Genomic DNA, 143027 nt, shown 5'->3' with positions numbered 1-143027 from the left:
TCACGTATCAGAACTTCCAGGTTTTTTCTGCTTTAAATGAATACTTCAGTGTGGCTGTCCAAGTTGTGCAGCTCTTTTGGGGATTGTCTCCTTGCAGGTATTCAGTGGCAAAGTGTACAACAGCCTGGCTGCCAAGCTTCAGGTCGTACTCAGGTTTGCTCCCAGCTTGGCTTCCAGAGGAGTCTGGTGTTCTCTGACCATCCTGCTTGGATATTCAGCCTCCCAGCCTTGGCCTCCCTTAGTACGCTGGTCTTCTCAGCCCTCGTTCTCCTTTGTCTCTTACAGTTTTCGTTTCATCTACCTGTGATGATGACAGAAGAGGGAAGCTGAAACTTCCTCCAGCACTGCATCATGTGAGAAAAGTGAACTGAGATTACTGGGAAGTATTAGTTTCCCAGTAATCTCACTTACCAGTAATCTCTTACTGGGAAATATCAGTGAGTCAAGACTGGGAGTTTTTAAAAATTATTTTGCTTTTCAGCCTTTAAACATCTCTTCTGCTAGAAGGTTTTGTTGATAAGTTGTTAAGCACAGCAGGTAATAGAAGTATTTCAGTTCAGGTGAGTGACAGGTGGAAACTGGAAACTAATTTTCAGGACTTCTCTCTCTCCCTCTGCGTTAGTGTAGCAGAAGCAGTTCCTGCCCTGTTTTATCAGCTTGCTGTAAACAATGGGTGAACACTTGAGCAGTGACAGCTTGCAAACAGCTGCTGAGGGGCCGGGAGGATGGAACTCTTAGGCTGAAAGTTGTGCAATACTCTGCATTTAATGCATGCACACTGTATCCATGTTTGATGAGGATGAGTTACCTCAGATAGAGCTGGGATTTCAGTGGGAAGGGAGAAGGCAAATGATCATGATGTAAAGTGGAGGTAAAGAAGGAAAGGATTGGAATGGTGTTAAAGTCAGTGGTTTTGTGAGCATCAGTTGTTTTGGCAATGACAGAACATTACAGGAATGTGGGGTGGTCTCTCTTTATACCTTCCAGGCTGAGCAGAAGATGGGGTCCCCCCCTCCAAGTGTTCCTAGGGTGCATGAAGATAAATAGATAAAGTCAACTACAATTATGTTTCAAGCTTTGTGTCTAGGGAAATACTGATATTTCCAGTACTCATTACAAAGGATGTCCTTCACCAGTGACCAGAGCAATTGCTAGCCCCATTAAGGCTGCATGTGAAAAGTGCTTTCCTATTTCAGACAAAACATCTCAGAAAACGGAAAAACCAGATGTTTACTGACTCACTCATTCTTATGTGTTGTAGCCCTACTATATTTGCTCAGAAAGATAATTTGACAATTTGAAAAACCGGCGGCAATAAAACTGTTTGCCGAAATGGAAAGCATCAAATCAAAAAGCTTTTCCAGGGCGGACCAAGCTCAAACAATTTAGCAACTCATGCATATGTTAACACAAAATGTCATATCTCTAAACCAGCCCTACACTGCAGAGCTGTTATGTCAGGAATATGGTCGTGCAGCTCCTTTATTGTGTGCCTACAGCACTTACAGCTCTGCCCTGCCACTGCACTCAGAACATGCTTTTGGTTTGACCTCCCATGCAAACAGGCAGGGACTTCCCTTTGTTGATGCTCTAAACACAGCAATACATGTCTTGTCTCAGGAACATCCTCTAAAAAGGTATCTGAGATTTAAAAGTATGCTCCAGAGAAGCACACATTTCCTTTCCTCTCTCTCCCTGTCTGGGTGTGCAGCTCAGGGCACTGATCTGCTGACAGTGCCCCGGTTCATTGCAGGCAGTGGAGTTACACGGGTTTATAGCAGAAGATGGCTCATGTCTCATGTGAAGGGTGAAATGTAACTCCATGCACATAGCCTAAGTTTTATGTACTGCACGGCGTTAGGCGGATTAAGTGGGATGAAATTAGGCCAAATAGAAAAGTAATTGTGTTTTCCTCTGATTTCTGGTTCGCTCGGGTTAAGCCGTGATCAATGCAGGCACTCAAACCCTTTGTGTTGTGTTACTTTAAAAAAGCTAATTTTTCAGAAATCTTCATTATGGTGATAAAGCTTGCAGCTCGCATCTTGGACATTGTTACAGACCTGAAAATGAAACAGAAACAATAAATGGCAAATAAAGTCGGTGTGTGTCCACTTTTCACGTTACATTGTAGACCTTTTGACATCAACTCATTCAGATTTGGAGAAGCTTTGTTGCAAGAGACTTTCAGACCACCTTTCCCCTTACTGTTGCTAAGTTTTTTCATAGAATTTACTAAATCTTTGGTCTCTTGAACTTAGTGGCAAAGCTTCTGCTGACTCAGGGGGTCAGGGTTTCACCCACTATTTACAAGTGCTTCCCTCCCCTCGAAGACAGAATCACAGATCGTTGAGGCAGATAAAGGCCCCTGGAGTCAGCCAATACAACCTTTGATTGAACACTACCATGTCTGCCACTAAACCATGTTCTAAGCATCACATCTCCATGTTTTTTGAATGCCTCCAGGGACGATGATTCCATCATTTCCCTGGTCAGCCTGTTCCAGTGCTTGACCAATGAAGAAAATTTTCCTAATATCTAATCTAAATCACCCCTGGAACAACTTAAGTTTTATCTTACTTAACATGAAAAAGGCTAATGCCAAAAATAAATAATTAAACAAATGGACTATCTTGCCTTGATTTCAAATGTTTTCCAGGGAACATTTCCATAGTACAGTTCATCTAAAAGCACATATGCTGTGCATGCTGGCAAACAGTGAGCACCAATTCATCAAGGCATTTCTCCTCCAGCCAGATACGTGAGGCTGTTTTGAGTCAGCCCTCGGTGTAGGCTCACCTCTTTTTTTGCTGTCACCTTCCACTCTGCTTTGCTACTGTTGTCTCCTGTCCTCACAGTCTTATGGAAAGACAACTCAAATTAGCCTCTCTGCACAAAAAAAAAAAAAAAAAAAAAAAAAAAAAAAAAAAAAAAAAATTACCTGAAGCTTTCTGGAACATGTGGCATCACGCTGAAGAGCTGCTAACACCAAGTGACTTCTTCAGGAAGTTTCACTTCTTGGTGATTTGGCCAGAAAGCAGGTGCTGGGGATATAAACTGGGTTGACAGAAGTAGAAAGGGTGGGTGCTGGGGTGCATTTAGGTCAGGAGTCTGCCTGCCAGGGGATGAGGGAGAGGCTGTAGGTAAGTTTATTATCCTGCAGTTTGCTACCACCCGCCGAGCACCTGGAGGCTGCTGCTGTCAGGTGGGATATTGAGCGTGATCCCTGACTGCTCTGATGCTTTTATCCCAGTCCCAGTGCCCATGGTTGGAAGCTCAGTTTATCTGCTGCTGAAGGGGCACAGAGCCGGCGTGTGAGCTGCTCGTGTTTGCAGGGACTACGTGCTTCATGAGCATCACCCTGAGCAGGGTACCTGAGAAAATCAAATCAATCCTAATGCTGTCTTTTCAGAGCTTGAAGAGGCTCGAGGTGGGTTCTGCAAGAGATAGGTGTTTTCTAGATGCGGATGTGAGAGGCTGGATAAAAGAATTACAGTGGGAATGTAAAAGAGAAATTTGTCTGAGGAATGGTGTTTTTATCATGGCTTAGACCGTAGTGCAGGCTGCTGTATTCCTCAAGGGTCCAGATAATATGAGGAAAATTAGCCTAGGAACAAAGAGCACTTAAAAATTTTAGTCTCACTTTGCTACCCACTTATTATCATTGCAGCATAGCTGAGTTTGGTAATGAAATATGCCAATTATAGAAGTTTTCTTTCTCAAAACTGTAGGGGAAAATATATTTTTGAGGTCAATTGCCTTGTCTTTTTTTTTTTAATAAGAAGCTATAGTCCTATTTAGAATGTTTTTGAAAATAGGTTTTGAGGAAAGAACAATTATCATGGTCAAAATGAAAAATATTTCAAGAAAGCCAGCTTTATTATTCTTCTAATGCATGTGCTTTTAAACCCAGCACATGAAACTGAAAGGCAGTTCCCCTCTGTGCATGATGAAATGGAAGAATTTGAAAATTTAGAAGAAAAACTGTTACTACGAGAAAATATATGTAATTCTATGAAATTAGTTCATGTGCCATACACTGTTTTCTTGTAGATTTTGTTTAACATGGAGGTGTGTTCCTAAGTAGCAGGTTTCCTTTTCACCAAAATGCTGTTAATAATTGACATGATTGCCATCCCTCTCGTCATATGAGCTCAGACTTCAAGTGGAATATTAACCAATGTTAATATTGCTTAAATTGGATCACCTCTGGAGGGCCTGCAGTCTTTGGGTAAAAGGTGGGAGAGTACCTTGGCACTCCGATGGTTTTTATCATCTCTGCCATTCCCTGTGAGGATGTGTTTTCCTTTTTTGTTGGAAAACCTGCTCTCTGACCTGTGTGCAGCTGCCTCACCAGGACCAGCTGTGAGTGCTGTTCTCTGCTGCCAGTCCAGATCTGCCTTCCACACCCACACGAGCCCAGCTGGGGATGCCAGGCCGGGCTCTGCTGACACTTGCATCTCTGCCATCTCTGTGAAACCTTGTGAACTCAGCCTGTGGGTTCTCTGATGGATTCCACTGGCCTGTGCCAAGGGATTCATCTTGTCTCTGCTACAGACTTACCCTTGAAACCTCTCTCTGCACTTACCTTCTACCCCCTGACCTAGACTCTCTCTGGAAAAGCATCAGAGCTAACCTCTTCTGTCCTCCTCACTTCACAGTGAACATTCATTTGCATTGGCCTTCTTTTGCAGGGATACCAAAGCTAACGTCTGCAACACATCTCACTTGTGCTGTGAGACATCTCCACTTCACCACAGTCAGAGGGGTCTGTAGGAGTCAGGCAAAACAAAGTCTGAGTGCCCTTTTCTTCCCTAAATGCAAAGGAGGGAATGCTGCACCAGTGGTGACTGTTGTGGTGATGTGTAGCTACCTCTCTGTGATGAGTAGCAGTTCTTCTTCACCCTTGTCGCCCCTGAAAATGTTTCATAGGAAATACTCTCACAGCCACTCAGAAGCTTAGAGGTAAAATTAGTTTTAGAAATGCAGTCTTTCAAAGAAATCACGTTTCTCAGTTATGGTTTTAATTAATTTCAGTGAGCTTGATTAATCTTAGCACACAGTAAAGAGATGGACTAATATGCAGGAGTGGATTTTACTGTTTGCCCCTTCTTCTCAGTATTGCTGTGCTCTGGTCCTCTGTGACCACTGATCCAGACAAGGTATCTTGAGAGAAAAAACCTCCTGTTTCACCCCAGCCTTGCCACCCTCATAGTCAAGAAGTTCTTCTCAATATCTAAACCTGTCCTCCTTCAGTTTAAAGCCATTGCCCCTTGTCCTATCAGTCCATGCCCTTCTCAGAAGTCCCTCTCCAGGTCTCTTCTAGCCCCTTTCAGTACAAAAAGGTTCTCTCATGCTCTAACCTTCTTTTGTCCAGGCTGAACAGTCCCAATTCTCTCAGTGTTCCCTTTTTTTATTGGCCATCTTTCCTGTTTGAGAGTGATGGCACCACAAGAGGTTAGAGACCAACACTTGCCTTACAATGCAGCATACCTTGGACTGTATCAGACCTTTGAAGTTTAATCTATTTTGCTTGATTAACTTTAAACTATGTATTTTGTAATTTCTGGCAAGCTTTGTGATTGGCATTGCTTTACAAGCCTACAAGTGAAAAACCAGGTGGTTTGCTGCATCCCAGAAAGAAAATCATTGAAGGATGTAGCTAATTTTGTACCTTGGCAAGGACTGACATTTTTCGTTTAATAGGTAGAGGCCCAAATCTCAGTTAGGAGAAAAGCTCTGGCTTCATTGAAGCCCCGCCAGTTTAACTGGAAGAGAGTAGAGCCTAGGGAATACAAGAGCTGTACCTGACCATAAAAAGAACAATAATTTCAGTTTGGTAATATTTTGGTAAAATGGAATAAGAGGGTTTTCAAGGAAGGCTTATAACATAGGGTACATTAATTATTACCCTGTTATTTTCCTTGTCAGTCCCCAAGAAATGTCGGCTTGGTTTAACAATTTTTTAGAAGTATTTTATTTCTTGAACAAGGTTGTTAATTTGGCTCATTATTTTGGAAGTTTCTGCGTTGGCTGAGCAAGCCAGAGATACACAGTGTGGTACTCATAAGTGAGTATGTTTATAATGAGCGTTGTTTAAAGTGTGCTTGTCAGAAATTCAGTGTTTTTCTAAAAGAGGCTGTTCCATGTTCAGCTATCTTCTAGAGCCCACAGGGTGAAAGGAGTGGTCTAAACCAGAGGCATCGTTTGTTGCTGGCTGGCATCTCTTAGAGACAACTGGCAAGAGGTGAAAGAAGATCTCGATGTGGAATATGGGCATTAACATCAGATGAAGTCTTCTGCTGTATAAGGAGATAAACCAGAAAAAACAAATGGAGAGGGAAGCAAGGGATTTATCCAGTCAGATTCAGGGTGATTACAGCACTGATTCACACAGGGCACTGGATGATAAGGTGCTGTTTGGGGCCTGATGTTTGATGCACTGGCTTTGCTACACGTGGGTGGATACTGAAGAGTGGTGCTACGCTCTCTGGCTCTCCTCAGTTTCAATACAGAGTACATTTGTGAGGTTCAATACCTGTTCTGCTGTCCTCTTTATTGATCTACCATCCCTCAGAATCCTCAGATGCTCTCAGCTGCTTTATTCTCTGGCTCAGCTGTTTAGTCTCACTTCCAGAGCTCTGCTACTGAGACTTACTTTACACTGAGTGGATTGAAGTGGCTTCCTCTTCCCACTAGGGCAGGGTTTAATCTCAGATACACATTCTGGATTATGTTTATTATAAAATATCTTACATTTTTAAGAGTTCATAGCATGTTGACTTAATTTCTTGATGCTTAGCACAGGTGAACTCCTGTTGGCTTCCATACATACTCTCTGAGTCCTGACTGCATGGATTTAGGAAAACCAAACATAAAAATATCATCAAAAAGTAGGGTGCCATTTTACTTGCTGTTATTTCTTTGACTTCCAGTATTTTTTAATCTATCTAAAACCTTACCTAAGAAAGTCTAAGACTATATTGCAAGAAAATTGAGACATGTAAAAAGAGGAGGCTAAAAGCTCTGGTGACTCACATAGTGTAGAAGTATCCTCAGCTGTGTTTCTTGTTCACTTGTGTCAACAAAGACCTGTTTTACTGTGCAGAGCCCAGTTAAGTAGCCAAATGCTTCTTGTGGTGCTTCCCTGTCCCCTCACTCATGCTTGACTAGGCTCAAAAGAAAGGAAATCCCAGGCAATGGCAGGCTTTGTGTCTGGGGGGGAGAATAGATATGGTGATACAAATAATGCCCAGCAACTTCCAGAGCACAGGCTCAGCTGTAACTCAGCCTCTGACCTTGCTAAATTGGGGGTGTCCTCGTCCCTCAGGGGTCTAGACCTCTGAGAAATGGTACCTTCTACCACTACCTTAGTTTGCAAGCAATTGTGGGGGCACAGAGAATGCAGTAAGCCTTCATAGCCTAAGGACAGCGAGGAAGATTCAGTTATTGTTTTTATCTGAGCAGGCTTGTTAGCTGCCAGATTCTGCAGCTTGTATAGCTGCTGCATTTTGCACTGGGAGCTTAAAGACTTAGAGCAGTGGGGTTTTTTTCTCAGCTGGTTTTCCTTTGGCTTTTGTTTGTTTCATAATCCCTAAATGTTCTGTTATTGAGCATTGTCCCTGAAACTGTGAATTAGAGGAACTTACTTTATTTCACCTTCCTGACAGTAACACCTGACTCTGACAGCTGTAGCTTTAAAAGCAAGCCAGGCTGTTAAGAGTGGAGGGCATGTAAAACTGTGCAGCATTTGACTCTCAGGTGGCAGAAGGTGAGGTTAAAAGTGTCATTGGTCCCTGATGGATACATCCACAGCCCAGAAGCATGGGTTGGAAGTGGGATTTTCTCCTGTTTTATTATTTTTTGTGTCATATCAAATTGGGGTCCATCCCCTACACAAGATGCAGGTAAAATCTGTTTCTGCTGGCTGATCACCCAAGGACTTGGCCTTTTTTTTGGTGCTACTGCTCTGTCTTATTCTTTCTTCTTAACCCTCTGCATCTTGCCCCCACATATGCAAAACTTACTTGCTGTGTCATTAAAGTAAATATGCTACAGGCAATACTTTTTATAAGAACACCACTGAGTATTCTGAACTATTCAGAAGTATGAAGTCAACCTTTCTGGTGAAATTTTTTTTTTTTGAGCAATGGCATTTTTGGAAGACAAATGTTTTGCTTTCCCTAGACAGCATTCTGTTGTTTAAAAGGTGACCATCAGAACCAGTTTCCTGGAGCTGCATTCGTTTTTTTTGGGTGGTTAAGGGTTCTCAGCCAGGCTACATCCATGTAGTACAGCAAGGTTTCCAGGAAAGGGTACAATGCTGCCTTGGAATGGCACATACACAGTGCTTCTTTATAACATTCTTTCACCTCCAACCATTTCAGTCCAAGGAATTCCCAAGCTGGATGTGATTTCTGTGTACAGAAGAGAAAAACAAGCATGTATTTATGAGGCTTTAATTCCCTAGAGAGCCACATGGGCAGAGAGAGAGAGATGGAAATAGCTGAAGCAGATTTATCTATTAATTGGAGGTGACATCCATGAAAAATGTTTTGTGCTCTTTTTGCCCAGCCATGCTTTGCCTACCAATGTCTTCACAGCATTAATCACAGCTAAAAGGTTCTGTGGGAAACCTTTTCCACTAGGTTAAGGAATGTTAGTGTGGATATGGACTTAATGTTTTATCCTTCTTCAGAGGGTTTTCTTTCTGGATAGAGGGAAGGAAGGCTGTCAGCAGAGGGTTTTAGCCCTGTAAAGGAAGCAAGCACCTCTGCTGAAAACATGTTTATGTTTATTGCTGTTAAGGAGCTGTAAGCATGAGATAGGCAGCGGCTAATATTTCTAGTGGCAGAGGAGGCAGCTTGTAAATGGCCTGACACATGGGCAAAGGACCGTCTGTGCTTTTAGCTGGGATCTAGGTTAAGAGGAGCAACCTTGCATGCAAATTTAGTGATGAGAGAGAAGTGTGGTTTTGTGTGGTGACACAGCAGGACCACGTCCTGGTTTAGAGCAAATTTGGGAGAGAATCCCCAAAGAGGGGCCCCTCCAGAAAACAAACCCACACAGTCCCTCCCCCCAACTGGTTCGGGAAGAATTCCTCAGAGAGAAGTGGAAAGAACCTGTTTATTTAACAGGAACAGCACCCCCCAGCACACAAAATGAACAATACTGGATGACAGCACTGTTTCACCGCTCTGGAAAAGATGACAAATTCAGAAAGTCTCTCTTGGGGGTGGTCGCTCTGGTATCAGTCCCTCTCCAGCACTGGGGCAGCTGCTGCATCCACAGGGTGCAAACTCTTGGTGTTCCCAGGTCCCAGTCCAGAGCAGGTTGAGTAGGTCCAAACAGGAAAGCAGAAACACTCCAGGAAGAAATTTGGACTGTTTAGCTAAACTAACTAATGAGAAAAAGCAAGAAGCGAGAGCAAGCAGAAGCAAGAGCAAAGCCAAAAGCCCAGCAAAAAGGCAGAAACAGCATTATGTACTGCCCTGTCTGTATGTCCCACTGGCTGTGGGGGAGCAGCTGATAAGGAGCCAAAACAAAACATTCCCTTTTCAGAGCCAGTCTTGAAGGCACAGAACATTATATCCAGCATAAACAGCACACATGAATGGGGATACAAGCATCCTAACTCCAGCCTAGGACAGACCAGCAGGACATCTTTGGTCTTGTGTCAAAGGGTGTGGTGCTCCCCTGTGCAGGGCAGGGGAGGAAGGAGGACAGGACAGTACTGTTCAGCTGCCTTTTCTTTGAGATTTAACAATGAGAGATACTTTATTTATATTAAATATTGCTGCATGTAGCTGAAAATTTGATTTGGTTTGAATGAAGAGTTCTTCAGGTCAAACCAAACTCACTCTTGTGGTTTATTCTTACTGTTGGGACTGGTCTAGGTGCTCCATTTGCTTCTATTGCAAAGCATCTTTCCTTTAATGCCACACAGGTCTTTTTTGTGAATAAAACCACAGTGTTAATGCATTCCCTGGCTTTTCAGTTGAGGAGGCGAGGCCTGTTGCAATATGAATCCTGAACAGGAAACCCCAAATCCCTTAAAGTCAATGAATGAGGTCAAAAGCAAAATTTCCAGGCTCCTGTGGAGTGCTCATTAGGGCAGCACAGGCATCACAAGTTTGTGAGTACAGGTCAGGCAAAGCAGCTGCCTTTTGGCTGATTCTCCTTCTCCTGCAGAAGGGCAGCTCCTGTTCACCTGCCTGCTCACACTGGCATCATTTGTGTCAAATCCAACAGAGCTGGATTTGCAGTTGCCCAATGTCTCTTCTCTGACTACAACTACATAACTTTGTAGTTGTCAGTTTTGCTGAGCATTGCTTGCACTTAGTGTGATATGCAGTCCGCCCCAGTGGAAGGAGGATCATCTACATCCCCATTTCTTGGAGACGTGTCACCCTTTTCTCCTGATGCAGGGGTAGTGTGATTTCCTCCATCTTGCTGAGCTGAAAAGAGCAAGGAGATTTCCTGGGGCCAGCAGATAGGGAATGGGAGAAGGGTCTGGGCAGGTGCTGCATGGCAGTGCAGAGGGTGCTGGCAGCTCTCCTCTCCCTGCAAGCCCTGGCAGAGAGGAAAGCCATGAATCGGTGCCCACACCATCTAAGGCCAGGGAATGAGTAGGTTGGGAATGCTGGTTCCTCAGTCCTGCTGGGATTTAAGCTGGGCACAGAGCTGTGCGATTTAGCAGACCCAGATACGCCAACATGCCTAGCAAACAAGTCTTGTGATAGTCAGCTTGATTTTCTTCCCTCCTCTCTCCCCCTCCACCACATCCTTGGTAATATCCAGATAAATCTGTGTCTGTCTGGGCTCAGTGTCAGGATCTCTGCTGGAGGGTGATCAGTGTCCGTGTCTCTGCTGGGGGATGCTCAGGGCTGGTTGAGCCCACTGCCAGACAGCTCCCACCAGCTCCAAGCTGGATGGTGACTCCCTGCAGCCATCTGGAGCTGGTCATGGCCAGCCCAGCCCCCAGGCATACACTGCCAAGGACAGAACAAAAGGTGGAATTGCTGAAGGAGCAGAGGAGTGAGGGGAAAAGGGTGAGGAGCAGCAGGGGGAAGAGCACAAAACAGCCCCAGGAGCAGGTCTCGTGGCAGTCCAGGACAGTTCTCCTGATGCATATTTCAGCCTGGATGAAGAGCCCAGGACCAGTGTAGAGAGAAGCCAGCACGTCCTGACCACTTCCAGCCCCTCTGAGGGGTGTGTGAGGAGGGAGGTGTTAACCCACCACAAAAGGAAGCACCTTTCACTCTCTGACTTAACATCTCTCTCTTCCTTAGGGGCTCTGTTTGGACACTGTAAATATCTGATTTCACGTTTTGTTTAGCACTAGGAAAACATTATCTCAGCCAAACAAAAAAAACTGCTGAATTGTTGTGTAGGTTCTGGTTCTCTCTTCAGCTGCGTGAGGAAAGTCACTCAACTCAGGCTTGTCTGTGCTGATTTATATGAAACTCTTCTTCAGAATTGCTTAGGGATTCTGTGACTGCAGCGACTACAGAGGCAAAGTAATTCTCCCAAACAGTTCTTGATCACAGGCAGCAGATCCCAGATTACTTTGGGGGTGAGGCCATGCTCAGGCTGGCCATGTTGTATCACCCTCAGTGAAATCAACTTTCTTTCTTTTTTTCTTTTTTTCTTTTTTTCTTTTTTTCTTTTTTTCTTTTTTTCTTTTTTTCTTTCTTTCTTTCTTTCTTTCTTTCTTTCTTTCTTTCTTTCTTTCTTTCTTTCTTTCTTTCTTTCTTTCTTTCTTTCTTTCTTTCTTTCTTCCTCCCTTCCTCCCTTCCTCCCTTCCTCCCTCCCTCCCTCCCTCCCTCCCTCCCTTCCTTCCTTCCTCCCTTCCTTCCTTCCTTCCTTCCTTCCTTCCTTCCTTCCTTCCTTCCTTCCTTCCTTCCTTCCTTCCTTCCTTCCTTCCTTCCTTCCTTCCTTCCTTCCTTCCTTCCTTCCTTCCTTCCTTCCTTCCTTCCTTCCTTCCTTCCTTCCTTCCTTCCTTCCTTCCTTCCTTCCTTCCTTCCTTCCTTCCTTCCTTCCTTCCTTCCTTCCTTCCTTCCTTCCTTCCTTCCTTCCTTCCTTCCTTCCTTCCTTCCTTCCTTCCTTCCTTCCTTCCTTCCTTCCTTCCTTCCTTCCTTCCTTCCTTCCTTCCTTCCTTCCTTCCTTCCTTCCTTCCTTCCTTCCTTCCTTCCTTCCTTCCTTCCTTCCTTCCTTCCTTCCTTCCTTCCTTCCTTCCTTCCTTCCTTCCTTCCTTCCTTCCTTCCTTCCTTCCTTCCTTCCTTCCTTCCTTCCTTCCTTCCTTCCTTCCTTCCTTCCTTCCTTCCTTCCTTCCTTCCTTCCTTCCTTCCTTCCTTCCTTCCTTCCTTCCTTCCTTCCTTCCTTCCTTCCTTCCTTCCTTCCTTCCTTCCTCCCTTCCTCCCTTCCTCCCTTCCTCCCTTCCTCCCTTCCTCCCTTCCTCCCTTCCTCCCTTCCTCCCTTCCTCCCTTCCTCCCTTCCTCCCTTCCTCCCTTCCTCCCTTCCTCCCTTCCTCCCTTCCTCCCTTCCTCCCTTCCTCCCTTCCTCCCTTCCTCCCTTCCTCCCTTCCTCCCTTCCTCCCCTCCCCTCCCATCCTCCCAACCAGAAGAAGATTTTAAATACATATTTTACCTTTTTATACCCCCAAAGGTTACCCACCAAGCAAGCCCTGACATTTTAGAAGGCGTCCTGGCTCAGAGCAGTTTGGTTTTTGCCCTGGATCTGCTCTGCCCTCCCGTGTGCTGGGCGCTGCAGGAGGTCTGTCAGCAGGTCCTGGCTGGGGCAGTGATGCACACCTAAATGCAGGCTCTCCCACATTGCCCTGTGCTGCAGTGTGTCCTTCTGCAATGCCAATTGTGGCGTTTCCAAGCCTGTGGGTGGAAGTTTTAGCAGTCTGTGATCCTGGCAAGGGGTGGGGGTTTTCTGCCAGGTGCCTGTCTGTGCAGTCACCTACAGGCCTGCTGTCAGACTCTGGTTTGTAACCCTTTGAAATACCAACCTTCAGCTTCCACGCTTGCACACAAACCTGCTAACAGCCCCCATCAAAAGTGTAAGTTTCCAGAAAAAGTATGAAGTTGCTTGACAGCTGATGACAATAATATACTGTTTCAGTCAGAGGGTTCAAAGCGCTGAGCAAAGCCCCTTAAAACACAGTGATCACAGAAATGTCACTGAAAAACAAAACAAGGGCACATCTACTGTAAATTGCAGTGATGATGTAAAGCAGTAGGACATTGCTGTCTTCTTAAGCTACTGAAGATAATTACTTATTCTGGTCCCAGTCATAGCTCAGGTCTCTGATCCCTTTCATCTCATTGCCCTGCTGAGCAAACAGTAAAGCAATTTCAAGTTTCTGAACTGATGCCCTGCTGGACTGGGGTAATGCCTTCTAAGATATAAAGTGGAGCATGCTTTAAGTGTGTCACTCTTTGCTTGCCTCCAGATGCGAAGTTGGAGGCCTGTCCCTACCCCTCTGTGGTTAAAAGAAATCTTGGTTGCATGTGGACAATCTTTTGCAGCTGTTTGAGAGGATGAATTCAGAGTAGGACGCCAAACGTGTTTTTTAGCTTTATAGTTAGAGTTGGAGACCAGCACAACACATTAAAAGATCTCTTTTGTATTCATGTTTCAGCCATTTCAACAATGCTGGAGAGGAGTTTCCATGAAATTACAGTAGGATGTCTTTTAAACTGGCACGATTGATGAATGGTAACAGGAAATACAGTCACAGTCAGCTGCCATTGCAGTTAGCAAACCACTCGTGTAGTGGATTGCTGTTCTTGGGGTTTTTTCCTAATGGAAAGGAATAATGCATCAGGCCAGGTTAGAAACAAAATTAGGGTGTTTTCAAGGTGGGAAAGGACTGGTTTTATTTTGATAATTAATACTCAACATGTTCTTCGTTAGAATATTAGCCTTCCTCTTTCTAGCTTTATTGCAATGCAAAGGAGCCATTTCTGGCTTTGAGAAAGTTACAAGTGCATAAACATTGTATATAAAGCAAAGTACCTACAAAGCATTGTATATAAAGCAAAGCCATTGCATTCTGCCTTCAGTAGGAAAAACCCCTCACACCACTTGAAATCCTCCATAAAAAGGCATTACACAATCTAAGATCAGTCTGTCCTACCAAAAAAAACTTAAAAAAAAAATCTGTGTTGCCTTTAGTAATTTCTTTTTTCCTTTCAGTGAACTTTGAAATGTACTGGAGATTGTTCTAAACTGAACCAAAGAGAGCCTTAACCTTCAGTATATGGGCTAAGAGATCCAGGTATAAGTCCAGTTTTTTTACAAGTTATTTATTTTCATTGATTTGTGAGTTATTCCTTGATTTTAGCAGGTGTTTTGAAGTGATTTTGGTTTGGCTTGGTGTAGAGAGTTGCCTGATATTAAGCTGCCAGTAAAAAGCCTGAAAATGTAAAAATCATATCTAGTGTTAGAACAGTTCCCAACTGTCATTGGTTCAGTTTTGAGTTCAGATTCCATCCAAGGAAAAGGAAATGTCCCTTTATCTTCTGTGTTTTAGACAGGTGAAATCTTGAATTTTTGCCTTGCCTTGAAAGAGGAGTGTTTTCATCTTGTTCAGGTTTGTCACATAAAGCCTTCTTTAAGGGGGACAATCTTCTGAACTTAAAAATCTCCATTAGAGGAGAATCACTTACAGGATCCACAGCTAGGTGTGCAAGCCCTTCAGACAGATAGGCCTTTTTTGTGTGTCTTCCTGATTTTGTTATGAAAAAAATCACCTTACCTTCTATCACTGAAGAGATGCAGAGCAAATAGCATAGGGTTGCACTTGTGGTTTAAATATTTTTTCAGACAAATACTAGATGAGCCAAGCTAGAGTGCCATTTTCAGCTGACAGTGGCCTGATGCTCTTTGTGTTTGGAGTTTCTGTAGTGTGAATTAAAAGTTCTGATCTTCTTTGTTGCGTCTCTATTGAGTTTGAGACTTCCTTTTGTCCCTAAGCTGGCCATGTAATTTTCAGGAGTGCTCATGTTGCTATAGTTTAGCAATCATGAAAAGGTCCTTGAGTACCAGTAGGAAGAAAAGAAAACACTTTGTGGACCTCTCTGATGGAGAAATTCCTTGTGATCAAGAAGTGGGAGGGTGGGTAGTGGCACTGGTTAATGGTACTGGTCTGAAAGAGAGGTTTCTCTCTTCCCTTTGGAAATAAAACAGAACACCTCTGCTTGCTCCCTCTCAGGACAGGCCTTGCACAAGAAACCTCTCCGAGGTCTGCTAAGGAATTAATCATTCATAAGCATGAGATTTGTCTTCACCTCTCTCTTCTCAATCCCAAAAGAGGATTTTGTATAGCTGTGTATGGTTTATTTAGTCTTTCAAGTAGCAAGAAGAATTCATGATGGTTGTGTTATCTTCATTTGAGAATCTTATCCCACTGATTTGGTTGGAAGGATATTCTAAAGCAATATCCATGGGTTCCAATTCTTTATGTTTCATTTGAATCTTGTGAATTTCCGTGGGAATCACCTGACAGTTGGTCAGAATATGAGGGAGTGGATAAGTGGTGTCATGGAAGGAGGAAAAAGTACAGCAGAAAAACTCTAGTGAGAAATCAAAAAAATATTTTGCATTTTGAAAATGACAAACCTGACTTCATATTCTCTGTGGACTGTGCTGGGCAAGCAAATGCTGCCAACAGTGGCATCTGCTGCAGGACTGAGGATGTGGCTCTTGAGGCCAGGCACTGAATCCTCCCCTTTTATCGTGCATGGATTAGGTGCCTGGTGCTTTTTAATTCTTTTTTGTTATTGTTATTAATAAGGTAGAATGTTGGGTGTTGAGAATGCTTCTTTTAGATGGGAATAAAGAAGTTCAGACAACGCCAGAAGTGAAGCATATTTCCAAACCAAAAACACAGCAGAAGACAGAGATCTGGTAAGTGCAGATTCTTTTTAAGCTGCACAGATGGCCCAGCCTCACAGCAGCAGCAGGAGGATGGGAACAGCCCTGTGTTTCCTTGGGGTGCAAACAATGGTGACAGCCTTCTCCTGTCCTTACACAGGCTGAGGGGCAGCCCTGGAGGGGAACCCACTGCCAGCTGGAGGTGTAAGGGGTGCAGACAGTGCCTCGTGAGCACTGGCACAGAGCGAGCGGAACGAGCAGCTTTCCTATTTACCACCCTGGTTAATGCAGGTAACAGAACGAGGAACTGCAGGATTTCCAGGAATGTACAAGGCAGAAATAGCAAGCAAATCTGTAAGACTTCTGATTTGTCAGTCATCTAGCCGTTGTCTGGTAAAGTTAGCCTGCTGTACACTGTAGTCTCTTCACAATGAATACGATGTGGGCATTGTGCCAGGATGCAATTATTCAATATGATGAGCAAAATCCTATCTATTTATCCTGTTTATGCATCGAAACTCATGCTTTAATTTTATTTTCCCACATGCCAAATGAAATTTGATGTGTTCTATTTGAATATATTTCTACAGTTTCTGGGATTAAATTGTACAAAAACATTTGCATATGATAAGCGTATTGCAGGCTGTCTTTGAAATTCCTTAATGGAAAAAAAAAATTTGGAAGTTCTCTTATTACTAACGGGGCTGTGTAGATAGAAAAGCTGAATTTCATACCAGTGAACTAACAGGTGGATTAATAGTGCCATGATCTGGAACAGGACAGGCTGGAATATATTGATTAGAAATCAGCAGTTTCGCTCTGTCAGTACAATAGCTTAAGGGCAAAGTTATTTGGTTTTGCTTTTATCTAGAACAGGGTTTTACATCCTTTACCAATTAGAGCACTGCTTCTTTTTCACAATGCAGGAAGTTGCTGACTTTTGAAAATGAACCTGCACAGAGCACAGTCTGTGTGCATTTTGTGAGAAGCTGCATTCTCTAGCTTCTGTACTGCATTTATGGGTCACAGTTAATCTGAATTCTTTTGTCTGGTTGCAAAGTCACTGTTAGTGTTAGCACACAGTGTCCATATCTGCTGGATGCTTTGCAAGGACTTGTTTTCCTTTAGTTGGTGAAAAATATAGCAATATAACTTTGATGGAGCATGAAGGAACTGAGTTTTGCTCAAATACATGGGAAGGCATTTGTAAGAAAGTTAAACCCAAATGATTTAAGCAAATTACTTATAATTATGACTCTGTGTCATTTTTGGCAGTACCTTTCTCAATAAATGGTTTCTCCAAAATTTCCCATCTGGCTTAGACTTGAGTATTTACATGAATTTAGGAATACAGTGAAATTAGTGTGTTTCAGTCCTTGGTGGCATTGTAACCTGTCGTGGACAGTCACTTGCCTTTAGCTCAGTAGTTAGGAATACTAAAGAGAGCAAGAAGGATTCTGATCATGTAACTGAGGAAAACAGTACAGAAAATGGTGCTGTTCCATGGGCTCAATGAATTCCTGGCCTGAGTAGAGGGACAGACTTAACTTGGACCAGAGAAAGAGTGAGTGTCTGTGTAGGGTATTTTTTTTTTAAAGTTGGTTGTATTTTTGAAAGTGTGTGTGGGTTTTTCCCCCAGAAACTGAACTTGACAGAGTCTTTCTGGCATTTTGGAAGGGAGTCAGGGTATTTAAAAAAAAAAAAAAAAAAAGAACTAAAAATCTGACTGCTATTTAGAGTCTTGTTCAATAGGGAATTTAAGCTGTATCTCCATGGTTTCTGCAGATATGGTATGAATTTTTTCCAGCCTGAGTGAGAGTTTCTCATCATGCTGTCACAACTTACCCTTTTAGCTTTGGCACTTGTCTCCAGTGTGTCAGACAAGAGGAGTAAGTGGGGTTGCAAAGGACTTGCTTTCTCTGCTGTGTTTTTTCTCAGCAGTGCAGCCCTGGTAGTGGGTCACAAGAAGTGTTGTGCTGCAGTGATGTTGTTGACCACCCTGAAATTTTCTACTAACACAGCTTGGGAAAAGAATCATTTTGCCATTCTCTAAGAGATCTGTAGTGAAGAAAATGGGTTTGATAGGTTTTAGTTTGCCAAAAACCCACACAACCACTTGCTTCCATCTCACTCAGCTTTATATGAGGAAGCTGTAGCCTGGCTGTCATCTTTCCCTTTTCATCTGAGGGACAACACTGTAGTAGCTAGCTCACAGAATTTTTTGGACACATCTCTTTGGAATTACAAACGCTGAATTACAAAAAATAAAATGCCAGAAGCACTGGATGAAGTGACTTGCCAGGAGTCAGAGGAGGGCCAGGAGCAGGAGCATCCAGTCTGTCCAGGTCCCAGTCAGGTGTCTCAAATGCATGGCAAGGGCACTCCTCCTTTTAGAAGGAGTGCACAGCTGATTTTTGAAAGCACTGACACCTCCCCTCAGAGGTGGAAGTCTTGTGATGTGTTTTCATTCTTAGCAATAGCAGGCAACCCTCACAGTGAGGGCTGGAGGGAGGCAGGAGCTCCCAGAGGCTGCTGTTGCTGGATGAGCAGCATAAACAGGTGCAAGCCTAGAGATTACTTTACTATGTTGTTCTCTAGATGAGTTTGGTTTTTTTGGTTTTGTTTTAACGTGTGGCAGAAGATGTGCCAGTTTCCATGGGATGCTGAACAGTCAGACAACAGAGTACAGAGAAAAGAGGGAGTGATAAATAAATATGTTCACAAGCTCCTTCGTGAGGTGCCAAACATGTAGAGCTGGTGGGTTATTCGTTTTCCTTTGCCAAATGTGGAGCTGTTCTTCTAAGCAGCTAGCCACTTCATTGTAGTGCAAGGGAAGATGCAAATCTGATTACTGTGACATGTAGAAAATTCCACTGGCTCTTCTTTCATGTGTGGAGAAGACATCTCTGCTCTCAGGAGGAGAGGACACTGTCTCCCTGCTTGTGGAAACAAAAGTGCTTTCCTATGCAGCTGTTGAGAGCTCTGTTCTATTAAATAAAAATTTTAAAAAATCATGAGCCACCTTGCCACCAGTTAATGTTTTATCATTATATGTTTTGTAGCTGGGCACTTCTGTCTATGAATCAAGGGAGAAAAATGTCTTTGTTAGTGAAAACATGAATCTGAACTTCTGGACCTGAAAATTTTAATATTTTAATAAAATTAGGTACTGAAAACTTATACAATATCCAATGCAGAATGAAAATACAAGAGTACTGGTTTGCCCAGTTACAGTATATACTTTTGGCAGTTCTGTTTCTAGATCTAATCTATGAATATTACAGAATCATAGCCATTTTACCTCTGTTACACTGTGAAGAGGGAAAGGGAATCCTGATTGGATATAAGAGAGTCTTCCAGTACAGAAAGAATAGGAAATCACAATATGGAACAATATGGAATTCTACAACACACTGTAGGCAAATACAGTGTGAAAAAACTTCCTTAAATAATTAAAAAGTTAATATGGGTAGAGCAAATGTACACAGATATTTCAGACTGAGTGGTCTTAGTTGGAATTTTGAATATATAAAGCAAAATAGTAACTCATATAATATTTTCAGGCCCTTAGATTCTCGATTCAACTTAAAATTTTGAAAATATCACTCTTCCTAATCTCCCCAAAGATGTGAAAATCCTGCAGTCAGTCACAGAATAGTAGCAAAATCTGCCTAGTGTACCCTTTTTCCTATGGGACCCCCTATTTTGTGTTCTAAAGCCATTTATTGTAGCATTTCCATGCTTAATTCTGGGTTTCTGGCAAAGAAGTGTTTGTGGGAAGCTCCACAGTTCTGTCTGGAAGAACTTTCTCTGACTTCACTGGATGAGGGTGATACCTTGGCCAAGTATAATCTCATCAGCTAACAGATATTTTCTACAAATGAAAGGGCATTGTTGTACTGAACATAGTCCTGCTTTGATAGCAATTTTGCCAGCTGATTTCAGCAGGCTCAGGAAATGCCTGTTGTGTAATGATCTGTACAATCCTTTTCAAAATGTGAGCGTCTGTTCCAGACATGATAAAAACCTCTATTTTTTTCTTCCCCAAGTCTAATAGGAAATAATAGATTTGCTTTTCAGAAATCCCACTTGGAAACAATGACATGATTTTTCAAAATGAAGGGGCTTTAAAAAGGGCAGCAAGTTTGTATATTCATAAGTGGTTACCAGGTATGTGAATGTAGTTATTCAGCTTATTTTTAAGACAACATTAATAGTGATTGATGGGCTCCACTGCATCTAATTACTGAGTCCAGTGATTCTGAAGTTGGTGAGCTGACTCCAAACATAGGTGCCAGAAGTCAGAATTTCTTTCTGCCTTTTCCACTCCTTAAGTCTTATACATGACCAATATAAACTTCTCATTATGCCTTCTGTGTCCTAATTAGGAGGGAAGGGCAGTGGGCACTGTGTGGCTATAAATGAAGGCAGTTATTTAAAAGATATTATTGTCATTTTGGTTGTCATTTGGTTGCCTAACAACCATATCTGAAGTTGAGTCTTAAAAATTACAGGCAGTGACTTAGGATCATAAGTGAATCGTTGAGGTGAAAAATATTTCATCTACATTTTTCTGATGCAGTACATAAAAAAATACTTATTAATTTATTATTTACTAACATCTGCTTAGTTAAAAACAGCTGAAAAAAGTGGTAAGTGATAAGAAGGCACGGGATGGAATGGCATTCATTTTTGCAGGAAGGTGTACCAAAAATTTCAATGGGCTTGAGATCTTTCTAATTTCTCCTGAAATAAGCACAAACTTGGAAGGACATTCAGTCTGTTTTGATTTTTGGTGGTGGGTTTTTCTTTTTCCTCCACTCCTTGCATTTTTTTTTCCACTGTTATCTTTTCACCTTACTAGAGAGCTGTGATTTAAGGAAAATATGCACAATTACAGTGGAGACAATTTTTTAAAAAGTTGACAAGTGAAAGACAAATTTTTGAAGATTATTTAGTAGAAGTTGCCCAATATGTAAACCTTTTTGTTTTTTTCAGACCAGAAAAAAAAAAAAAGTCATGCTTCCAAATTACAGGTGAAAATTTCCTGAAAATTTCCTGAAAGCTTGTTCTAAATTCTTTCTGTCATGCATTTTTCTTTGTTTGGAAAACTTACCAACCTTTATACTTCTGTAACACAACCAGATATGTTCAGTCTAGATGGCCATTCCACAGCTCTGCAGTCTTCCTCAAAGCTTTCCAGACCAGGGCATTAAGTTGGTTTGTTGCCCCTCTCTCTCTCTTGCTTGGCATCTTTTTCCAGTAAGACCTTTGCAGATTGTGGCAATTTATCAAAGTGCTGTGCCTGCAGCTCTGAAAGCATTTTGAAGCTCCCACTTCTGAAATATCCACACTTTAATTTTCTGGGTTCTGAACCGCACTTTCAGCTATGTCAGCAAATCACAGAAGAGGTGAATATGTTTAGAAATAGGCTTCTTTTATTGTCTCATTTTCATGGTATCATGGTGATGGACACAGGCTGGGATTTGGGAGACTTTATTCCTCTTTCCCATGCTGCTCATCTCTTAATGGATACTGTTGTTTAAAAATTAAGAATTGTATTTGTTACTATAGTGATTTCATATTTTTCAAGAGTCTGTAAATATTGGAGAGATAGATTTCCTCTGAAGCACTTCATCCACTCAAGCATTTTTTTTTTCTTCCTTTTTTTCCTTTTTTTTCCTTTTTTTCCTCTTTTACTGTAAAGTGGCTTATTCTTCATGATAATGTCTGCCAAGTTTCTAATCATATGCTAAGGCAGAGCAAATCTCCTGGATATGTAAGTTACTTCTGCTTTGGGTCTTCACTTGCTTTGGGGATTTTTTTTTTCCCATTTTTGAAGCAAGATTTCATGGTTTTTCTCATTTCCCTAATAAAATGGATACTTTTGAAAAGTAAAGCCTTAATGCTAACTAGAAAAAGTCTTGGGTTAGCTTTTAATCAATGGGGTTTTTTTTAATTTTGGTTGGGTTTGTTGGTTGATGGGGCTTTTTTATACTTTTATTGTAGTTGCTTATGAAACATCACATCCTGTTCCTTCAGTGCATTGGTGTAAACATCATCATCATCATCATCATCATCATCATCATCATCATCATAGCAGGTGCCAACTCACTCATCTGACAACTGTGAAATGCAAGTCTGAATTACATCTACAGAACAGAGGCTACATAGGGAGTTCAGAAAGAAAGATTGAAGAGTGCTTTTGTCTTCAGTGGACAATGTGGGGGATGAAGAAGGTGACACCATAAATTGAGGGCAAGTTTTATACTTGGCAGGATTGTTAGACTTTGCCTCTGTGTACACAGAGTGTGAGGAGACCTTGGGAATGCAGAGTCTGCATTTCATAGGAGTTCACAGGCTCTCTGCCTTCTTCAGGCAAATATGTTTGCACTGTTTCAGTATATCAGGTGTCAAAGTCATTACTATTGACAGACTGGAGTTTGAAAAATTATGAATGTGGTAATGAAAACAAAGCAGTAGGAAAAAAAACAACCATTGCTGATGACTGGCAAATGAACATGCTTTGAAAATGGCACTCCAAGAGAATCCTCAATTACTGTCCTTTAATTCTTGATTGTAATAGCAAACACTTAAAAAAAAGCACCCTAACTTTTTATAATCAGGACTTGTGTTACTGGAAGGACTCTTTGATTCAGAAGTTGTGCAGAGGGACATGGAGGAAAAGAGAGCAGAAGTAACAAACATTTAAATTATCCAAAAACTTATGCACAAGCTTGTATGCATGCAGCAGTTCTTAAAAGCAAAACTGAGGACTTGTGAGTGTATCAACAGGCTTCAATCTCATTGCCTTTACTTAGGAGTATCTGATGTTACATGTGAGACTTTGTACTGTTTTTCTGAAATCTGCTCTGAAACACACTTTAATGTTCCAGTTCCTTTCTTGCTAATTGTTCTCTTGCCCTTTCAGTTATTCCTGAGATGGAGCAAATATTACTAACTTTCTCAGTTAACTGAAATTATTTTACCACTTTAAATAGGCTTATCACCTTATTCCTACTAAAAATAGTCTTCATCTTTGGCAATTCATCAAAGAAAAATACTGTGCCTCTCTGAGACCGAATTGGATGAGCTGCAAGTTCACTGAGTGTAAAGAATTCACCTTTTTTGCATGTAGATACTTCTCTTTTGAGCACTTAATGATAAAAAAAATCTGATGGGTATGTTATAATGGCAGTTTCTAGTTTCACTTCCTGAACTTTTTGCAGTTTTCTCTTTAAAAAAGACTTTAGAGTTCTACTTTAAGGATTATCCTTTGAGTACAAGTCTGATCTGGCCTAAGGTCCCGTGTGGAAGGTTCTTATCTTGGAGGAAGCTGTATTTTGTACCGAGGATCAGAGCTAAAGCTGCTGCAGGTTCTCCTGACGTTGCCTCAGTGTCCGTCTGTTCACACACATGGCCCAGCATTTGGTTCATGCTACCTTGGCTAAACAGACCCCTGGGATTTACAGAGTGGCTTCAGAAAACAGGAACATGTTTGCTTTAAATAGATATTTGCTTGAGAGGTTTCCACATTTTGATTTTTAAAATACGTGCTTGAGGGTGTATTTCCTTGTAGGCAAGCCCGTATTTTGTTTCTTCTTCTGGGGCAGGGGCTTGGTTTCTGTGCATGCACAAAACCCACAGGACTCGTTCTTTAAGAGGTGCTCAGTCCCCCCTTGCTGTTAGTATGGATTGTAGTAGGTGTTAAAATGGTTGTCACCAGCTGCAGAGTAATGAGAATCTGGGTTCCTTGTGAAGTGGAATAATTTATATTCACCACCACTCTGAACGTGCCCTCAAGGTGACAGATTCAAGACTTCATGCATTAGAAAACTGCGTAGTGCCAAAAAGGGGATATGTTTAATAGAATAGTTACTCTTATGAGAAATGCATTTCGATGCCTTTTATCTTGCTGCAAACCCTCAAGTTGGAAAAGGACCCGAAGCCTGGCTGTTACTGGATCTGAGAGCAATTTGCCTTTGTGTGTAGAATTAGGCCTCATATATTGTTCAGTCTTGAGTCCTAAGCAAACCCTGAATTCTGGGATAGATATGCAATCAAATCTGTGGCTGCATTTATTGCCATTTCGTCATCAGAAACAGCTGCTGCTTTAAAGGGTACCTGATTTCCATGGCTGGAGAGCTTTAGCTCAAACAGGGGCTGAACAGACATTTTGGCCTCCTTGATGCACACACCTGAAACTGATAGGTGAGGGTGTGAAAAATGAGGGAAATTACCTCACTGTCCCCATCTCAGGGAGGAGTGATTCGGGCTTTGCCCATCAGTAGCCGTGTCTGCGCGGCAGGGATGGCATTCACCTGAGGTCAGAGAGAGGGGTGGGCAAAGGGTGCTGGGCTTTTCTTGTTTCTTTGTGTACATCCAAAATCTAGGGGCTGCCTTGATGTGGGGCAGACTGGTGCCTTGCTTGTTTAACCTGAAGAAAATAAGGGAAGGTGAAAGATGGAGGGGTGGAAAGAGGAGGAACAGAGGAGGGAGGGAGGAGAAGCTAGAGCAGAGGGAGGAAGTCTGTTTTCAAGTGATACAGGAGTAATGTTACTGTGAATAAATACAAGACCTTTATATTAATGTAAAGAGTACTTAGAAAGATCAGAATTTGTAGCATATTTGGGGTTTTTGTTTTGGCTTTGTTTGTTTTTCATAAAGCATTTCACTTGCAGTAGCAAATCAAATTCTCCGAGGAGAACTGTAACAGGAATAGAACAAGCAGAGAATTAAAACCTGGTCCCAGAGGTATAAAACCTCAATTTCACTTGTCACAGAGTGGCAAGGGGGAATACACTATGCCTGGGGAAGGGTGAGCTGTTTTCTGTGTTTATGATCTCCAGCAGCTGAATAAAGGAATCTTTTTCACTGACTTTTGAGGCAAGGCGAGAGGTTTGCCAATACCAGCCAGAAGAACCTGTCAATTGGTAAAAGCTACCCTAGCAGAACAACTTACCCTTTTAGAAAGCAATTCTGGGGTGTATTTGTTTTGGGGTTTTTGGTTTGTTTTTTTTGGTTGGTTTTTTTTTTTTTTTTTTTTTTTTAGCCCTCCCTCTGCTTCCTAGAATGGAACTGTTAAGGGATCATAAAATATTAATGCTGAATGCAGACAGAGCGGACATTCACCAACCCATATAAAGGTTTACTGAGCCTGTGCTCGGTTTTGAGAACCTGTGAAGTCCTAAATATTTAAACTGAAAGAGATAAGGGGAAATGTGGGAAAATTGGTATTTGATATCATCAGAAAAAACTGCTGATCCACAGGTAAGAAGCTTAAACTCTCAAAAAGAAAGTGGGAGAAAAAGGAGGAGATAAAAACTATCCTTGAATGTTTAATTTTGCATTTTGAAAGTTAGAGTGTGAATGATCTTTCAAGGTTTTTTGTTGTGTTGTTTTAGGGGGTTTTAGCTTATTAAGAAGGCTTTTAGCTGTAGCCAATTTAAAAGTGCTCATGCTGAAAATCGAATTAACTCATTCAAAAACAATAGCTTCCAGAAGTTTGAGTTCTTTTTACCTCTGACTTCTTTCTTCTCTTTCTTTCTCTGACAAGCACACACAAAACATGCACTCCATCACCTCAGGACAGTGAAAAAGGTTTTGAAATTCCAAACGGCTTTTTCTTGAAAAATTCTGGTTTTGAAAAGAATGCCTTTGCAGAGTTAAATTCTTCCCAGCTTTAATGGCTCTATGTAATTGCAGCATGTTCTCTGCTATTTTACATTATCTAATTTTAGGTGAAGTGCCTTCATGGCCCTTGGGAGGACATTTCACAGTCTCAGTGCAAGCCTACACTTACACATATTCTATGCTTGCACCTAAAAAGAAAAAGAAAAAAAAAAAAAAGTGAGCAAAGAAAATGTAACTGCTGCAATTTTAAGATTGACAACTAGTTGGTTGCTGTCACCTATTTTTCTTTTTCACTGACAGTGTAGGAGGCAACTAACTGAACAGCAGCATTTAGCACATGGGTGCAAGGATCAGAGATCAGCATCTTCAGCCTGAGAAGTCTCTGTGGTATAGGCCAGTGAAGGCTGTGATAGAGACACAGTCGTTTATTTCTGTGTGCTTTTTCTTCCTTTTGGTTTAGAGGCATGGCACTTCTTTAATTACATTAAGCTTATCCAAATTGAAGGTGAAACAAAGGCATCTGTTCCCGGAAATTTGTACTGATTTAAATAATTTTTCCTTTGCACCATGGATTTATTGTTCTGTGTGTGAATAAAGGACACTTTTATAAGATTTTCTGGGTAAGGGACTTATTTTCCATCTGTTATTCTACTACTGGATCATAACAGCAAGTGGACTCTCATTCCCACCTCTTCTCTCCTTAAGTTTTCCTTCACCTTCAGCTTTGTGATTATCACAATACCTGGAGGATGGCAGGTTTTGTAATCACATTCCATCTTGGTGAATGTGAATGAGAGAGTGAAGGCATTTGGTGTTGGGGTAAACAGTAACAATCATATTTCACTCCAGTGGTTTTAAATCAGACAGCCTCTTCTCCTCAGCCCATATCCTGCAGTGTCTCAAAAGAAAATATCATTTGTGAGAGTGGTTTTTAACAGGTATTCTTCTGTGTGTGCACAATTTTTCTTTGAGTGTGGGGCTGGTGGAAAAAACTGCTCCCACAAAAGCATTTCTATTGGCACCATTATGCCTTCAAAAACAGAAGAAAAAAGCCTTCCTGCATTACATCCACTGAAGGATGGGCAGAGATCTGCTACCACCCAAAAGGAAATGAAAGCAATTCCATTCTTCTGGTCTCCAAAGACCATGTGCAGAGCATCTTGTGTTGATGATAAGGTTGCACAAAATGGGTTTGTAGAATTATATTTCATGCTTGTCTTAAAGCCTTTGTTCCCAGTGTCCGGTGGCCACATAATCTCTGTCTCTGTTTTGAGATTTGTTGAAGCTCCACTCACAATGCTTTCATTGAAAAGCTTTGTGATAGGAAGGTATGCATTCCAAAAGCTAGAAAAACCCAGGAAATTAGCAATTGAGGAGTATTATCTTAAAAATAATAGTTTTCAAGTAAATATTGTAAGCTATTATTATCTCTCCCATGATTTTACACTGCATATGTATTTGTCAGTTCTTACCCAAGGGTCCTTAAAAGTCCCATTTTAAAGTTGTTCTAAAATATTTTGGTTTATGTATAATCATCAGGTTTCATGACTTAAGGAGCAAAATCAGTAACAACATCAACCAAGCAAAAACTGGTGTGGAAAATGCAGTGAAGAAGAGAACACATTTAAATTGAAGACAAAATTAGTGAGGTGAGATCAAGTTAAAATATGATGGGAAACAATATAAGGTGCTGGGTATTACCAAACTCCATCACCCCAGTTAGTGAAATATTCTGTGACTAGTAACTCTGGAAGGAATTCATAAAAGTTGAAAAGGAATAACCATTTTAGACTGATAATTTTTTTTTAATTAATCAGATAATGGGTTGTTTCCTCTTGTCTTTCTGCAGCCTATATATAGCATATAGGAAATATACCTCCTAAGCAGAGCCAAGAGGTTATTTTCTAATATCTTAACACTTTAGTCAACACACACCAGCTGCTACTCTGGTAGAAAATATGTGAGCAGTGCAAGTAACCTCCTTTTTTTTCAAGTAATTCCCTTTCATCCATCGAGCAAAATTGTTACATTCACTTGCCAGTACCTGCCCCTTTCTCCTGCATACTGGCCCTTCTGATGACCCTCTGAGTCCTTTGGTTGGTGGCCTCAGTCTTTATCAAGAAGAGGAGATGATGGTGAGCCATCAGCACCTCGGTTCTGTAATTCTACTTCTTTGAATTTCTTTTTCAAGCTGCTTGTTATCGTTGTAGAACCATCAAATGGTTTGAGCTGGAAGGGACCTTCCAAAGGCCCTCTAGTTCAACTCCCCTGCCGTGGGACAGAGATCTTACAGATCAGGATGCTCAGAGCCCTACCCAGCCTTTCCTTGAATGTAAGTCTGGGATGGGGCACCCACCACCTCTCTGAGCAATCTGTGCCACTGCTTCACCACCCTCATTGTAAAATAAGTTCTTTCTAATATCTAATGTAAATTGACCCTCCTTCTCTTTAAAACCACTATCCCTTTTCTTATGTCAACAGCCCCTACTGAAATGTTTGTCCCCATCTTTCTTATAGAAAGGGCACAGTAAGGTCTCTCTGGAGCCTGCTGTTCTTCAGGCTGAACAATCCCAACTCTCTCAGCCTTTCCCCATAGGAGGGAGGCTCCAGCCCCCAGAGCATCTTTGTGGACTCACTGGGGCAGGTTCACATCTTTGCTGTGCTGGGACCCCAGAGCTTGAGGCAGGTAGCATCTCACCAGACTGGGGCAAAGGGGCAGAATCCCCTTCATCCTCTGCTGCTCTCAGTGCTTTGGATGCAGCCCAGAACACAACTGAGCTGCCAGCACCCATTGCTAGGTCATGTCCCCCTCCTGCCCCCCAGTACCCCCAAGTCTTTTCTCCTCTGGGCTGCTCTCAGTCTGTTCCATGGGACTGACCTGACCAAGGAGCAGCATTCAGGATTTGGCCTTGATGACATTCCCAAAATCCTATTTCCTGAGCTTGTCCAGGTCCCTTGGATGGCACTCTGCCCTTCAGGCCTGTCAGCCTCATCACTCATCTTGGCCTTATCTGTGTTCACTGAATTACATCCAATCTTGTGGATTTATTGATATTTGCCGAGGAGAGTTTGGACTTTGTGTCTGGTGTTGATGGTTTTGCTCAGTTTAGTAGCAGAGCCCTTTCTCTGTAGTGGGCCATGGACTAAGGCATGTTTGTGTGCTCTTGGTAATGAGTGTTTTAAAGCAGCCTGTCTCAGGTGTGAGCTGGGGAGGTGACCCCGTTCAAGGTGGAGCCCTGCTGCACCTCTGGGACTCTGCTGGGCTGGCAGCTGTGAATGGGCTTTAGACACATGTTTATTTTGTAGTCTAGCAGGAAATGCTAGTGTGGATCTTGCACTTCATTTTATTTCATTTCACCTTTTCTACATTCTTTCAAGCCTCATGCAAAGTTTTTGAATTTCACAGTTCAAAAGTTTTTCTTATCACGATATCTTATGTTTCCAGATGTGTTCTTCACTGTCTTGGCAGCTTATCTTTTCTGTTTCAGTGAAACTTTTCTTGCACTGCTCTGGTGATTAATGCATGCCCTTCTTTTTAACCCTTTGTCTGCTGTTTCTTCTGGCATTTTCCCTACCTGCTTCCCTCTTCCCTCCACTCACTTAGATTCCTGTTTTCCTCATGCAAATCCCAATAGTTTTGTTGCAACACTCCTTCTGAAAATGTTTTTTTCTGACAGGCCTCTGCTTGCTTTTGATCCATGGAGAGATTGTGTCCCTGTCAGAAGAATCAAACTGACCCAAGCATTCAGATGAGCTTTGTTAGATCCATTATTAGCCTGTGTGCTAACACAGAGCTCACTCAGGGTTCAGCTACAAGGCTTGGCTCCTGTCCTCAGCAAACATGTGCAGTTTTTAGTTGGTTCCTGCAGTGCCCTAGGTGCCCTTAAGATGATTTGAGTTCGTGATATTGAAAAGTGCTGACTGACTGTTAGCAGCCACATGAATTTTTGAAAACAGCTTCTAGAACTTGACTTGCCTTCAGATTATTTGGTGGGTTACCTGGACTGGCAACAATCTGCTCGATTATTCCAGGGAAAGCAGTGTTGAGAGAAATGCAAACTTCTTTTGATCAGTCATACTTATCCTCAACAAGCAAACACATCTGTAGGGAATTAGAGGCCTTTATTTTAAAACCTGCCTGACTTTTGTGGCACATTCCTATCAGTCATTGCTGTGACCTTAGAGAAGGTGCAACAAAAGGCAATGCCAAAGACAGAAGTTGTGAATACCTTTGGTGTCTGACTGGTTCAGACTGCACAAACTTCAGAAGCTGAAGTTTTGTTCAAAGGAATGTATCCTGCTGGTACCACTTGTCTTCATTTTTAGTGATGTTTTCACATAAGAATGATGAGCTAAAATTGTCTAAGGTCTGTGAGGAGCCCTTCTAAAAAAGTTCTATGTATTGAAAATGTTTTATTTTTGTCCCTTGCTTTCTAGATAGTGCAGATTAGGACTTCCTCTGAGAAGAATTCTGGACAGAGAGATACATAAATCAAATTGTCTTTTCCTGCCTGTTATAAAACCTTGCCTGATGATAAGGAACATGCTAGTTTAACAGTGGAATGAATTTTATTCCTCTGACAGCAATGTCTTGATAAAAAGAAAATGGGAAATCTCACCCTAGTGAAGTCACTGGCAGCATGCAGACTGTTCAACTCTTGGTGAAAAAGTCATGGAACTGCTTCTGACCACATCTTTAAGTTTTCTGATTTTCTGTAAGTCCTGCTATGTGCACAAATCATCGCTGAGAGAGACTCAAAGATAATTTGAAAAAGCAGTGTCAAGTATTAGCTTGGGAGAGTGCATCTGCAGATGTCTTAAATTGGCTGTGGGGCTTACTTGCACCATGTGGAATCACAGAATGTTACAGCTGGGAGGAACTGCAAAGCTCAGGGGCACCTTCCACTGTCCCAGGCTGCTCAAAGCCCTGTCCAGCCTGGCCTTGGACACTTCCAGAGATGTTGAGTCCACAGCCTCTCTGAGCAGACTGTGCTAGGGCCTCACAGAGAAGAATTTCTTCCTAATACCGAATCTAAACCTAAATCTACCCCCCTTTAGGTTCAAGCCATTGCCCCTTGTCCTGCCATTCCATGCCCTTGTGAGAAAACCCTCTCCAGCCTTCCTGTATTACTCCCTTTAACTAATGGAAGACCTGTCCAAAGCCTTTTCTTCTTCAGGCTGAGGAGGCACAGGTCTCTCAGTCTTTTTTCACAGGAGAGGAGCACCAGGGCTCTGATAAATATAGTGGCCTCCTTTGGTCTCATTTCAACAGGATGGGGGCCCCAGAGCTGGAATTGTAATGTATATGGATGTCTGTGATGAAAACCATACACAGAAGGTGCTGGTAGCCCTTTCAGCTCTCTGTGAGAGATGCTAACATGGGTACTTTCTAATTTTTTATATATTTGTATGTCCACTGAGGGTGGGAGAGATGTCAACTACGTGCCTGTTCACTCAGGTTAAAAGGTGGGGAAAGGCTGTTGGTTTGTGTCTGTTAGCAAGCATTGCCCTCTCTGGTTCTCTATGTTTGGTGTGCTTAGGTAGATCACACAATCGTTAAGGCTGGGAAAGATGTCACAATTCCAAGTGTGCCGAAATATTTCCAGTGTTTTCCATGCTAGGAATGTGTGATATATTAAATCTGATGCTTGTCACAACTTCTCTTTCTTAGATTTCATCCTGCTACTTGTTATCACCAGTGCCCTAAATACTTCAATTTCTTTTTTAGAAGCTGTATGTGTTGTTCGGTGTTCCGGAGCTCAAATATCTCTTTGCAAGCAGCCCTGAAATGAAAAGATCCTTTTGGAAGTACCTCTCATCAGGACAAAGCTGCAAATTTATACTTTCCAAATACTTGGAAAGCACTATCATATGTTGGGGAAGCTGACTGTGTTTAGCTGTCACAGCCATTTTTTTATGAGCCAGTGCCTCCTGTTGTGATAACTGCTCTATTGCTTATCATGGGCCTCTTTAATGCCAATCATTATTAGTGAGAGCTTTTCTCCACGGGACCAAACTCAATACAGTGGATCTTCTCTTCCCCACTGCCATCCATCTCCCTGTCAGCTTCCTGCTGCCTTTTCTCCTTTGCGCCAGGATGTGCAAGGAGGTGGGATTTGGAAACACTCCCGTTTCGTTGGTAGGAGCGGGTAAAAATGTTCAGCTACTGCATACAGGGAGAGGTTCTCTGGGTCCAATTCCTGTTTATCAACACTGAGAGAGTGGTTGCACACTCATTAATACCAGATCAGAGCACTGTGGATTGCCAAGCAGTGGGAAATTTGGGTGAGGTGGGCCTGTGGCTGCTGAACACACTGAATGCACACTCTGGCCTTTCTGTGGCTCTCTGTCAGCTGTAGGAGGACAGGCAGCACTTGGTTCAGAATGTAGCCTGCAAATGTAGTTAACCAGTGATCTTCTTTTTAACAGTTCTTAATTACAGCTGTTCTTAGGGCCTGACCAATGCATGGAGACACAGCTCTGGAACCTTTGATCCAGGGATTGGGAGGCTGAGAGCTGGATTTCTGGTAAAACTGAGGCATAGTCTTAGCTGTTACTGAACTCTGTTATTTATGGTGGTGTTGTCCCTGCCTTTGGTGACTGTACAGTTAGATCACCAATGCTTTGAAAAATCCAGGCTTGACCATTTTGATGGCAGCTGTGCTCTCTGCAGGGGTCAGTAATGCATCCAGCTGCAGGAGGAGCAGCAGCAGCTCCCACTGAATGTACTCGCCACTGGCAGTGCAGGGCAGCAGCAAGGTCTGTGCTTGGACACTTCCAAATGATGAGCAGCTGGGACCAGCTGGGGATTAAAATGTCTCTTGGGCCCCTCAGGTACCTGGTCTGCAGGGTTTGGATGTCCTTTGTGGAGAAGTGGACACAGGCTAAAGCACCTTTTCATTTTGGAGGAGTCAGGGTTAGTCTCTGCTCTGGTGGCCAAGATGCCAGCTGTCACACAGGTGTTGTTGTTCCTTCTCCACTTAAAATGGGAAGCAGATGCATAATGATGGCTGTTAAACTGAGCTGTTTTATAGGATTGTTGCCTGGCTTTATGGATTAGATAATACAACACCTCATGATTCCACTGGAAGCTCTGAGAAGAAATGTGCAGTTCTTATAATCCCATCATCTTAATCCCTCAATACAGTTGGGTCCAAAATTTTTATTTTTACCTTGAGCAGACTTTTTTTGAAAGTTGGAAAAGAATAGAAAAGCCAGGAACATCTGTAAGAGAGAGGTCAGAACACAGGTATACATCCTCTTAGAGTTATGATAGTACCAGAGTGGAAGTGGAAGCTTTTCATGCAGCTCCCTAAATGTCATTTGTTTTTCACTGGGAAAGAAAGGCCACCTAGGGATGTGGGTTATACAGTGGTTCCAACTCTTAGAATCCTGATTCTTGCAGGACTGTCCTGGATATTGTCCAGGAAGTTGCCAGCCTGGCAGAAGAAGCACTACTGTCCTGTGAAGAAACCAGATGTGCAGGGGAATAGTGGTAACCAGGACAAGAAACTTGCAAGCTGAAGGACAGAAAATGAGAGGAGAGATGAGACAGAGCATGTAAATTGGGAGAGAGCAAAATTTAAGATCAGTTTTGCAGCAAAATAAATTAAAAGTGCTGTTCATTATCAAAAAACCTGTAAGCAACTCCACTATGAGGTTGTGGAGCTGAGGTGGGAAGTTTTGAGTGCAGCACTAAGGAAATGCAATGCCTCACCCAAGCTGTTACCAAAGCAGCATGGGGTGGACAGAGACCTATGGCTTGACCCATTCTTCACTTAGAAGAGCAAAAGTTTACAAGTTCTGCTGCTCCTGTTAAGGAGGTGGTGAAATTCTTCATTGAGAATTTTGGAGCACTCTTTGCTGCTGGAATAAAAGAAGAAAAATAAAGGTGCAATGAGAAATACAGAGTGGTCCCTTCTGAAACTGCTGAGCTGACCCCAAAACTTTAAGCGGACTTGCCTGTGAAACAGGGCCCTAGAAATAAAAAATATGTGCTCTGAATGACTTCTTAAATGAAGTATTTGCCTTGCCATGGCTGGATGAGAAAATGCTGTGCAAGCTTTCCCTGCAGCTGCTCAGTGGGTGACTATAAAAGCAGAGTTAGATGTATCCCCTGCAGCCACAAATCATGGTTCTGAGGAGGCACATTGGCTTCTGCAAGCTTTAAAAGTAATATTAAAACATGAGAGTTATGTTGGAAGAGAGGCCATGTGCCAAATGAAAGCATATTTAGGTCAGGAGAGATTCTCAGTCTCTGTCTGTGGTCTATTAAACCAGTGGTCTCCAAAGCAGGGTGCACACATCAAGGTGTGCATAAAACATTCCACTGAGGTGTGGAAAAACATGGGTTTGTGCTATTAATAAATTTTAAAACTATGTTTATTTTACCTCTAGCTTACAGCCTTTACTTTTTCTGTGTGTTTTACAACTTGTATAATATGTTAGGAGGGTGGTACCTTGGGAGGGTGGGGTGGACGTCTCAGATTTTTTTTCCCCTGGTCCTGTTTGCAATTGCAGAAGTTTGGAGATTAGGGTGGTAAACCAGGGATGTAGCCAAGATCTGCATGCTGCTTGTAGAACAGCTGTGGTGAACAGTCTTGCATCTAATTTTAGGACTTAGAAATATGTGAGCTACATGGCCTGAGGCAGAACCCTGGTAAGAAAAATAGGAGTCTTTGGGAGGAAAACAGATGATTATAGGCTAAAGAAAAATCCTGGGGCTAGGAAGAGACAAAGAGGCTGAACAAACTGCTGCCTTAGCAGCGTGCACACGAGGGCAGGGAGGTTGTGGCAGGTACCTCTGCTTAGCACAAAGGCTGTGGAGGGAGTGGAAGCAGCAGGGCAGTGCTTCAGTAAATATCATGCTGGGGCATTTGGAGGGGGGGATCAGCACGAGAAAATAAATAAAACCCAGTGCCCCCAGTCTCTCAGTCCCAGCCCATCTCTCGTCTTCCTGGGGCTCACACAAAATTAAAATGAAGAGGCTGGGGAAAGCCTGTGATTCTGGAAGTTCACCAGGAATTAAAGGGCCCAGGAGCAGCTGCATTTTGTTATGTTTAAAAACCACTGGAGAGCAGGTGCAGAGAATGACACCTGCTCTTAGGACAGCGACCCTAAGGAGGCAGGTAGGGAAGGAGAACCAGAGGCTGAGGACTTGCTCATAGCAGGGCAAAGAAGGGATGCACAGACAAGATGGAGCAGCCAGGGTGCTGTGTTTTCTGCAGTGTATAATCCATTCCAGGGCCGTGGATATTAATGATTTGGCATTTCTTGGCTTTTCTTTTCTCTGTTCCTGTTTTGTTTGTGCTGTCACATATGCGAACAGAGTGGTGCAATGTTTTTATTATGTCAGTTATTTTATTATGTCAGTTATTTTATTATGTCAGTTCTCATGGTTGAGGTGACAGGAGAAAAATATGAACTAAGGGAAGCAGAGAAAGACGATCAAATTTGAAACTGCATTAATCTCCAAACCAGAAAACTGTTTTCTTTGTGAGAATATGTCTATTTCATGCTATTAATATTGATTGTGCTTACTAGATCAGGGAATACAGTGTTCAGTGTTTGTTTTTTTAATGATGTATAAATGAATATGTGTGTATACATACCTAGAGAAATAACTCTTGTGCTTTTATAAAATGTGGTGTTTTGAGCACTAGAAGCAGCTACTGCACATACATCAGACAAATCTAGAACTGCTTTCTGTGATAATCTGAGTTTTAACAGAGTGCATAAATCCTTCAATGTTGTGAATGGGATGACTGCACTTTTGTCTAACACTGTCTTTGGGGTATTTTAAAAAAGCAGTGTATAAATTGGTGGCCCTTGGATGGGCAGAAAATAGCAATTTTTTTGTAAAAAACCAGTTTCCTCTATGCAAAAATGCTGTATGCATGTGTGATTTGCAGTCTTACACCAGTTTGCTGGAAAAAATTTTTGAAAATTAGAATAATGGTGTTTTAGAGGTGAGAGCTGGGCATCAGCAGTAGAGGACTATTAAACAAGACATGATGCTCTGATGGTCTGCTTAGAAGGATGGCAGCAAACAGCACAGGACATGATGGTATATTTTATATGCTTCTGTCAGCTTTTAGTGTTCAAATGACTGTTTAATCATATTCTGACCAAGTCAGATTGCATGAAAAATTGTTCCCTTTAGTTTCAGCCATAGTCTCTCATGCTGTTTGCAGGCTCCAGTAGCATTTGAGTTTATATGAATTTGTATGAACACACACTCATGCTGGTAAGTGTCCACAAAATACTACAAGCTAATTTACTGCATACAGTTGACCTGAAATAGGTGCATGTCTCATTAAAACTCTTGCAGAATGTGATTTCAGTAACACCACACTCTTAGAAGTAACATTAAGGTTTCAGCTACAGGAAATTCAGAATTTGTCTTTGTGGGCTGAGTCACTCTAATTGTAACAGTTCAGTTGTTTGTGTAGACTGTATTGGCTTTAAAAATCAAATGCCCAATATCTCAAACAATGTCTGTGTGAGCTTCTCTGAGGCCTCTACAGGTGTCATGAGACAAAATTGCACAGGGAAGAGCACAGACATCCAAGACCAAGGCTTGGCCCTAATCAGGAACTTAAATCCATAGAGGCATTTGCAACAGCCTTGCTGGATCACAGGTGAAAAACCATGGGTTTCAGTCTATAAAAATCTAGGGCATCCTTATCCATCAAAACAGGTTTGTGGCCTTGCAGCCAGACAAATGCTGTTGCCTTTTCTAGTAGCAGCACAGGTTCTGGAACAATTCTGCAAGGACAAGGGTTTGTCAGATCTTGGTTGTCAGGGCTTGCCTGAAGCTTTGTTCTGCCCTTTTAACCCTTACAGCAGTTGTCTGAAAGAGTAGCATTGCCTAATCAGTTTTTAGCTTTAGCTTGCTTTTATATGGTTGTATAATTTAGTGCCTATTTTTATAATAATCCTCATCAGTTTCTCTGCCTAATGGGTAGAACTAACGAGTCTCTGTTCTTTTAAAAATGAACTGTCTGAATGGCAGCATGGGCAAGAGCAGACATGGGACAATAGAAGCCTGAAATCTTTGAACATAGGGTGGTACCAGAGCCAGTCAAGCTACCATCAGCCACCCTACCCACCAGGGAGGTGTTGAGTGGACTAAAGAGGAACAAGCTCTCACCATCAGCCCTGGTGCCTTTCTCTTGGAGAAAACCTATGCCATAACCCTCTCTCTGCTCCAGACCAGGCAGGATTCACGGAGGAGTCTGTGGATAGCATAACAGCACAGAGAAGGGAGAGGTATTACAAGGTCTGTAAATTCAGAAATGCTTTTATTATAGTTGGCTGTGTTTTTTATTGTAATAAGTAGATTTGGACTAATAATTTTCTTTAAGAATGCTGTAGTCTAACAGTAGGTTCCTAAATTCTTGACTTTCCATCCAGGGAGTGTTTTTGAGGCTCACATAAACTGCACGAGCTGTGCTCAGTACTGTCCTTAGAAGTGGGCAAATTGGGGAAATGGGGATTGTACTTGATGGGGGTTATACTTCCCTTGGCTGCATAATGGACACAGATAAAGAAAAGGGGAAGGCAAAAAAAAATTATTTTCATTGCTATTAAGGAGAGCTTCTACCAAGGTGTTTTTTGTATCAGGGAAAAGAGCAGGTATGCTAAAATCCTTTGTCTGTCCTGGCAAGGGATGAAGGTGGAGGTTTATAAACCAAGTGAACTGACTAAAGATCCACGTGAGATTGAGCTTGCTGCTGGGTTTGCAGGAGTCTGTGCAGTCCTTGTGTGTCCCTGACAGCTCCCCTGCTAGTGTGAATTCCAGAATAGGAGAGGAGCAAGAGGCCCTGCCCCTGGACCTCATTGCCAAAGGCTGCACTGTGGAGAGGCAGTTGTTTGTTTACTTTCATAATATTACAGCTTGCAATCAATACTCACACAGTTTGCTTAGCCCTGAGGGGACAAAATGAATGGGTTTTTTCTTTCTATCTGGAGTCCACTGGCTTGTGCCTATTTCATGACTGGTTTTTAAACCAGCTCACCAGGATTTTGAGAGGAAATTTCCAATGCAGAATTCATCCCCTGGGGGAAAAAAAAAATAATCAGAAATAAATAGCACCATGTTAATCACCCGATTTTCATTCCCTTATTCTGTCTAGCATTGCTGTGCTCTGTTCCTTCCCATGTGCATTTCAATATTTCTGCCTGTTGATCTTTCTACTGTGACCTGTGTGAACACCCTCCAAAGTGTTGGCTTCCTCAGCTGTCATAGAAGGGCAGTGGGAGGAGAGGGGTTTGGAAATTTACTCACATGTGTCCATCTGAGACCTGAGAGTAGCTGGCACTTTGCAGAATCTTCATCCCTGCCCTTAAACGTGTGGATCAGCAGATGTGGCATACAAGAGCACCATGCAGCACGTATTTTTGAAATATGTTTTTAATATTGGGTTGGGATTCCCAAAATTAGTCCTGTGCACAGCTGTGAAGCTTCATTATAAATAAAAATATTTTTCATTCTTGCTAACCCATAAGCAGCCAATTGTTTTTTTTAATAGCTCAGTAGGTTTCAGTAGAACAGTTGGCTAAGGAGGTTTTATAAAGAAAAAAAACAAAACCAGTTTTCTGGAGTAAAGTACAAATTTTCTGAATGAAGAAAATGTCTTTGAATAGTTTCTTCTTAGAATACAGTATTTTAATAATTTTAAAATAATATTAAGTTATTATTAAGTCTTCTGCAAAATGCTGATGTTTTTGGGAGGGTAAGGGTAGAGTGTTTTCCAGAGTCTATTGTATTGACAGACAAAATTTTCAGTCTTGTGTTTTTACATCACAGGGAAAAGCTGTGGTCTGTTTTCCTCTCCTACCCTCCATCCCACAGGAGTTCTCCTGTAGTTCATCCAATTTTCCTCTCATCTGCATCATTACCTTCTGTATTGTTGAAGTTTTCTTTTGCTTTCTTCTTTCTCTTCAAAGTCCCCCTCCTTTTTCACAGTTAGGAGCCTGAGGTGGAGGCTGCTGGTTTTCTCCTGTTGGAATTGTTCCATTTCCTCAATGCCTGTTGGTGCTTTGCATGGGGACTCACCAAATAGGATTGAATTGGTTTCAGAGGGTAAAATTTGGTCACAAGCCCTTCATGACAGCATCCCAAATACCTTGAGGGTCTCTGGTTTCCAGCCAGACCTTGCAGGACTGTAGGTGCAAATCAGAAATGGTGTTGATTATTTTTTTTGTGGGTTATGCAAATGAGACACTGAGTGCAGAACTCTTGTGGGACACTCCACAGATGGTGATCTAGCATAAACAGAGTAACCTATATCTCAAGCCCATGATTAATTAAGTCAATCAGTTGCAGTTCTGGATCTCAACTGTGTTACTTTTGGAACAATATCCTGCTACATTTTCATTACACCAATCATGTAACTAATCTCTGCAATTCAGAACCCTTCATGCATAGGAAGATTACATTAACGCTGACCACACCTGCAATTTTATTGCTATAAATACCCTTAGAGGTAGATGGAGTTTTAACCAGTCAGAACTAAAAGAAACAACCTGAACCATGCCTTTTGTGTTTGTTAGAAAGGATCACAAGGCAAATTAATTGGTCTAAATCAAGGTGATGTGCCTTCAGGTGGGAGGGGTGGAGGCCAGAAATACTCTGCTTTTTTTCACAAGTGTTTCATTTAGATTCACCTTAAAGTTTGAAGGCTGAAATGAGACCTAGAAGAGTTAGGTCTATTTTTTTTTACTTAAAGGACAGTTAGGAGCAGGACAGTCTTGTAATTGCATGGATAAATTTAGTGGGTTCTGGTTTTTCTCTGGAGACTGCTTATTATTTTTTTAAAGAATTCCCTAATAAAATTAGTCAGATTCCTTCTTTATTTGTTATGTACCACTAATCCTTTTGCAAGAAAGAGAGGAGAATTGTCAGCTATAGCAGGTAAAACCTTTTATTCATACAGTTTTGCTGATGTGACAGCCCATTTCAGTGGGTTTCATTCCAAACAACACAAAGTAAGTGATACAGTGAAAATTTTCAGAAGGAATTCAGTGTCTCACCAAATGGAGCAGACCAACCATGATGGTTCCAGACCTGCTGGACAAGGAGAGGTTCATGGGTTTGAGAGGGTTCAGAACTGGGCTTGTGGCCATTTTGTTTGGCTTTCTGGATATTAGCATGCACATACCTGCTATTCACACAGATATGTTTGGGTTCTCTCTGATTTCTATAAAATTCTGGCCAAGTGGTATAAATGAAAATTCTGTTAACAGAAGCTGTGGCATTGAAATTTCACTTTCCTCCCCACAGTGAGATGTTGTTACAAGGCCTCTGCTGTGCTGACATAACACTTGAACCTTCTTGAAGATATAAGTGGTGCAGAGCCCTTATCAGTCTGCCTATCCATAGATTTTGTACTGTTGCTTATCACTCAGTCATGGGATATTTTCTACATGAAGCTGGTAGCAAGGGAAAACAACCCTAACAGCCCTTGGAATCCAATGCATCACTTTCTTCCAGGTATCAAACTCTGCTTTGACACCAGGGATTCAGCAACACTTTTAAAAATAATTAATTTAGGAATGAAAATAGTTATTAATGTAGTTTTTTTCCTAACAAGGTGGACTTCCTACTAAGAGATGTCATTTCAGATATGTTGTGAACTGTATTACTTAAGCATCACTGTTCTTTGTTGAGTGCTGAGTGTGAAGATGTGACTTCTGCTAGCAGAAAAGGGTCAGGATTCTCATCAGAGAAAGATAAAATTTTCTGCCTTAAATGCTGCAAAATATTTTTTTTTGTAATGGTGAACACGTGTGGATTTATTTTGTGTATTGTTTTCATTCCTTATTTTGGCTGCTATAAGTGATATGTAATTAGTTTGTTGGCCAGGAGTCTGTGGAGACACCTGTAAGGAGCACTTTCACTGACAGGGCAATTTATTTGAATGGTGTAGCTATTGAATGGTATTGTTCTCCTGGCAGAAACCAGGAGAGTTCATAATAAATTGTATTCTGGGGTGAGACCTAGATTCAGTAAACTGAGCTTCTGCTTCACCAGCTCAGTTCCTCTTTTCAGTGTTCTGGCACAGTGGGACACTGTGCTGCTCACACAGGAGCGCTCTTGGAGACAGCCACCAGCTGAGGCCTGAAGCTCAGCACACAACATTTGTTTAATTGTTTATTGCCACTGGACAACTTCACCTTTACCTAAAGCTAAAATCAAGCGTGGTCAGACACTCAGGTTCGGACAGACAGACAGACAGACATTTTTCCCAGTCTCACACCACATTCCTGGTCCAGTGGCCGTGGTGTTGGTGGCTCTCTGCCTCTCAGTTCACAGGGAATGGGTAAAGGGTTCTGTGATGATGATACAAGCAAGTCTTCCCTCTTTCCCAAGCCCCATGGTGCGTAGGGCACACTTCCTCATGGGCAACATGATCCAAAGGATAACTTTCTCCTTTGCAGGTAAAAATTAGTGTGTTGTGGGCCACTGAGGTAACAGAGTGCCAGCTGTCCTGTACCTTGTAATTGTTGCAACCGTGGTTATTTTCTTAGTTTTGTTGTTTTCAGGCGGGCAGTCTGCACTGCGTTTGGGTGCCAGGCTGGCCAGCAGATGTTTTGCCACAAAGCCATTTGTGCTTTTTGTCACAATCTGGTTTGGCTTTTGAAGTGATTCATGCCACCACCGTGGTTTCAATTACTTTGAATACAGTGAAGTCTGTACTTGGAATTTACTGACTGCCTTTTGCAGTAAATTCTTACCTTTTATTCCTTCAGCCCTTTTTTGTGCGTCAGTTTGATTTATGTGGAAGAGAGCTCTGGGGAAGGGATTTTAACCCTCTATTTTTCTGTTGCAAACCTGTTCAGAATTGCAGGCTTGCACACGGAGAGGTTGCACAGGGATAATGTGATGCCTTTGGACATGGCAGGTGAGGTTACAAAGAGAATGTGAGGCTGTCACATCTCGGGCATGTTTGAGCAGCCCTCGTTTTGTAAGGGTGCGGTGTGTGTTCTGCTGGTTCCAGCAGCAAGCAGTCAGGGAAACCTGTATTCCCAAAATGTGCAGTGAGGGCTGTGTGGTTGTTGTGCAGGAATTAGCAAGCACATTTGAAGGGCAGAGATTGTGTTGTCAAGTGGACAGAGCGCCTGTCAGGAGTCTGAGGAGAATGTGTCTTTCTTCAGCCTGTACATTGAATCATTCTGTGATGTGTGCCAAATTGCTTCAACTGTTTCCCCCCACAAGAAATAGAGGACCCCCCCTTTACAGTGAGATCTGTAAGATAATATATAGTGATTATAAAGACACAGTTCTTTGCCAAAGCTTGGATAATCATTGTTAGCAGCAGTATTAGTTTTAATTTGTTTCCTTAACTGAATGGGGGTTTGACATAAGCAATTTGTGTTTCATTTGGGCAATATGATCCTTGATGGAATGGTGCAGAGGTTTTGATGATATTTTTTTACTAGTAAGCATTATTAATATTTTAATGAGAGTAAAGGTCTTTATAATTTAAATCCAATTGCCGACAGAGGTTTGCAAATTGCTAACATAAGGTTCTAGTAATTTGCATAAAGAAATACTGATGTTTCAAGTATCTTTTACATTGTCACAGAAATAGTTGGTGTTCCTTCTAATATAATATTTACACCTTGTTTTGGAAGCATGTTAGCTGCTGCTGAAAAGATCTTGAAACTAAGAAACAGAAATCCTTTTTTTTTTGTGTTTGCAACACATCCTGGTATCAAATGACCAGTGGTTACTCTCCTCCCCTCTTTCCTGGTCAGGGAATATTTGGGAATCTGCTGTGAGGGGGTATCCCACATGCGGCAGTGGCTTTACTGCTGCTGTGGTTTGTGTAGCAGCTCCTGGATTTCAGGCTGGTGATTCTGCTTAACTCAAGTGTAGTTAAAAATTGTGATGAGCAGGGCCTGTTAGCCTGTCAGGATTGCTGGTTTGACTATTGTCCACAGAAGCCCAACCATCCACTGTGCCAATATGTGAAATACATTGCTCATCTTCTCTTCCTACCAATGCAGGCTTAAAAAACAAAGGTTTGACCGTAGGGTCTCCAGAGGAACAGACCACAAATTAACTGGTTTGGTGACTGATCACACAGAACAGCTGAATGTGCTGTGTCTGCTGCAGGAACTTGCACTCGAAAGGCTCAGTGAATGCTAGTTTGTCCTAGATATGTCCTTCTTGCTGTCTGCCACAAGCTCACATAAAGGGCTTTAGAATACACCTGAATGGGGCATTCTGAAAGCCATTCCCCTGGAATGCCATTCTCCCTGCGGCAAGAAAATCTCTTCAGCTTGAATTCTCTTTTCCTTTGCTGTCCTTTTCTTTCAGTTTTCAATTAACTTATTTATATTCTCTGCCTCCACTTGTTCTCCCTGGAGATGCCAGGCAATGACCTCCTATGCTGTAGATATGGAGCTTTCTGAAAATGCACAGGTGAGGCAAATTGACCAAGATGAGAACTAATTTTTATTAATTCACAAATATTGCATAAGTCAATTATATATATATCGTTTTAAGAGTGGAAGCACCTCATAATACCAAAGCTTCAGATAATTAATATTCTCTCTTACTGAATTCTAATTAGTTAGAATAGGTTTGACCAGTTCTACTCTCGTGCTGTGATAACATACCAGGCCTGAAAAGGTCACAGCTGCTGGGATCCAAAAAGACACTTGCAGTTTCACTCACAGAAGTTTCTTCGCAATTCAGTCAAGTTGATGAAAATAGAAATAATAAATGGAGAAGGCTGGTGCTGACATTATACCTTTTATTTGCCACTGCTTTGGTCAGAGGCTTTGGACTCCAAAAGTTTGTTCAATGTGAAGAGATCTGCATGGATTAGAAAACAAGATTTTTACCAAAACTTCTTCTTCATCTTATTATGGTCCTTTGAGCAGAACTGGATTCTCTCTGGCTGCTCTGAAGGCTGAAGTGTCTGGGGTTTGCTGTAATCTGTGTTTTGCTGTCAGTATCCCTGGAGGACTCATTGCCAGCTGAAGAGAGACAAACGATGCTCCCACCAAGACTGCACCTTTGCTTCCCTTTACTCTTTTGTTAAGTAACCTGATGAAAAGACCAAGCACTGGCAGCTGAGAGTTTTCCCACAATCTGGGAATTAGCTGATCATGCAACCATTTGGTCTCTTCCTACTTCAGCCTGACACAAATGTGTCATCACATAGGAGAGAAGCTGGCATGTAAAATGCTTTCCCAGAGCCAGTGCAGTTTTTTAAACCAGTGGTGCACAATAAGATTAAAGGAACAGGCACAGTGATAAACATCTGTGAAATCAGGGTCCCCTGGTGTTGAATCAGGCAATTTTATATGACTATGAACTCACAGTTTCTTTGCCAGTTTGTTCAGTTGCTTTCAGTCATTTGTTGGGAAAGTTATTCAAATTCTTGGATTGCCTTGCAACCCTCTGTTTTGGTTAGGAACACACAGTTGCAACTGAAGGCATAGCTTGGTGCTACAGTATAGTGGTATGGAAAATCTTGGTTATTTCTTACCTTAGTCTGGTTAACCTCAGTCTAACCTTAGAAAATTTTCATTGAATAGTGCTCTGTAAGCTGCTCTGGCTCTTTAACCTGCTATTCCACCAGGTTCCATGTTTGCCAAGCCACAGGGCACAAGAGCTGGGGGTATTGAAAGTGCTGTTAAAAAATGAATTACTGGGGGTTTTTTTCCCACAGTCCAAATGGGGTTGGATTACCTTGTCTTTTTTAAAGCAATGACACTAACCTCTGAGATAAACCCCATTTTACTTAATAAGTAAATTTGAAGTCTGCTTGGAAAACGAGGTGTTTTGAGAATATTTGTATTTTAGAATTGTCCGGGCCGGCTGTTGTTTGTCTCTGCCCAGACAAGGGTGAGATGGGTTTGCTTCCCGGGCTCCAAAAGACAAGGCTGGACTCTCAGGTTCAGTCTTCAAGGTTGTTTATTATTTCTTACCTACAAAGATTTTCTTTCCGCTCAGCCAGGGTCCGACTAGCAAGGCAGCCAAAGGCACTCTGACTGCCCACAGGGCGGTCGCATCTTTTTATAACAAAGACTACGTAAACTATATTTATCTTTTGTCTCCAATTCTTATCATTTTTATTACTAAGTGTACCTTTACTATGAACCTATCAAAAATACCTTCGTCACACAGAAAATGGAAGACAAGAAGAAGGAGGAAGAACCATGTGGCAAGCCCCAACTCGCTCCATCTTGTTTTTCCAACCCCCCTGTACCAAAATCTTAAAATCTGTACTTTGACCTGTAATTGTGCTATTTCTATATCCTTTAAACACCAGTGATTCCTATATCCCCACATACAGGTGATACATCTCTTGTAGGGTCAAAGTCAAGCCACCAGGTACTTTTAGCAACATCCCAAGGCTCCCGAGCTCCCCAAGGCTTCTCTCGGTAGCTCTGGACATCAGGAGCGATGCACTGAGTTCCCACACAGAATGGGATACAGTGTAAGATGGGAGCATCTGAGGTACATCACAGGTGGCATTCCTGACCATTTTGTTTGCCCTGAAACTGTATTTCTCAATGCTCAGCAGTTCAGAAGCTATTCTTGACGCAGAATGTGACCTCACTGGACTGACAGTAGCTCTGCTGTGCCTAAATCCATCATATACATCGTGTATTTTACAGCTGTGGGTCAAACTGTGAGGAGCTGAGCTGAGGAATTCATTAAGTAGTTCACAGGGGGTGAGACAAGGGCCAGCATCGTGGTGCAGGTGGCGAGCACTGGCAGGGGTGATCCAGCTCCTCCGTCAGAACCTTGGGCAAACTCACCTGTGCTGATCGTGGTATTTCCCCCAGCAACCCTGCTGAGGGCTGGTGAGAAAGCACTGACCTCTCTGTGAACCTCACAGGCTCCAGGTGCCAAGGGCTGGATTGCCACCCAGGCACCAGTGAGGCCAAAGATGCTGTGCAAAGCACCCTCTGCAAAGTACATGGGTTTCCATCCCCCTCCTCCTCCCTGGCCCCGACACATGGAAGAGCTTGTCCTCAGGGCAGGGTTTCTTTGTGAGTGTTGGAAGTGAGGATGGACCCACCTGAATCTGTGCTCTTGCCTGTTGTGCTTGGGCTAAAATTGATAGCAGAGGATTTTGATTCTCTCCTGTGCCTCATGCTGTGTGCAATCCTGCACCTGGCAGCTCTGGGCTGCACACAGCTTTTCCAGCTCCCCTTCTACTCTGTGTCTCCCTGTAAAGGCCTTTAAACCAGACCTAGCTTCTTGATGTGCTGCCTCATGCATGCAGAAAAAGACACAGGCTGTCTGTAAAATTTGTGTTAGTCTTCTTTTCTCTGCTTCTTCTACTTTTCATGTGAAAATAGTGTCTTAGCACTATGGTGTTGTAGGGTTATGTAAATTAGGATAGCCAGTAGCCCGAAGTAATGCTAAGTGGGTAGAATTTGGTGTGTTAATGTATGAATTCATATCAGGGCAGAAAGGCTCTGCAGAAAAGGCCCAGGTCTTCATTGCATTTGCTTGTGACGGGTAGAGAGTTTTTGTGCATAACACCTGCTGTCATCTTGAGCAGATTTATACAGATAAACATTCTGACCATGTGTACAGCCAGTGTACTGTAAGGATATCGCTCAAAGTGTGAGTCTAAAAGTCAATCACCAAAATCTCCTGGTTTAAAACACACTGTAGGCAAGTCAGTGGGCTGCAAATGTGATTTTACAATTTGGAGGAAGAATCTTTTACTTGGGAGTGGATTGTATTTAAGGAAAAATATTATATTCCTTATCACCCTTCGATCTCTATATGATGTATCCTGTAACCTATGTCTGTCTCTTCTTTTGTGCTGTAAAGGGAGAGCTTTCTCAGGGTGTTTTGTACACAGGTAGACTTCCAAGTTTTTACTAGACTGTGTCCTTGGTCTGTTAGGTCCGTGCTCTGTGTTATGAACCAAATTCTGGAGTTTGCAAAAATGTGAAATATACTGAAATACCTCTGTCTTTTCTTTTTCAGGATATAAAGCTTTGAACAGTGCCTCCCCAAGAAGTGTGATGAGAAATGGCTTTAGGAAACAATACCCAGAGAAGTTATTCCATCATCCCCTGTTTCATCTTTGTTGAGGTGAGTGCAGCACTCAGCTGCCAGGCCAGCAGAGAAGGCAGCTCTTCCCTGCAGGAATTAAGTAATTTGTTACCAATTTTATTTGTAGCAAAGAATGCTGTCTTAGTTGATCACCTATATTAGATATCCATCTAATTACTTAGTGCCATCAGACCCCCCCGAAAAGTCCTGCATGAGTTATCCAGGTCTCAGGTACAAGCAGGCAGGGACAGGCAGACACCCTGTGTATCCAACACTGTCTGGTTTTCTGGCTCGCCCCGTGGTGGGCAGTGCCTGCAGGGGTAGTCAGCAGCAGGGGATTGCCCATCCTCCTCAGACCTCTCTCCGTCTTGGTGCTGCACAGGGACTAAAACTCATCCAAGGAAATTTCTGATCTGACAGTCTGATGGTTCATGGGCTTGGGAAGCAACACTCAGCTCCGATTTCAGTTCAGGTGGACCATGAAATGTAGATGAGGTGTGCCTGACCTTTAAGTGTGATGAAGAAGCTTGGCTAGCACAAGGGCTGAGAATTGTCCAGGAGTGAATCTGCAGTTAATGCTCCATGTCTTCGTTAAAGGCAGTTGGTGTGGTGAGGCTTTTATTTATTAATTTATTATCTTATTATTTTAATCCATACAGATGGTAGTTTGTGGTTCTTATTTTACTTAGACTAACACTGATAGATTAGCCAAAATTCATTATTCAAATCCATGATTGTTCAGCTGGTGCTTATAAGGCTGGGACAGTTTTCCTGGCAAGGAAAGTGACTCTGTGTTTCCAGGGAGGATGGAAGCTTCCATCAGCTTTAGATGGTAAAAAGGAGATAACTGCCTGTAAATAACCAGTATATATATATTATATATATATTTTTTATATTCATATATTTATACATCTATATTATTATTTATATTTACGCATAAAATTTTATATATATACTTATATTATTAGTATATATAAATATATAAATAACCCGTATATATAAATATATAAATTAAAAACTGCCTGTAAATAAACACTTTTAGAGCCACCTGTCTGATGTAGCTGGGATGGAATGCTCATTCTTTGGCCTAAGTTCTGAGGCAACTTGAGCCCTTCAATAAGAGAAGTGCCCAGAACTGTGAAAGGATTAATTGTTGTTCTGATGAAGACAATGGTTCACTTCTTTATTCTAAAAGCTAGAGAAAGAAAGGGTAAAAATGAGTGAAAAGGAGAAATGACGTCAGAAAAACACCCTATAAAAACAATCAGGAATGAGATGTCTCAAATTTATTGCTTAAACAAGCAGCTCTGAAGAGTCCTTTAAAGAATTGAATGATGGGCCTGGTTGGCAACTTGTGACAGTGACATAAATTGTTCCTCCTGTAGACAAGACAGACATGAGAATTTTTTGCTCCATAAATGTACATTGCTTGTCCTTTCACATTGTTGATTTCTTAATTAAAACACAACATTAAATTAAAAATCAGTCAAAACCAGAGAGGTAGTGTCTGCACTGATGTTCTCCCTGCTACATTCTTCCCCTCTTTGTCCACAGTACAGATTTTTAATGTAGCACTACTGGGACTACAAATTCATAGACTTGTGTCAAGCACTGTAGCATTAAACAACAGGAAATCTAATTTCCTGCTGGGAGTGCAGAGATGATTGATGGTAGCCATTCCATCTGAAGAGTCCCTGTAAATCTTAAGGCACACTGGAGGTGTTGTTCTTTTCCCATTGTTGCGCTTTTGAGACTAAAGTTAAGTGCTTTCTTTTTTTTCTTTTTTTTTGTTTTTGTTTTTTTGTTTCCCAGAGGAGCTGCCCCAGACACCAAGCCCTGTGCTGGATTACCTGGGTTAGGACAGACCCAATTTTTGTTGCTTTGAAGCAACCATGAGAATTGATTAGCAGTGTGACACCTTGCTGTTGCTGTGAAAAGCAGGACAGCTAAAAATAATGCTGCCTGCTTTCCTGACAATGTTTTTCTGTGGGAGAACAATCCAGCAGCAGCCATGCTAGCTGAACATAATAGGAAAGGAGATAGTCAGTAAACAATTATCATAGGCCTGTTCCCCAGAATGTGCTGTCTCCCCACTGGGATCTTCTCCTCTGATTAAAAGTTTTGAGATATTTGCTCTTAAGAAAATAATGCTGAGCCTTGATTGTCATGTCAGATGCCCTGCCAGTAGCCATTTGCTAACTGCCTACTCTGCAGTGTGCCTTCATGAAATTGTGGTGGCAGAGGTAGAAATGAGGTGTCACAAGGAGTTTGGGCACTTTAAATACCATCATGCTTCAGTCCCTACAAATGTGACACAGTTTCAGCCGCTATTCTAATTTCCATTTTTTTCCCATTTCATTTTCCTCCCTCTGAACTAACTTGTAGCAGTTAGTTATTATGGAACCTGACCTGAAGATGAATGGCTCATTATAAAAACTTAAACCCTGTGCTTGACTCTACAAATTCCTTTTTGTGTTCAAAATATGAAGGTTTTAATAACAAGGAGATAACATGTGATGTCTAATCTGAAATGACAGAAATGTTTAATCAACATTTTCATTCCCTAATTGGAAATACAATGTCACGTTATGAGTGGATTTAAAGGCTAAATAGGGAATCATTAAACTAATTTTGATCCACTTATCAAATCTGAGTCCCTCTCCCAAATAATGCAGGCAGCTTTCTGGATGATTCTTTATTATCTTATAAGAGGTGTCATTACAGTCTGACATTTGTCACCAAATGTCTGAAGATTTGGTGCAGTACATTTTGTTAAGCATGTAAACAATTCACCAGGATGTGCAGGAGACTGAGATTCTCCTTTTCCCTACCCTTCTTTGCAGACAGCCCCCTGAAAGAAGCCTTCAGGAGGCTGTCTCCCAGCCTTGGTTTGACTAGACAGAGGTTAAATGGCTGTGCAAAGATGCCTCACTCCACAGGTTCCAGAGCCCTTGGGAGTCAGTCACCCACCCAGAGGTGCTTTTGATGTGCCCTGTGTCTATCCCAACAAGTGCCAATGTGTGAGGGTTTGTTGCTGGCCAGGACTGAGCACTGAGGTGGTCTCAAGGATGGCAGGTGAGCATGAGAGAAAGGAGGAGAGGCAGCGTCTGGGATGACAGGAGGAAAATTATCCCTTTCTTCCTTTTCCACTTATGGTGGCCAAAGCTCTTTGTGGGGCATCTCCCCCCTCCTTCACCTGCTGGGACAGAGCAGTGCCAAAAACATCTGTACCAACATTTCAGCACAGCTGTGCCATTGTTTTGCTACTCTACTTTACAAGGTTTGATCCAGGGAGTGCTGTGTTCCATCTTTCCATGGAAGGATGTGTGCTGGTTGAAGGTGGGGAAAGGTACAATCACACCTGGCAGGTGCATTTTGTGCATGAAAGTACAGCCAGTTTTCTGCAGGTGGGGAATAAATTGTCAGAATGGCTCAGCTTCCTGAGGTCTGGGCAGTGCCAGGATTGGAAGTGGGAGAAGGGCAATGCCTGTCAAATCCCAGTCCAATTCCTATGGGACTGGTGAGCTACCCTGAGGTCTTCATCCAGCACTGTTTTCCATGCTCTGTGCTCTTGCCCTCTCTTGGTTCATCTCACTTTGGCAATTTGGTTTCTAGGAGAAAACTCAGGCTAGGGGGCTGTAGGAGAGAGTCCAGTCTGGCTTTGAATTTGGTCGGTCTAAGTGCTGTCCTGGCTTTTGCAGCCTGTTGGATGCTCATCATCAGTGACAGGAAGTGCAAGGGGATGTGATAATTGCATTTAGCAAATAGATGTTGGAAGGAAGGTTCCACACTGTGGGTAAACAGCATCCCCACAACTACACAGGACTACAGGGGGTGGCAGGAGAACAACCCCAGGGCCACTGTGTGTGTTTGAATGGTGGTTTTTGAAGAAGCAGTATCCTTTTCTTCCTGCAAAGAAAACATCTCCTCAAGGAGAGTAAAGACTGTAATGACTCTCTAGGCAACAAAAGGAGAAATTTGGTCTGGGGTTTCTGCTGATGAGGCATTTTCTATTTCCTTTTTCCTCCTCCTCACACTGAAAGCCCTTGCCTGAGTGCTTGAGCTATTTCAGGGAGTTATCTAAGGATTTATTTCCAAGCGCAGTTACTCCTGAAGGAGTTGGGCACATCTGAGGTGTGTCTTTGCCCATGAAAACACTAAAATTTTCTGGAACCAGATTTAATTAAATTCTCTTAAATTGATCAAAGAGTTACCAAAAGTCTTTGATATATGACTGATGTATATTCTTCATTGTCCTTCATTGTGGATTATTGTAATCCTGACTTTGACAAGGTAATAGGGGCAGACTCAAATATGTAACACCATTAAAACTTAAAACATTGGACATCTTTAAATTCTTTAATCTGAAGATCCCAGTTTTTCACACTAAATCCATTATTCTGCCCTCAGGAAAGCTTTTGCAGGCAGAGTGGAAACTGTTTCTTCTTGACAGCCCGATATATAGGACATTGCAAAGGGCTAAAGATATTTCCTTTTACACAGAAAATATCTCCTCCCCTTCCCCCAAATGAATAAAATAAAAAATCTGAAAAATAAAATGTTCTTGTCCTACATTTATTTTGGTACAAACTTGGATTTGAACTTTAGGTATGCTGCAACCTCACAGGATTTCTGTTTCTTCAGTGGGGTACATTTTCCTTTACTTTTGGCTATTTTATGTTTGGACAGATTGAATCATCTTCAGACACCAGTTCAAATGTAATTTAAAAAAAAAAAAAGTTTCAACCTTCAGAAGCACTCAAGGAAAGCATTCTTCTTCCTTGCCCACATACTTTTTCGTGTCAGTACTTCCTGTAGTCAAGCCAACAGCTGAACTACCGAGGAGCAGGAGAATTCCTGCAATACTGAAATCATTTGTGTAAGTGAGACAAGTGCCTCTTGAACTTCTGTTTGTCATCAGCATCACAGCAGGGCTAGGGGAGCTGTGAAAAAATCAGTGAATTTAGAACATTTGTGACATATGTGGCACTTGTTTTATTATAATTTCTTGGTTAGGTGTTCTGAAAATTAAAAAGGTTTCATACATTTGGGTGTACTGGCTTGTGCCCTCTAATTTTTAGCAGTATTTGAGGAGTGTGAAATGATCTCTTATGTTTGCTGTAGTCCTCAAAGTCACATTTGTAAGCCATTGAATGTATTTGAAGTGACTTTTTATTTGCTTCTTTTAAAAAAAGAGTAATTTCTGTCATAAAAGCTTGCTGGTTGTTTAGAGCTTTAATGATATTAAAATTACAAAAAGGACAGAGTGATTTTAGATTGCAATTCTGGAAATTCAAAATACAGTGCTCTTGTCAAGATAATGTCCAGCTCTCCTAGAGAGTGCAAAATAAATCCTGTCAGAATTTGACATAAACTTTAACTGGAAAAGCATCCCAAGATGAACTAACTTGGAAACAGCTGCAGCCCTCGGTGACTCTGTTCCTTCCTTCTCCATCCTTGCCGTGCTTGGATGTGCTGTGCTGCTCCACTGGGATGCTGTGAGGACAAAGTGCCCCAGGGATGTGTCATGTGCTGGTGTTGTATAAACTGCCTGCCTGCCATTAGATGCCCACGTAGGCTGTGAGAATCAGTGCTGACAGATGCTGTGCAAAGGATGATGTTTCTGCATAAATCCCTGTGCTTCAGACACTTCTGTGTCTTGGGATTCATTGCTTCTGATTCTATTCACTCAGCATATGTATCCATTTCTCCTTGTTGCTCTTTTTAAAAATCTCTTTATGGTCCCCATTCATTCCTCAGCATTTGCTTTTTGTCCTCCACATACCTCCTTTGTTCCAGGTGACTGGATAACTCCACATTCTAAAATTGGCTTAATCTCAGTGAATAGGTGTCTCTCAAACATTGGATTAGTTTTGGTGAATTGCTAAGCAGCTTTCCTATTACCTGACTATGAAAAAAGTCCTTCAAAGTGCTTCACAATTAGTCAGAGAGCACAAATGACTCTTGGCCAAAATAGGAACTGTGAAGTAAATCTGATTATTTTTTGATTCTCCTTAGCTTCTTGAGGACCTATTAAAATTAACATTAAGGGGTTGCCATGAGAATTTAGGTGCTTTACTGAATTTTTCTTTAAAACATAAGTGAAAGAAGGCTTGTATTCCTGCTTGCAGACATGTGAAGCCTTTTTTTATCCTTCCCTTTATTCTGAAAACTTCCCATTGCAAATAATCCATTTGACAGCCTGAATAACATCTTAGGGTTTCCACCAATGAATCTGGTAGACTTTTCCAGGAAGGGATTAAAGGTACCGAAAGTTCTTTGTCTTTATGAGTAATAAAAAATGCATTTGGGAGTAGAGAAAAATGCTATGAACAAATTGCTTTACCTGTTTACATTGTGCCTTGAAGGTAGACAACACTTTTGAGAGCTACTGTAATTTATGATATGTTGCTCTGTTTAATCAGGTTTCTAAGAGAAGGAATTGTAGAGGTTTTTTAGAATACTTAGCAGTTAGAGAGATTGGATTTGCTCTGGTTCTGAAGTACAAATGCATTTTTCCCATTTGTTAGTTAAAACAAACCCCATAGCTTTTTGCTAGAAAAACTACTGATCAGAAAGTTTATGTAAGTCTTTGAGAAAAAGGGGTTATGAACCAGGCACTGTTCTTGCAGGTGTTCTGTGTGTACAGAAGTCTGCAAGCCATAGTTGAGGCCTTTTAAGTTGGAAGGCATTTCCAGTAATTACTGAGCTGCTTTAACTAGGCTTAAAATGGCAATGTGAAAATACACAGGACACAATATGTAATTGCCCATTTTCTTCCCTCCTTTCTTTTCAGAAGTATATTTAGGTTTTAGTTTCATGGATATTGCTGTAAAGCCCTTAATGCATTAACTTTTGTCTCTTTGCCTACTTCAAAAACCTAAGGGATTTTCATGTTTTCCTTCCCAAGCACACAACATAGAGCTATTTATTTGCTTTGGAGATCAAGAAAGGTGCAGTGCATTATCAAGTTATTGACAGCTCTGTGATACACCTGCACCACTTCCTCTGGTCTGCATCTGTGAATAAACTGTTTTTTATGTTTTTGTCTGTAGGAATATCCCTGCACTTGCTTATCATGATAATTTGCATGAAGTCTAAAAAAGAGTGGAAAGGAATCAATAAGGACTCACAAATGCAGCCTAAGTAACCCTTAGTACAACAGTCAAGCCTTTCCAGAGCTGGTCAGTGGGAAAGACATGAAAAATGCAGGTGCAAAAGAAGATGCTTAAAGCTTATTTTGAAATATCAAACCCATCCCAGATTTTTGACAGTGGCTTTGACATCAGGAGAATTTTTAAAAGTGGAATAGGTATTTTCAAGTATCATGCCCAGTTTCATCAGGACTTGATTTCTGGTTCCAGACCAGCCACTCCAGACGCTGAAAAGGAGGAGTTTGTTTCAGCAGTGTTTCAAGGGTCAAGTAATTAACATCTGCCTTGTGGCAAAAATGTTTGTTTCAGTGATTTAGCTTTGAAAAAATATTGCCATTTTTTGCTCTCTAGAAATTCCAACTGAGTTTTAACACCAGCTTTAGGAATTGGTGTGCCAAGCCTTGTGCATCCTATACAAACCTAAGGTACTGCATCAACCCAGAACTTCTCCAAGCTTCTGGCAACATTTGGGTGCCTTTGTGTGCATAGCAAGTAGCTTTGTAATTGTGAGGTCTTCTCCCTCTAAAGCACAAATGGACAATTCTGTTGCCAGTACCTGAGTAACATGAAATAAATAAATCTATTATGAATGCAGGAGAACAACAGCAACAAAACAATCTTTCTGGAGAAATTGTACTTTATGTTTCTGTATTTCTAACTTGCTTGACCAGTCCACCTCAGATTTCATGATCTATTTTAACTCCTGGGGCATTCTGAAGGGACAGAATCTGGTGCTTCTTCTCAGCCCATTCCCACACCCCAGCGTTTTTGCAATAAACAGTTCTTCTCTGATGTGTTTCCTTCACTGGGGTATTTCACCAGGAATTTCTGTGAGGTGGTGGATATAGAGCCAAGCAGTTTGCAGATCCCATTCCTGAAGTCAGAGCAAATGCTTCTTGCACAGGTAGGCTTGCACACATCATTTTGTCACAACTGTGGCTTCTGCTCAGTGGAGCTGTTGAAGAGAGTGAATGGAAATGGATCAATGTGGATGTGTTTGCAGGAGATCAGTGAGGCAGTAGGAATTGATGCTTTGAGAGTTGTGGCATCTTGTGCACATGATGCTAAATGGGCACCCAGGTCTTAACACACATGAAATTATTACTCATGATGGTGTGTGCTTACAACAATGGTGACAGACTGACCCTCAGTTTTAGAGCTCATGAGCCTTCATGGATTATCTTTCAGCTTGATGCCACACCTAAAATAATATTTCTGATTCAGAAGTTCAGGCTAGGGGCAGATTTAGGATATCTGTATAAATTCACAGTGATAAATTATACTAGGTCTTCCTAGAAGAACACTCCAGTTTTAAGTTAAAGAATCAGGAGTTAAGATGTATCTTTGTCTTGAAATGGGGTGATTTAATGGTCAAGATTTCTGTTGCAGATAGACTTTTAGAAATGGTTGTTAGCTGTGTGGTTGATCAATATTTTACTGAGAACATAGTCGATTTTTAGAGTTGTTTCACAGTTTAGGAAACCAAATGGGTGCTCATAATGGTGTGTAATGTGTAACTCTTACTTTGGAGCGACGTGTTTGCAGCTCCCACTGGGAATAAGATCTGCATCACACTGCACATCCTGAGACTCCCAGGGGTGGCTGTGGTCTCTACCAGCAGAGATTCTGCTTGTTTGCAGAGAGTCAGGGCAAAGACCCTAAAAGATTAAAACATATTCCAAAACCTGCTGTGCACTTCTTTCTCTTATCATTTCCTTTATGACCTAAACACTAAACACAAGAGCAGATGAATGGAAGAAACCATGTAACAGGATGGGTTTAAAATGCATTTGAATAATTTAACTTTTTGCAGTTCTAGGGCATTATTAACTTTTTATGATTCTAGAGTAATTATTGATGAGGCCTACAAAAAATATGCTGCAATAAGATTAAAGCAACTTGGAAATAATGATGCAGTTGTTGCTGGAGTTGCTGTCAGTTTTCTCATGAGTTCAGTATAGGCATCCTGTGACTTAAAGGATAGCTACACTTGGTATTATAGTGGCCAAATTTTTCCTGTGCTTCCTTCTCCCACCTGTTAAATGCTGCATGTCTATCCCTAAAATCAAAAATCTATTGTTCATTGTGACTTCTTGAGTTTAGACTTTGCATACCTGGCAGGAGCTCTAATAATAGTGCTAATCCTGTATGAAAACTTTTTGCATACTTCACTAAAGCACAGAAATTTAGTGTGTGATTATTATGTGCAGATGTACAACATCATTGAATTAGTATCACCTTAATTTAGTTTACACCATATATAACACATTGCTTGGCTCTTTGTGAGCTGTGCATGCTTCATGGAGAGAATAAGGTTAGAGAGGCTTTAAAATAGTTTGTGTTACTTTTTCACAGTGGAACTATTGATTAAGTTTCCATTTGATTTACTGTAATCTCAACACTGCATTTTTTATAAAATTACAGTAAAAATATCTGTAAATGTACTGCATAAATGTAGTCTAGTTTCTTATTCGAGCCTGACCAATGTAAGATTCCAGTTATAATGGAGTGAATTAACTTTTTGGATAGCAAGTTGTACTTTTATGAGTTTTATAGTTGTGCTAATATTTGACTTGTAGCTAGCTAGGTCAGTAGTCATCAAGGATCTTTATGATCTTATTTAAACCAGCCAAAGTAAAAATCAGTTCAGCTCTGTTACAGTGATGGGGAAGATACTGAAACTCTCAAACTGATGAAGTTGTGGGAATAAAGGTGGTTTATGCATAGTATAAATGTGGTATCATGTCAATAAATACCAGCATTGGTTTATCATGCTGACTTTCATGCTTTTTCATTCTTATTGGAAATATATTTCTGTAGAAGGAGTAAAGCAGTTTGGGACTTGCAAAAAACTCAAACTATCTGTGTTTGGACAAGAAAGGCAGCCAGGGTCAACCAAGTGAATAATAAACCCAAGTCTTTACTCCTTTGAGTTAAAAAGAAAGGTCATAGACTCATAGAATGATTTAGGTGGGAAAGGTTCTCTGTGGGTGTCTGGGCATGATGCAGCTCAGAAAAGCAGCAGCTGAGTGAAGTTCCTTTGGGCCTTGTCCAGATGAGTTTTTTTATTTTCTTACAGGCAGCCTGGTTAGTTTTTGAGTATATCCTCATGGGAAAACACTTGTCCTAATATTCTTTCTAATAAAGTGATGCAACCTGGTGTGAAAGAAAAGGAATCTAGGCCTGATGACAGAAAAAGGAGAAGGGAGGATGCAACAAAAAAGAGAATGGGGAGCAGAAAGCAATTAAGAAATTAATTAAGTAAAAAAATATTCATTTTTGACTCTTAGAGCTGTGTACAGTTGGAATCCCATTTTGCCTGCCCAGTCCCTTTTTCTTGCAGAAACTTCACCTAGGTATTGGCATGCTCAATATGAAAATGCAGCTGATTACCAGTAGTCAGCACATAGATTTCCTTGTCCACATTCAATATTTTAGAAACCAACATGCTGGAGAAAGATTCCTGTTCAAACCTTGACACCTCACTTGACACCTCACTGTTTTGAGTGAGCTGTACACACATAGATTTTAGAGGGAGCTGAAGAGTGGACAGCATGAGAAAGAGTGCAGTGGAAATCACCTCAGGATGAAGATATCAGGGTTATATCAGCTCCCTATAAAAGCCATGTGTGACTCCTGCTCTGGCCCTGGTTTAGTAAAACTTGGCTTAGTAAGAAGGAGATTAAACTGCCCTTAGTGTATTTGGAGACTTGCTAAATGAGCATCCAGAGGATGATCAGTAATGTTAAATCTGAGTTCAGACATGACTACTCTTGAATTATATATACCTTATATACCTTTATATATAAGGTATATAAACCTTGTCATGAAAAATAGCCATAGCAAATAGCTTTGAATATTTCTCTTTGTTTTGACAAGGCTAACATTGAAAAGAGAATGCTATCTTCAAGTGAAAGGGGGAAAAGTGAGCAGCAGAACCTGGTGGGATTTTGTGAAAGTTTTCAAACAACAGGTCTTCTTCCTTACCCTGCATTCAAAATTGCCTAGCAAAATGATTACAAGTTCTGAAAAATGAAGCAGTCATTATTAATTTTTTAATATGACTGCTTTCCAGTGATAAATAACTGTACTAAAGGATTGGCTCAGGCACAACATGACTTGCATGCAGCAGAGGAGATTCAAAGTAGTAATTGTTTTTTTTTTAAGCTTCCTGTTCAGCTGGGAAAATGTTGAAGGCAAATAAAATGGATTTCATAATGCATTATACATATTAATAAGACTGTGAAGTAAAATGTCTATGACTGTTTTCTGTTTTATTTAAAACATTGTCTCTATTTGATTTTTATGATTGGTCTAAGAGTCCTGCAATCTTGGTATCAACAGACAGGTTTTTTTGGCAGTGAGTGCTGCATTTATCAATGTCTAATGACTGTGAACCTGCACTACTCTATTAAATAGCATGGATCTGGAAGCACACACAAGTGTTATGAATTTTAAGAAATGCTGCTCTATGAATGACAAAGATCCAGAGCTCCAACCAGCCCCAAGGTTGTCAGCTCAGATGGAAAGCTTTTATACCTGGCAGAACAAGGCAACAGGACAAGCATCTAAGGATATGATAAGGTCAGTGTTGTTAGAGCAAGGCTAGATTTGATTTTCTCTCTCCTACACATGAATTCTGCAGTGCCTTGGCTTTCACTGGACACAGCAGTTCATCACAAATGTATTGGAACACAAAATAACTAAATACAAACACATCAGGGGTTTCCATCAAAAAATACTGGACTTTAATTTTTTAGCATAAATTTTGATAGATATTATACTTCCTGAAACTCCAGTAGTAGATCCCATGTTGCCCAGTTAGTTCACTTAGGAAAGAACTGACTATGCTGGATTTTTAAGATTCATTGTTGTGTGTTAATACAAACTCCAAAAATATACTACAAGGCATTGCCACCTTTAAGGCTCCTGCGAGATGTTGCAGACTGAAAGGAAAGTGAGGGAGCTGCAGTTCTGGTTTGTGCAGGAAGGCTTTTGCTCCTAGGAGAGGCCCCATCTGCTGCTCTGAGGGCTTCATTACTTGACATTAACAGTGAGAGCAAACTGGGCAGGCAGAGTTGCAGATCTGCTCTGTGATTTAAGCCACATCAGCTGCTTGGAGATTCCATCAGAAAAGCACGTGGCCTTTCAGAAGAAGAAAGTAGCCTGGAAACTTTGGAGTTGAAAGATATCTCCGAGTAATTTTTTTTCCCCAAATAAATTTGGGTTCCAGCATGCTTCACTCCAGTAGGATTTAGGATAGGATGCAGAGCAGCATCAGCGAGCTCTGCAGCCCCAGCAGTGCAAACCGACGGGCAGCATTTCTGCATTTGGGTTGTGAGGGAGGGGCAGGACAGCAGGGAGCCCCTGTGTCTCTGTCTGTGCACCGAGGGGCTGTGGTATCTGCCAGACCTGCAACACAGGGGGCCTGCAGTGCATTCCCTGGGGCATTTTCCCCTTGTCTGCTGTCCTGACGTGAAAATCAAAACTGCAGCAAGGCTGCTTCTGTGTCTGTGCTAACCATGTTCTCACCGCCTTCTCTGCACCTCCCTCCATGGCAATTACACTGTGATTTGTTTGTGTACTGGAGATCTCTCTGTCTAAAGACATCAAAGTGTTGAGAGAATACTGAGCTGATTTAACAAAGACGAAGAGCTGCCTTGTCCCCAGTCCAAGCACCCCCTGCAACCAGGAGAGTGACGTCCTTCACCAAAAGAAAGTCAGACAGTTGTGAGCCTTGTCTTGGCAGCTGGGCTCTGAACATCTGTCATAACCAGGAGAGAGCTAGAGAAGGGTCTAAAACAGGGCTGTTGTCTCATGGCTGTCTCTGCCATGGTGTTGCTACAACCTCTGGTCAGAAGGAGTGTCAGTCTGCTTACTAGTTTGTTACAATTTTTTTTTCCCAAGGTTTGGTTTTTTTGTTGTTGGTTTTGGGGTTTTTTTTTTTAATTGAACAAAAACCCTTGCAAATTACTGGTACCCAAAATTCCAATGTCAGGGAGTTTTATAGCTTCCTTGTGACATCTGTAATTTTGTTTATGGCAACCAATAGCTTCAGTAGTTGACATGAAAAGTAAGAGTAAAAGCTACTGCACCTAGCACTTGAAAAGTCTGGAGTCTTTCCCTGTTTGCCAGACACAGCCAATGACATAGAAGTATCTCCACTCTCATCTGAGACTTTCTTGGTCTTCTGGGAACACATATGAGTTGTCAGGGGAGTCCTGGAAACTCTTGGAGGAACATTAGGGTGCCAGTGAGGACAGCTAGGTGAGCCCATGTCTGCTAGCAACAGCCTCCAGTCAGCTCTGCCAGCTGCTCCTGATCCAAGGGGGCTCTGAGCTTGCAGATCTTGAGTCCAGAACAAGGAGGGTCGAGTGAGACACTGACCCAGGCTGCCCAGATCTGCTGCAGCTTCCAAACCCTGAACCTTCACCTGCAGCAGGAGAACGGATGGAGTCTCTGTTTACCAGGGTTGGAAAGTGGAAACCCCAGTGATGAAGAAGGTTGTCAGAGGGTGGCTTCTGGCCCTTGGGGAGCAGGCCCCTATTCCACGTGCAGATCTGAACCAGCTGAACCTGAGCCATGTGGCAAGAGAAAACAGTGAGTGGTGGTGTTGGGATATTCTCTGCCTGCAGAGAGTGAAGGCCCCCGTGATGCTTTCCTTGATGCTGCTGGTGAGGAGGAGGAGGAGGGTCTGAAGAGGACTGGGTGGATCTGATGGGTCAACAGTGGAGATCACAGATCACAGAATAGCCTGAGTTAGAAGGGACCCAGAAGGATCACCAAGGATTGCCAGGTTGTAAGTGAATGACCCATACAGGTGTTTGTTCTGCTGAGGTCAGCAGCAGAATTTGGCTTCTGTATCCATGGGATCCTCTTTGAGGATCTGGACTGCTTAGAAGGCAATCAGCCTGACCAAATGGAGCAAAAGCAGCTTTGCCAGCAGCCTGGCCAGCCTGGAGAGGAGAGCTTAAATAAAGAGTGATGGGAGTGGGAATAGTGACTAAGAATCACGTGAGGAAGTGAAGGGATGGGTTGGGAGGACCAGTAAAGGATGAGGACTGATCAAAGGACCTTTGACTGATCAAAGGAGCACTAATCAAGAGAACAATGAAATGGAATCCCACCAAGCATAAACACATAAGGAAGGAGGTGCCAGAGAAAGTTTTCAATTCCCTTTTGGGAAATCAGCACAATCAGACACTTCTCCAGCACACCACATTTAATATCTTATGACTCAATCAATTCGTTCACTGTGAGACAATCAGATTGCACAAACACACACTCAGGATTCGGGATTACAAGCCTCAGTCAGCAAGTAAAATTTGCTTCATACTGAGTACCAACCTGAACCTCTGATCCCAATTACCATCCTCTCACTTCTGCAGAAAAGGACAGATTTTTCAAGCAGTGGGAGGAATCTCTGCCTTGTTGGCGCTAATGGGAGCCACCTGTCAGCAGCCCGTTCCCAGCACAAAGAGTTCACAAAGTAAATTCAGATTCATAGCTGGCATGGCAGGCAGGTCACCATTAAAGCTTTTCTTTGTCCAGTTTAATGGCAGGTGTTGCTTGTCCATCAGTTGGCAGCTTATTTTTTGGATTCAATGCTTCATCTTCAGCTTTCATGGCTGCTTAGTGTGGGCATTTCTTCAACATCTTGAAGAAATGAGGGTCAGGGTCTCAGTATCTCAAGTGACTTGGACACAGGACTGAAAGGGGCACTAAGAAAGATCACAGATGATACAAATCTGGAAGAGCTGTTGACTCCCACAAGAGCAGGGAAGCCCTGCAGAGAGACCCTCAGCAAATTGGAGAACTGAGCAATGCCAACCATGGGGAGTTCAACGAGGGAAAATGCTGGATGGACTGGGCATCCTGGATGTATGGATGGACTGGGGATTGAAAAGGAACCTGGGGGTCCTGGTGGATGACAAGTTGAGTCAGCAGCTTCCTGGCAGCCAGGAGGGACATTCCTGCCCTGGGGGCACCAGCCCCAGCAGGGCCAGCCCGGCAAGGGAGGAGGTTGTCCTGCTCTGCTGCCCACCGGGACGGCACCGCCTCAAGTTGGGGCAGACTGGGGCACGGCAGTGTAAGAATGACATTAAAACTATTGGAGAGTGTCCAGAGGAGGGACAGTGAGGTTGGTGAAGCACCAGGAGGTGAAGCTGTATGAGGAGTGGCTGGGGCCTCTTTGACTGTTCAGCCTGGGGAAGAGGAGACTGAAGGGAGACCTTGTTGCAGTCTGCAACTTCCTCGTGAGGCTAAGAGGAGGGGCAAACACGGATTTCTGCTCTGTTGTGTCCAGTGACCTGAGAAGTTGTGTCAGGGAAGGTTTAGGTTGGATATTAGGAAGAGATTTTTTTCCCCTGAGAGTGTCTGGGCACTGGAACAGCCTCCCCTGGGCAGTGGTGACAGCCCCAGCCTGAGAGAGCTCAAGAAGCCTTTGGACAACAGTGTCAGGCAGAGGGTGTGAATCTTGGGGATGGTTCTGTGCAGGACCAGGAGTTAGACTCGATGATCCTTGTGAATCCCTTCAACTGAGTTTATTCTGTGATCACTCAAGACCAGAGCTGCACTCAACCTTTACAACATTTGCCCCTGTTCCAAGCCAGGAACAAGTGCATGGTCACCCTCTGACGTGTCTGTACACTGAGGTACAGGCTGTGGGGAGGAAGCGAGAGGAATTAGAGGTCTGCATGCATTTGCAGGGCTGTGATTTTGCTGGTGTCACAGTGACATGGAGAGATAGCTCACACGAGTGGAGTGCCCTGGATAAACAGGCATTTTCAGGAAGGGGCAGCAAGAAGGCAGATTGCATTTTCTGCAGGTCAGCAGGGATCATCTGCTCTGCTCAGTGCTGCTCATGCAGTTGGGATGCATCTGTGCTGGGTTCCCCAGCATGAGAGACTGCTCCCTGTGATACACAAGGAAAGGATCAGAGGCAGTGGGCACAAACTGCAACAGGAAATGACACTAAACATAATAAAACCTGTCATGCTTTAAGAGTGGTGAAACTCCAGGGCTGATGATGTAGAGAACTTGTGGAGTCGCTGTCCTTGGAAGATGTTTAACACCCAGCTAGATGTGGCACACCCAGCTATACCCAGCTCGGACTGCCTGCTCCAGCAGACACAGCTTCAAGCCAGAGGTCAGTCTGGGAGATCTCCAGAGGTGCATGCCAGCAGGAACAATTCATTCACAGTCTGGCACCTTCTACACCCTTGCTTGTAACTGGTGGCTCCATTTAACTGCTGCCTTGTTTGCCATGTCTCCTTGATGCTGAGATAACTGCTGTAGCACATGGGTTATAGGGGAACTGTGTTTTATTTTTACAGATGAGGAAATGGGGACTTGCCTGCAGTTACTCCTTTGGGGAGGGTCAGGGTCTCAGTATCTACATATGACCTTTTTTACCTTGACTTTTGCTTCAGTCTGAAGGCATGACTTGTCCCAGGTGTACCTGAGAAAACCCAAGTGTTTGTTGGTAGCTGCTCTTTGAATACTAGCCTTTTATCTTCTTCATAAGTATTTTCTTTCTTTAATGACCTTGAACTATCAGCTGAATTTTTCATAGCAAAATAATTTTTTTTTTCTCTTAGAACTAAGCATTTATCAACTTATAGCTCCATTGCACCAGCAAAACATTTAAAAATATATCTTAGTAATAATTAATTGCAGCCTTCTGTAAAGCTGCTGGCTTTGAAACACAATTGCTCAGCCTTTCCTTTTCTTCCTTTCCTCAACAGGTAGCAGTGAAGCATTAGTCATTTAAAAATCAGACAAAGGGTTTTGATGCATATGGGGAAAAGAGGAGGGTTACAAAAATGCTTAAACATGTCAGAGTGCCATGCCACTGTAGGAAGAAGAGGTAGAATATTAGAGAGACTGCTGCAAGAAGTAATTAATAGTAACAAAAAAAGAACTTTGCAGCAGGGCAAAGAATTAAATATTGCAATTTATTGTAACTGATTGACCTACCTGAGTGTCATCTTTGAAGGAAAGGAACACGAGTAAGGTCCAGGTGCACACCAGTAAGCACTCTGATTGCAAGGACACAAAAGATATCAATGCCTGCCAAGTCCTCAGAGTAAAACAGTAGTTCAGTCACAGGGAAAGAGCAATAAAATGTGTTCATTTTTGCCACATGGCTGGTGGAGGGAGAGACCCTGCTGCAGAAACACTGCTGTGACAAAAGGTCTGACCACATCCTCTTGTCTCTGTGTGCCCATCCACTGCTGAGAAATTGCTTGCCCATTTCTAAGCACCAGAATGTCCATAGGTAATGAAGCTTTCAGAGAAAAGGCTGACTGTTGACATCTTTCAAAATCAAGGGAAACAGGACCGTGTTTTTCAAAAGCAGCAAGAAAGGGACCACAGAATGTTCAGTGTCTCAGAGTTAGGCTTCTCTGAGGCTTTGTGTTTACCCTGGGATTTTCTGGGTTGAGAAGTATTGTAGAAAAACAGTTCTGTTCTGTCTAAGAATAGAATTTTCTAACTAAAAGAAGTTACTGCTGTTCTTCTAAACCTCACAGCTCTCCAACTTGCAGTTTACCTACAGTGTTCACTAAAAAACAATGTGGATTATGTACTGATTTGCTTTGGAATTGGGCTTCCTTTTTTCTCACTTTTGCATTGCTTAGAGTGACATCTTTTAAAAACCTGACAGGTTTGGTTTCTTACTGAGATTCTCTCCCAGGAGGCAGACTGATGACCAGAACAAAAGAGATGAAAGTACTGCCAAAAATGTGTGAGAAAGGAAAGGAGCAGATTTGGCAAGTGCTTTCAGCATGAGGAAGGTGAGAGAATGAGGAGCTCTCTGAAGAGCTGCTCTTCGTAACCATGCACACTCTAGGAATTTATTATAAGGTTTCTGTCTCTGGAGAGATGTTCCCTGAACTTGCAAGGCAGAGATCCTCAGAGGAAGAAAACAGTTTCCCCTTTGTTTAGCCAGATAGGATCCCAGCAGCTTTAAGATCTGTCTGATGGACATCTTTTTCACAGATTTTTTGGTCTTCTGGAACAATGATGCAATGAGGCAGTGGCTTGTGGATTATAGAACAGCTGGAGAATTGGTAGCTCCTTTCTTTCAAGGAACAGTCTGGGAATCATCTTCTGAACTAGGAAGATGCACAGGGTATAAAAATAAACAACCATTCATTGGGATGAGAGATTGTACACGGCACTGCTCTTTCACTCCTTTGTATTTATATGTCAAAGTGGGCAAAAGTCCTCAACTTCTTCTACCTTGAACCCATCTCAAAGACACTGCTGAAAATGTCACCCAATCTGTCATTGGTATCCATAGGTCTGCAGTCTGAGAATAAGCAAAGGGAAAGTAAGAGCTGAGTTTTGGTGCTTTTCTCTTTGTACAGATCTTTGTTCCTTTTGTATTTTGCTTTACCCTAGTTCTCATTTTCACCTGATTCTCCCCTTCAGTTTTCAGAGGGATGCTTGCTTTTCCCCCTACAAAGACACATTAGAAATCAAAATATACCTCAGCATCTCCCTGTGAGCAGTTTTGCTGAGGTACCACGTGAAGATACCAGAGAGCAATCATGAAAAGCATTCTGAAAAGATTTGTAAGTCTGTTGTGTCAGAATCCTGTGTCCTGTCAGGATCTGTTGCTTCTCCACACTTGGACAGTAAATTGTCCTGACACCTCTATGTAAGTGAAAATAGTCATTAGATTAAAAAGCCTTTAGAGTTCATGATGGATTTAACAGCTTTTATGAGCCATTTGTACAGTGAAAACCCATTAGTCAGTGAACCATTATCAGGGTTGAGGGGCAACTTGGAAGCTGTTTTAGCCAAAGGCAGCTTTTCAACTTTCCAGAGCAGTCCCTCTATTGGGCATTTTTGGAGGACACAGATACATGGAAATAAAATGCATGTGTGCCAGTCAAATCAATGGTTTTTTATGGAATGAGTGTGGTACTTCAAAGCAAAATAAGCTGCTATATTATTATTCTGGTTGCTGAAACTAGGCAGACAATGAATTATGACAAGATTTTGCATTGTTTCTAGTGGACTGGGTGACTCATGTCAGTGTAGTCCAGGTTAAGAACTGCTGTCAGAAAGAATCAAACTCAAGGCAGCCTTTCACAGAAGAACACATCTTGTTCAAAGTTGGAAGGGCAAATTCAACACCAAGTTCTGATTAAATTCTTTGGACTTGCTCTGAGTTTTTAGGACTTTCCATTACTTTGCTATATGCAAGTATTTGAGCAGGTTTCATGAATTTGGGTGCTTCTGGGGCTGGAGCAGACCAACAGATCCAGAGCATAGTTTAGAGGAGCAAACCCTGAATCCTTTTAAGCTCAATTTGGACTCCAGTTTTTTGAGAACATCTTGGCAGATATTTTCTGTGTTCTAATCTTCTTGTGGGCATGAGGTGGAAAGCACTCCTCCTGCATTTAGAAGAAGCAGTGAAAAATATTCCAATTCCTCCTACCAAACAAGCTCTTCCAAAGCAGCTGTTTCTAGCAGTGGCTGTTCACATGAAGCTGTTCACAACTTCTGTTGAAGTACAGAAGTTTTTGCTGGTGTGTTAGGTGCTGGATTTCATGGAGTCAGTAAGAGCTCTCCTAACAAGTCCTGGAGATGATGCCAGCATTTTGTGCTGTTTGTTTTAGGCAAAGGCTGGATAGGCATGACAACCAGTCCTGGCAGTGTAACTAATTTTCTGTCAGTCCCAAGGGTTCACAGGTATTTTCCACCTCAGTATCTTTTAGTTTTCTCCCTCTCTCTCAGCTTCAACATCACATCTTTCAGCTTGGGGAAAGCTGTGTAGGGCTGCATTGAGGGCCTATTCTTGTCATTAAAGGTGCTGTATTACTGGTGCTGGTACACACCTGGAATTCTAGGGTCCTTGAAAAAGCTGATTCTGCAGATGTCTTGATGGGGAGATGAGGAGACAGGTCAGGCAGGAAAGAAACAAAATGCTCTTGATTTCTTTTAATTTAATACCAGAGGAGTCAAAATAGATCTCTGCTCTGCTTCTGTTGCTAAAAAAAAAAAAAAAAAAATCATTCTGAACAGATGCCGTTTTAATGAAGACTTTTATGTTAAGAAAATTACTTAGTCTCCAGGAGAATTTGCAGATCATTTTAAGGTGTTATGTGCTGGAAACAGCAGTTTCCTGGCTGTGTGCAATTTGGAACTGGGTAGAGCATTAATGCCACCTGCTGAAAAGCTTCATGGGACCTGCTCAAGGGAAGATAAAGATGCTATACTTGTGGCTTGGAGTCTTTAACAACACTTGGTAATGGTGATGACATTCTTCAGGTGCTAAATAAAAATGCAATTTCTTAAATCTGGTATATTCTCCCTCTTGATAGGTGGAGGTTTAATTCTCTTCCCCCTTGTATAAATCTCATTCTTTATCATTTATCATCATTTATCTGAAAGGCCCCACGTCTCAGACCCCACGTTTCTGGGGTCTTAAAGGAAAATTGTAGTTCTCAATTTTTGTTAAGAGAGGAGTCCTGATTTTCCTGCATAGAAGATAGCCAGTGATTTCACAGGAAGTTCAGAATGTCTGGATTTATACAGCTGTTTGAGAAACACATTTTATTTCACTATTGTTTTTTGGAAGTTGATTTTTACCATAACAAAGATCTGCATGTACCTGAGAAAAAGATATTACATGAAATACAGAATATGTATTTGATGGACAGAAAAAGTGTGGGACACACCATGAAGTCCCAGATACACAAGGGAAAGCTGGAGAGACTGGCCCTAAAAGCAAGACCTACATAATTTTACAGAGTAGTTTGCTACGGTAACAGTCAAGCAACTTTCTGATCCCCATCTTTAAAGTGCATGTCTTCCAAATGTTGCTTAAAGTCCCAATGTTACTGTGTATTTAAAACTTTTTTTAATGCCTCTTAAAAATTCCAATCCTGCAATCAAGTGGTGATGTGAAAATCTCAACTTTGGTTTAAAAGAGCTAGCTAAATTTCCAGCTTCTTATTGCAGAAAGAAAAATTTACTAAAGCAATTCCTATCAAAATTTTTGATTTCTGTCTCTTTGCACTACGCATACAGAGAGACTGTGGATTGATGTAAATTGCACTGATTTTAATCCAGGAAGGTCAGACCAGGTTCAGCAACTTTCGTGCTATTAGTGAGCAAAGTGGGTGAGATCACAACGCGCCAGGATCTGAAACCAGCCCTGAGTAAAGACCCAGGAGCAGAGCCAATGCAGTGGAAAGCTCTTCCTTTTCAGCTCTGACCCCTTCAGCCTCCAGCTCACAGCTAGATCAGCTTTCTGACAGAAAACCTTTGTGAACCACCTTCAATAAGGTTTGGGGGGCAGGGGGAATATTCTTTTTGTTGTTCGTTAATGTTGGAAAACTAACAAGAGAGAAAATCCTACAGACATTAACTCCTGGATTCATACTTTGTAAGTAACAATTACATTATCACTGTGGTTGCTTTTATTTTAGAGTCTGTGGAGGGGGGAAATGTTGCTGTTTAAAGTTGCCTTCTGGAAACACCTCCTTTCTCCAGGTCACTAGTAAGGTCAGAGTGCAAACATGGAAAAGTTGGATGCACGATCTGATGTCAAGGAGCAGCTGATGCTTGTGAACAAATACTCACTGAGAGGGATGAAGCCACCTATTCTTCCTGCTTATGATAATCCCCTTTGAAACTGCTGGCTGCAAATTTGCTGGTCTTAGAATCATTTTCTCCTTTTTCAAACTATACAAACCACAGACAAAGACTTCTTTCAAAAGTCAGGATGAAGACACAGTAGATTATTCACCAAATGACCTGAAATTCCAGCTATACTTAAAAAAAATGAGATAAAGTTGTGAAAAATACAGGGGAACCCCCAAATATATTAAAAACATAAAACATTATAGGCTCTGCATGGATGTTTGGTAGTGTGGCATTTGGAATTTAATGTCTCATTAATGCCCCCTGCTGATAAGCCTTCAAAATCTCCTTTGAATCAAGCTCAGAATTTGATAGTCTTCTGCATCAGTACATCCCTTATATTAAAAAAAAAACAAAAAACAACAAAAACCATCTAGCAATCCAGCATATATCTCATCATAACTGCGTTCTTCTTAAATAGATCACACCACATTAATCCCTTCTGCTCTTGGTTTAGTTTAAGGTCCAGTTATGTAGTACAATTGGATAGAATCTAAATGTTAAAGGAGAAAAAGGATCTTTTTATGATGATTTCATATAAAAGGAAATTATTTTAATGAAATACAACTTGCCAAAAAAGAGAAATTGCAAGAAGGTGAGCAGATATTCAGTGTTCTTTTAGGGAACACTGAGTCACAAAATCATTGATGTTGGACCCTAAGACCACTGAGTGCAACCCTTAACCCAGCACTGCCAAGTCCACCACTAACCCATGTCCCTAACCCATGATCCTAAATGGCAAGACTTTTCATAACTTTTATGGTCAATTTTATAAGTTAATAAAATATATATTTAGTATTTATTTTTACAGAGGTTCTCTTTCTAATAGCAACACAGGTATTACTTGATTCCACAAGAGAGAGGAGGATTCATTTCCTCCCTCTTCAAGCTGTGGGAAAAATGCTTTTCCTCTGCTGTCAGCGGTTAAAAAGACACTCCTGTGCTTTTCCCAGTTTCCATCACCTGTGCTGCTGTGTCTTTCCTTGGTCCATTCATCTCCCTGCCTCTCTGAGGTGCACAAAATCTTGTGCAAGTGCCCACAGCGTTGGCTGGCCACCTGAAGCTTGCAGGGATGTCCAGCCCTGCACGTCATTCCCTCTGAGGAGGGCGAGAAGAGCTGTGTTGTCCCTCTCCAGCATCAAAGGATGAGCTTTCCTCAGACAGAGCTGATGTAAAGAGGCAGCCCAGCTCTTTGTGGTGCAGTGAGAGAAGGCTCAGGCTGTTTCAGACGCAGTGTGGGTGGATGTCCCTCCCTCCTTCAGGCTGACAGTTCCAGCCTGTGATCAATCTGTGGATTGTGCTTACCTGTCAAAGAAAGTAGGCTTAAATTTATTACATAAGAATCACCTCTATAAAGTAAAAATCTTTACATGAAAAGGCTGAAAAACTTTGTTTTAAATTGAGAAAGCTAGAGCAGTGTATAAAGTGCACTGAGTTATATAGTTTGAGGTAATCAAGGCTCTTCATACTGTTGCTTATTTTATTTTCTGCAAATGAAAAGGTTGTGCTGGTTAGAGCGTTTTTATGCCTTTATGTCTGTTGCCATTAAGAGACTTGCACTGCTTTAACTGCACAGTTAGAGCTGGAGAAATCTGGATTCTTTATGTGGGTGAGCTCTTAGGTAGCATTAAGCTATTGCAGTGTAGCACCTCACCATTCTTCAAGGACCATTATATAAAAAAGAAGCTGAAAGAGTTTTTAACCAGATGTCAGTATTTTTAGAGGTCATGCTACTCTAACAAAATAACTTCTGCTGAAATAAGTGCCTTAGGAAGACATGAACTCCTTTTTTTTGGTCTGAGCATGTTTTCTTCGGCCATACAAACCATACCTAATCCATACTTAATTGCTAAAATGGTGAAATAAGACAATAAGTCCATGAAATGGACTTGTAAAAAGCTCTGCAGAGAACTGCTTTGATTTCTACACAGCTCCAGCTTCAAAAGCCTGTGTGCCTTAATAAACCTCTCTGCCTCCACTGCCCAGCTTGTGCCTGCACACTGAATGGACTTCAGAACTCCTGTAACAAAGCCACATCCTGTGCTGGGCTGCTGCAGAAAAGGTTGCTGTGTGCCACAGTTGCATAAAAAACCTGATATCAGAATCAGTTATATAAGGTGAGGGAGAGAGAACACCTTGGCAGTGTAGAAAGAACATTAGATTTCATATTTAATCCAACAGTGTAAAATAAATGGTTATTCAGCATAATGAAATCATTCTCTTGCATTTGTTTTACCATTACGTAGAATTCTAATAGAGGTTTGTTTTTTTCTTTGTCTCTTCCATTAAGCAGAACAGTGTTATGACTGTGATGAACAGTCCTGTGTCTATTTTTTTTTGTCCTTGTGGTTTTGCAGTATTTTCATAAAAAGTAAGTGATTTGCTGCATTCAGTTTATTGGCAATAATAAAAGATTGTGCAGGCAGCCTGATCCTTATAATCCATTACAAACATTAATTTGCTGCAGTTGCAGTCTTCAGGAGCCTTTGCTGTCCAATGCACTTCTCTTTCCACAGGCCTGGGTGTGCTGCACAAGTGTGAAGGTGAAACCTTTAAAGTTGAATCACCTGTGATAAAATGGCACACAGCAGATGCTTCACAAGCTGCTGTGGACCAAGGCTTTGCTGATCCCCAAAGGGCTCATCCTGCTAATTCCCATTAACAGATAATGGGGAACAAGCACCTGCCACCCTCACACCTCAGTGTGAAATTTCAGCTGCTGGCACATCTGGATCAGATGGGCTTCTAATTAATGGTAGTCTTCATCTTCTTGTTATTTGTAAATATGAGTTTGTCTGAAGGTGTGTTCAACATTTCCTTACCACTTGAACGCTCCACTGTGTGAAAATGTAGATCCTTCTGAAGATGTTGTAGTAGGTTTTTCAGAATAGATGATTTCAGGAGCCCCGAGAAGAATTCCCAGAGAGAATACTGAAAATGTCTCTGCAAAATAACTGTTTCAAGTCAAATTATCCAAATCCACTATTTTCTGGGAGTCTGCAATTCTTCTGCGAGAAAGAAGTTTGATTATTTAAGAAAACAAAATATAACTAAAATATTTTTTTTCTTTATGTCAGCCCAAGCACTATGAGCTGAAGGTTGGTTTACTAAGCAGAGATCAGCTGGCCACGAGTAAATACAGCCAACACATGTAAAAAACATTGATCCAGCATGAGTTTCTAAGGCCTCATCCTAATAAGGATACTTCAGGAAGCAGATGTGGTACTTCTTAAACAGTCTTGATCTGCTTTTAGATGGGCAGAAGTGGGTCTTCGAATTTAATAATAAATGTGATTTGTTCCAATTTGCTGTGCTTCTAACATCCCTCTGCTGCAGCTGCAAGACTGGAGTTCCCATCTCCAAGGTAAAATGGGCTCCCTTGATAGAGAGACACCTGGACCCATCCCTGGGGTGCATAGTTCAGTATTTCTGATATTTTCCAGCAGAGAGCACAGACACACCTTCACAATTCCTTTCAGCAGTGACTCAGGAGTTATTTCAGGACACACAGATGCCATGGATGTTGGATGCTCCCCTGTGTCTGTTCCAAGAGTCATGCTCTCATCACCTCTCTCAGAAAAAGAGCACCAGATTGTTTCAGGTTTTGCATAACAGTGGGTCACTAGAGTTCAGGCACAGGGGGAGGTAGAAATATGATCAAAATGGGTGGAACTGTGAGCCCCAGCATGTGTGTCAAGGGTTGAAAATGCTTGTGCAGGTTTGTGGTGCTCATGAAACTGTGGCAGTTTCAGTTAAAGAGGTGAAAACCACTGAAATCTGGTGGAAACAAACTGAGCAAGGGCATCAGTAGAGATCTCAATGACAACCCACTAAGGAGCACCACATGCAAAATACTGGTTTGACTTCATTCAGGAGAAACTAAAAAGTCATATTTTATGTTGTGTGCAAGAACAGTTTTTCAGTTTTCAGTCATGCACATTAGAGGTGCTGTAAGATATGTTAAGAGTAGACTGTGGGAAGGCTGGTAAGCTGAAAGAATTCACCTATTTATGTATAAATAGCAACAATACTAGGGGGGATTCAAGTTTACTCATATGGACTTGCAATATTCCTTATATAGTGACAAAACACACAGCAAAAGGAGATTTTTTGCAGTGGCTGTGTGCCTGTCTTGCAGGACAGACAGGTTGTATGGCTAAAGGGTACACCAGAAATTTTTCCAGCGTCTTCCTTTTCTCCATGAGTTTCTTGCTCCTCTGTTAAGAATTCTGGGGAGTCTTCAGTCTAGGCTGATCAAAATTCTGTCTCCCACAGTACCTTCCCTCTTCCAGTATTTATCTCTGTCTTTTACAGCTTTATGCCCCTTTCCCTTTCTTGCTTACTTGCAGGACAGGGGCTTCTTTTCTGTGAGTAACAGTATTTTAAAAAATTTTCTCCAATTTGTGGAGGATACAGGGAAGTGCTTTGCAATGAATTGTGAGAGTGCATACAGTGTGGGACTTCAGTACCTGGAGGCACCTGGAGGTGCAGTGATTTTATTTGGATGTTAGTGCTGAGTTTTGCTGTCAGAGACTCTGTTACAGTACAGAGGAGGATTTCTGCATACACACCAGTACTAGAGACAGTGTAACTAACTGTGCTGCTTACTCCAAAGATCCTCTTTCTTTATACTCGGGACACAATCTTTCATTAATACCTGATTCACTCTACACCAAAAAATTACCCATTAACCAGAGAAGATTGCAAGACTTGCTTCCTATTTCTTAAACATCGAAGAAAGTGTTTTTTGGATGCAGAGAATGCCCACAGGTCAAAGTGGAGCAGGGTGTGCAGTGTCAGGGAGGTCTGTAAGAGCAGAACCAGTGTGGACTCTTGGAGCAGGGCAGAATTTAATGTTGTGTCAAGGGATAGATCTTATGTGCTACATAATTAATCCATTTAAATGACTGAGGGAAAAACACACCCCAGTTGCTTAAGATTGATTTAAATTCAGCAGGAATTTTTAAATGGGAGTGAGTCAAACACACTATTTTTCTTAACACTGTCATGAATGAGCTTCTAAGAATCAGGATCTAAGCATATGTACCATTAAGTCTTTTCATGTGGAGATTATTGACTAATCCAAAAAAATTTGGTCCAGAAGAAAGATAAATCTTGGCTCTGCCACAGGCTCTGCTGTGACCTGGGGGCAGTCATTTTATCTCCTCAGCTTTTGTCCCCTCTCTGTAAAATGATGATAAGAGCATTTTCTTAACTCACAATGGAGCAGTGATGATAAATATTAAGGATTATGACATGGTTAAACACTGTGCTAATGGAGGCCATTAAGCACCTTAGACTTATTAGCAATCTTCTATTCATTGGCTGCCTTTCTGAAGTTATTGAGCATTTTTAATTTTTCCCTAAGTAAACTCAAGGAAACGAATTAATAAGGATTAATAAATAAACCCTGCAAAATGTTAAACTGCATTGTGTTTTCTGAATTACATAATGGGATCTTCTGTATCTTTAGTTTAAATCAGCCTACCTGTTCTTCTCTGCTTCCTTCAGAGAAGGAAGGTTTGGAAACCTGAAAACAGGGAGAAAAGAGTACAAAATTCAGGCTCACTGATTTGGACCCTGGAGTGCTCATAATCCAGGATGCCTACAAGGCAGCCCTGCATCTGTCCTTTATCCCAGCACCCAGGGGAAGTTCACTGCCTTGCAGGGAGCCCTCCTGTCTCTGACATCCCTGCTTCTGGCCACTCTGACCCCTTCTTGCACTTGTCATCTCACTCATGTTAAACACATATTAAAGAGTTACCATCTGGAAAGGAAAAAGGGAAGAGAGAACTAAAATAAGTTTCTGGTTGCATTTTGCTGAGAAGCCGCTTGAAGAAGTGAATACTCAAGATGAGGCACAGGAAGTTGCCACCCAGAGGTGGTCAGGTCTTCACTGACTGTAACAGCAGCAAAGTGATGTGGTAGTGGCTGACTGTGCTTTCTGTACCTCACATCATCCCTTGGGGTATGGCAAGGTCTGTTCAGCTGGAGGTCAAATTTCTGCTGCCTGCTGTTGCTGTTTCAGTGAGATGGTGGATGTCACCTACAGGATACGGTGTGTCCACAATTCAAATCTCTTTTCACAGGTTATATGTTTTTGGGTTTTTTTTTTTTCATTCTCAGAAGAACAAAACACAGAAACACAGGGAGTGAGAACAGAATTGGGTTCATTACTGGGGTGTCTCGAGACCAGGCTGGAAGGTGTCCCTGCCCATGGCAGGCAGATTGGAATGAGCAGAGCTTTGAGGTCCCTTCCCACCCAAAGCATTCTGTGATCCTGTGATTTGTGATATTCTAGGTCAATATCAATGTTGAGTCAGTCAGTCAAGAGCTGTATTTTATATGCAAGAGGGGTTTTTGTGCAGCACTGAGTCAGCATTTGACAATGGAAAGGTCAAGGTTAGTTGTGGAACTGCTGTCTAGAGACTGCATTTGGGATAAGTGACATTTTCCTCAAAGCACCTTATTTTTTGTAAAGCATTCTCTTTTCCATATGACACCCAGAGGAGGTTAAAAGTTCAGTAACCTGCTTTCTCTGTCTTCCAGTAAGAGGAGGAAAACCAGCTGTCTGTTGTGTCATTTATTATTTATCATTTACCTATGTGTAACAGCTGGGGCTGGCAACCTGAAGTATTTCTGGGAGTATGTTTGGGATAGCAAGGGTGAGTCAGATTGCTTTTGACCACCCAGGTCATATGAGGTGCTGGAACTGAGTTAAAAGACCTCCATATCCAAGCATCCTGTAATCTCCAACATGTTTATCTGGGCATGTCAGGTAGAGTAGTGATAGTGTTAATTAACAAAGCTGAGTTGCCCAGGTTGAACAGAAAATCTATAGCTGCTGAAGGAGTTAAATTCAAATGTAAATTAACCCCTGTGTCCTTAGTTGTGGGACTGTGTTGGTACTCACAGAGGTTGATGTGAGGATCTCTGGGGAATACACAGATAGCAACATCTTGCTTTATGTTTGTTAAAAGAATTTATTCTGGGCAGGTATGTGGTCTTGAAAATAATGCATCTACAAAATGAGATGGTGAATTTGAAAGGTAAAAAATGGGGAATGGAATGTCACGACTATGCCTTCACTGTGACATTCTTTTAAGTCTGTCTTACAAGTGAGACAGGGGGGTTGTGAAGACTCCATCCTTGGAGATGTTCAGAAACCACCTGGGCATGGTCCTGGGCAACCAAATAAGGTGTCCCTGCTCGAGCACAGGAGGGGAGCTAGCTGACCCCCAAAGGTCCCTCCCCACCTCAACCACTTAGGGGTTCTTTGGTCTTCTACTTTCATCAATTACTAATCTGATTTCATTATTTTTTCTTATTTTAGTCCAACTCTTACTCAAATATACAATAGCCTTAATGGCTGGCTATGTGTGCAGAGATTTGCCAGAGGACTGCATTAATAATTTCAAGTGTATCTTTGAGATGGAATTGCCAAAATTAATTTTCAGAGGTCTTACAATAGTCTTGCAGCAATACAGTTCTGATGCAGAGATCCTGGAGGCAAAATACTGAAACCAGGACGTGGTTATTCCACCTTTTTCTATGGTGTGGCTAGACAACTGGTATAGTTAAACTGACAAAAATAGTTGAACAGTGACAACTTCTGTAATTGTGGCACTAGTCTCCATAAAGAGGATTTTGAATCAGGTTCTGTAGTCACAATTTAAAATCATAGGATTTGAGTTGGAAGGAACTTCTGGAGGCCAGCTAGTCCACCCCCTGTGCAATCAGCAGGAACACCTTCCACTAGACCAGGTTGCTCGAAGCCCAGTGCAACCTGACCCTGAACACTTCCAGAGATGGGGTATTCACACATCTCCTGGCAATCTCTCTCCTTTTTTTACTGCCTTCATTGTAAAATACATCATCCTTATGCCTAATCTGAATCGACCCTCTTTTAGTTTTAAAACCATTACCCCTAAAAAAAAAAAAAAATAAAATCCAGTTATAAATCAATATTACTATTTTGGTCTTGGGTGAGGACTGTGATGTGAGATTTTCTTTGCAGTGTGGCAGAGGGAGAACAAGAATTAGTAAATCTGCTTATTTTCATGAGGTGGGGTTTGGGACACCTTTGGTGAGGCTGTGGTGGCGTGTTGCTGAAGCAGTGTGGGAAGCTGATACTGTGGATATATACAAAAAAGTGGATTGCTGAGCTCCCAACCAACCCATTTAGGAGCCATGAAGTATGAAAAGAGAGACCAGAAAGGCTCCTTGCAGTTCATATCTGTCATATAAATGCAGCTTCAGACTCAAGCCAGTTTTTTCAAACGTGGCTCTGGTAGAGTGGGTGAGTCAGGCAGAGCCCTGAAGTCCCCACAGGTTGCTTGGAGATTTCTGAGTAGACTTCTAAAGCTTTACTCATAAAGAAGCAGCTCCAGGGAAAGGTGAGTGACAGGAGAGAAGTCTTCCTCTGGGTGCATCTTCATCTGGGACGCACAGAGGGCTGGTCTGAATTAGCACAACATGCACGTTCTCCAGCACGGGCTTGCAGCTGCGGCAGGGAAGCGTTTCGGCTTTAGCTTCCTCCAGGCTTTGCAGCAATCCTTTCCCACTCCCCTGCCACTGAGCACAGGTTTTTCAGCTGTGGCTGCTGCTGCTCCTGCCACGCTGCCATCGATCCCTCCTGCGCTGACACTCACATGCCCTCTGAGCTGTCACAGCTCCCGTCCCCTGCGCCGCGCCGCGGACACGCTCCCATCTGAGACGTTCATTGGCGTCGTTTGCCAAAAGGTTTATGTAACAGATGTTGCAAAGCAAAGGCACAGAAACACACACACACACGCTCACACACCATGGCAGGGGTTGTCAGAGTGACGGTGGAGGGAGGATGGTCCACAGGACTGGAGTAGCTCGCAGGCACAGCTGCATCTGTTCAAAAAGCAACTAACGCCTCTCTGTGACTATGCTTTATTTTCAGCTCGTCATCATGGCTGGGACTGTTCTGCTCGCCTACTACTTCGAGTACACTGACACTTTTCAGGTGCATATCCAAGGCTTCTTCTGCCAGGATGGCAATTTGATGAAACCCTACCCTGGGACGGAGGAGGAGAGCTTCATTTCACCCCTCGTGCTGTACTGTGTGCTGGCTGCAACTCCGACGGCGATTGTGAGTACAGGAATTATCTGAAATCCCCACGACCGCTTCATAAACAATAACAATAGTGCTGTGATATCTTTGTCCCCTCGCCTCTCTGCTCGGCTGTAATTGATTTACACTTAGCAGGATCTCTGTTTTGCCTCAGCCTAATATGATCTTCATCAGTTATCTCCAGAAGTAATTATTCTGAGGTAATCACAGTGCAAGACTGAGGGATAGAGCTTGTTAAGCCTTTTACAATAGCTTGCTTACTTCACTGATTAGTTGTGAATTTCCTGGGCTCCAGAGAGGCTCTAATGCAAAGGTTATGTATTACTGGAAATAAGAAAACAGGATAAAGCTGAAGTAAAATCCAGGTCAGATGTGCAGTATATCCAGGATTATTTCCTGCTATATTAAAAGGACTGTTGAATGGCCTTAAAAGGCTTAGATGAGGAGAAGGATGCTAAATACAAAGAAAAATATGAATGCTGTTTTCTTTTTTTTAATAGTTTCTTTATTTCCAACAATCATTAAACTTTTATTTTTACCTGATTTTATTCACTATTCAGCCAGTAAACTGCAATGTAGCTTTTGTATGCAGATGAAAATATTCAACTAGCAGAGTACATACAATGTCAAACAATTTATTGCAGTCACTGGTTAGCAAAACTTCAGCCCTTTTCCATTTTCACACAGAAAGTTGCATATTTCACCAAGAGCCCCAGTTTTGCTGAATTTGTAATTATATTGATAAATTCCTGTCAGATTCTGTTTATGGACTTTTGTTTCATTTCTTTCTCTTTATTTCTTCCCTGTAAGTATTTATTTCTTATATTAATTTTGCTTTTCATCCCTTTCAAAAGTTGATTAAAGCTGTACATTACATATTTATTTTTAAATAGTGAGGGCTTCACCATAGTCGGTTTTAAATTTTGTTCTGCAGTAATTTTAGTGCATCAAATCATGTTCTTGTCACAGACTGTGGTAAGAAGTGTGAAAGGGATCTGCAGAAGGGGCTATAGCCTTTGGTACAGGACACTTTCTAGAGACAACCAGGTGTTTTGAAGTGGATTACATCATAAGTTTATGAAAAACGTGTACAGTAACAGAGTTATTTTATGTATTGGATGTTGTTGCATGTCAAGGCTTTCATTTTACTTTCTGCTGCAATGACAGATTATTTGAAAATTAAAAAAAACAAAACCAAACCCCTACATTTTGGACCTCCCGCATCAACTTAGTGCCAGTGTTGAGGGATGTAGCATTCAAAAGTGTTTTCTGTAAAGGTAGATGGAGGGTCACAGCCATGCCTTGATTCCAGAGCAATGACATTAGTGGGTGATTGGTCCCTTGATTACTGATAAGACGTTGGGTAATGAGTGTTGCTCTTTATTTGGATCTTCTATTTAAATCCTCGCTCTGCCAAAATTTTATGGTAACATTTCAAGTTTTGCTGCCCTGGATCAGCATTTTCTTTGCTTTTTAGTAACCCAAGAAGCTTTTCTTAATTACTATTCTTTATGAGAAGCTGAGTTGGAGTCTTGACTTGGCAGTGCTGGGTTAATGGTCAGACTTCACAATCTTAAATCCTTTTTCCAACATGAGAAGTTCTGTGAACCTCTGAAGAGGGTTTTATTTGTAATTTCCATAGCCCATGTTAAAAACAAAGAATGAAAGGCTGTAATGAATGCCAGGTAAGGCTGTTGGGTGCTGAAGAGACCCTCAGCTCAGTGCTGTGTGGAGCTGGACTCTGTGAGCTAACCCATCCCATGCAGACTGTGCAGGAATGCTGGCCTGGGTCCACAAGGACAGTCAGGACCCTGGGTGGATGGATCCAGGGCTGGTTTAACTGGTAAACTCTGCCTCTTGGGCTGTGCTGTTGCACTGGACACACTGCTCCACGCAGAGAAGGCATGGTCAGGGTCAGCACAAGGCTCTTGGCACCGTGCTCAGCACCAGTCATGTCTAGGTACAGCCTCAGGGAGACAGCAGGTCAAATTTCCCTGGCAAAATATTTTTATTTCCACTTTTATTGCAGTATTTATTAATGCATTGTTTAATCATATTATTTAATTAGTTGTATAGTTATATTGTATTATTCATGCATAATTCAATTATTTAATGTTCTGTTACTTAATGTTGGGTTAATCTTCAACCAGGGCATATGTCAGAGGTTTTCCTGTCCTCCTGACTGGTGCTGATCACAGGGTGTTTATAGGAGTAACTTAATTTTATTTCTCATTCCCACCTTTTCCTGAAAGACCTTCTTCTCTTTGCACAGTATTTTCACACTTTGCTTCGGTTTGTAGCTGACTCTGCAGGCCAAATTTTGGCAACGGTCATCCATAAAAAGATTATAAATGAGACAGAAAGTGAGCTGGGATTCTCCCTAAACTCTGTACTGCCCTTCCCTTCTGGTTAGTCCATTCAGAGTGTGAATATCCTCATCTGTCATGCTGTACCCAAAGGGGTGCTGCCTCTCACTCAGCCTGCCCACAGCCTGGGAAGAGATATTTGATCCACTCGAATGTCCCAGGGATTTCAGTGCAAGGAGCAAATGCAGGCATTTCTATTTAGATCGTGACAATTTGTACTCTTTAAAAAAACCCTCCAAAAACCCGCAGACAAACAAAGGAACCCACACAGCTGTGCCTCGTGGGAGGGAGCGCTGTGTGCATTCACTGTAAGTTAAGTTGGAGCTTCATCCCTGCACTTTGCTCCCAGGAGGAATCACCAGTGTTGTGCAGCTCCACCACCAAGACATGACTTAAGTCGAAGGTAATGCCATTACCTTTGCAATTGCTTGTTTCTCCTCTCCACAGCCCTTACTGCTTCACTTCCTGATGGCAGAACGGCTGATTTGGCAAAGGGCTGGTTTGATGTGGCAGCAAATTTGATCTCTCTGTGTTGCTTTCACATTACCACTGTCCCAACACCGCGTGACAAGAGAGGAGTGATTGCTGGTGGAAGCCAGCAGCAGTAAGGTGCCAGCTCATAATAAAATCTGGAAGGGCTTCTGGAGCTGTGGAAGGTATCCCAGGGGTCTGAACAAGCTCCCTCATCTGAGACACAAGCAGCACTGAGTGCAGCCCTGTGTGCGTGGGTCTGGGGAGGACTCAAAGCTGTGATTTCAGCTTTGAGGTGTTGCAGTGCTTGCAAGCCAAAAGGGAACATCTTTGTGAACCTAATGGAATATCTTTGTGTCTCTGTCATTTGGCTACGACACTGGGCATGGAGAAAACGAATGCATGTGTTTTATTTCTGAGAGCACTTTGCAGAAGTGCTGCTGTGGCTTGGTACCTCTGTATCTGCCTTTCCCTGCACTTTTAGTGGCAAAATAAATGTGCCTGGCCTGGTTTTATACAATTTTATCCGTTGCTTTTGAAACGTTTCTCTAAAAATATTCTGGGATGACTCCACCACATTCATCAGTGTCCCTGAAGACTAGCTTTCCTTGTTACGAGGTTACTGCAAAGCAGCCAATTCCCCAGCTGGCACTAAACAATCCTTCCAGAGTTCAGCACTGCTGCCTGCTCTGCTCCATCCAATGTGATTTATCTACCCACCCGAGAGAAGCAGAGAGGCTTAGGAACAGAGCCAGCTCGCTGAAATGAATACTGAGCAGTGGCAGAAAGCTTCAAGGGCACTGTTCTCACTGTTCTTCGTTACCTTAAAGTGAATAGAAAGTGCCACTACCATTTTCACACTGACTTTAGTTTCTTTCCTTCTGTTTCTGTGTGGAAAGTAGCAGCCTAGGTGGAATCTGTTAACTGTCCAGTGCTATTAATTTGTGCAAAGGAGTATTTGTTTTCAGATAATGCTGAAATCAGTCAAACTGAACCAGTCTGATTATGAACTAGAACCTGAATTACAGTGTTGATCTGAAGTAGGAGGAAATTGTTCCAGCTTCTCTCTACAATCTGCACTGACCTCTCAAACTTCAGAAACATCCTTCTTCTCAATGGTTCTCCTATTCTGTCTCGATTCCTTGGCTTTGGCTTAGCACAGCCATGTTACTACAGCGATTTATTTCTGTAAGGGAAGCCAGGGAACCTCTGCCTGTCGTGGCTGATTCCCCTGTGCCTGCCCAGCTGCAGACGCTGGGAAAACCAAGAACACCTGAGGCAGCTCAGAGCTCTGTTACAGCAGCTCCTTCCCAGCTTCTCCAGGCAGGAATCACCCGGCTCTGCTGCCGTGGTGCTGCCAGAAGGCACAGCCAGCTGTGCCACAGCCTGCTGCCCCCACGCTCCACCCTGTGCTGGCAGGGCTGGCTGTCCCCGGTGCCAGTGGTGACTTGCCTTCCTCTCCTGGAGTCTGCCAGGGCTGGTGAGGTGGTGAATGAGGAGCTGGGATACCAAGGAGTGAGGAAAGGTGTGCCCTGTGTAAGTGTTTGTATTCTGCTGTTTGCACACCATTCTGGAAGAATTAATACGCTCTCTTGGTTTGGTGCAACACTTCCAGGCACTTCTGCTGACAGTGTCTCTGGGACCCTGTTTGTGACCCTGTTTCCTCCAGTTTGTGAGGAGCAATGCAGCCTTGTGGAAAATGTGTATTCTCTTCATTAGAACTTCAGTATCATTATTTTAATCAGTTTTACCGCAGTGTATTAGGTTTTTGAGCACAACACTAAGACAGTTTTGGGTTTTGAGCAGGCTACAATATAAATTTTGCATTTCAACACTTTTGACTTAAAAAAGAGAAAACAACAAAGCAATTTTCTTGTTCTGGAAAAGTACTTGCAACTGTTCTTTGCTATTGTTTTCATTCAACAACAACAACCACCCACTCCAAAACAGAATGAGGTGAGTAATCAAATGCAGATTGAACCCATTGAGTTTGTATCCTTGGAAAATTAAAAGCGAGCTGGAATTGCAACATTCAGCTGAAGGCACTGCTCCATTTCCTTGTATAGTTTTGCAAAATACAGTATTGATTCCTGGGGCCTGAGAACACCTGTCCCAGGTGTGATGGCAAAGACAAGAGAGTGTCTGAGGGAGCTCTCTGCTGGTCCCTGTCCTCAGGAATATCAAGGATAGTGATCTTATCAGGGGTCTGGGCTCTGTCTGTGGATCACAGCAGGAATCCTGTGTCCTGGGGAGGGTGTTGAGGCAGACCTCAGCCACCCTCTGCCTTCTGAGGTGCCTTTTCTCAATGCAAATGTTGCTAAGTGTTTGCCACCTGGGTTTGACCATGGAGTGTCTCAGCTTCACAGTGTCAATACTGGGTCCTGAGGGAAGCAGATAGGATGGCAGATCAATATTCCTCAAGGGCTAAGGCTAAATGTGAGTGAGATCTAAGGAATTAAGGAATTCACAGCAGTAAGTAAAAGTCAATATAAGCCATGTTCTTAGTGGGGGCTCTGGAGAAGAGGAAAGCAGACTGTTCAGATCACAAGGGGCAACCTTGCGAGGGACGCCAGCTTCAAAAATTGAAATGCATTAAAAATTAGGCAAACTTAAACAATGAGGATAGGTAAACATTGAAGTAGAGGAGGCTGTGGGATCTCCATCCTTGAAGTCATGAGCTCCCATGTAGAGCCTGAAGAACACCCCTATCCTGACTGCAGCTGTTCTAATGCAAACCTCAGAGACACCACAGTGCAAAAGGGCAGAACTGCTGTGGGCCCAGCTCAAGCCACTGCTGATGAAACACCCTCTGGAACCTTTTGCAAAGGTCACCTTTTGGTGAAGAGTTCTGCTTCTCCCAGGCAGAGTGTGTGTGGCGTCATGCTGGAAGTGGATGATTGGGGTTGAGAGCCCCACAACCCTCATCTGCTGCTCTTCTCTGTTTCTGAGCTCTGCGTGCAGCTTGTCTCACAGCCAGTGCCTTCCTCATGTCCTCTCCTCCCCCTGGCTGCTGCTGCTCGAATGCTGGAGGCTTGATTAATTTGGTTCTTTCTATTTCTGACATTAAAATGCAGCCACACACATCCTTGCACAGGATTTGGGAAGTGTCATACGGCTCGCTGAAACCTGCCCAGAACTGAGAGCAATGCTGTCCAAGATCTAAGTTCACTTTTGTTTGCTGCAGAGGTTTTTGGGTGTTGCAGCGTGTCCCTGGGTGGGGTTTCAGTGTAGAAAGTGGTGTTGAAAAGGACTGACTGTGTCACAAGGGGGCTGTTAGAGTAAACAAGCTGAAGGATTTAAAAGCTCACAGAAATCAGAGTAATGTTAATTTAATACCTAGGAAAGACAGATAGGTCATGTCTGCACTTCACATGATTCTCCCTAATATAGGAACTCTGTTGTCTTCCTGTGATGGAAAATAACATCACTTGTACTTTTTCATGAGAAGCAGCAGAAGGAAGTAACTTTCACAGAGAGGCAGACTTGAGGCAGTCCCAAACTCTGGCACAGTGGTGCATCCTGCATCTCTCCCATGTATATTGGATGGTGCTCCTCCTTCTTTATCCGTGTGGAATTGCAGCTGAAATTAAGATGGTGGGAATTTCCACACAACCCCAGTGCTCACTGGAAGTGTGAAAAAATTGCAAAAATAGTGTTTGTACGTTTGTCACAAGTGAGTGAGTGAGTGAGTGAGTGAGTGAGTGAGTGAGTGAGTGAGTGAAGGGGAGGCAGGAGGGCTGTGAGTGTCACCAAAACTGCAGGAAAAACAAAAACTCTCCAACAACATTTTTAGTATTAGAGAATGAAGGCATCGCTTTATTTCTGGTCAGGATGTTGTTCTGCTAGGGATATGCAACAGAAATCATTTCATCCTCACGTAGGCCGGGCGTGCAAAGAAGATCATTCCAAGCCACACGTCTTTAAAGAGATTTTTCACAAACTTTACACAGTCAAAACCCATAGATATTCATTGGTTTAATGTTCATTGGTTCCAAGTTACTTAGTTCTTAGTGCTTGTTTTCCTATTGCCTGCAGATATTTTCACCTCTGGTGCTAAGTAGATCCTTATTCTTCTCTCTCCTTCTCCAGACCAGGGGTGTTGTTTGGAGTTGATGGTCTATTCATGGCGCTTGATGGCCACTGATGGCTGTTACCTTTGGTGTATCTTCTGTTCTGCTCCCAGTCTGGTGGAACAATGCCCTAAAGGAAAGAGGAAATAAACCCTAATTCCCTTTCTCGGGGCAAAGGCGAATACATGTTGGACCTGATGATATCAAAGTGATGATTTCCAACCTAGTTCGTTCTGTGATCCTGTGAAAACTGAACAAAGTTATAAAATAAAAAAAAATATATAATTAGGATATTTTCCAACATGAGGTGCAGCCTCTGCCAGCAGCTGTGGGACAGCAAGGAGGAGGAGGCAGTCGGGGCAGATCCCACTGGAGGAGTGAGCTGAGCAGCTGGAGGGGCAGCGAATCTGTAGTGGGTTTTCAAAGGGAAGAAAACAGAGGTGAGACTGGGGCAGTATGACTGGAGCACAGGAGGAGCCAGATTGTGGCACTCTGCATGCACAGGAGTTTGGAGAAATATGACTAAGGAGAAACATTTTGACTGCTGGAGAAGTGAGCAAAAGCATGGCAAGGGAGTGAAGAAGGGATGCAGTCTCACCTTTGCTGCTGCATTTGAACTGAGGTACAAGGCCAATGTCCTGTGCTGAGAAAAACTGACAAAAGGAGCAAAGGGGGTGAAAAGCTGGGCTCATCCGTGCCTGTTAGCACCGTCTATAATTATTCTTCGAAATTTAATACAACTCTTCAAATCAGCTCCTCAGCCTTGCCCCACCACACAATTACTGCAGGAGGGCAGCTCCAATATCCCACTGTTCTGCAACCTCCTCTCAGTTGGACCAGACACATTCCTGGATATTATATTTTAGTTCATCCTTACAGAAACAGGTCTTCTTGATGTTAGCGGTTTTTTTTTTTTAATCAAAGTTGTGCAAATGATCCTTTGCATGAGCTTATTGGAAAGTGCTATAGGAAAAAAAAAATCCCATGTCCTTTTAAAAGCAATAGTTCCATTATTTCATTGATTAAATTGATAATTAAATTTACGAACTGCCAGTAATCTCTACAGGAGTGCAGGGAGTACCGGGTGCTAATGCTCTGCTGAGAACTTGAAAGGGGAAGATGAGACATTTCACTGTCTGAAAATGTCAGCTGAAGGACTATCATGGATAAAAGACTGTTGAAGAGGAAAATGGACGGATAATTTTATCATCTGCTGGGTCAGGATGAGCCAGGAAATAAGTAAAGTGTGTGCAGCAGAGGGCTTTGAGAGCTGAACATTGAGGGGCAAGTATTTGGTGACACTGCCAGTAATGGGAAGGCAGGGAAAATTGAAGTTTTCTCACTGGAGAGGTTGAAACCAGCAGAGGAAAAATGCCTGCTGGGTAGGTACTTCTAACTCATACTGGGGCTTTGGGTCATCCTTGTATTTTTATCTGGTAGTAATAGGAAATGGAATGTGAGCAAGAGTTCTCAAGCAACATGTCCTCAGTGTAGATGAGCTGCTATTTTATTCAGGAAACCAAGAACAAAAACACATGCAGGGCACTACCTTTGCTTCCCTATTACCTACACCTGCCAGGCTGCAGATCACTTGTGCTTTCAATCCAGTGCAATTCTCCTGACATTTCTACTGTCTAATTAAGCCAGGATGATACAGAAGTTCATTAACCTTGCATTGTTTTCCCAAAAGGAAATAAAAGCTGTTAGCTTGCTGTTTTCTTTTTCAACCCATATTTAGGTACAGTCTATATTTAGATGTCAGCTATAGAACTGATTTGTAACCATTCCTGGAGTGCTGATTCTGTTTTGGCAGGAGCTGAGGAACTCAGTAGTGCTGGTGATTGATTCTGGGAGGCCAGCTGGACAACTTGGCTGGATGTGGACCCTGCTCATGCAGCATCATCAGGGTTTAAATCACGAGAATCAGTGGAGTTGCTTGATTTCAGAAATGCCTGGGAAAGAAAAAAAAAAACAAACAAGTTCTTTGAGAGCTATTCAGACCACATCCAACTGCACACAGATAGATTAGCTTTCAGAATCAGGTGTCCAATTGCCCATTGAACATTTAGGAAACAGCAAGGCTGGCTTTCTAGAGAGCCCATATTAAGCATATTAGAAAACAAATTTCAGCAACTAAATTCAGTGCCAGAGATGACATGACAAGAATGGTCCAGTTATGTTGAATCACTTTGTATCTCCACACAAACACAGCTTTATTGCCATATAGCTAAACAAAAGGCAGTATTCATTTTAAAAAAATCAAATTTTGAACTGTTATGCTGTAGGAAATCTGGGATAATTCTGCTTAAATCAGTGGAATGGAACTGAACAGATTTGCAGCCTGGCAAAATTTACTCCTAAATCTAAGTGGAACTAATCTATGCACATGGGACTCGCTAGGAGTATGCCAGACAGCTAGATTTATAGAAACAAAGATAGGAATTGAAGCAGGAAAATACTCCGTTAACTTCTGATGTAAAGGAACTTTAAAGATGGATGTATAGTTACAGGAGGGCTGTTAATGTGTTTTATGCCTAAATCTCTCATGTTTGAAAAGTTTAGGATATTTTAAAGTAGCCCCTGTGTTCACAGAGTGGAATTCCCTCGGGCTGTGAATTGTCTCTCAGTGTGCATGTAGAGCCCCGGGCAGAGAGAGAGAGCCAAAGCAGTAATTCAAACTTCTGAACATTGTAATAATTCAAATAATAAACGGGTTGAAACAGAGTGTCACTTTCAAACTGCTTTAGTGCAGATGGTCTTTTTCTTAATTCCCAGCCCCGTCGTTAGTGAGCTGAGCTTATTGAACTGCTTGCCAATTCTGTTAAGAGCAGATGGAGTGAAACGGGATAAAGGCAATATTTCAGGGCAGCTCCCATGCATCAGCTCCCCTCCAGATGCCATTATCGACATGCATTTTACAGCTCCACAGCTCTTGCCATCAGCGGGTAGAATTATAAAGAGGTTGAGCATACTTGGCTTGAATGTCAATAATCAATAAGGACACTCATCTGGCTTAATAAGGATAAATTGTTGCCCTTGAAACAGCGCACCATTCCAGCAGTCAGAGTGAACTAAGGTGACTTCCTTGACATTTATACTGACTCTGGGTGCCACCCTGTGTGTGTGTACACAAACATTTCTGTTGTGTATTTCTCTGACTGTTCCCCAACACTATGGATTCTCTTGTGTATGTCCTGCAATAATGCATTAAATTAATAATCTTGGGTGCTTTCCCGTAAAAGCTCATTTCTTCCACATCAGGCGGGCTTTTTTTATTTTAAAGACTTTAGGTACAAACTCTGTCTTTCTAAAAGGGTCCCAGTTTCCCTTTCTAAAGCCTGCTGACAGAACATGGTAGGTGATATTTCCAGATTTTCCTGCTGCGTGTGGATCGTCATTGCCTGTAAAACCTGTGATTAAATTCTGTCCAGCTTTAGTGAGGGTAGATAGGCCTCAGTGCAACAGAACTAAATTAGTTCTAAGTGCTTAAGAAACGATCCTACTCCTATGGGAAGCAGCTACAGCAGTTACATTTATAGAAAGCATGAATGTTCAGATCATACAAAAATATGTAATACATAAGCACAGCTAACATCATGATCAGGGTTTGTGTGGAGACCTCATTTTTGATAACAGAACATTTAGTCAAATATTGCTCTTTCTGACAGTGTTTTAATAACAACAATCCTTGTTGTTGTTACCAACATCTCTGGTCTGTTACTGCCAACAGTCCTTGGATGGCTGCAAGGGATCGAGCTATCAGTGTTTGAGACATACACATTACCCTCTTATCTCCTGGGAACTGAGAGCTCAAAAAGGATCTCACTCTGAACCCTTGCTCTGAGGGTCACAAGTGAGTGGGCTCTAGTCATGGTAATCTTCCACCCTGGGCACAACCCACGTTGGTAGCTTTTTTTGAAAGTTCAACAACAAAAATATTATTTCACTTGGGTTGTTATTCAGACAAGAAAAATAAGTTTCCAAGGCTGTTAGTGAAAAAACAAATGCTCATTAGACAGCAGAGTTTCTGGGAACAGACAGTGTCTCTGATATGCTCAACAGGAGCTTAGTCCAGGTGCAGCTCATCAAGGCTGAGGCTTAATGAGCATTTCTCAGCTCAGCTCAGCGCAGCCAGAGGAGGGGGATGAGATGCACCACCACAATCCTCCCCATGAGTGAAGTCAGCTTCTCTGTGTCTCTGCACCACTGAGTGCAGGAATGATCCCTCTCCAGGGTGGGAGCTGGGTGTGTGTCAGTCATGCTGAGCCCCACAGTGCAAGTGCAGGGTCCCCAAAACCTGCAGCTGTGTAGCACTGTCTGTGGGCTGGAGCTAGGCACCCATGTTTCAATGTTTGCCCATGTAGTTTGTAACCTTCTCTTTCTTTCCCTTTCCTTGGCAGATTTTTATTGGTGAGATATCCATGTATTTCATAAAGTCAACCCGAGAAACCCTCATTATTCAAGAGAAAACTATTTTGACTGGAGAGTGCTGTTACCTGAACCCACTGCTTCGAAGAATAATACGTTTTATAGGTAAGCAGCCTGTGCACTGCAAGCTTGGACCCTGTTTGCACCAAACCAGGACGAGACACGCTGACAAAGTACATCACAAAATTAATTAAGCTGTGAAATCTTTGCAGGCATCTTCCACCTTAGAGGGATAGTCCCCTCAGGATTTCCAAGGTAACTTTCAAAATTTGCCATATCATGCTGGCTGGAGCTGGTTTAGATCATATTCTGCTGAGCTTAATGCTTTTTTGAGACCCTTAAAGAAAGGTTTTACCAATCAAATCCTTATATGAATAAACCCATCATTGCTAGTTTATGCGAGCTACCCATTTTAGTTACAAATTTGTCCTCACCAGCTCATCTATCTGGCATTTTTCTTTTCAGCTCTAATTTTCACATCCATAGCTCTGCCACATAATGTTCAGCTGAGCACAGTGTAAAAAGCCCGGAGCTCACTTCAAAATAACAATATTATGTTCATTGTATTTGCTTTCTCTTAGACTTTTCATTGAGTTAATTGCTGAGAAATGAAGTTCTGTCATTAAACCATTAGGAAGTTGCTTTCTATGGTGCTTGCAAACTGCTTTACCCTCTTCACACTGTTGATGAGTCCCAAGCTCATGCGTGGGATGGGATGTCTGGCTGATGGCATGGGCCAGTGGCTCCTCAGAATGCTCCCCACTGGCCAAGAGGGGCTTTTCCATCACAGCACTGCCCTCCTTGTGCACTCAGAAGTGAAGCACCCTCACACACTGCCTCTCACAGGGAGCTGAGCCCACGTTCATGGTCTGATCAGAACAAGCAGTGGTGGGGACAAAAGCCAAAAGTATCTGGGGCACTTCTTCCCCACCACTGCTTTATTTCTGAGCTCTGCCTGGAATGAAGATGTCAGCTGTGGCTGTGGCAGGTGTTGTGTTGCTTCCATGGAGCACATCCCTGGCTGCAAGCAGGGACACTTCCTCAGAGCACAGAGTTGAAGGTGCTGGCATATTTGTCATCAGCAACTGTATGCTGCAAAGGAGGAAGAACCACGGTTTTCCTTCTCCTTCAGCTCTCTCTGTGCCCCCTGCTTTAGGTATGGAAGGTAGGGAGTGAAATGTGCCTTCTGCCACCACGGAGGTGGAAGCAAACCACCTGTGTTTTGGTACTTGGGCCTGGCCTGTGTGCTGCTGGGGGGAACAGAAAGACACAGAAATGCAGTTAAAAGTAAAACACCCTTGAACTTCACATAACCTCCAGGATATATTGATGGACAGCAAACTGCCATTAAGAGAGAAGCAGGGTTCCAGTGTCCGCTGGGCCACTCAGGGCTTTTTGACTCTTCCAGCACATTTGGCATGTTGCAAAGTCCCAATCAAGCACTCTTGCCTGCGGGGTCAACACTACAAGTCCTTAGACCATGGAGGCTAAGTTCTTGCTCAGTATGTTTTCTTACAGTTAGCTTTATTCTCAAACATGCTGTTGTTTCTCTTCTGGTGGAAGAGAAGGGGGTAGCAATGATACAGTGGACTCTCAGAGGGTAGTAGGACATAAACCATGCTAGGGAAATGATTCTTGGCTTTGCCAGCTGTGTTTGTTTCTCTGAGAAAAATGAAGTTAATATAATTAGAAAAGGCTTGAAGTCTTTGCTTTGTCTTAAACTACACTGTGTGCTTGTTTTCTTCTAAAACCTTTTCCCTGTCTCTGCGGTGAAATGAGAGAAGTAGAATTTGTTGGATGAAATATTTATGAAAGGAACTGAAGATAACTGCATGTTTTTCATTTTTCATTTCACCATTGTTTTGAAAACATGGCATGGACTGAGCACCTGGACCCTGTGCCTGGATGGTCCAAGAAAGTTAGCTCCATACTTAGCCTGTTCCAAAATGAAGCTTCCCAGGTGCTTGGCTATGCAAAGACAACTAGGTTGCTCGTACATGGATTTCTCTGTGTGTGCCTTCTCTTGATAAGCTTTAGGGCCAAAAGTTACAGAGCTGATTAACTAAGTTCTCTTGCAAGTAAGTTCTCTTCCCTAGCAAGCAGTCTGCCTTGTTGCAAAAAAAGTTTTCTGCCAATTTAGTTTTGGTACCCAGAGGTTTGAGCAAGTCTTACTGAGTACCTGCAAAAAGCAGTTACTTAACTCCTTGGAAAATTGCCTTGTAAGGCATTACACTTTATATTATTCCAAAGGACGAGAAAAATCCTGCAATGTGTCTGGGTTCTCATGTGTCAGGAAAAATGAACACTACTGTCTCATCCTGCAAGTGACATCATGGAGAACTTTGAGAGCTGCCAGCCCCAAATTTTAGGAGTGCAAAGAGGCCCCCAAATCTGCAATGGAAGTTGCTGGGGAGAGATGGGATTTTAGGAATTGTAGTCTAAATGTGATTTCCACAAAACAAGCAGAAAGCTGTGCATACTTCACTGAATATTCATTTATATTTTGCAAGAAAAGAGATGCAAAAAGGGAAACTTTAGGTTGTCTTTTGGTCCTGTGAAATACAAGGACTCTTGTAATGTAATCTCCGTTGGATCTTCTGTCTGCTGGATTTGAGCTTTTCTGCTCTTACTTTTCTTTCATGTATACAGAATTAGGGACTTTTTTGCACTTTGAAAACAGAGCAAAACAAAAACCCTACCGCTTTTCTGGAATGCTAACAAAGTTCCATGTTTCTTCTCTGTTTTTTTTTTTTTTCCTATCTGGTTTACTGTGCTCTCTGTTGATTCTCTCCTTGTTTTCCTCAAGGTCTCAGCACATGCCTGTTTCTACGAGCCTCCCTTCCTGAGTTTGGTCGAGACTCTGAATGTTGAGCTTTGTATTAAGTCTCTCCCTGATTCTTTGTCTACATGAAGCAGAGCCACAATTTCTTCTTGCTTCCTGGCCCAGACACGAATTCTTCATGCTGATTGACATTTGCTTTTGTGGCAAAAGACTGTCTCTCACCTTGCTGCAGTGTATATCAAGTCCTGTATCACAGCCTAGATTGGTGAAACCTGCTATGTTCCCTGTATTTAGAAAAACACTTTCTTTATCAGTGAAAAAAAGCTGGCTTAGCTTGGAAACATCAGACTTTGATGTATGCTTCAATTTTTTCAATCTTCCTCTTTATCTTTTACAGCTGCTTTCACAGACTTTTTTTTAAGGTTTTGAGGTGAAACCAGTGATGTGCAATTGCTGTAGAACAGTTTTTTCTAATATATTGCTGCTGCACTGCTTTACTTTAGGCGCATCCTCTCTCCTCCCTCCTCTCCCCAGCCTTCCCAGCAGTTCTGTCATCAATTTTTGATGCCAAAACTTGCTGTTTATGTGCTGAACCTTTGAGAAACTAATTGGTAGGGGTGGCTGTTTCCTGGGCCTCTGCCTCTTCTCCCTGTCTCCCAACTTGAGCATACACAGCCTTTTGTATATTTATCCATTCTGTCTTGTAATTTCACATTCAGCACTTTGTTAACATCGTTCTGCCTTGCATTTGCGTCTGTGTTCTACTTAATCCTTTGTATTGCAAATAGAGGCTGTAAAATATTTTAGTGAATGGTTTCTGTCAAGGTTTTAGTCTTTTTTTGTGCAGCTGCTATCATACCCCCAGGATCAGGGACTCAGACCTCCCTGACCCAGTCTGACAGGGTGAGTATGGTATGTATTGTGTTGCATTTCATTATATTAGGTTTCTAATCCATGTGATTAAGTTGTCTACCTGCAAAGCCCTGATAACATGCAAGTAGCCCCTTTCTAGTTCAGATATCTAGAAATTCAGCATGCTTCATCAGCTTGTTACCAGTGGCTTTTACTTCAGATGCGCATAATCTGCCATTAACAAATGGTGCAGATCAGCTTCTGTTGACAACTTAATCTAAAGCACGGCCACACTTCACAGTGGGCAGCTAAATAATTAAATTAGGGCTTTATTTCAGCAAATTAAGATTTTAGTTCGGCAAATAAAGGTTTACAAGATTTATACACACGTTGAGTTTATTGTAATAGGATAGACATACCCCGGAGCTCTGATGTCAATTCTCTGAGCAGCTGCACGAGACAGCTTACCTGACCTTGTCCTTCTGTCTGCCTTGCATCTGAAGTTCACTGTGAAACAGTGCACGTTCTGTTATTAACTGGCTGCCTTTCCATGGGGCTCGAGCTGTACTTGGGGGTGCTGCCCCTCACCCAGACTGCTGCAGCAGCTTGAACAGCTGTAGATGTTATCACTGCAGATTCTCCACAAAGAGGAACAGGTCACTGTGCTACAGCTCTCTTTGAGGCTCTGAACTGGCAGCTGCCTCCATGAAAGCTGGTGCTTGTGAAAGCAGTGAGGAAGGAAGACACCCTGTACATCTGTCAGCAGGAGTCTTGAGCCTCCAGAGGACTTTTGCACTGGGAACTGAATTTTTTCTGGCATGGTCAGAGTCAGGAGGCTTTAGATCCCTGGAGCAGTGAGCTTTCTGGGGTTTTCAGTGGAAGATCATAGCCAGTCTTAGAAGGAGGTTATGAGTGCTCAGAAGCTTGATGTTGAGCCTGTTCCTGATGCCATGGCAACGGGACAATAAAGTCCCCTGCAATCCCCATCTCTCCTGTTGTAAAATGGATTAATGATACAGGCCTCTTTTTACACACCCTTTAAGATTAAATGAAGGGTGGTTTAGCAGAGTCTGAGTCACAGGACTATAAATGTATGGCTTTATGGAATGCACAGGATTCCTACAGCAAAACATGGGCTGAGGATCAGCATTCCCATAGAGCCCTGAGTCCTTCCAGGGGCACTCTCCAATGAAACTCTAATCTTCCTTAAAAAACAGAGGGGTGAGAAAAGGGTTAGGTGAGTATAAGTGTGCATGTGAAATGTGAGCACTTTATGAGCAAGTTTGGTTAAGAGTGACAAATTCAGATAATTGGGACAGAGAGGAGTGCCTAAATAAATATCCTTGGTAGAAAACATGATGATATGTTACTGAGGAGCTCAGCTTCTGATGTCTCATGAACCCTTCCGTGCATTGTTTCTTTTTTCACTTTATTTAAGGGTTTCATGATTTTTCCTTAATGGAGCCTTCTACTTCCTGATTTCCACCCACTGGCTTCTCTCTTGTCTCTTCCCAAAGTCTTTTTAGCTGCTCTTCTTCAAGTCCCAAGGGAGGTTTTGTTGATTTTTGTTGTGGTGGTGATTTGGTCTTTTTTTTCAAATCAATGGCACTTTAAATACCTCTAATAGCGAGAGTTTCCACGGAGACAACAAGCAGCTGCAGTGACTGATGCTACATAGATTTAGGATGGAAGAAGAGAGCTTGAACATGAATTGCAGGGAGGACAGAGGGTTCTGCTGAGGCTACAGTGAGTGACAAGAGATGAATTCTTCTTCAGAGCAGATGCCTCTGTTAGAAAAAGCCACAGGGCTGGAGGTGGCCACACTGATGAACTGCCACAGAAGGAGCTTGATAGGAGACAGAACGTGAGAATAGGATGTGGGTCAGAGCCCAGATGTCAGGGGTTCATTTGGGACTTTCTGACAGTTATTTAGAGGGATGTGTAAGTGGAGAAATGAAAAATGAAACATTCAAAACTGGAGCTGCTAAATACTTAAGACTTTTCTGCCATGGCAAGTGTTAGTTCAGGTGAGATGACATGGAAAAGTCAAGCTTCACCTCATCCATCCTCAGCATTTTTCAACAGGACTTTCCTTGTTTGTTCTTTTTATTTTTTTTTTTTTTTGCTTGAACATTTAATTTGTCCAAGGTCTTTCTCACTGGAGGTAAAGATATGTTAAAATCTGATCTCTGTTTTCTTGGACTCTGGAGCAGCTGAGAGAGTAGCAGGGAGTACAGCCTGCACTTATATCTGGTCTAAGCTAGTGTCTCCCCCGGTCACATTCTGCTTATTGTTTTGTCTTCTAGGCACCTCTTTCTGCTCCTGAGACACAAGCACGTCTGAGAGTAGTCAGTACAATGAGATGTCAGGAGGCCTTTCCAGACATAGTTTCTGCTTCTTCTTTAAGGCCTCTTTTTGCAGCCAGGCTATGTGACATGAGTGGCTGAGGGGAAAGACTGGCTTTATGTAATTGCAATCAACCTTCATCCTTTCTGTTGGTGAGCTGCTGTAGGTCTGCTTCCCATGTGGCTTGCACTGTTCCCATCCTTTCTCAGCACATGCCAAGTTCTGCACTACAGTTCATCCCCAGGTTTTCTGGCCCAGAGTGAGCACACTGAAAAAAAGCACTTGCTGCTGGGCAGGGTGACCCCACTCCCGTTACTCCTGGGTGCCAAAGTCTGGAAGAGGCCTGTCTTCTCCCATTCTTTCTCTCTGACATTATATATCACGGATGTGAGCTGCCTGAAGAGCTGGGGCAACTTGCCCTTCCCATGAAGCCTTTCAGAGCAATTTGTCTGCCTCTAAAAAGCTGGCAATCACATCGCTGCATTTCTGTGCTCTGGTCAGTTAGTTTAGCTGCTGTAAGGTCATTGAACAAATCCATTGAACAGAGGGACTCCTGAGGTACAAAAACCATCAGGGGACTGTCCAGCACTGCCCAGGCACACTGGCATTACAGCCTTTAAATCAATTATAGCCTGCTCCAAGTCTCCTGGGACGTGAGGTGCAATCAGCCTGCGAGGGTCACATCCCTGCCAGCCAGCCTCATTGCTGCACATGGCTGTGACTTTCACAGAGCACAGCTTGGCAGAACTGTGAGAGACAAACTGCAGCAGATGAAATGCACCACAGTCAGAATGGGACAAAGGTTTCAGCCTTGGCTTGCTCTGCTCTTCTCCAGGTTACTGCAGGCTTCAGCAGCTGCGTTTGGGCAGCCACTTCCTGTGCTACCAAATATTAAGAAAATGCAAGTGTTGAAACTACTTTTCTTAATGGAGGGAAGTACCTTTGTATATATGTGCTTCCTAGAGATTGAAATAGTTTTATGTAGATCGTGACCTTTTGCTGAAATATCACAGTTCTTGGCTTGTACTTACATGACAAAGAGCATAAGCCAGACTGCCTGACACTTAAATTTCCTCTAATTATTGTAAAGGCTGGATAATAATCCTTGCTGTACTCCCTGTAATTTGCACAGCGCATTAGAAAGTTGCTATTTAAAGCAAGCTGTGCCAAAAAAAATTAAAATTTTGACAGAGTGCTGTATATAAAACAAGATTCTTCTCTGTCATAACTTCAGCTGTTTCACCAGGCTGAAAAGACACCCTTCTGCCTTTTTCCTTTGAACTTGCTTGTGCACTGACTAATGTAGGTGAGAAGCTCCTGACGCTGTGGAAAACTATGGACTTGTAATATTATCATAGGGATAAAGGAAATAAAGGAGCAGTCTCTGTGCTCTCCTTTTAAACACACTTAGCAAGATAAATGGGAGGAAAACTGTCACATGATTGAAAAGGCAGGGGCCAGTCCTGCAGTCCAAAACCAGAGGAAGGCAGCCTCCTTCTTTGGCTTTTTAAATCCATGATCACATACCGGGTCATAAATAATAAATCAAAATAAACATACATGAAGAATAGTAATACCTACAGCCTCCAGAATCATCTTACTGTGTGATGCTCCTTGCTGACCTTGGGGAAGGATGGTGAGGGGGAAGAGCTCTGCAGTCCTGCAGCCCCTGCAGGCAGTGTCCCAAGGGAAGGGCTCTTCCCATCAGTACCCCGGGGAGGGATCTGTGCCACAGTGACACCAAACCATCTCTCCGACGGACTGGCACAGGCAAACCCCACTCAGCACTTGTACAACAAGTCCATTGTAGTTACCGTTTAATTGTATGTTGCTGTAGGTACATGCTGCATTATTTTGAGTCCCTCATATTTTTGTGTCTCAGACTAGAGCAGCCTTTTAATCCTTTTTTTTTTTTAACTCAGTATAGATAAGCAGTGAAGATGTTACAATCATGGTGGTGCCAGCTCTTAAGATTTTATCACAGCTTTCCTAAGATGATTTCCCTCGAGCTCCAGCTCTTGGTCATATTTAAATACATAACAGTCTCACATAATTTATAATTTAATGACTTTTGCTTACAGAGCTGCAGAAGAGAGAAAGCAAAACTGCATGACCCTCAATATCCCTACATCAGAAGTCAGTATTTATTTGTTCTATGTTTTTAGAACATAGAACAACCTTTAATCAACCTTAGTGATGAGAAGGGGAAGAGGAGAGCTGATTTAATCTTTCAGAACAATTGGGTTTGGTAATTTTGCAAACCTGCTGTTCTGTACCTTAGGTATGTAGGAATTGCATCTGAAAGATCCTCATACGTTCATAGCAGCTGTAGCAGGTATTGATAACACTCAAGGGGAGTCAGTGAAGGATGTGACAACTGCAGTATTGATCAAGAGAAGCTTCACAACCCTGGAAAAGTTCCTGCACTCAAGTGAATATTTCATCTCACTGGTTATGTCCTCCTGGTGACATGAGCTGAACTGCAGCTGTCTTCCAGAGCAAAGCATTGGGTTGCTTCCAAAAGTACATGCCAAATATTGCAAGGTCAGGATTGTAAATTTTCCCCATAAAGGTGGCAAAGAGTCAAAATCCAAAAGGTACTTAATCCTAGGTAGTTATGTTAGATAAGAGAAGTATTGTGTCTCAGCACTACACTGCTCTCTCGGTGCAGAGACCCCATTTTTTTGTCACAGATTTGTTATAAGTACATGACACTACTCTCATTATGTCTCTCCCTCTCAGGTATGGTGACATTGAATAAACCTGTTTGAATAACCACTATTTTTAACCTTTCCTCACAGGAGTGTTTGCATTTGGACTTTTTGCCACTGACATCTTTGTAAATGCTGGCCAGGTTGTGACTGGGAACTTGGCTCCCTACTTCCTGACTGTGTGCAAACCCAACTACACTGGGAACGACTGCCGGGCCCACCACCAGTTCATAAACAACGGCAACATCTGCACGGGGGATGTGGAGGTGATTGAAAAGGCCAGGAGATCCTTTCCATCCAAACATGCTGCTTTGAGCATCTACTCAGCTTTATATGCCACGGTGGGTGCCAGTGATGACTGCTGACTTGCATGAGAGCTTTCTGTATTTTCTAGATGGGGCCTTTTTCTTACGATGGATTTTTCAACAAAAAGAGGGTTGTTTTGGGGGCAGCTTTTTTCTTTATCAGTAGGGGAAGATCCCCTTTTCTCTCCATTTTACCAATCCTTGTATAAGTAAATTAAACGTTCATTGATTTTGAGGCACTGCATGTGGAGGCATGAGGTCCTAAACTTGTCTTTACTGCTGATCTTCTAATTCAATTTTCTCTTCTCCCTGCTCCAGTCTCCTGAGCATTAAAATGAAGCTGATCCTTAAACAGCTTCTGGGTTGCTACATTTGTTCACATGCCATGCGTTCTTGAACATTTAAAATGTAAATTGTGCCCTTTCAACAGAGGTCTGAACTTAGGCTGAATTTTGCTTCCCTTGTTTAGGACCTGAACTCACATTGCAACAAGGGTTGTAATAAAAGTCAGTGCCAGAATTTTGTTGTTATCACAGAGAAATGCACCCCAGCTGACACGCTGACAAGGTGACGCTGCCATGCAGACAGGAAGGAAATTATGACGTCTGATGAAACAGATCAACTGCTCCTTTGAGTTCTCTGGCTAAAGGTTCTGGGGTTTTTAAAAACTGATCCTTACTTACAAAGCAGAAAACCTTGGTGGTTTTGCCGTAAAGATCCAAAGACTTAACCTGGTTCTGATCTCAAAATGCATTAACCCTATAGCTTGACTCAGAGTAGTGTCAGAGTCTGTCTGTTGGTTATAAGTACACAAGAAAAGCTTTAAAGTTATTAAAGACAGGGTATTTACTGAGTATGTTGCCTGGTGCTGTCGGTAGCAGATAAATAAAGCACCACATTATTACTTCTAAAATTAAGAGTCCACCCACTGCTGTTTCAATATCCATCTGTTGGCACTGAATGTTGTGTGAATAATGATGGAGAAATAAACTGTAACTCCTTTGATCAGGATTTTTTGGGAAATGTTTGGAAAGCCTGCAACATTTTGTGCACATTACTCCTGAGCAATGTGCAACCCTGTGTGAAATACAGCCCTCAATATATGTCACATGGTTGTAGCAGCTGTTTGCACCATGATAAACTCTTAGGTGGAAGTTCCAGGGTCAGGCTTAGTCCTGGTTCTATCCTCAGCTAATTACATCCTTTCATGGATTTTCCCTGCCCAGCCTCCTTTGTTTCCCAGGAGGGCAAATTTTCTACAGCAGGCTGACTTCTACAGCTGAAGGGTAACACTGTTTTTCTTCCTGAGCCTAAGCCCCAGGTAGTTTAGTATTTCTGAGCTCCAGTTTTCCAGGAGTATCTGCTATGGGCCTGCACTTCTCACACTGGGAGATGTCAGATGTAACCAGGACATGGAACTCTTCCTGAGCCGCTAGGTCATGAAAGTTTGCTGTTAAAGCATTTCAGCCCACAGCCCAATTTCAGCCCAGTTCTCTGCCTGAAGTCAGCTTTTAGAACTAAAAATGTGTTTTCTTGTCTTTTCTTTGTCTGTCAGCTGGGAATAACATAAGCATTACACAAGAAATTCATTGTTCGTATCCAGCTTTGCTTAATAACTGTGCTGTGCACAGATTTTTGAGAAGTCTCTTGCTGATTCTAATATGCATAATAATATGGCCTACTGAACATAAAACACAGGTTATTTGCTTAGTAATAGCCGTGTTTTGCATAAAGCCGAAGAATTGAGCCACGGAGCAAGAAAAATAGAAGAGGTACAACATAGGGAGGCTGGAGAATGGTTCTTGTCTTATAAAATATCTTATGAGATCTGAAAGTTTTTTCCCTTCACTGAACCTCAAATATCCTGTGCAGGTGTCTCACTTGTTCATTACTCTGCTACTGAAAACACTGGGGTTTACATTTAATCAATTAGACTTTCTTTGTCACCTTCTAAAGAAGCTGAGGAAAACCCAAAGCATCACTTCTGTGATCTCTGCAGGTGGAAATGAATCTTGTATGCCTAAAGTAGGGGAAGGAGAGAAGGTCTGGCAGCCCTGGTTTCCATACTTATAAAAAAATAAGAATGTCATCTAAAGAAGTTTTATCATTGTCCCAGGAAGAGATGGCAGTCACTGTACCTAGTGCAAGCTGCTATGCACTCACATGAATTTAAGTTCCTTTTCTGGTTAAAAAGAAATGGTTAGAAAAAGAGATCACCATTCCTGGTTCCAACATGAATCCAGCTGATAGGATGTCAATCCTGGTTTCAGCATCAATCCACCTGCATTAGCCCAGCCCATGAGATGTCCAGGTCCCGGGGGCACTGCCTGGGCTTGGCAGGATACCTCTTTATGGGCAGGTCTCCTCACCCCAAAGATGCGTTTCTCACTTTCTCTGTTAATTAATTATCATGTGCAGTCCATTTTCCCAGTCTTTCTGGAAATGGGTGGGGGGCTTCAGGGGTCTTGAGTAGTTTTAATCCTGTAGTCCATGTCCATTTCCTGTGCTCTGTTGTGGTTGTTTGTCACAGAAAAATGCCCTGTCTCTGGCCCCTCTTCTCCAGCCAAAACTTGATCTTTCTCATGGCCGTGTTAATAACAACAATCCTTGGTTATTCCCAACAATTCTTGTCTGTTATTTCCAACAGACCTTGGCTGGCTCCCCGGCCATCCATTTATCAGTGTTTGAGACATACACATCACCCCACTATCTCCTGGGAGTCAAGAGCAGAAGAAGATCTCACTTTGGACCCTTGTTTAGATGACCCCAAGAGAGTGTGAATTTTCCATCGTAGCCACAAGTTCAGTCAGAAACTTCCTTTGAAGGTTTGTTTAAGAAAAATATGATAACAACCACTTGGGTTGTTATTCAGGCAAGAAAAATAAGTTGCCAAGGCTGCTCATTAAAAAACAGGATCTTGCTTGTTAGACACCTGTTAGATCTTGGGAACAGACAGTGTCTCTGATACGCTCAACATGGGCTCAGTCCAGGTGCAGTTTGTCAAGGCTGAAGCTTAATGAGCATTTCTCAGCTCATGGTGCAGCCACCAGAACCCAGCCCATGACTAAAGTCAGCTTCTCTGGGTCTCTGCTCCTGGACATGAATCCTCCAAGTTTTGGAAATGCTGAATAGCAGAGGACACTACAGCAAATACCTGCTGCAACCCTGATCAATTCAGGTCTTGGCACCATGAGCAGCTGCACTGAGCATTGCTGTCAAAGGCTCTGCTTCTCTTTCACTGTAGGAATCTCTATGGTAAAAGAAAACATTGGCCATAAAACTTCTAGGACACAGACTTTTGTAATGCTGGAATGAAATTTTGAATTCTCTAAGGAAAATACACGGTCACAAATCTCATTTTGTACTGAAGGGACAAGAAAGATTTCTTCCACTCTGCCTTTCTCATTAGAGATATAACATGCTCTAAATGCACGCATATATTTGCATGTACATATAAAAATGTATATGTCTATTTTAAACTTGCAGACAAAAAACCTTCTTGTCTATGATTTTGTCTCTCTGAAAAAGGTGGGAGAGGAATCACATGGGATAAATGCTGCTATCACACACTGCAAATTGCTAAATACATTGCTTTGAGTCTACTGATAAGATCACAGCAAAAAAGCTGAAATGACAAATTTTATAGTCAAATCATGTGTCGTTTATTTTTTAATATGTTCTAGACATGATTTTATGCCCATGTCTTTCCTCCTTTCTGGTTTCAACATTTAGAGTTTTGTAAATAAATTTACTCTATGGATGGCATTGTGGGAAATGTTCAAAAATGTTGTATGTAGGAAACTAAATGTAAGTGGCTTTGACTGAGGTTTTGGTCTGTTGCACAGAGCTCTGAAACCATGCTCTAAATGTGGGTAAACACTACGGGAATACCAAAAAAAAAAAAAAATCTTTGCTGTTGGCCTGGACAATAAAGATCAAGCTGCAGTGATTGGGAATTCTGATCAGAACAGAGAAGCTCTCCCAGTTATTTCTGAACATAGCGTGTGACTCAGGGATGAACTGGAGCCCACCTTCTGGGAATACAGTTTGTCTTGTTTACAACCCTCCTCACGAGGGTTTAACAGATTTCCCTCAGCAATCTGTTCGCATCGTTGATTACCCTCCTTGCTAAAAATGTTCTTTTTACTACAAGTTACATTTTATTGCCGAGACGTGTGAAACTCCAATTACAGACACTTCCCATCTGTGACAAAGAGAGCCCTCCCGTGCGGGTAACCCAAAGATCCAGCTCCATCTCATACCTGCAAGGAGACAAGCACGTGTGGGTCGTTCCCTGCAGCTGTGGTTCACAGCTGGCACAGCAGGACTGCACTCTTACTTTAAGGAGGGGATGGGTTTTCCCAGGGAGGGTGCAAACAGCAGTGGTGCTTCGGTGGGGAGCAGGAAAGCAATCTGGCTCCCTATTGCTCGATTGAATTGAGTAGAAGGAGTGCATAGGGTGAAGGGGTGGGTGGTAATTATTCACGCAGTGGCAGTGATTTGATTTTTTTTTTTTTCCTATTGTTTTCAAAGAACCTTAATGTGAGTTTTGGCGATAGGCGCAGCTTAACCTGCCAGCCAAGACTGGGGCAAGGTTGCCGCCTAGTGCTCGCTGTTAGCTGTCATAAGGCATCGGCTGCAGTCGGGTTCAGGTGTGAAAAACAAAGCAAGCAGCAACATCTCAAATTATCAAAGCTTTGGAAATCACGTGGGCTTACATACTTGTTGGCTGAAAAGGGTTTTAATGACTTGCTTTGCCATCAGGCTCAGTTTGCTTCATCTTTGTTATTTTGTGGCTCTGGCACTAATGACAGGCTGCTAGCTGTGAGCCACATGTTTTTACTCTCTGTCAGAATGTATTAAAAAAATTAATAATAAACTCCCAAAATCACGTGAGGCTCGTTAAAAAATATTTGGAAACAGTGAAACTTATTGCTCTGGAACTGCATTCTCAAAATCAGCTTTGTTTTGAAAGAAACCTCTTTCACACTGCGTGTTTCCTTTCATCTTGCATGGGAAATAGCTGGAATGGTTTCTCTCAGTGTTCTCTGTTCCTTAAACTTAAAACCATCTAGGAAACTGGAGCAATTAGTTCATACAGATTCCAAGCACTCCATCTTCTGCACATTACAGCGTCTGCAGGAGTAGAAGCATTAACTCCTGAGTCCCTCGGCAACATTTAGTTGTGTGCATTCAGAGTGCATGTTTGCCACCACATGAACTGTGCTTGCACAAAATCAGTAAAGCTGAGCCTGCGTGTCAGAACTCAGGACATCCCTCTGGGCATCCAGAGAGGCCGGGACCCCTGCCAGGGGGCTCAGAAACCCTGGCACAGAGCCCAGAACACCTGTGGGTTTGATTAGGACCCATGGAGCAAATTACCAGCTGTGTAGGAAGACCAAGAAGCCACAGCAGTTTAAGTAGCATAATAGTGAAGTTATCACAGGGTGAAAAAATAGCTTTTTGGGGTTTCCAGAATGGGGGTTTTGGGGGCAAGATGGAGGGAACTGGGTGTGTCCAGCTTTTCTTCTTCTTGGCCTCCATCTTCTGCTGTGATGTTGGCACTTTTAGATTGGTTTAGAGTAGAAGCTCACTGTCTAACATAGGTGATAGGTATTGGAAAGTAATTCTAAACATTGTACACATAGTTTTTAATGTAAAGAGATAACACTGCCCCAGGGGCAGGTGGTTTGCCTGGAACTGTCCTGCTGGATGGACCTCGGCAGGGCGAGAGAAAAATTTTTATAGATAAGACGCAAAAAACAACCTTGTACCCGAGAACTGAAGAACTCTGACTAATTCTTCGAGTGCATGGGCTGAAAAAGAGACTTTTCACATATCTCAGGGGCGCAGCAATTTGCACCCTTTGAGACCTGTGCATAACTGCTCAGAAAAAGTCCAGTATGTAAATGCAAGAGGATATTTCACATCATTTAGCACTAGTGGGTTTGTACTCCTAAAGTTTTTCTCTGAATTACCTGAAACCTCTTCCTCCATTTTCCAGTGCCTTTTTTTTTTTAATGAATCAGGGGGTTGGTCACATCTTTTGCTGATTTAGGATTTGTCCGGGCAGGAAAGAAAGATGCATTTCTGGTGGAATCCCTTTTTATTTTTGGTTTGCCCTTCCTTACAGATGTACATCACAAGCACAATTAAAACAAAGAGTAGCAGGCTAGCCAAGCCCGTGCTGTGTCTGGGAACCCTGTGTGCTGCCTTCCTCACTGGGCTAAATCGAGTGTCTGAGTATCGAAACCACTGTTCGGATGTGATCGCAGGCTTCATCCTGGGGAGTGCTGTAGCCTTGTTTCTGGTAAGTCCATCAGTCCTTCTGTGTTCCCTTTAAATATACCACAGTTAAAAGAAAAAAAAAATAAAGAAAAACCAAAAATATTGTAATCACTTATAGCCTGCAAGGTCTAATTATAGCCCCATCTAATTAAAAGTATTATCAAAGAAAATCCTAGCATGAAATCAGGCTCATATTAATTGGTATGCATTTGGTAGTGTTTGTACATTTTATATATTTCAATTATCTAAATTACTCTCCATATTCTTACTTGATCTGTCCTGGAAAATGCTGCAAAAGGGGGTGTAGATTTCAATATCAAAAGGAGGGTGTGCTTGAAACTCCTTCTCTGTGTTGTAAAACCCCTCTGTGTTCCTGGTATTTGGCAAAAATGTGAGGTACAGGGTATTTCTGGGGTTCTGAGCTGAGATCCTGGTTCTCCCTTTTGCTTTAGACCATAAAAGAAGTTCAATAGAAGGAAAGGTCAGGATAAATTCCCTTGGAGATAAAACTACCTCCCTTCACAGCTTTTAGAGACAAGCTGAAATTGTTCCCCCCTCACAAACATACTAACATCTATCAAAGGCCTTCCCACAGAATCTAGGAACAGCGTCTCTCCAGACTCTGAGTGTAACTGGCTCTCCTGTGAGCTGTGTGGTTTAAATGTTTTGTTTGGTGACAGGTCTCTTGCTGAGGATTTACTCACACAGCAAGCAAGTCCAGGTCACTCCCATTATTACCAAGAAATGTGCCTGGTTCCATTTAATCAAAATATGCTTCAAAACTATCCACTGCATAGCAACAGACACTTTATCCCTGTAATCAGGAGGGATTAGGTTTCAAAGATCCCTTAAATCTCGATTGTCCTGTCACTGATTTTTTTTTCCCCTATTCTGTACTTGAAAAAGCATCAACAAACCTTCAAGCGTCATTTATTCCTGTGCTCATTTCAGATAAAAAGATGTCCACAGCCTCTGACCTGAATCTCCTTGACTTTAATGTGAATAATTTGTCTGGTTCCTGCTGGGAAGGGCAGTTTAAATCTCACCCATGCAATTTAAGTGGCAGCTGCCCCATCTATCAGGCCAGGACAGTGTGTGTGCTCCCAGTACCTGTTGGTGGCAGTGACAGCCTGTCCCCAGCTGTATTTTGACCTTGCAGATCTTCTGGCACCCTGCAAGTGTCACAAGCTGAATTTCAGAGTGGTGAAAGGGGTCTCCCCAGAGGGGTGCTGTCAGATCCCTGGCACAGATCCTGCTGGCACAGGACCCACCCAGGCTGCTTCTTTCTCGGGTCTGTGGCAGTGAAGGGGAACAGCCAGCAAGAAATCACTCCACCAGCAGATATATCAGCTCCTGTGTACTTTCCTTTTTCCATGTCCTCAAGCTACCTGCTGCTGTGCATGGCTGCTCTTACTGGCATCACCATTGCCATGTGGGTGCTGTGAGTCTGGTCATGCAGAAGGGAGGGATCTGTGGGATAAACACCACAGCAGTGGTGCTGGAAGCTTGCAGGAATGGTGCTAAATGGTGTCATCCAGATGTGAGGGAGGTTCAACCACCCACAGAGCTGCGTTCACTGTTTGGAAATAACAGAGTCTGAAGGGAGTACTTTGGCCACTAAAGGGCATCATTTGGGTAGCCTGCGGTTCTGGGATGGCAAGGCATACATGGGGGTGTCTGCTGTGTCCAGTGTGAAATGTAAAAAGGCTGAGAATGGTTCATCACCAAGGCAGTGCATCATGCCCAGCCATGCCAGTGACCACACTGCAGCCCAAGGCTGACACAGATGATGCCTTGAACCCAAACCCAGGTTAAATTCTTTCAGCTGTGCCCCACATGGTAATTCATTCCCCCTCCAGGTTTTTCCTGGGGAGAGAACACATTGACCTCACTCTGTTTTTTTTTTCCTGCATTGCACAGGGGATATGTGTTGTCCATAACTTTAAGGGCAGTCATGCAGCTCCTTCCAAACCGAAGCCTGAAGACCCACGAGGAATGCCACTAATGGCTTTTCCCCGGGTGGAAAGTCCTCTGGAGACACTGAGTGCACAGGTACTGTAAATCCCCTATCCATATCATCACCAAGCATATTTTCTCTTGCATCAGAGTAAAATGCCTCATTTCAAGCCCATTGAACAGAATGAATTTGCATCACAGCAGAGTTTGTTTTGAGGCATTTATCCCTCAAACTACCAAATACTGTAGATCTTCTGCCCCCATACATGTCCATAGCTAAAGAAGTAGGATTTCACATGCCACACAAACTCTTGCTTAGAAGAACAGAAAACTGAGAGAAAAGTAAAAATAATTCTGCCTATTTACATCCCAGAAAACTTTTGGGATGTATGAAGGATTTACTCTTTCCTGAGGATAAACTAGTCTGTCCTCAAAAATATTACAGAGATCAGGGGTTTTATCCTTATTACTCTTCAGTATCTTCTATAATAGGAAGATATACTTTTTTCTATGTCTAATTCATCAGAAGAAAAATTATTAGCATACTTTCAAGCCTGCAAAAAAATAGCTAGTGGGAACATCAATATTGACAGTGTTTCTGTTAAAACTACTAAATTTAAATGGCTTGTGTTGGCATAACTGCATCATACCCAGTCCTTTCAAAACAGACAAGTAAATGGAAGCTGCCAGAAATTCGGGGAACAAGGATAAACTGTAGTTGATGAGTTATCTGAAATACACTGGTGTCATTTATTTGGTCTTTAAATTGTACTTCCTTTAATAGATGGCCTGCCACACATAAGGTGTGGCAAGATCAATAGTGACTTTTGTTAAACTCTTTGTGAAATAAACTGAAAAGTGGAATTTTTTTTTAAAAAATGGGAAAAATACTGTCCCTAATGTCTGGAAATACTTTGCTTAACTGAAGAGTCAATTTTGATTAGGCAAAGATTTACTGGAAGACTTTCCACTAAATCTGCAGAACTGTGTGCATTAGATTTTCTCTTGATGGGTTTACAGTCCAGAAACTAAGTGCTCCTTATATATCCACCTTGTGTTGTGTAGACAGAAGGGCTGAGCAGGTGAAAATATTCATGAGCTGTGAGAAATATTTTGTCCAGTCATCTGTTTATAGCTACTGGACTGTGAAATGCAGGTAGGGGCTGAACTTTCACTGTTGGTGTCCACCAGAAATCAACAAGGTAATTTTCTAAAATTATAATTATTGAGTATACATCTAGCATACAGGTTTTATGAGCAAGGGTTTTTCCCACTGCTTTTTCTTATGAGTGAGGCATCATTTCCACACTAGTAGGGTATGTCAGTGCCAGACTGCTGTATACAAACTTTCATGTGTTTGCCTTTTTCTCTTTGCAGAATCACTCTGCCTCTATGACTGAAGTAACCTGAGATGGAAGATCAGCAGCTGAAGCTATTTTTTACTACCCTCCAGTAAAATACTCCAAGACACACAGTTACTAAATGTCTAACTGTGATGACCAGTATTATGTTATGTCTAGTTAGAGGCTAATGTTTTGTACTTTTTTTGTATGAGGAAGTGATGTAGCTTGCCCTGATTTTTTGTCAGCTTTAATATTATTATGCCAGACTTTAAAAGCAAAACAGAAAAAGAACAAAAAAAACCCTTTTCTTGTTTAAAGTGTGCACTGAGGAACTACATCTATGGAATTGTTGATGTTGTTATGTGATATTTGTACACAATTTTTTTTCTTCTCAGTTTTGAATTTATATATCTTGGGGGGAAAAAAAATCACTTTTACCTTTTCTTACCATAAGAAGTGCTGGGTCAGATTCTCATCTGAGTAAACCCAGCATGGATCTGAAGTAATTGCATATATTTAATTCATATTAAAATAACAGTGATCAGGAATCTAACCTGAATGATATTATCAACAAGAAACAAAAATCCATCCTTGATTCAGTGAGCTACTTAAGTGTTCCCTGGGAGTTAATAGACTTCAGTTTCCCCCCAGTTCCTAGACTAGAAGCATGTCCTTAAGCACCTCACTGAATCAAAGCTTGATTGTTCTGGTGTGGGTGATTGTGCCAGTTATTGAAGAATGACTAAAACAACATCCTTGGTCTGCAGTATAGACAGACTGGACGTCAAAATTTATAGTAGTAGCTGATAGCATGTGAGCTGACTATATCATCTCCCTAGATCCTCATTCCTCCCCGAAGCCCAGCTAAAGCTCCCAGTGAAACCTGGCTTCAGGAATTGACTATGGGGATATACAGCCACCACTGCGGGGCTGAGGCTGCGCTTTAAGTGTTTCATCACTTCATCATAGATTTGTGGGGTAACTAGTGACGCTGGTGCAAGGGAAAAGTGGCACCACTCCTTCACCAGGGTGGCACTCCTTGGCATTCAAAATGGCATAGCCAAGAAGCCAGTTTTACTGCCCAAAATATGTTTCTTTTCCTGAGGGGCTTTGACAAGCCAAGAAAAAAAAAAAGATAGAAAGACAAGAAAAGACAGAAAGACAAGAAAAGGCAAGAAAAGACAAAGACAGAAAGACAAGAAAGACAGAAAGACAAGAAAGACAAGAAAGAAAGAAAGAAAGAAGCTGAGTCTGTAGTAGCAGTCTGCATTTTTTTGTAAATTCTGCCATACAGAATTTTTAACAAAACTGCTATATTACAATTTTAACAACTTTGTCTAAGCATTGTAAAGACAACTAAGTGTGGGTTGGGGATGGGAAGAACAACAAAAAAAAAGCCCATTTACAAAGGTTAGAACTAGGGCAAAGGCTTCATTTAATGATTTTTCACTGTTCCTAGGATTTTCCTGCATCTCATTCTTCTAGCATGGTGATAACTGCTGTGTGTCTCCTTTAAAGAATGGAGCCTCTGTACTTTTACTGGAATGTTTACCTCACATTTCCATGTTGGTTCTTCTTGGCTTTTTTTTTTTGTATATTTTTTCCAAAACAGAAGCAAAAAAAAAAAATTATTAAAAAAGCAAACATGTGAACCAGTCTTTCATTTGCCTAAGACACAAAGAAAACCTGGAATGTCTGTGTCTGGTCATGTGGTGTTTCTTTCTTCTTATGACTCTAATGATGTCTGCTTCTGGCTTAGGAATATAAGGATCAGGCTGGGGTCATGCTTTCTGTGGCCATGAAGAGCCTTTGCTAAGTGTTCTGGGTTCCTCACTGCAGCTGTAATCAAAATTCCAAAGGGAAAATTCTGTTCTGAGTAATTTTATTAAGAAATACCCTCCCAAGCTGGGTTTTCTGACCTTCACTACTGCTCTGGCCTAAAACAAAGAAAGATGCATGGGCAGGGCTTCTATTTATTTATTTATGATTCAATTCAACTGAAGTGACAAACTTTTAAAAGCCCAAGGATAAAGTGATTAAGCATCTAGAAGTCTTGCCCTTCCATGGCACAGGTGCTGCGTGCAAGACTTTGATGTCATTTCAGATTTCTGCTTCTTCAGTTTGTTACAGTTAAATGTTTTGCATCTCAAACACCCAGGTGTGATCCTCTTCCCTTGTACTCCAGGCCCTGCAGATTCCTGTGCTGATGGAAGCATGAGGTCTGCACCTCCAAGGGACTGGTATGTCTGAGATCAGGGAAATGGCAGTTTGACTCCACTCAGACACAGCAAAAGACGAGGCAAGCTGCTGTCGAGCTCCTGTCTTGCCTGTCCCAATTCCCAGTCCGGTTTTTCACTCTGTTCTGTTCACATTACATGAGCTATCAAAGTTACATCCTGGGAGAAACACAGAAGGGGGAATGAGCACAAAGTGCAACTACAACTGGAAGTGCTTTCTCAGATAGTGTTAAAGATGAAACAAGGAGGGGCAGGTATCTCTGGTTTCAATGGAAGGAGATAATTTCATGAAAAAGTAACTTCCAATTCACTGCTCCCAAATAGCCTCTGAAACCAACAAGATGACAGAGTTAGCCATTTGTCACACTGTGGTTTCCCATAAGCTACAGGGGAGGGATTTGTGAACATGCACATGGCCATCAGTGAAACATCCCCAGTGCACTCACCCCAGTTCACCCCACAGTGGAACATGTACATGCACACTTACACTATTCTGTAATTCTCCAAGAGTCAAAAGGAGATAAGAAAGCATTTCTTAAATTTCTTCAGAGATTTTGAGAAGAGAGCAGCACTTGAGAAGTTTGCTCAGTTAAGAAACTGAGCACTGAAACACACAAGAGCAGCAGTGCCTGAGTGTGCTTCATGCACCTGCACACCGGAAAAAAAACAGGGGAGCAAGGGTTCAAGGCTTAGACTGGTATAACCAGGACATTTCTGGACTATTCCCAGAAAGATCACACAGACTCTCAACCTCTTGTTTGTAAACAACTTGTTTTATAGAAAACACTCATAAAGTACTATGCATTTCTCAGACTGTTTATTTTCTTGTCCTCCTGACTTCACTGCTAGCCTCCTCAGATTAAAAGTAGACCTACATCATCACTTTGATGGAAAGAAAAACTAACACAGCAAAAGAACTTAAAAACAGAGCCCTTAACAGACATTGGAGAATTGAACAAGATGCCTCGATAGCAGCTGATTTTATACTGCTGTTGGAGACTTCACCATTACTGAGTGATTTCAGTGAACTTCTGTTACTGAAATTCACAGATCTCACCCCAACCAGTGGGCTCTGCTGCTGCCCTGCAGCACCAGCCAGGCACAGGGAGGCTGCGTGAAGGGACTCACTGCTGCCAGATGATTTTCAGGTTCGGGGGCAGCTCTGCGGCCGCGAGTTCATCGATCTTGGTGCCGTCCCTCACGGGGGCGCGATAGAAACCCAGCACGTCCCCGGCGCGGCGCATGCGGTGCAGCTGCGAGTTGGGCACGGCGTGTCCCAGCTCCGCCGCCAGCCGGGCCAGCAGGCGGTGCTTCAGCCGGTTCTCCTGCAGGGGAGCCTGCTGCCAGTCCTCGGGAACAGCGGGCCCGAACACCTCCCTGACATGGGACTCCAGGCAGCTCTGCAAGTCCTCGGGCGGGACGTAGCTCCGGCGGGGCGGAGGGTGGGTCAGGCTGGGCTCGCTCCTCTCCTCCTTCTCAGGAACTGCTCCGGCTGCTTCCACTTCTCTTTCCTCCTTCCTGCTGGCACCAGAACACATTTTCAGCCTCTGGCTACTCAAGACACAATCAGAGCATTTTTGTGTTCGTGGTGTTCTAAACCCTCAATCCAAACATTCCACACATCCCATGGACTCCTCAGGTCTGTTAGCCAGAAGTGCCCAGGCTTTCCCCAAGTGCTGCTCCCCACACAGGCTGCCCCCGCAGAGCAATCACCCACCCACCTTCTTTCAGCTCCGTTTTCTGATTTGCTGTGAATAAAAAGCATATCAGAAAATAACCACTAATACAGAAGAAAATCAGAGCCCATATGTAAAAAAAAATCACCGGTTTTTAGTTTAGTATTTTACCTTCTCATATGCCCCAATCTAGCCAACAACCCATGCGTGGTTTCACGCAAAATGTTAGAGGAACTGTTTTTCACTCCCGCGAAATCCCTCTCTTCCCTCTCCTAACAAAAGCAGTAACAGCTCTAAAGGCTCCAACCCTGCATCACTGCACCCCCACCAGCAGTGCACCTCGGTGGGCGCTGCTTGCCCAGAGAACCCGTGGAGTCTCCTTCCCTAAGGACATTCCAAAGCCACGGACAAACCCCGAGGGCCTTGCTCAGGGGGTGCCGGGCTAAATGACCTCCAGAGAGCCACGGCGCGGTGCAGGCCCAACATGCGGAGAAGGCCAGAAGCCACCCTCACCCTCTGCCCTGCGGGTACCTGCGGCCGCCCCACAGCGCCCTGAGCCCCGCGGGGCCGAGCCCCGGCCGCCGCCGCGTCGCGGCCCTCAGCGCCCATACCGCCGCCATGCTGGGGACGCGCCGGGCACCTTCCCGCCGCCACCACGAGTGACGCATTTCTACCGCGCCCCGCAGAGCCTCATGGGAAATGTAGTCCGTCCCCTCAAGCCAGCCCCCTCGCTGGGAAAGGGAATGTGTGGAAATTTCCTTAGGAAAAGGCGTTCTTTGATGTTTGGTCTTTGTGTGCTTTCAGGCCTAATCGACAAGCAGGGAGATTTTGTCCCTGTAACAGAATCTAGCCAACAAGCTGGAAGCGATGGCCAGGCCTTGGAAAGGCAGGATACTTCTTGGCTGAATTGCCTTGTTGAGGTGCAGGGCTTGCCAGGCTTCAGTGAGCTCAGACACAGGGCAGCTTAGCAAGGCTTGGGAAGAAGGATGCACCACTGATGGTGGACACAAATAATACAGAATTTATGGGCACAGGGACATTTGGCAGAACCCCCGAGCAAAGGAACAAACTGATAAAGCCAACACAGCGCCTGTGCTGAATCAGCTCTGGCACAGTAAAAGGCCATGCCAGCAGGGGCAGATCAAGGCCGTCAATTTAAGAAACCACTCACTGAAAAGAAAGACTGAGCATGCAGCCTAATTAGCATGAGAAGCAAGAGGCTCACTAACTGACAGCAGACAGGATACTAATTATTATGAAAACTAGATAACTTGTAGTCAATCAATATTAATTCCTTTATTTACTAATGTATATAAATAGGGGAAAATTTTGGTCATCTTGGTGCTGATCATGGCTTATAAAAAACAGATAGATGGTGACAGGATAAGGGGGTACAGTTTTAAACTAAAACAGGGAAGAGTGGATATTTGGAATAAATTTTTTACTGTGAAGGCAATGAGGCCTTAACACAGGCTGCCCAGAGAAGCTGGGAAGGCTCCATCCCTGGAAATGTTCAAGGCCAGGTTTGGACAGGGCTCAGAGCAACCTGGTCTAGTGGACACTCTCCCTGCCCATGGCAGAGAGGTTGGAACTGGATGGGTTGAAAAATGCGATTTTTGAGGTCATTTTTAATGCAGATGATTCTGAGATTGATCTTTGATCAGAGTATGAGTAGGATGCTGCTCATCAGGAGCAGCGGTTTCTGAGAACTCAGGTAGAGCTCCCAGAAACTCTGGGTCCTCTGTGGACACCCAGAGGACCACAGCTGAAGCAGGAAAGAGGTGTTATTCCTGACACTAGCATCAGCCTCTGGAGTGTTTTTGGCAAATCACTTGCTCTTTGTTCATTGTCAGGAGAGACTAAATGCAAGCGTTAATTAGGCAGTGACTGGATCCACATGAAGGATTTTGGCTGTTTATTTATCGCCTGTGGGACACACTGGTTGCTAACTCAGAGGCCATGAGAAGGTGGTTACAGGGCGGTGATTTTGCCTGTTTTCTCTGTATTTGTTGGCAGGAGCAGCGAGTACTAGTGGCCAGGAGGAGCGGCCAGCAGAGAGAAGTGACCCTGAAAAGACATGGAGTCCTCTGGGTCGCCTGACCCTGGCTGTGTAGGGGGCTGCTCCAAGGTCTCGTGAGTTGATTGGTGTAGCACGTAGCCAGGCAAATACTCTTACATAACCTTAGGCCTGCTGGTTTTGCCATTTATGCCTTTTTTTCATGACCATCTGACTGCTTTTGCTAACAAAGCTGACGCCTTTAACAGGAACACAGCAATGTGCCAAAGGTCAAACCGTGTGTCTGCAACATCAGCCTCGTTACTCAAGCTAAAAAATGGGTAGGCCAAGATGCCTTCATGCATGCTTTGTGTTAATTATTGTGGAAAACGCCACTGTAAAGGTGATTTGTAAGGACTTTGCACAGCCCTGACTCAATGTGTGCAACCCTAACAGTGCCCAGCAGCCTCATCTCACCAGCAATGGTTCTCCAGACACATGAGATGCTTCTGAAGGTAATGTTGTTTATCTGTGCCCTGATTCCCCAGCACTGCTTGCTGTATACATCTCCCAAGTGTTTTAGTGTCTGCCAGACTTCTGTTGGCAGGATTAACCTCTCCAGCTGTGCCTCTATTGGGTTATTTCATATCCTCAGTTTCCCAAGCTCACCATCTGCAACATTTTGTGACTCAGTCTTTGCAAGGACCACAAAAAAACCCACAGATGTGTGAAAGATATTGTAAAGTTTACACAAAGCAAAAAGATTTGTGAGGTAGAGATTAGTTTTCAATTACTGTTTTATTGACATGATTGAATACACAATCAGGTTTTATAATTCAGGATTGTGGCTGCTAAATGTGGTAATGGGCAAGGGTAGCTATTTGAATTGCTAGAGAGCTACTGAATCTGCCTGCTGTTCCAGGGGCTGAGTTTCAAACTGAGGGAGGGTGGGTTCATGTGGTAATGGGCACATGATTCACCGGCAGCTGTTGTTTATTGTTTGGAAAAAATTCCCTTTCCTTAGAATGTGCAAATGAAAAAAGAATATCCCCTTGGTAAATTGTGGGAGTGAAGGGTGGAGAGGAAGCTAAGCCATTCTATCTCCAGTTTGGCGTAGGGTAAGGGAAATTAGATTTCTGTGGTTTTCTTTTATTTCTGAACATCTTCCACTGTGTGAGAAGAGACAGGAGGAAGGAAGGTTCCTGCCGTTTCAGTAGGTGTAGCTGGCAGTGAACAGTGACTGCATGGCAGCTGCGTCATTCTTCCCAGACTGGACATACTGCCCCCTGCAAGCCAAACTGTTAATCTGAAAAAGAAGGGGAAAAAAAAATGAGGAGGAAGCAATCAGCATGGAGTAAGAAAGGCAGATGTGTAAAGAACAACCAGCAGGAGTTAGCAAGTCAGGCACAAATAACAGAGTAGTGCCCCCGGTGAACATGAAGTGCCAGGAGGGGTGGGATCAAGAGCAGCCTTAGGAAGGCGGCAACACGTGTCCCTTCATGGTGACAGCTCTTTTCTCTGCTCGGGGGAAGCCTCATACCTGTGCCCGCTTGCGGAAAGCCTCTTGAGCAGCCTTCTTGTTCTCACTTTTGCCCAACCATGCAGCCAGGGCAGAGGCCTGCAGGGCTCTCCCGTAGGAAAAGGTCAGTTTCCAAGGCTTAGGCAGAGGGCACTGATTCATGGCATTCAGGTTGAGAGAAGCCTCCTCTTCACTCTGACCTCCAGACAGGAAGCAGATTCCTGCAAGAAAGAGGTTTTGAGGCTTAGAAATAGTGTTCCAGCCACCTCAATCCCTGATCTTTACTTGCCAGAGGAGCAGGTATGTCAGAGGTAGGAGAGAGAGTGGGAATGAAGAGGTAGGAATGAATCAGGAATCACCAGGAACAGCGGCAGGAACGGTGCGGAGGAGAGTAGTGACAGTTGCTATGGCTATATCCTGAGGGGTGTACTTCTTGGAGCAGGAATGCCCAGCCGTCACCATGTTGGGTTTCAGCAGTGTCCCCTCCAGGTACACATGATGATCATTCAAAGCCTTGTAGACAGCTGCCAGAACCTGAAAACAAGAGGATTGAATACAGACCTCTGCTCAAATCTTCACCTCAGGCTGCTGTGGAAAGACAGCTTATTCTTTGGCACTGAAGCACGATCAAATTGAATTTTGGTTTCTCATGAAATTTATTTCTGGGGTTGCAGTTGTGGATGCCCCACTTCTTTTGAGATGACCATGATACAATTTTTCATATTTAAGGGATTTGTCCTTGCTGAAATTGAGGTAATTTGGTTTGGTCCTGATAATTTTTTTGAGATTGAGAATGCTTCTCCTGTCATTGAAGTGAAAATCCAAAAGCATGGAAAATACTCTTGGATTTCCTATTTGTTTGTTATGTGCCTAGGAGCAGCTCATTTTTGTGATGCAGTTATGAAGGACATTTTTGGTCAAATCTCTTTGAGATCTGTGAGTAGAAACTGCTCAAAGTTCAGCTGCAGGTTTGTGAGGGAAAGCACAGAGGAAGGAATCTCTTCTTACCTTCTCTGTGACATACTGACAGCGCTGGAGATCATGGTCTCCATCAGGAAGGATTTCTGGCTCCACGATGGGTACCAAGCCATGCTAGGAAAAGAAAGACAGGGGATTCTTTAGGGATATGGAAGTAAAGCTGTACTTGTTTGTCCTGACTTTGGTGGTGTTCCTTCCTGCTGTGCTGCCCCTCCTCCTTGTCTTTCCCAAAACCCTCAGAGGGATTCTCCTTTCGAGCTTCCTAGTGTATTATCACAGGGAACAGGGAGAAGGGGCAGCAGCATCTCAGGAAAGGTTGCTGGAGGGGAGGTACCTGCTGGCAGATACTGGCATAGCGTGCCAATGTGTTGGCATTCTCCTGGATGGCGAGTTGAGAGGGTGTTGTGCTGGTGATCTTCAGCACTGCACGCCACTTGGCAAAGTCAGCACCATCTTTCTTGTACTGGGCACAGCGTTCAGCCAGCCCATCCAGCCCTGCAGAGGGAGAACGATGCTTCACTGAGAGCTGCTCTTCAGCACAGAGCTCTGGAGAGTACTGTGACTCCAGCCAAGGCTGCGTCTCAGGCTTTGCTGCCCAGGCCATAGCTTAGGGTCCTTAGATCTCTCCTTACCTTGGATGGTGGTTTCTCCATTGGTTCCTGCTAGAGGTGCTGTGCCTTTATCCAGCTGTGGAGGTCAGAAAAACAGGAAGGGTTACAGAAAAATGGGAATTGGTCTAATTCTTACCCATGTCTAGTCTGCCTTTGAAGGTGGACTGTTGCTAATGTGTGGAACTTAACATGCTCAGGGTACAAAGGAAGGAAATGTCAGAGCAAAGGGCAAGAAAAAGGAATGAACTGGATAAGAGGAGGGGCAGTGTGTATATAGATGCCTGCAGGGAATGGCTCAACAATTTTGTCAGATGTGGGAAGAATTAGGTTTAGGTTACTGCATGGAGAGACTTATTTGCAGTGAATGGGGAGTAGATGGGAGTTGGTGTATGGAAAGTTCCAGCATCTAGTGCAAATGTGCCTCTAGTTAGTTGCACAAAAACAATGCAGAGAATTTTAAAACCAAGGATAAAAATGGGTGGGGGGTACAGGGCGGGAGGGAGCAGTGTTACTTAGGAGACAGTGCAGCCCCAAATATAATTTTCTCTGGAAATGGGATTTGGATTATAGTGCCAGCCTGGCACATACCTTAATTCCCACCACGATGCCTTTTTCCTTGATAACTGCTGGGAATGGCTTTCCACTGCTGTCTTTCTGATAAAGGGTCTCATGGAAAAAGATCACTCCCCCGATGCTCTGGTTGATGGAAGTGTCGGAAGAGAAGAGGACCTCTCTAAAAGCTCGGCGGTTCTCCTCCGTGTTCTCCACATTGATCCGCTGCAGCCTGTTCCCCATGGTACCTAGTGGGGTGGACAAAGAGGTTCTAGGCTTGGCTGGCCTCCTGGTCCTAATAAGTAGTAATGAACTGGGGCTTCAGTTTGGAGCTTCCCTCCTCAACCCATACTTTGTAAGCTTTTGTTGTTATAGCTGCAGCCCTGCCTGGCTGAATTGTTCTGCTCAGACAACAGTTTCAAAGTGTTTTTCATCTACTCCACTGATTTCAAATATGAAGCAAAACTAAAAGGAAAAACATCTTGCATACTGCTAATTGATTGATGTTCAGAACTTACCCACTGATTCATCTGCAGCTAGGATCCCCTTTCCTGAAGCCACAATCCGCTGAGCAATGTCTGCAAGAGCTTTCTTCTGCTCTGGAGACAGCGCTGGGAACTGGTGGGTCATGTTGACTTGTCTGTGGGGGGAGAGAATTCCTGTTACAAGTAATTGCAAGTAACTCTGGGGGAGACTGTGAACCAGTGACACCACTCAGGTGTTTCCTCTGCAGGGCTCTTGGTGCTTGTCTGGTCCATGTTATCATAGGCAATATGACTAGAAATCCATTTGAGTTGTTCTAGGCTTAGTGTGTCTGGAAAATGTGTCTCTGTGGCAGGAGACACATCCTGCCACATCATTCTAGAACCAAAGTGGGAAAGACTCTGCATTTTACCTCTGCATTTGCTCAAAAATAAAGGAAGGTCAGTCTGTCATAAAAACATGCGCTAAGTAACAAGAAAATTGCTGACTCTGCATACTTTTTGGTTCCTGTCAGTAGAATGCCAGTTATTCCATTACTTACCTTTACACATTTCCTAACACTGCTCCTTTTCTCTTTCCTGTCTGTGTTGGCAGTATTTGCTGCTGTGTCTGGGTGATGTTCCATCCCTAACCTTTTGCCTGGGTTTGTAATTCTCCTCCTTATGGCTGCTTTCAGAATTGTAGTGCGTTGCTTTCTCTGCAGATTTGGGGTCTTAGGAGAACTCACCCCTCAGTTCTGTCTTTTTACCTGTGGTAGAGGGTTACCAGCTGCAACTACCCAGCACCTGAAATCTGGGCTCTGTCTTGATATGACAAAATTCTTGGTCTTATTAAAGTTTTGGTTTTATGGCATTAAATTACAGTTTCTCTGATCATCTGAATAGTCAAAGTTACTTTTCTGAGTGTATAGGCCTGTAAGTCTGAAACAGAAAAGCTCTCTTCCTTCAGTTTGTCATATGTGATAGCTAAAGCAACACCTCTGTTTTTATTAATGGGTGGTAAATCCAGAAGGTACCTGATTAAAAACAAGATGAAAAATCTCAAATATCCCATTTTCCTTCAAAAGGGCAGGCCTCTGGACAGTGTTTGCATTTTCTATTCCCAAACTGTGCCTGAGAGAGGAGTAAGAACATGCCATTTCCCATTTCATCAGAGATGGCCAGAAATTTTTTTTCCCTATGAAAGCATGTAGGCAGCCAAGTCCAGCTTCTTATTTCCCTGCACACAGATGCTGTGTAGCCAGGGAATCTTTGTCGTATCCTTCCTCCTAAAGGGCATAATGGGGAGAAACAATGAAGAGTCTGTCTGCTACTCATGATAGGGTACAGAGTTCTGAATTGCATGTCAAATGGTGCCAAAATGTTCTGGCAACAATGCCATCAGAGTATGGTAACAGCCGTAAATCCATGTCCCTGATTTATAGCTGAAGGTATTTTGGTACTGGTAATGTTATCCTGCAAGATTCAAATGTCATTGTCTGCCAGTACAGACCTGTCAGATGCAGGTCTGCTTTACCTCTTTGCGAGCTGAGCCTGGAAATTGTCATATGCAGCTTACTACAGAGTGAGTCATTTTAGGTTTAGAGGGAAAATGAAGGAGCACAGGATCAAAATTTAGTCAAATTAGAGAGAGTTCCCTGCTTTTCAAAGGGCTGAAATGCCTTCTTGCTGTGGTCCTGGTGAAACATGCTTAGCTGAACCCCTCTCTCTGTCTGTCAGCCTATGGCCAGAGCTCTGGGAACCATCCTTCTACTGTGGTGATCACAGCTCCATCACTCCCAGCTCTTGGCCTTTTCAGCTCGCTCAGAAGAATTTTAAAATCTCGGGTTTATGCTGCATAGCTACTTCAGTTCACCTACAACTCTCCTTATCCCTCACCTGCTTTCTGTGTTGGATATATCTTTAAAAGAGGAAACTGGCTTATTATTACGATTACTGTAATAATAGTTTGGTGATGAGCACCTCAGTTAAAACCACGTTACTGTTAAATAAGTCATTGTGCAAAATGATAAGGAATCACTCCAGTAGTTTAGAGCCTCTGTGAAGAAGATTGGGAAATTGTGCTCTGGCAAAAATACGATCTTGTCCAAGGCAAGAGCTAATAAACTGCTAAATCAGGGGTGGGATTTTAGAGTTGCAGTTTGGAGCTGTGTTACAGCACCAGGAGGTGTATCCAGGTAACCTTGAATTCAGCTGGCTGGACTGCAAGATCACCAGTTGCTCCAATCATGTTATGATGGGTACACTTTCTTTCCAGCAATGCAATAAACAATGAGACTAATGTCTGCTCTATCTTACTTGTTCCCAGTGTTTGCCTAAAGATAACAAGGAGACACTTATCACTCAAAACCAGCCTGCAAGGCAAATTTTCAAAATATGGAAAGATGAGTTTTCAGTGAATACTGCTGTTCCGAGTGAAAACTCTAAAAGACTGAAACATCAAAGTCTGGTTTCAGAGTGATGAATTGGAAGACAGCAAATTAGTTCCAATTTCTATGCAAATATCTCACTGAGTGTGCAGGAGCAGGTAGAGATTTGCCCAGAGTGTCCCCAGAATTATCTTTAAGGCCATGGTGAGTGGTTCCCAGCTACTCTGCTGAGCTACAGGGATGAATAAAAGGCTAGTATTTCTAGCTGAAATGGTGGAGAAATGCAGGCAAAAGAACAATTGTAAACCTTATAATAGCTCAAAGGTGCAGAATGTTCTAGTACCCTTGATTTAGATTTTATTTTTCTGTGATTCCTTCACAAGAATAATAATTTCTGAGAATCTTTATGTCTGCATTCAGAAAGGATGTCTCTGCTGCAAGATCCTGCTCTGAGCAGAGGAGCAGGAAGAAGAGGAGTGGAGAAGCCTTACATTTCAGTAACATTTCATGAAGCCAAGCAAAGCCTTTACTTATAAAGAGTAAGCTTCCAGCACATCCATAAAAGCATTAATTTTACCATCCTCATATGCCCTCAAAGGGCTGGATATGTCACCTCACAAGTCCTGAGAAAAAACAGTTGTGCCCAGGCTGCCAGAGCTGCAAAGCTCATTTTGGTCTTCCAAGAACAATGCCTATTTGTCTTAATCTGATTTATCTGTTTAAATTGACAACTTTTCCAGGAAGAAAAAAGTTCTAATGAATTGTGATCTCAGTAACAGTAACTGGGAGTTCTCCCACCACTAAGGGGTTTCAAGAAGCTTTATTTTTATTTACCCATTTTAGACTATGGGCTAAGTGTCATAAGCTCAAGTGATTTCACATTGAGTTTACATTGTATAAATGCAATGCATTCTCTTTGTAGTATCTGCCTACTTTTTTTTTTTAATAGAATTGTAAAAGAACCTCAAAAGAATAAAACTGCTCAACCCCACCAGTTTTGTAGCTACTTCAGTGCTTATCAGGCTTCAATAGCTCCTTAAGCAAATAAGTTTCTTTGTTCAGTCCCCAACCTCTGGCCAGCAGGAGGTGGGGATGTGGGAACAGGGGACAGCACAGTTGTAAAAGTAAATATTGTAATGCTGAAATCTTGGGTTTCTTTCAGCTACCGTAAGAAAGAAGGGCTGAGGGAAAATGTGTGATGGCAGCACAAGCACTTGATCCTGTTAATATTAATAGTGAGAACCAAAGAGCAGAGTGAACATGTATAGCAGAAGGAACAACATTACATTTTGTTTCCAATACTCTTAAAAACTTCAATACATCACTGGCATCTTTTCTTTTCAAGAACCTCATTGACTGGTATCTTCTAATCTTACATAAAATCTCACCTGAGTCTCAATTTGCAGATGGGAAAAGACTGGATCAGAATCTCTAAGTTTTTCTCTTGGGTCTTTGCACTGCCTTCTTTTATAAAATTGGTTCCAAAAGTGCAGGACCAAAGTTTTAAACTTCACCTTGTATCCCACACATGTGGCTTTTTCCTATTCAATTACTAGTAAACTCAGCCCCTCAGCATCATCTCTGACAGTCAGCAATACAAACTCTGCACACAAGAAATTTACTTTCAAAGAACAGGGTTTGAAGAAGAAGCACCTGGATAAATAAACAGATAAATACAGTTGGTAGGGACAATGAAAAGTATTAAAAAATTTAACCTATCACATTTAGGCACAGTGTTGGCCTGACTGAATTTGCTTCTCTTTTACACTTGTATGCTTAGAGGAGGCAGACACATACTGACTTAGGCACCTTACATTTTCATTGCAGTGCATATCTGTGGTTACTGACCTCACATCTCTGTGAGGAGCTCCATTAAATAATTCTGGTTCCTTGGGTGTGAGGAAAACAGCGGGGTATGAACAGCTGGGCAAGCTCGGGCCCATCCTGCTGACAGAGCACATTCTTATCTGGGTGGCAGAAGACACACAGCTGGCGGGGCTACTTGATAGGTCTGATTGATGGGCAGCCATCCAGAGGAGCCTGGCCTGGGCGTGGGAAGAGGCTAACAGGAGCACCATGCAGTCTGGCTGAGACAAATGCCCAGACATTGTCTGGGGTGCAGAGCCCTGGCAGCCATTCCCCCAGGAGTACTGGGACAAGGGAACAGCTCTTTGGGGACAGCCTGAGGCCCTGTCAGCAAGGAGCTGAACAGGGCCAGCAGCACGGGCCCAAGCATCCTGCGTGAGCAGGGGTCTGGCCTGAAGAGCCAGGGGAGGAGATGGGTTATCCTCCTTTGCTCAGCACTCCATAGTTAACATCTGAGTACTGCATTCAGTGTTGGGGCCCTGCAGTACAGGAAAAACACTGACAGACTGAAGTTAGTTCAGCAGATGCCACTGCAGAGTGGGGTCTAGTTCAACCTCAAGCAGCGATTGCTTCAGGGGCGCCTCTCAGCAGTCCTCAGTACCTACACAGTGTGATTGAAGAGGCAGAGCTGGGCTTTTCACAGTGGCTGTGATGGGACAGTGAGAGACAACAGGCAAAAACTGAAACTAAGGAGATTCGGGCTGGATATGAAGAAATTATTTTTACTATTAGGACAGCCAAGCAATGTAACAGATTGAAAAAAAAGGCTGCAGTGTCTCCATCCTTGCAGGTTGCCAAGACCCACCTGAATAAAGACATGAGCACCATGGTCTGACCTCATGTCTAACCCTGCTTTGGGCAAGGGGTGCTTGGACTACAGACTTCCTGTGTCCCTTTCAGCCTGAATTACCCCATGACTCTCTGTGAGTACCTATTTTGAGGAGTCAAGGTGGAAGTGGTGCCTCTTCATATCTATAAAGGAGCTCTCAGGAAAGAACAGAACATTTCTCCTGTCATCTTTGCACTGAGATAAAGGTTTTGGGTTAGCAAAATGCTTCATTTCTGAATTCTAAGAAGTCTCAAGGGTATGGGACAAAAAGATACTCAGACTTCTGTCACCTAGAAAAAGGGGCAGATGATTTTGATTGACATGCTAATGAGACCATCTCCATCAGTCATTTGGGGTATATATGATTGTAAATTGCTTGGTTGGTTTTTGCTCTCTGAGTTTTTTTACCATCCTCATGTTCTGTCTAAAGACCTTAATTCAACCTGCTGTTGCAGAAGGAACTGCAGATCTGAAGTTCCCTGTGCTGATTCCCACATTAGCCTCAGATCTATACTCAAGCCCTGAGCAAATGTATCCCTATTTCATTTCCCCAGCCACTATGAAAGGAGGTTATGTACTGTCCTCTGCTGTCAGTGCAGAGCACTCAGAATGGCTAGATTTGGCTAAGGTGGCAATAAGATTATTGCTTGGAAGCAAATATTATTAGGGAGAAGTTACTTCTCTTTCAGGGCTGGACTTTTCCCAGAAAAGGTAACAAATTGCTTTTAGACTTGCGTGACAATTCAAGTCTTGTTTTGCCAGTAGGGGAGGCTGGAGAAAGCAGTGGTGAGAGTCTCAGGCAGACTAAATGTTTTGGGTAAGTACATGGGACTGTTGAGTAGGTGATAGAGGATCACAGATTCAGTGAGGATTTGGGTTTGTCAAGCAATTTCCTGAAGCTGGCTGCTCACAGCTTGAAAGGTTACAGCCTACAGATGCAAGAACAGGCTTTGTTTTTCTGCACTGCAGACCTTATACCCCCTTGCCAAATAAACTTATCAGAAGAGGCTGCACAACAAATGCACATAATTGCACTTCTGTCAGCACTAGTGTCTGTCAGGTCAAGCGGCCTTCTCTAGTCATTCTCTGTTCTCCTTGTAAAACAGAAATTCATGTACACCACAAGCAAAAACAAACACAAACCAAAGCAACAGAGAGCAATGCAGGTATGTTATTACTCTAGTCCCCTTAGGCAGAGGATTCACTCACTCACTCACTCACTCACTCACTCACTCACTCACTCACTCACTCACTCACTCCAGGAGTTCTGAGTGACTAAGCTAAGTTAGAAAGCCAATGTTAGCAGCAAATGGATCACTTTAGAAGACCATAGCAGAATGGCTGAGTGCTTATTTCTCACAAGCTGTTCCTGAAACAAAAAAAATTAAAACAAAACCAAAAGCAACTTTCCAAGCCCACTGTAGATAAACATACCAGGTCTTAGCTGCTGATATACGTACCAGCTTTACAGTTTAGAAATGAAATTATAATACTTACTTGTTTGTGGGCAGTGTCTCTGCTGCTACAAGCTTCTGGTGAGGTGTTTGCAGGCAAAGAGACCCAGTCCTTCTAATCACTAACTTTTATAAAATTCTTGGTGGGGCTTTTTTTTTTTCCTCCCCCTCCACTCCTTCGTTGTCCCTCCTCCCCTGCAAGCTGTTGGGGGACGTGTCACTGCTCAAGGCTGGTCACTGGCTATCAGACCACCACCACACACCTCCAATGGGACCTAGTCATGCTCCTGCTGTTCCTCCCCTTTCCCCTCCCCTGTATATATATGGCCATTCATGCAGTAAAACTAAGATGTTTTCTAGTTATTTCAAATTATTCCTCCTCTTTCTAAAACAGACCAAAAAGAACTACAAGAGAAACCATGGAAATTGCTTACAGGTATCTTGGGCACAGCTTTATCATTTAGGGTTAGATCTTCTGAAAGCTTATACTTAGGAAACTGCAGGAAGAAAGAGCAGAAAACAAAATGCAGAAACAATGCAACCGATCCTTAACTGGCATGAGCTGGTATCATTTCAGTAGCTTCCTAAGTGTTACATCGCTTTTCCTCACTGGAAAGTCTTGCATGGAAGCATATGTTTCTTTTCCAGTTGGTATATGGAAAGGCAAAATGTGATGGTACAGTATCAGGTTTAATGATAAAGTTTAATGCAAGTTCTGATTTTCTGTAACACAGTGTACCTGTTAAATGAATGGTTGTCAGACCGCATATGCCCACACTGAGGTGCACAGCTGCAAGCCAGATTTTCCCCCTAAATCTCACTGAACTGCCCACCTGTATTGTGGTGATGTGAAAATTTCTCTGTTGCTTAGCTGAATTTTTCAGTGAAAAATTCTGATGCTAAATAAATGGTGTATCAGCATTGCAGTTTATATGAATCTACACTATAATCAAGCACCAACTCTATAGGCCTATAGGTTTGATTACTTGCTTTAATTTCTTTCTCCCCATCCTGCAGGCCAGTTCTCCTGGAGGGAAGTATAGCACAGGGACTACTGGACAAGCATCATACCCTCAGGAACATCACCTCTGCAACCTTGGACGTTGGTACGTTTTTACCAGAGAGACCCAGTGTTTGCCTGGAGAATGACGTCATTTCTCCATTTGTTTGGCTGCTGCAGTGACCCTTTGGCCTTTACAAGGACAGGTGAGACCCTGATTTCTCTCTCCACAGCACTGTCCTCCTCCTTGAGCCTCTCTTGTGCAGCTGCATGCCAAGGTCAGTGCTTGTAGGAAACCTTAGGAGTCTGCCAGGTGCCAGTCAGCAGAGAAACCTCTGAAGGAGCTGACAGTGCAGTCCAGTCAAAGGCCTTGTGCTTCTGTTCCTCTGTTTTCCTCCATGCTGCCCTTCCTGATCTGTGGGGTTTTTTTCTGAAGGAAGCTGTGGCACATGACATGGACATAAAGCCTTCCCTGCTTTACAGTGCTTGCTTTACATTCCATTTCTCCCATTCTACCAGAGAGACAAACCCCATGATGTATTAAAGTTTCTCCATCACAACAGAAGCATCTAATATAGATTAAAAATATTTTTAATTAGATATCTTATCTAAGACCCTCTTGAGACCCAGAAGGTGCCATAATGGGGGTCTTCTTCCTCAAAGTCAGAGTTTGAGTCCTCTTGTTCCTGCTTTGGCTAGAAGCTGATATAGGAAGGAAGTTCTCAGAAGTGTTTTATTCTCAATGTCATCTGTGATATGGCCTCACGGGATATTAGAGAAAATCTGTGGGAGTCTTCTTGAAAAAAGGCAGTGTCAGACATTTAGATGCACTTTAAATAATCCCCTGCAGTCCACCTTGCATTCTTAACTCTTCAGAAGTATATAAATGTATTTCCAGATGGATAATTGCTGGTGTGTGCCTTTCCAGGCCTTCTAACCCTTCAATCCAGCAATCCAAGCACAGGATTACAGGTCCTCACAGAGATTTTGAGGACACAGAGATAAAAAGGTGAATATACAAGACACTTAATTTTTTCACTTAATTTAGGAAAGGGAGCCTTTTCAGATCAGAAATCGAATGAAAAATCATGGTAGATGATGTCACTATAAGCTAATAGCTTGCAGACCCATCACACTGACCATACTGGGCAGAAATAACAATGATATTAAAATTACACTGGAAAAGAGTACATACTTCCATCACACGTAATCATACTTTGGGAATAATTGTGCCTCTTAAAAATGAGGTTATAGTAGTGTGGTTTCTTAAATAATAAGAAGAAGGAAAAGCTTGCATCATGAGTGGTATGCAGTATACTTGCATTTACCAAACAACTAACCTGGCCCATAAGAAGTACCAAATAACTACCTGCACTAACTATTCCATGCCAAAACTGGTGTATTATCCAAGCTGTAATTCTGTCTCATGGAGGTAGTGTTTGATCTCAGACCTGGCAACTCTCACACCTCTCCAGTGGCCAGGAAGGCAGGGTTCCCAGTGGGAGTTGAGTTTCAGAGGCAGAACCATCTCTCCTCTGCAACCCTGGGGTTCCTCATCCCCCTCAGCCTCTGGCAAGGGAAGGAGGACATAGGAAAAAGATCCCAGTCAAGGATAAAGATAGGGTGAACAAGGGAGGTCAGTCGCACTAAAGAACAGCTACTCTCAGTTTTTTGTATTTTAAAAAATGGTTATGCAGACTATTGCAGTGATCACTGATACACTTTTTTAGTGAAGAGTATAATGATTTATTAGAGAAAGGATTACTAGCTGGATGTCTGAGAATTGATTGCTTAAATATATATCTAACTAAATACAGGGGGCGGTTCTGCACATATTATGGCTTTTTATGTGTTCATGAAAGAATTGATATAAACAGTCTTGCAATATAAAAAAAATTATAGCTGTGTTTGAAACATTACTGTAAACAAGATGCATAGCTAGTTACAGAGCTTAAATGTTCATTGTTGTGCCTTTTATAGCATAGAAACAGAAAGCAGTAGTTAGCTATAAAAGAGATTGCTTAGGGTAAAACACAAGAAATGTCTTACAACATAAGTGAATTTTCTATTTGAATGGCTTGGAGACTTTGCTGGTGTCAACCTTCTCATCTGGAATTCCCATATAGAAGTTGATAGAAGTATGCATTTAAAAATATTAAGGACCATTGAAAACTCTATTCACATGTAGCATGGGTTATTACTTAGGCCTTAATTGGTGGGTTTACTTTTTGGAAGTTGACAATTTAATTGCTGTTCTTGTTATATCCAGCCTTGCTGTCAAAGGACCTAACAGTTGTGCACTTAAGTTTTAGGTGAAGTTTTGCTGGATAAAATATAATAAAATCAACAGAAAGCCTGTTTTAAAGACAGATTCAAATATTGTAATTGCTTATGATTTTCCAGATTGTGATTTTTATTGTCTGTTTCTAGCAGTGTAATTCTGATAATGTTTTGCATTCAACTACTCAAATGACCAAGCATCTTAAATAAAAAGATAAGTAAATAGGAGAGAGATAAATTGTAGTACACCTCAGAAAGAATGATGAAAAACAAGGGATGAAGCAACTTCAGAGATTATATGGTCACAAGAAAAATTACAAATATACAGCTTCTCTCTGTGCTTAAGTAAATTAAATAGTACTTTTGGATGTGATCAAACCTGTAAAATGGATTGAAATGGAATGAAAAAAAAACAAACACTGGGAGTTGGAAAGATGTCCAAGAATAATATGCATCCACATGAAAAACACCTGGCTCTGTTTCCCTGTGAGGCTGCTGCCTGCGTGATGGGGTTAAAGTCTAATCTAAGCAGGCTCAAGCAGAGTGGAGTCTGCCTCCTACCCACCTCTCCACACTGTGCTGGATGTTTCCTGTTTTCTGTACTCTGCAGTCTTGCTTAACCATCTCAAAGTCCAGCTTGTTCATCCCTATCTAATCAGAGGTATTGTTTACTAAGTGGTTTGTTTTTCCCAGTCACCTACAGCCCTCACTCCCAATATGAAGAGCCTAGCTGTTTAACCCCACTGGAAGAAATGCCCCTGTATTTTTGGCTCCACAGCAGAGTCTGCAGACAAGTACATCAGGTGGGCTGGGGGGTATTGGGCAGAACAGACTCAAACCACCAAGGAGATTGCACAAGGAAGGGTTTACTTTGTTCTCAATTCTGTGCAACGTAAAGCTGGACTGCAACAAGCATCATGACCTGGAATGAAAAACAGGCAAGAACAAAACACCACTGTTATCAAAACACAGATCTTTGTTCTAATTTAAATAGTGGGTATAGCAAACAAGGATACAACTTTAAACTGAGCTGCCTGCAGCAACTTTCCTGGGCTGTGAGAAACAGCTGCAACAGGACATGAAGGTAAATGCTGTAATGACACTGGTCTCTGTGCCTGTTGACATTTTGTTTTTAAATAAAGCAAGAAGGCAAACCCCTGGGTTCTGTAAAGGGAGATATTTAAGTGTTTATTACCTGTTTATCTGAGCAGCACATGGTGCACCAAAAAAGCACAGTTAGGTGCTGCATGTTAATATTTGCATTGTTTGCAAAATACAAACCACAGCAGATGTCTGAACTGGACCAGCTTGCTGAAAGGACCATTTGTAGATGTGGCTTCTGTCCAGGAACACTGGACACCAAGGCAGAAATTCAAAGAGAAAGTAGGCACAGCTGCCCAGAGGCTTAGAAACAGAACAAAAAAATGTAACTCTTCATCAGCATTTAAAAATCACTGTCATTCCTAGCTTCCATGTTAGCTTCCACCAACATGGCATTCCTAGCTTGCCATGAAGAACAAAGTCATGGGAAGGGACACTGATGTTGCTGACCCTAAGCCTGTAGGTACGTGGATAAACTGGCTGATGGGGTGGACTCTCCCAAAGCTGTCAGGACAGATAATCAGTGGAAATTAAGTTACTCCAGAATGGAGACGTACAGTGAAGAAGCACAGACCATGGAGTACCTAATTCTCCATGCATTTTTGGCAGGTTTGTGTTTTACTGAAGATTATTCAGAGCCACATGTTGGGGCCTGCCATCTGATGAATTCGGATATGATGTCTGTAAAGCTGGTGTGAAAATACAACAAATGAAACTCTGACTTTGGGAGAGAAACTGCCAATGCCTTTGTAACCACAACTGTCTCTCTCAGAAAATGACCTTTTTTATTTTGTGAAATATGTACCCTCTCTATATAAAAGTACGCCAAGGTTAAACTCCAGCACTCAGAGCTTGATTTTACCTCAGGTCCTTGTTAAAATGCCTCAATTTTGATTGGAGAAAGGCCTGAGAAACCTGGTCTTATAAGACCTGCTTTGAGTGGAGTTGGATCAAAATTATAACATCTGTGCATGAACTTGGGAGTATCTTTCTTTGTCGAATATGGTAAGGAAAGATGGATCTGCCAATCAGGAAAACAAAGAGTGGGACACAGAAAGAAGAGGCTATTAATAGAGTCTTTATAGAAAGGTTGTTTATTTTGTGGAAATTTTGCTTGTAAATAAATTCAGTTTAAAAAACCAAAAAGCAAAAACCAACCAACCAAAAAACCACCAAAACCAAAAAGAAAAAACCAAACAAACAAACAAAAAAAAAAAACCAAGCCAACCCCAAAAAACCCACCACATCAAACAATTCAGCCTGTATCTAGACAAATTGTTGCTGAAATACCCAATCTGGTGATTCACAGCTCCTCACCACAGGAAGGAAGCCTTTTCTCTCTTCAAATGCAGTGCCTTCTCAGTAAAACATTGATGCCTACTGGAGTTAGAAAATCCTCTTGGGCTTCTAATCTCATAGAGACCTGTCAGTTAATGTCCTGTGTTCTGCCTGCATCGTGATTATGTTGGACATGCTTTGGAAATAAATGTAGTTTTTGTTTAAGTTAATCACTCCCCCTGAACTGTCTTGGACAATAAAGCCTCGGGTCCTGCTGATGGCCCCTCAAGAAAGACTTCTCTTCTGCAAGCAGCAGCTGCTGCATTGAAGAAGTCTCCAAACTATTGGGAACGACCAACACCCAAGCAAATCCATGCTGTTTGTTTCAAAAATAGTCACTAAGCTTGTTTTAAAGTGAAAGAAACCAAGCTCTTAAGGGCACAATTCAGGGAGCTAATACCATGCTTCAAACTTCTGTAGTCTGAGATGGGGCAGCTCAGCTCCACTCCCCTCAGAGAAAAGAGAGGGAAAAGGCTTTTGGGTGTTTGAATACTGCATTTTTAGCTTGAACTGCAGAGCAAAATCCAACAGGATTTTAAGAATTCACAGTAGCCTCCCATTCTCTGGTCTGAGAGCAATGTGCACTTCTCTGACTTCTAATTTCTAGTAACACATCCAGGACAGAAAAGAGAAACAAGACTCAATCTGCTTCTGGGAGATTGGAAGGCAGCTGCAGGAGCCCTTTCCTGGGATGCCTCGTTGGCAGGGTGGGCACTGTGCAAGTACCTGGGTAACTCAGAACAGCTTCCTGAGGCTCAGCAAAGCAGCATCTCTGTTGTGAAGGTGAGTTGTGCACTTAGGAAACTGTCCCAGAAGGACATAAAGAATTTCTTAACCTGCTTCTTGCACAAAAGAGTTTGTTCTCAGCTGGTTTATCTGAAACTCTCACACTGGCAAGTTAAAGCCCTGGGCCCTCCACACATTGCTTGGTCTTGCAGTCAAATTCTGTCACCTCTTATGCCATGAAAATTGTCTTCTGGTTTAGAAGGGATGCCTCAAATTTATGTTCCTAATTTCCAGCTACAAGGCTCAGTGAAATTATTGACCTCTCCTGGACTTTTGAAACGTCAAATTAAGTACTACTGGACAAACAGGAAAATAACTTTGAGACAAATGGATAAATCATTTCCTCACAACAAAACATTTATTAACTGGATACAGCTTCTTTCTTGCTTGCTTGCTTTCTTGCTTGCTTGCTTTATTTCCCCTCCTCCTTTTTCCATTGCCTCTCCCATTTCTTGCTGTGAGATTTTTTTTTGCACGAATGAATAAAAATGGAAAGAACAGAGCACTGTCCTGGATTTATACAGTACAAGGATATAAAAGAGAGAAGAGCAAGCACTGAAACATTCACAGCTGAAGATACAGAAATCAGTTGTATGTGCAGGCACTTGGTGGAATAAATACACAGTGACACTCAAACCCAGATACCCAAACTCCAGTGCAATGAAGCCAGAGGAGAGATTTGCCCACCTGACACTGTGTGACTACCCTGGCATCTCCAGGGCTTCCAGTGGCTGGGAACAAAATGTGGTTTTGCCTGTGACATTTTCCTGGTGTCATCTGCCAGGAGGCCTAAAGGCCTTGCCTTTGGAATGGCATGGAACCCACAAGTAGTTTTTACTCACTCTAATTTCCAAAGATGTTCTGAAGGTATCCAGCTGACTACTAGAAAGCAAAGCACTGCTCTGATGCTGTTTCTCAGCTAACCTGCACTGTGCCTTTGTGTAACTGATACCCACCGTGCTGACAGAGGGAGGGTTGCCATTTTCTTTGGTTTCATCTCTCAAGAGCTTTAGGTATTTCTCCCCTACAATCAGACTTGTTAAGAGCTTAAGGCATAAATCCCCTAGGAGAGAGCTGGGAGAAGAAAATTCAAAGCATAGCCCGTTCGTTACCAAAAAGAAAAAAACCAAATAACCCCCACTGATTAAACTCAACAAAAAAGATTTTCTTGGTTCATTCCAAAGCAAGGAATATGGTTTTTAAAATAGTTCAACCAAATGCCACCTTGAAATGAATTTGATTCAAAGCTAACTAAAGCCAAAGTAGGCTTTTCATCAGATATGCCCAATTTTTGCCTGTTTTCATTCAGTATGAGGTCTCTTGTCATCTGTAAGGTTTTCTATCTAACTGTGCCCACAGCCCTGGTGCAAAGTACCTCTCCCAGATACCTAACAAGCAGGAGACATGGTCACTGTCAGAGTGGCCCCTTGATGTGCTCTTCTATTATTGATTGTTCTTGTGAACAGCTGTCCTTGTTTCCCACAGGTATTTTGCTTTCTGCCAGGAGCAGTGAATGAACCACTCCAGCTGAGCTGTGAATTACAGCTCCGGAATGAAAAAGGATCCTGCACAACACCAACACCTGATCTAATCTTTCCTTTGCCTCTGTGCTGAGGAAAAGTCAAGGTAAATTCATGTTGAATGTCTAAGTTCACTCAATGGCTGACAAGACCTCTTTTAATGGATCCAGTACAACGAGTGATGATCCCAACCAACGCAGCAATCATTGTGTACAATGTGTGTCGTGTATCAATGAAAATGTGCCTTTGGAGCCCATCTGTGTGACACCAGTGGCTGTGATTCAATTTGATTCAATTTCCTATCCCTACTTTCAGAGGTGACCTTTAAGCAGCAGAGGTTTTGTTTTTAAGAGCCTCTGGTTGAAGGAAAAGAAGTGGGAATGGTGGAGGTGCAGATAGGGAGACAGTAACTAAAGAGACTTCAAAACTTTGAAGAATCTAGGCAGAATTTGTGGGAAAGTTCCTGCAAACCACTTCTGCTTTTGAAGGGTAGGCTCAAAACCACAGCTTTGGAACAGAGACAGGTCAGAGATGAGACCTTAGTAAGGATGGGGAAATAAGGCCTTCCCCTCCTCATGAGCTTAAATTTGAAACATTCGCTTTCTCTAACATTTCTGCTGCCCTAAGGTGAGGATTTTTGTAACCACTGTCCAGGAAGAGTAGGCAGGAAAGCCGTGCATGTTGGTGTGAGAGCATTTCTTTGGGAATGGCTAAGGAGAGTGAGCTGGAATCCTCCACTTCCCTCCCAAGTGGTGCATGGTGATTAGTTCCAAGTTTGTATTAAATAGGGTCTCCATAAACAAATATGATTTTTTAAGAAAACTTGTACTTTTAGAGAGAGTTATTCTTTGCCCATGTGGAGACGGGATGCCCATGCAAGCAGCACAGAATCCGAGTTCGCACACCGTTCCTCTGCCCCATGGCACCCAGAGTGCGCTGGGTGTTGGTGTGCGGCAATGCAGGAGCGGCTCACAGCAGTTTCGGGTCGCTGTTCAGTCGGAGGCTGGAGTACATCCCCACGTGCCGCACCAGGTTGGGCTCCACCACGAAGGCGTTCTCACCCTTGCCCCGCAGCAGCGAGTAGAGGGCCGTGTCCTTGCCGAAGCCCCGGCGGCAGCGCAGCCCCCGCAGGTATCCCGAGGCCCGGCGGGCGGAGGCAGCGGGGAAGAGCATGGCGGGCGTGCAGCACTCGCTGGCCGGCGCCACGTTGTAGAGCGCGGGGTGCAGGCGGCGCAGCTCCAGCCCGTAGTGCCGCCCCACCAGCTCCGACAGGGCCATGCTGTACAGGGCGAAGAACGCCACCAGGCACCAGCCGGGGCCCGCCCGCCCCGCGGCCCGGCAGTACGCGCAGCTCAGCACCGGCCCCAGGAACATGCCCAGGCCCAGCCACTCCAGGATCCTCATGGGCTCGGGGTTGAAGTAGCGCTGGAGCCTCTCGGGATGGTACAGCTTGAAGTAGAGAGCGTCTCTGAGGTAGGGCTTGGAGAACCGGGCCGAGAAGAGGTGCTGCAAGACAGAAAATATCTCCTCCTCTGGCACAGCATCATCTTCAACAAGGAGGATGTACTCTGGGTTGTACACCAACAGTGACTGCTCCAGGCAGAAAACGTAGTCCTGCTTCTCCTTCTCGAACTGGTTCAGGCCAGGGTCAGGATTCTCTCCAGTTCTGTCACGACTGACCGTAGGAAAGAGGCCACTCAGCAGCCTGACATCCTGATGGCTGCTGGGGTCCGACTCCACGTTACAGAGCAGCATGCGGTGGCTCTGGCAACGCGCCCCACATTTCTGGAGGAGGCGGTGGAAGTGGGAGGCCACTTGCAAGACGTAGTGGAAATCATTCTGCCTCTGCACAGTGATAATGGTGATCAGCAGCAAGGGCTGGAAGGCGTCACTGCTGGAGGCCTCGGAGGCATTTGGCATCTGCATCTTCTCAAAGTAATGGAGGGCATCCTGGCCCTCCTGCTGGTTCTGCTCCAGGAACTCCCGGGTCATGGGGTTCAGGTGCCAGCGCCGCAGGTAGAAGTAAGAGTGCAGGAGCCGGTGGCAGATCAAAGGGGCCAGCACACCAAACGTCACCACAGTCAGGGTGAGGAGATGGATGAAAGGGCTGGACCAACGGCACCACTTCCCACAGAGCTGCCAGGCTCGGTGGAACATAACTGCTGCAGAAAGAGGGCACTCCTGCACTGCTCATGCCCTCAACCCTTCACTTCCAATGCATCCTTCTCCCTGGACTGCAGGATACCACTGCGGCTATTGCTGCCAAACCTGCACAGGCTGTCCAAGCCCAGAAGGAAGAAAAAAGGATGGTTAGTGAAATAGGAACTGAGAGAGAAAATAGAAAACAGTGGACTAGTCTCTGAGTAAACTAAAATACAAGTCCCCTGTGGAATCCCTTATGGTGGTGACATCACAGAATGGTCCTGGGACATTGAGGACATTTGACCCAAACAATTTCCAGCAAAGACCCCTAGGGCTTTTTTAGCACATAGGAACTCTGATCTAACCAAGCTCTAAAGGACTTAGTGTGTTTGTTACTGTGCTTCAAATATGTAACAACAGGCAAGGTGGCTGCATTATGTGTGGGAATCCCTTTCTGTTAAAGGTTAGGTGCCCCTCTCTGGTGACAGTCACATAATAATGTTTAGATCACAGCCATGAAGCAAAGCCAGAATTCTTGTATCTTAGTCTAGCACAGATTGGAGAGACAAACTTTTACCTCTTTGGAGGCACACATGCTTCCCTCCTGCTGTTCACACACTTCCAAACGTGTTTTTTTTTCACTCTCCTCCCCGGAATGTGAAGCCATATAGCAAAAACACCAATTTACTTCACTAAGGGCCTGTGTATGCTAAGGAAAATGTGTGTGCCTGTTTCTCTCAGATGTCTCCTCCTCACTAGACCCTGTGAAATACATAGGCACAGCAACATGAACATGTTGCAATTGAGCCATTGACTCCTTATTTAAAAGTACACAATTTTGAAGTATATATGCCCTAAATTTTAAACTGAAGTATTTACATAAATACGTAATATTTTTTGTATACGCATTCACTTTAAGCAAATATCCACCTTCACCAAAGTTAGATTTTTCCATATCTGCTTCTCTGGCTGCCCTGAAGATCTCACAGCATGGCTGACAAAAGCTTACCCAAAATCAGGGCAGTTAGGTTGTTCAGATGAATTCTCTTTAGTCAGTAGTCTCACTTTTAATATGCTGTTTCATTCTCCTTTTAATTTCCTATTCCTTCTCCCTAAGAACTGAGGTACTCATGTTCCCATGTTCCCCTCACTGAGATGACTGAATGTGCACTGGGTGTTTAGTGCAGAGTTTCTCCAATTTTTACCCTTCTGCCTTCAGCAAGTTTTGATCATCAAATGGTGATTCCAAAATGTTATTCTTTGTCCTTTTCTGCACTGTCATTTGAAGCAGTGTAAGCAAAGTTGGGTAGATGGAAAAAATCATGGCTTTTCTCCTCTCTCTCAGAAAAATGGATCTCGTACAAGAAAAGACTGGAGGACAGGGAGCAAGGTCTAGCTTTGGGGATACTTCAGAATTGCCTTCTTAACAGAGGTGACAGATTTGCTGGTTTTTACCATTAGGAGGACCTTTTCCTCTTGCCATATGGGAATGTGACAACCGTCTATGAAAGGCCTTTTAACAAGATTAATGCAAAATATACAAGAGTTATTCCAAATATTTGTTAGAGAACAGACAGTTCATGCTGTGAGATCTCAAACCATCCTTAGGTAGATTGTGGCATCAGTGTTTGTGCTCTCTTAAGGGCTCAAGACAAGAGTTAGACTAATTAAATAGTGAACAAATTTACATACTGATGCATGAGAATCTGCAGCTTCTTCCCATATAACTTTCTTTTCCTTGTTACACAATCCTGTTGCAAAAATGCTGCATTGAATTGCATCAGTGAACCTTGCAAAGGCCTTAAAGGTGTTGGCTGCACTTCAGCTGCTAGATCCCAGTCCTGAGGATTCAGGATGTGAAGACCTGAAATACATCAGATGCAAAGATCTGGCATATAAATGCATTTATTCATCCAGAATCCTGAGCCTTCCAGCTAACCTGTCACAAGCATTAAGAGAACACAAACATGCAGAATCATATTCTACATCTCATGCTGTCGAGCTTCTCTTGATACAAGCATCACTGTCTCTGAGCAAGCCTCCATACTTGAAAGTGAGGACCACAGTGGGAAAAGGAGATGAAGGAAAACTAGAAGGTAGTTTAGTTCTCAGGAAATAAAGCTTAATTTCCATCTTCCAGCTATGCTGAAGCTCTGAGCTACAAAACTTATAAGCTGGCAATGAGATCTTGGGATATATATCGAAGCACTAGTAATAATTCTTTGAGCATTTCTTCATTAATAGTTCTTGGATCAACCTGATTTAGTGAGTGGAATCTGGCAGGGAGATTGGAACTAGCTGTTCTGTAAGGTCCCTTCAACCCAAAACATCCTATGATTCTATGATGATAACATTCACCCAAGGAAGACCTCCTTCCCTCACACCATCTTATACTAAAGAGGGAAAAACGGTTGTCCTGTTCTCCCTAGTGTCCAGCAGAGCTGAGGGGGCTGCAGCCTCATGAGATAAAGCAAAAAAGTTGTCATTTGACATCTTGCTCTTCTGCAGCCCTTGAACTTCTTGTTCAAGGATCATGTCCCAGGTCCCTGCAGCTGGACTCACACTGAGTCTGAAGCCCAACAGTGCTGGCAAAGTGGTGTGGGGACTCCACCTGCTGGTGTCCCAGCTCCCAGCTCAAGGCAGGGTCGCTGAGGTGGTGCAGGTGGGCACCACCCTCTCTGGAGGTACCTCCTTTTCCACCTTCCCCTGGAAAAGCGCGCAGGAGTGGAAGCCACCCATGCAGCCATCCAATCACTGTTGTAATTCCAAGCATTATGACTTAACCCTGGCTTCACTTCCCCAGTAACAGAATTCGAGATCTTAGAGCTCTTATTCTGGATCTGCAACTCAGGGAGCCTCAAGAAAACAATAATCACACACAGACAGTAGTGCTACTCTTCACATCTTCCTCTGCTGCCCGCGGTGTTCATGGACAGACACACTGTCTGCAGCTGCACGTGGACAGACACACTGTCTGTTTGTCACTCTGTCTGCTGAGGAAAAGTCTGTTTTCACTGGGCAGTGAAATAACCACAGAGGCTAAAAATGGTGAGGAGTGTATTAAAGCAGGTCAAATACTGCAGTTAATGTGAAACACAAGCTGAAAAATGTAAAAGAGAGGGAAGAGACTGACCTTCTTCACACCTTTTGTCTGTAACACTGGGAACCTGAGAGTTCAAAATAGGATTAAAAAATTCTTACTTCTGCAGAGGTGAAGCTTGCTCTTATCTGTAGGATTTGAATCCAGAGTTTCTGCTCAGGCTGTTTTCCAGCCATTAGGATGGTTCTGACTTTAGAGGAGACACTCCTTTCAGGAGCTCTTTGTACTGTCATTTTCCTTTTTTTTCCTTTCTAGGGGGAAAAACATCGTGTTTGTTTTCCATGCAAGTGGCATTTCAGACAGAAAAAAAAAAGTCTGAGGAGAAAAGGAAGAATCAGATTTGGATTTTATAGTGCCTTAAAAACCCCCACTTTACTAAACCTGAATGATAACTACTTTGCAGCCATATAAATAGTTGCAATAGTTGCAAACATATAATAAAAAACATGTGGAAGCCACATTTACACATTTTCTGTGTAGAACCAAGCCATTGCTTAAACACAACTAGAAGCTGTGGTGATATAAAGCTGTAGTTTGGCTTGCTTCTTTTCTTGGATTCTCATGATAAAGATTCCTTTTAGAAACACCTATTTCCAAATCTATATCATATCTTCATTAGTCCCCAAATTACTTGGCTGAATGAAATTGTTCAGGAAAACTCACTTCTTTGCACATTGAGGAGAGTAGAAAAACAAGTAATGTACTCTTTGGGGTGCAGAGCACTGTCTGCTGTTCTTGTGCTTTAAAAAAGAAAGCTGATTTTCTGTCTGCTCCAAACTCTTCTCCACAGAGACCTCTTCCTGGAACAAAGTTTCCTATATGTTTCAAAGCTGCAAATGTTTAGGTTCCTGGATAGCTGATGTAAGAGAGACCATCTGCCTTCTCCTTCCTGCACCATGAGACAAAGACACAACTATTCCTGTACATTTACAATATTGAATTGCTCCTTTTGCCCTGTCTACACTTCTTCTCAGTGTCAGTGGGAAAAGCCATTTCTTTCCTAACATAAAAACAGCTGGATGAAGTCATTTGGTCAGAGCCATAGAGTCATCTCTCTACAAAGGGATGCAAGAGAGAACAAAGGCAGGCTCTTGGAAAATGTCATGGAAATGTCATGGGTTGTCACAGTCCCAACTGGCCCATAGCAGTGGTGGGAGTAACGGTGCCCACACAAGTGGTACTTACACTTTTGGTCCTATAGCAGCACCCAAACTGAAACCTTTGTGTGAAGAGCTTTTCTACACCCCAGCCTAACACCATGAAGAAGAGCTGCCAGCTCAGGACCAGCTCCCCTGCTGATGAACCCTCTCTGGCTGGGACAAGGGCTTTGTGGTGCTGTGAGAAACATCCTGCTCAAATCTGAGGAAGCTGACGGAAGCTTCCCAAGGAGCCACAGAGATCTCCTGGAATATATGGGCATGCTGACAGGGACTGTACAAATATCCTCAAATTCCAGAACCTGAGGTCCCTGCCATGAGCTGATCCCTATTACTGGGCCAGATGGCCAGCTTTTCTGATTTGCAATTCCTCTTGTTTCCTGACAGCTTTTAGTAGGTCAGGTGCCAGATAATATTCCTGCAGTGTATCAGGCCCCCCTTGACAACAGCAGTGTCCAGCAGAAGCCAAGCATCCACTGATCCGATTGCTGCACTTCCATGCCAAACTGGGAGTTGGGCTCCCTAGAAAATACAAAACATCCCAGCAAGAGTTGTGCTGCTAAAAACATTCAGAGGAACCTTAATGGTAGTTGTCCAATAACCAGTAGTTGTTATTTGATTGCATTTTACTGGCAGGTACCAAATATATCTCTCACCTCCTCAGGCACTGCTGAAAGCAATTGTTCTTTTGTTGTTCGTAGATGATGAGTGACATCTGTCATCTCATCATCAGATAAACTGGCAGAGATCAGGGCTGCTGCACTAAAGCTCTCAGCTCCCTTAAGAACTTTTGTTTCTTATGGTCTGTGTACTAAAGATCTAACACAGTTAACAGCTTAATGACAGCTTGAAGCATAAGAGAAGTGGCTAGAGAGGGGCAGAGGACTTGGCCCTTTGCAAAAATTATGTGGTGCATGAGATAGAAATTGAAGGCACTGCTGTCTGCCACTCCTCAGGGTTTGTCCTCTTGTGTCCAAGGAGATGGAATTTAAGCACTATTGGAACAGTAAAAATGCACAAATAGGCAGGGTGTAGCCGTGACAAATTAGGTAACACAGAAACTGCAGAGTTAAAACCTGAATGTAAATTTCATCACAGGCTGGCTTGATAATCTCATCGGACTGTAGTTAACTTTTACAGGTTGTTCATAAATCCCTAGAAATCCATGAAGCACACTTTGAAAGCTTCTGCACTAACAAACGAGGGACATAGCTGTGCCAGGTGAATGACACTTTGCCCATTTTATTTGAACTAAGAGGATTAGACTATGCCACCAGGGAAAGAGGCTGTGAACTCAATATATATTCATTAGAGATCTTTCCCCAACTTCTGTCTTGTTTCTCATGTATATTCATTTTCCTCTGTCACATAAACATGCACGGAGCCCATTTCACCTGGCTGCCTCCCTGCAGGGCTATCCCATGGGAAAGCAATGCTCCCTCTGCTGCTACCCAGCAGTCAGATCAGATGAGTGGGAGTGGAGAGCAGCCTGAGAAGAGGTCTGCAAGGTAACAGATAAACACAGAGACTTAAGGCAGTGACTTTGGAGAGCTGTCTGTGATTTTGGTAGGTGTGACAGGGGGTTGAGGTGCCCCAAGAGAACCAGGGCTTGTGATCACAAGAATCTGTCTACAGAGAGACTCATCCACTTGGTCATCCTGGTGCGGTGGCCTGTAGCAAACCCCTGTAGCAAACAATAAAGTCACCTGTCCCTGTCCTCACTTAATTCTGATTCATCATATGTTGGACAGCTCCTCATCCATCCCTGGGCAGAGCTCCATTCATTTCAGCTGGTCACTGACATAGAGGGTGACCCCTTCTCATCTCCCCCACCTGCCCTTGCTAAAAATTCTATATCCTTCCATTCCACCACTGCAGTCTCAGGAGCCACCCCAGCACACTGCCATGATGCCAAGGAGCTGCCAGCCCTGCAGGTGTGCCCGTGACTCCAGCTCCCTGTATTTATTCCCCATGCCTTTGCACAGAGGCAGGTAAGTTGGACGCTCATGAGGACAAAGTAGTGGCTGGAATGGCTGGAATTCCTTTGTGCTACCTGAATGCTCCTGCTGATCTGTGATACTTCCCCATATTCTGGGCCTCTCTTACTAGCCCTGGCTTTAAACTGAAAGGCTTGAAGTTCCCCTCCCACAGCAGCTTTAAATTAAGGCCTTTACCAGCTTGGTGAGCCGGTCACTGAAATTCCCTCTCTGTGTCAGAAAGTCCCCAGCAGTCCCAACAGGCTTCTGCAAGTACATCCTATGTATGTTCATGACATTTATATATCCAGTTATAGCTTTAGGTGTAGAAGTAAGTAGCAGAGTCTAATCATGGTTTAAATCATTGTTGAAATCAGAAACTAAACATGCTTCAATTATCATTTCATTACAGCTTAGTTATTAATTATTGTTAAATCATTGTTAAATTATAATTGAATTATTCCTTAATCACCATTTGCAATTTATCATTACATATCATTTGATCATCATCTAATCATTAATAACATCTTTTTGTCATTCCCACAATGATGAATTCTCTTAAAAATTCACCTGTGCCAGTAGAGTTGTGGGTGTATGAATGGAGGGAGAGAGAAGGAAACAGATGTGGTGGTCGCTGCTAACACTGCAGATGTAGTTTTAGTGTTGTTTATGACTGTGAAGAATAAAGTACAGGAATAAGGAAATAGAATCTTTGTGAACAAAGGCCTTTGATAACAAACCTGTAAATGTACAGCTGGGACAGGTCTAATTAACAATCAAAATGCAAAACTGTACAAGACAACAGCCAGAGCATTGTGATTCAAACCTCTGTCTGAAAGAAAAATGTTTTGTCATATTGATAAAAAGCATTCCTCTTTGAAGAGACTCTCTACTATTGTTAAACTACTGATTTCTCTGTATTACCACTGGTGCCTGAGGAATATACACCCTCTTCCTCCCCTCCCCCCACAAGGCAGGAGCCAGAGTGTTTATCCTGCACAGGAAGGCGTGGTGAATGGAATGCCCTGGTTCTGGGGGATCCTGGTGATCTGCTTGAGCCCCAAGGGGAGAAAATGAGGTAAATGCAGGAGCTGAAAAATAATCTCTGGTGCAATTAGTAATGTCCTTGTTGGACACACAAGAAATCAGCAGATTTCACATGTGCAGGAGGGTGTTCCTCCTGGCTTTTGTGCTTGCAAATGCTTGCTGAACCTGATGTGCCCTAATGGTTGTACATAAATTATTTTCTCAGTGACTGCAGGAGAGAAGCCAGCCCAGGAACCTGTAGTGTACATCAGCATCGTTTCATGTTTTGCTGCATCACAGCACAACTGCAGATTTCCTCAACAGCCTTTGATTCTTAATGTCAGCGACTTCGGCCATTGGGTTTCTTAGGGGCTCCTCGTTCCATTCGGGAGAGCTGCCAGGTAGCACAAGGTGACCCGTAAAGCACCGGGATTAATGGCAGTTACCTCAGTGGGGATGGTCAGAGAGGAGAGGGCGTTAGGTAAGAAAAGCTGATCCCACCTCCACTCTCTGCCCTCCTGCAGACTCACACAGAGGGCATTTCAGTGTGCCCAGTCCTCAGCTCCTTGCCCGGATTTCAGAGAGATTCTGGCCACGCTTCTACCTCGGGCGAGGGCTCCTCCGGGGGGCACCAAGCTCAGGGCAGAAGCTGGCTGGCTTTTCCCCGCTCCCTTGAGAGCTCCACTCACCTCCCCTAAGGGAGGGGCCGTTTCTTGAGGCGCGGCCAGGCTCCGGCCACTTGTCCTCGCTCGTCACCATGTACAGGCATATCCCCGGAGCAAGCACAGAAACATCTCCTCGATCCCTGGAGGGTTTCCACCTCCCTGCTGGCTCGGTTGCCGCAGCCACTGCAGCCCAGCCCCGATGAGCAGTTGTGGCTGCTTATCAGCCATAACTTCGTGGCCCCCCCTTTCCCCGTTCCCCAAGCCTCGGTGCACCGCCCGCCCCCTTATCCCCCACAGGGGAAGGGGAAGGATCCCCCCGGGACAGCGCGGTCCCAGCGGGCCATTCCCCGATCCGAGCGGGAGATTTCCCCGATCCGAGCGGGAGATTTACCCGATCCGCTGGGCAGCCCCGCACGGCCGCTCCCGCCTCCCTCCCTCCCGCAGCTCCGCTCCCGCCGGGATCCTGCTCTCGGCGTGTGGCTCACTTCTCTTCCGCGAATTTCTCTCCTCCCTCTCGGCCGCTGAGGGTGGGATTAAAGGCATCAAAGACCAAACATGTGACTCCGCCAGCACAGGGATGCTCAAGGAAGGAGGGGAAGGGGAGATGGCCAGAGGGGGTCACCGCACACCGGGGAGGGGACCGGCCCTGGAAGCAGGTTCGGGAGTAAATCCCAAGTCCCAGGGGGACGCCCGGAGCGGTGGCGGCTGCGCAGCCGGAGCTCCTCATTCCTGCTCTGCGGTCCCGGAACACTCCATCGGGAGCGGCGGGACAGCCGCAGGGCAGCGCAGCTCCCCCGGCCCTCCCCAGCCAGGGTGTCACATCTGCCCGGTGTCACCACGGCCGCGTGTCACCTTTAGTGAGTGTCACTTCTGGCGGGTGTCGCTTCTGCCAGGTGTCCCCGCCAGCTCCCGCGCCTCGGGGGCGCTGCCCTCCCCCGCTGGGACCTGCTGGATGCTCCGGACCCCTCGCCTT

At 43.0% G+C, this 143027-nt stretch overlaps 4 protein-coding genes across 7 annotated transcripts; 1 reads left to right on the top strand and 3 right to left on the bottom strand.

Moving 5' to 3' along the window:
- Positions 1 to 46537: 46537 nt before the first annotated feature.
- PLPPR1 (phospholipid phosphatase related 1) lies at positions 46538 to 107461 on the top strand (the record flags this gene model as incomplete). Its single annotated transcript, XM_084224942.1, has 7 exons — positions 46538 to 46600; positions 77306 to 77494; positions 88784 to 88916; positions 97593 to 97843; positions 103941 to 104117; positions 106016 to 106147; positions 107429 to 107461. 7 exons carry the CDS (start codon positions 46538 to 46540, stop codon positions 107459 to 107461), a joined length of 978 nt encoding a protein of 325 aa, XP_084081068.1.
- A 2970-nt stretch (positions 107462 to 110431) lies between these two features.
- On the bottom strand, positions 110432 to 111953 carry LOC311165076 (large ribosomal subunit protein mL50-like). 3 transcript variants are annotated; one of them, XM_084224814.1, is made up of 2 exons: positions 111839 to 111953; positions 110432 to 111152 (listed from the first exon to the last, which is right to left on the bottom strand). In XM_084224814.1, exons 1-2 carry the CDS (start codon positions 111925 to 111927, stop codon positions 110756 to 110758), a joined length of 486 nt encoding a protein of 161 aa, XP_084080940.1. In that variant the 5' UTR covers positions 111928 to 111953; the 3' UTR covers positions 110432 to 110755. The 3 variants fall into 3 exon arrangements, with proteins under 3 accessions (XP_084080940.1, XP_084080941.1, XP_084080939.1); XM_084224815.1 differs by having other exon boundaries at positions 110432 to 111149; XM_084224813.1 differs by having other exon boundaries at positions 110432 to 111149; positions 111821 to 111948.
- A 2144-nt stretch (positions 111954 to 114097) lies between these two features.
- On the bottom strand, positions 114098 to 142541 carry LOC311165130 (fructose-bisphosphate aldolase B). Of its 2 annotated transcripts, none has more exons than XM_084224915.1 (9): positions 142446 to 142541; positions 117482 to 117603; positions 117000 to 117211; positions 116433 to 116487; positions 116135 to 116295; positions 115831 to 115914; positions 115182 to 115356; positions 114844 to 115043; positions 114098 to 114609 (listed from the first exon to the last, which is right to left on the bottom strand). In XM_084224915.1, exons 2-9 carry the CDS (start codon positions 117591 to 117593, stop codon positions 114514 to 114516), a joined length of 1095 nt encoding a protein of 364 aa, XP_084081041.1. In that variant the 5' UTR covers positions 117594 to 117603; positions 142446 to 142541; the 3' UTR covers positions 114098 to 114513. The 2 variants fall into 2 exon arrangements, with proteins under 2 accessions (XP_084081041.1, XP_084081040.1); XM_084224914.1 differs by lacking the exon at positions 142446 to 142541 and adding an exon at positions 124007 to 124070.
- Positions 132958 to 134180, bottom strand: PGAP4 (post-GPI attachment to proteins GalNAc transferase 4; the record flags this gene model as incomplete). The annotated part of the gene is made up of 1 exon (XM_084224819.1): positions 132958 to 134180. The coding sequence occupies exon 1, from the start codon at positions 134143 to 134145 to the stop codon at positions 132958 to 132960; it is 1188 nt and encodes a 395-aa protein (XP_084080945.1). The 5' UTR covers positions 134146 to 134180.
- Positions 142542 to 143027: the final 486 nt, after the last annotated feature.

This window comes from Fringilla coelebs (assembly GCF_963513975.1).
Source record: "Fringilla coelebs genome assembly, chromosome: Z".
Classification (NCBI taxonomy): Eukaryota; Metazoa; Chordata; class Aves; order Passeriformes; family Fringillidae; genus Fringilla; species Fringilla coelebs.
The sequence above is the reverse complement of the archived record's forward strand: the minus strand, read 5'-3'. Positions and strand labels throughout refer to the sequence as shown.

Bases quoted from the DNA above. Each gene is read 5' to 3' on its own strand.
- LOC311165076 (XM_084224813.1), bottom strand. From the start codon at position 111,927: ATGGCGGCGGTATGGGCGCTGAGGGCCGCGACGCGGCGGCGGCCGGGG. The intron at 111,150-111,820 runs GTGAGGGTGGCT...TGGTGCCAGCAG, and splicing joins AGGTACCCGCAGGGCAGAGG to GAAGGAGGAAAGAGAAGTGG.
- LOC311165130 (XM_084224915.1), bottom strand. From the start codon at position 117,593: ATGACCCACCAGTTCCCAGCGCTGTCTCCAGAGCAGAAGAAAGCTCTT. The intron at 116,296-116,432 runs GTAAGGAGAGAT...CTCCCTCTGCAG, and splicing joins TGGAGAAACCACCATCCAAG to GGCTGGATGGGCTGGCTGAA. The intron at 115,044-115,181 runs GTGATTCCTGAT...TCTTTCTTGCAG, and splicing joins CGTTCCTGCCGCTGTTCCTG to GAATCTGCTTCCTGTCTGGA.